This window comes from Hyaena hyaena, unplaced genomic scaffold, assembly GCF_003009895.1.
Source record: "Hyaena hyaena isolate Hyena2069 unplaced genomic scaffold, ASM300989v1 scaffold_631, whole genome shotgun sequence".
Taxonomy (NCBI): Eukaryota; Metazoa; Chordata; class Mammalia; order Carnivora; family Hyaenidae; genus Hyaena; species Hyaena hyaena.
The window spans coordinates 134,388-266,128 of NW_024081264.1; the positions used below are offsets into that span (position 1 = coordinate 134,388).

General features: G+C 41.9%; 2 protein-coding genes across 2 annotated transcripts; one reads left to right on the forward strand and one right to left on the reverse strand.

Moving 5' to 3' along the window:
• The first annotated feature begins 49,724 nt into the window (after positions 1-49,724).
• Positions 49,725-94,642, forward strand: SLC16A12 (solute carrier family 16 member 12). The gene is given in 8 exon segments (XM_039257741.1): positions 49,725-49,997; positions 70,157-70,293; positions 70,296-70,407; positions 81,031-81,134; positions 83,804-83,947; positions 85,983-86,562; positions 88,507-88,766; positions 91,924-94,642. Coding segments are annotated over 7 exon segments (1,554 nt in total). The 5' UTR covers positions 49,725-49,997; positions 70,157-70,202; the 3' UTR covers positions 92,187-94,642.
• Positions 94,643-108,520: 13,878 nt separating this feature from the next.
• LOC120249236 (interferon-induced protein with tetratricopeptide repeats 5) lies at positions 108,521-121,014 on the reverse strand. Its single transcript, XM_039257740.1, has 2 exons — positions 120,900-121,014; positions 108,521-111,532 (listed from the first exon to the last, which is right to left on the reverse strand). Exons 1-2 carry the CDS (start codon positions 120,902-120,904, stop codon positions 110,089-110,091), a joined length of 1,449 nt encoding a protein of 482 aa, XP_039113671.1. The 5' UTR covers positions 120,905-121,014; the 3' UTR covers positions 108,521-110,088.
• Positions 121,015-131,741: the final 10,727 nt, after the last annotated feature.

Sequence of the window (131,741 nt, forward strand, 5' to 3'; positions counted from 1 at the left end):
CTGTTAAGCACAGAGTCCAAGTTCACAGTTTGTTAACAAGACTGTGAGATCATGACCTGAGATGAACAACAGACTGAGCCACCAGGGTGCCCATAACGATACCAGACAGGAGAGGAAGAGGGATGGGTGAAACAGGAGATGCGGATTAAGGAGTGCACCCGCCGTGGTGAGTGCTCGGTGAGTGCATACAGTTGAATCATTGTATTGTACACCTGAAACTAATATTACACTCGATGTTATCTAACTGGAATTTAAATAAAAAGTTAAAAAATTAATTTAAGTTGATCCTGGGAAGTGGTGATGGAGAAATCTGTGAGAAATTTTTTATTCCTTTAAAAGGGGCTCGCACATGACTCATTTAAGAAACACTATTATAATATCTTAGATTGTTTATGTGGATTTTTTTTTCAGTTAGTAAGGTATATAAGAGTTAAACAATAAACAGTACCACTACTTACTAGCTCTGTTTCCTTATGCGAATATTTATTTATGAACTATCTGTCTATAGTTTTTGAGAGGATTATATGAGATAACGCATGAGAAGTGCTTAGTACAGTGCCTAGGCATAGAAGGCTCTCAATAAATTGGGCTGTTATGCTAATTATCTTAGGAGGTGGGAAATAAAGCTGAATCATTTTCAAAAAAACCATACCCCTTCCTCCAGAATAGCTACCGCAGTTTGAAATCCCATATGTATTTGAATCCTGAGCATTTCTGTCACAAGATCCCAGGAGTTGCGTGGGTTTTGCTCATTACTGCTCTCTAGCACCTAGCCTGGTGCCTGGCGTGTGCCACAGTGTGGATCGTCCGTGTATAAAGGCAATGTAAATCCCAGTAGTGAACACACGGGGGTAGTATTGTACCATTTATCCCCAGCCTGGCTCCTTTCAGAAAATTTGATTTGAGGAAAGTGCATTTTTTAAGCCCACTTTTAGTCAAGAAAGCAAGTTCTTTATTTCTTTAAGGCTCAGGCTCTCTGGTTTTGCTTCATTACTGCCTGAAATATATACCTATCTTCTCCATTGGAATATGAATAAAATCTAAAAGCTTGATTGTATTTGTACCCAAGACTTAATAGGGAGTTTAAACGGCAAAATGTTTAAATCAAAGAGATTTAAGCTGGTTATCCCTCTCTATTGGGTAACACAAAAAATAATGATATTGCAAGTCAGGTAATTAGAGAGGCCCTCTTCAACCCAATTTGCTCGGTTAATCATTGTGGACACTTTCCACAGGTAATTGCTCACCCTGAATACTTCATTCTACAAATATTTACTGAGTGCCTTCTAGGTGCTAGGGCTTTTTCTGGGAGCTGGGGAATTAAATAGGAAAGACAGACAATAGTTGTATCTTTGTGTTTAGCCTGGCGGATAGTCGTCAGGAGAGGGAGGGAGGGATTTAATCTACTTGCAGAGGCTCAACACTCTTGAAAGAATATCTTAGAAACATTTAGATGTATTCAGAGGAAGAGGGATTTAGAGATTATCTTGTGGAAATTCAGATGCCTAGAGGGACCAGACAAATAATATACATAGATAAAATGGGACAGGTGGGAACTGCTATTAAGTGAAGAGCAGCAAATCAATTTTTTAAGTTTTTTTTTAATGTTTATTGTATTTTTGAGAGAGAGACAGAGAGACAGAGACAGAGGGCAAGCAGAGAAGGGGCAGAGAGAGGGAGACACAGAATCCGAAGCAGGCTTCAGGCTCTGAGCTGTCAGCACAGAGCCAGATGCAGGGCTTGAACTCATGAACTGTGAGATCATGACCGGAAGAGGAAGTCAGATGCTTAACTGACTGAGCCACCCAGGTGCCCCAAGTGGCTTCCAATTTAAAGACCACTCCCTCCCACCTCAGGCTAGAATTTTCCTCAGGCTAGAATCATCTCAGGCTACAATTTTCCTCTCTCTCTCTCCCTCTTTCTCTCTCTCTCCCTCCCTCCCTCCCTCTCTCCCTCTCTCCTCTCCCTCTCCCTCTCTTTCACTCCCTCTCCCTCCTTCCCTTCCCTCCTCCCCCCCTCAGGCTATAATACTCCTATCTCTCTCTCTCCCTCTCTCCCTCTCTCCCTCTCCCTCACTCCCTCTTTCCCTCCCCCTCTCCCTCCCTCTCCACCCAAAAACCCATTCCCCTCCACACCTTTTCCTCAGGTCACCAAACAGAAAGCACTGCTCTCAGAAAAGTGGATTCAGAGAGCCAGAGACAGGGAATCCTCATCTTCTGGTGCTATTATCAGAGGAGGAATGAGGTGAGCAAGCTGTGTCTTCCTCTCTGTCATTCGTGAATGTGAGAAGCCTCTGAGATGTGGAAGGGAGTCTCTGAGGCCAGATTTTTCAAGGGAATTCAGATTTGGATTTTGTAAAAGAAACCAGAATCTGAAATTTCATGAGAAATCTCCGAACTTTAGAAGGTTGCCTATGACTGAAATTTTTGTCAGTGCTACGAGGGCCAATCCATGGGATTCGTGCTAGATAGGAGCTAAATTTGCCTCCTTGCCCCATAGTTTAATATCTAACCTAATTCAATCCTCTAATTTCATAGACCAAATAACAGACTCAGAGAGGGGCTCCTGGCTGGCTCAGTTGGAAGAGTGTTCAACTCTTAATCTCAGGATTGTGAGTTTGAGCCCTGCTTTGGGTGTAGAGATTACTTAAATAAAAAAAAATTTGGGGACACCTGGGTGGATCAGTCAGTTAAGCAGCCTGTCTTGATTTCAGCACAGGCCATGATCTCATGGTTGTGAGATGGAGCCCCATGTTGGGCTCCACTGGGCATGGAGTCTGCTTGGCATTCTCTCTCTCTCTCTCTCTCTCTCTCTCTGCCCCTCCCCCACTTGCATGCGCATGCATGTACAAGCTCGTTCTCTCTCTCAAAAAAAAAAAACTTAAATAGACTCAGAGAAGCTAATGACTTGTCCAACATCCATATTCTTTCCATTTAGTAGTAAAATAGCTGGGAAACATGGAGCAGATGGATGACAACTACCAGACAGCTCCCGTCAACTTTATGTAAGTTGGAATTAAAAGGGAGCCATGCTACTTGTCAGTGTCGGTGCTGAGACCATTCAGAGCGTGCTTTATCCTAACAATGAATGTAGTACCTAATGTGGAAAATGATGATTATCGCCGGGGGGCTAGTGAGGAAATAAAGATGCGCTCCTCTGGCTGGGGGGGACTGGGGGGGTGTTACTAACAGGCACCATGGTGGTAAGTACAATACCACCCTGTGTGGGAGACCAGCTGCAGGATAGGGACGAGAAATTCCGGGTAAGTCAGACATTGTATTATTTCACAAATCTAATAAGAGAAGCACATATGGGTTTGACTATTAAATTAAGAAAAAACATGATAGCACATGGGAAACACAGTGAGCGTGAGGGTATGGTGGAGGAGCTCTAGTGAACGAGGGGGATGAAGGCAGCCGGGGCTTCAAATCCTGGGGCCATTTCAAATGCGTCCAGTGCTCATTTCATGGAAACAAGAACTAAACATAGTTTGGCACCATTCAAGAAAGTTCCATGTCTTTGTTCACTCCACATGGCTAGGCTAATTCTTGCGTCTTAATATCCTGAGGGGAGAGCCAAGTGCTGATGTCATCCTCCGGTCTTGCGAAGTGTTGTTCACCTCCCATTTATTCCGTGAGGGCGGAGTGGGTGTCTCCTCGCCCACAGCCCTATTCCAGGCACGGCCTCAGGCACTCCAAAGACCCTCCATGACTGGGGGTTTAGTTGGGCTGAAGGGGCTTAGCTGGAATGGAAAGATCAGAAGCCACTGGAAGGGACCTTAGAGTTGGACCTCATCTGTGCACCCACTCCCACCCTGCAAGGGTGACAACACTCCCTCCTGTCACACGGCTGCCTCCACCAGCGATGGGACATGGTGGGTACTGTTGCCACAGCTGGCCAGCAGCCAGACGCACCTGCTCGAAACACTCCCCAGACGAGGATGCCTCACTCCGAAATAGATTGTCATGATGTTCCTGGCCAAAAGCCCATACTTTTATAATGAGACTTCATGGGATTCGTGGGTTTTAATATACCATAGTAAGTATTAATAATACATGCTGTCTAATCACTTGGCATTCTCCCACAAAGAGCTCAAACTCTTCCTATTTCTTATTGTGGTATCTTTGTACTTACAGATGAATGTTAATAAATCTCTCTTCATAAGGGGAAAAACAAGAAGTTTCCGGGCACCAGTGTGAATTGCCTCCACTAGGTTGGAAGAGCAACAGGGTTTGGGAATTCTATTTTTTATTTTTATTTTTATTTTTAAGTAATCGCCACCCACACCCAACGTGGGACTCAGACTCATCAAGGGTCACACACTCTACTGACTGGGCCGGCCAGGCACCCTGTGAGCTTGGGGCTTTTAGATCAGTGGTCACAGAGATGACTCCAGAATGGAGTTTAACTTCTGAAGGCACACTCTCACCCCATCTGAAATGAAAATTTCTAGCCTAAGTCAGAGACTTGCACACCTTGAACACTTCGAGTCCTTTTATTCATCCATCCAATAACTGAGTTCCTAATGTACGCCAGGCACCGTGCTAGTTAACACAGACACGGGATGAGCCCATGGACATGATTCCTGTTTTCGTTGAGCTGTTACTTTAGAGTCAAACAAAATGAAAACAAACAGCAACAAAAAATTCAAGTTGCCAAAAATGTTCTGAAGGGGAAAAAATGTGCTGAGATGGAGGATAATGGAGACTCAGACTTAGTTTAAGTAGAATGGTCTTGGAAGACCTCCGGGGAGATGACATTTAAGCTGAGGTCTTGGCAAAAAAAAAAAAAAAAAAAAAGATGCAGTGCTTTCCAGGCAGGGGAAAGGGAAAATGTAAAGACCTCTGCTTCCTTGGCTTGGTGCTGAGAAAAAACCCCAGCAATAGCCACAGCTACAGCGACACTGGAGATGTGGCACCAGATGATGTAGAGGGGTGCGACGCCCTCACCGGTCATGATCAGAGGAGCCCAGATTTTGTTTCAGGGCTTTGGGAGCCCCAGGAGAGTTTTCAGCTGCAAGGCAATGTGATCTAACGCAAGTTTTGAGAGAATGTTCTTGGTGTTGTAACGGGACTGGACTGCAGGAGGCTAAGAACAGACACAAGTATGTGGATTAGGGGACACCGCAGGAGAAAAGACCAGACGCTGGCTGCATCAAGCTGTTGGCACTGCAGATGGAAAAAAAAGTGAGGCAGATCTATAGTTATACTTTGATGAGGTAATTGACGGGACTTGCGAATGGATTGATGTGGGAGGTAAGGGATGACTTAGATTTCTGGCTTGAGGAATGGAATGCATGGAATCCCAGTGTAATAGAACCATAAATAGAGCTGGTCCACTTAAAGAAAAGGAAAAGGGGCGGCTGGATCCTGTCTATTGGGGTGCCTTCCCCCTTTCCAACTGCCTTTGGGTCTCCCTACAATACTCATGGATGGCTCTCAATCTTTAGGGTGCTGAGGCACTTAGAAAGTTTATTAAATACTGGTTTCTACATGTAGCGTTACTGGAGCGAAGCACTCGGAGCAGGTACAGAGCAGAATGGTGAATGTGGACGTGTCTGCTGATAAGAACTATGTACCCGCTGTTTTCAACTGACCTGCAGAGTGTTGGCTGGAAACACCTTAAAGCAACTGGCAAACAGCTGGCAGACTTACGACTCCTTTTTTGTAAGCTTTTTCTTTTTTTAAAGGAGCTTTTTCTTTTTAACTGTATACTTTTCTATTCTTCACACTGCGCTGAAATACAGTAGAACCAATGGCTATTACTTATATTCTTAGAAACTCTACCAGCGGTTCTTCCAGTGATTGGGATGAATTGTACTTTCTTTCTTTCTTTGTTTTAAGCAGGCTCCACACCCAATGTGGAGCTTGATTGAACTCATGACCCTGAATCAAGAGTTGCATGCTCTATAGACTGAGCCAGCCAGATGTCCTTGAATTGTACTTTTTTTTTTTAATGATTACTTATTTATTTTCAGAGAGACCGAGAGTGTGCAAGTGGGGGAGGGACAGAAAATCCCAAGCAAGGTCCACACTGTCACCACAGAGCCTGGCGCAGGGCTCCATCTTATGAATGAGATCAGGACCTGAGCCAAAGTCAAGAGTTGGATGCTTAACCAACGGAGCCACCCAGGTGCCCCTGAATTGTACGTTCTTAACTTGATGATGTTATCATAGCATCATCTCTAGCCACAAGAGCTAAGTTATATGGATGTGTAAATATGTGTCTCTGCTCGAAGCAGTAGATACAATAGTATCCTGTAGTGCCGCTTATATAACATTTCAGATATACTTACAGCATATTAAAAAACTACAAAGAAACTAAAAAAGGATTTGGCCTTTGTTGTTTCCCTTGATGCTTTATTTATTTGGATTTGCTTTATCCTCATCAAATATTTTCTTCAATTTGCACTTAGTAAATTCATTTCCTGAATTTACTAAGATGAATAAAAGTGAAGAAGAAATGTGCTAATTAATCCATTAAGAAGATCAACACAGAGTGTCAAAAAGGGTAAATCAGCCCCAAACAAAGCTAGCTGGGTTTTCTTTTTTGCTGTGTGGTTTTTTCGGTTTTGTTTTTGTTTTTTGCAAATAAAGTATAATCAGTCTCCTCTGTCTCTGTTGTTAGCAGGTGAGCTGGCCGGATGGCTGGAATCACGCATCCCTGGTGACTTACAGACGCTGGGTGGTCCTGCTGTGAGCAACAGACAGAGGCTGGTTCAGCTCTGCTGGTGTATCTCGCTCTCCCTTCTCTGAATGGTTCTCACACTTCTGTGACTCCTCTGGCACATGCTACATCCTGCTTAGCACTCCGCCCTGCATCTTATCTCCCCTACTAGACATTGCGGACATTCCCCGAGGTCCAGGCCTTGCCCTTCTCCTCTGATTTCATCTCGGCTTGCTTGCATTGAAGGTTTTCAAGCCATATCTCTAATTTTGACCTTTTCCCTTGGCCCCTGACCTGAATTTCCAACAGCCTGCTGGGCATTTCACTCCCAGCTCAGGCTCCACGTGTTTAAAGAGTTCACCAGCTGCTAGCTCTTCTCTCTCTGTTAATGATCACCATCTTCCTGGCTGGAGACACATGTGTTCCTCGCATCTCTTCCACTCCGTATCTCATCAGGCACTTTGTCCTATTGATTTTTCTCTGTTCTCATCAAAATGACTTGTTTACTCTCTGCCAAATACACCTTGCACTTTCCCTCGGCTAATGTTATTACCTTAGTTGCACCTACCAAGACAGCCCTCCTACCTGCTTAGTTGAAGGCTCCAAGAAGGAGTTCCAGCCCCACCTGTAAAGTCAGCCTCCACCTGGCCGGCATCTCTGCCAAGCATTCCACTTCTGAGCTCTCCTAGCAAGTGCTGACTTCCTTTTTCTAAATGATCATGCCTCTTTCCTTTTTGAGACTGTAAGGGTGTGGTGCAGGTGTTCTTGAAGTCTTTCATTGTTAAGCTTCTCTCGGTTCATGATTACTTACATTTCTTTCTTAAAAATTTTTTAATGTTGATTTATTTTTGAGAGAATGGCAGAGAGACAGAGCATGAGCATGGGAGGGGCAGAGAGAGGGAGACACAGAATCTGAAGCAGGCTCCAGGCTCTCAGCTGTCAGCACAGAGTCCGATGCAAGGCTCGATCTCACAAGCTGTGAGATCATGACCTGAGCCAAAGTCGGATGCTCAACCACCTGAGCCACCCAGGTACCCCTACATTTTAATTACATTGTAAATTCCTTGGAGACAGGAACCTCACCTTATTTTAGGGGCACCCTGGTGGTTCAATTGGTTAAGTGTCCAACTAGGACTCAGGTCATGATCTCATAGTTCATCAGTTTGAGCCCCATGTCAGGCTCTGTCTGCACTGATAGTGCTTGGAATTCTCTCTCTAGCTCTCTCTCTGCCCCTCCTGCACTTGCACGCATGCACTCACTATCTCTCTCTCTCTCAAATAAATAAATATATAAATAAATAAATAAACTTTAAAAAACCACTTTGCACTGTGCATAATGTCTACTCAAATTTGACACTCAAAACAGCTGATTGATTTGTTCACACTGGATTTATCTGATGATATAAATGAAGGAGAGACACACTGTAGTTTGGTTTCCAAATTAGTGGCTCATTCAATTGGCCCATTAAATGCAAATAATTTCTAATATATTGCTCAGGGTAGGTCTCCTTCCTCCCCCGCCTTGAGTAATTGAAAAGAACAAAATAGCATGATAAAAATCGGAGGGGGAGGGAAAGATTTCTGATAGATGTGTTTGCAAAAACGTATCCCTGAAGGAATTGGTGAATTTATATTCTCTCTTGGTAAAATGAGTAACAACCGCAACCCCCCAGGGGCTACAACAGTAAATCTTTGTTTTTGTGTGAGGGAATGGGTTGGCTGGGCAGGCCTGATCTGAGCTGCTCTCGGCAGGCTCACTAGTGCACCTGCAGCCTGCTGTGGGGATAGTGGCCAGTGTTGCTGATCTTAGCTTGGCTCTCCCGGCATCTGGGGCCTTGGTTGCTGTGTGTTTCCCATCTTACCACAGGCTAGCCTGGGCTTGTTCTTACTACGATACAGGGCTCTAAGAGAGAGGCAGGTGGAGGCATGGTCCCTTAAGACTCAGAAATGGCTCACCACTGTTCCTCTTTCCCACTGGCTGAAATAATCAACAGACCACCCAGATTCAAGGGGTGGGGCCACAGGGCCCATTTCTTGATGGGGAAGATACAAATTCACAGCACAAAGGCCATGGAAACCACGGTGGAGAAGAGTCCCAGCTGTTTCTGTATCCAGTCTACTCCAGACTTAGACCAGCCTCCACATACTGGCCAGTGCTGTTACCTAGTTGCACAATATTGCACAACTCATTTCACTGCTCTGTAGGGGCCCAGGGCAGGCTGCCCCAAGATGAGGTGCATGGGTATAAAGATTATTTTGAGCTGAAGGCAATTGAGAGCCTGAAAGTTCAAGAGAAACTTTTGCACCTCTGTTAACTGCATAGAAGAATCTAAACTGGAGGGGTGTGTCTATCCCAGAATAAGCATTGCTGGAAGAGGTAAATTTTATCTAAGTGACCATCTGCACAGCAGGGCAAACATCTAAATACCAAACATCTGCCCTTCTTATTTCCCTGTGAGTCACATTCCTTTCCCCTTCTCTTTTGTTCCAGAAGACAAATATACCTCATTTTGCCTGACGGCTTCAGAATTTCCATGTCTGTGTGGATTCCCCGTTAAGTATGCTATTAAATTTGATTTTCTCATGTTAATCTGTCTCATGTCAATTTGGTTCTAGTCCAGCCAGAAGGACTAAGCAGGAGACAAGAATCCTTGTTCCCCAAAACTGAGTTACCTTCCCTCACTTGGAAAATGGGTGCTGTGAGAATGAGTGAAATATGTTTCACTAGAATGTTAGAGGAGTTCAGTAAATCCATCACAGTCTCCCTCCAGCCATTCAGAAGTGGGAACGAGGTGTACACCAGCTATGGACACTATGGATATTAAATAATTTTATTTAAGTTTAATTTGGAGAACAAACATGCTAAAACCAAACACTTCAGAAAAAAAATGATATAGAAGTTTGAGCAGTAAATAAAAGATTTTTAATAAATTCACTGGGAAACAAAGCTCAGTGTTATTAAAATCAGTAGGGCCAGTCTGCCTGGGTGGCTCAGTCTCTTCAGGTCATGATCTCATAGTTCGAAGGTTCGAGCCCCGCATTGGGCTCTGTGTTGACAGCTCGGAGCCCGGAGCCTGCTTCAGATTCTGTGTCTTCCTCTCTCTCTCTCTGCTCCTGCTTGCTCATGCTCTGTCTTTCTCTTTCTCAAAATAAATTTAAAAAAAAAAAAAAAAAAAACAACTCAGTGGGGCCTGTGCGCCGCTCTAATGTGAGCAAGAAAGCATAGGTCATGAAGTCTGTGGGTCAGGCTATGGTGAGTTTCTCATCCCTTTTTTCCATACTCCACTCTGGTGGGGTGCCAAAACCAGTAGCTTTTTCTCTCTTTCCCATTCTTCATGGAAACATTCATTTCCATTCCAGATGTGTTCCCCAAAGGAGTCTTAGCTTGGTCAGAGAACTCTCAAAACTCCACACATAGTAGCTCAGAGCCAGGGAAACCGTTGACTTCAGGGAGAAAGTACTAGGTCAGGACTGAGTCTATCCTGGTCCTGACCATGGTTGCCGATTTTGTTCAGAGTAAATGCTTCGTAAATAGTAATTGAATGAATCTACCAGCGGAATAAAAGCGAGGTGAACAACCAAGGTGACATGGCTACAGTCACTCATTCTGCAAAGATTTCTTAAAATTCCTACTTTGTTAGCATTGGGGGAATTACAAAAGAGACAGAGAGGGTCTCTGCCACCAAAGAGCTTGCACTTTATATGGAAAAGGGAGGAGTGTTTGTATGTTTTTTTTCAGGTAACATTTATTTTTATTTTCCCCTCAGCTTTACTGAGGTATTATTGACAAATTAAAACTGATCTAATGTACACAATGTGATGATTTGATATATGCATACATTATGAAATGATTGTCATAATCAAGCTAATAAAACATCCATAACATTACATGCTTTTCTTATATGTGTGGTGAGAACAGTTAAGGTCTACTCGCCTGGCAAATTCCAATATATAATAGGGCACTATTAACTGTAGTCACCATGCTGTACTATGGATTCCCAGGACTTACTCATAAGTAAAAGTTTATATCTTTTGACCAATATTTCCCCATTTCTTCCACCACCGAGAACCACCATACGACTCTCTGCTTCTGTGAGTTTGAGTATTTTAGATTCTCAAATATGTAAGGAAGATTATACCATGATTGTCTTTCTGTGTCTGGTTTATTTCACAGTGCATGATGCCCTTCTGGTCCGTCCATGTTGTTCCAAAAGGCAGGATTTCCTTTTTATGGCTGAATAATATTCCATTTTAGAAATAGACACCACATTTTCTTTATCCATTCTCATTAACAGATACTTAGATTGTTTCCATATCTTACTATTGTCAATAATTCCAGGAACATTTGCCAAATACTATGCGTCAGCGACTGTATCAGGCACTTCAGGAGTTATGTGTCTCATTTAACCCTCACAGTGGTCCTGCAAGGAAGGTGTTGTTACATTATTTTATAAATGAAGAATCTGGAGCTTTGAGTTGTTATGTAACTTCCTCAAGGTTCCCCAGCCAGCAAGAAGTGGAAGCTGGTTTTGAACTCAGATCTAATAGCAGAGTGTGAATTCTTAATTAATATGGGTTCGATGGGAAGGCTTTGATATGTTTGTTTTATTTTTTTAAATTTTATCTCATTTACTTTTATTATGACCATTTTCAAACAGAAGAAGTTGAAAAATTACATATACACTGCTCCCTAGATTCTAGATTAACATTTTACTACATTGCTTTGTCACCTGACTATCCATCTTTCTCTCCTTCCATCCAACCATTAACCTTATCTTATGTTTTGGTTTGTTTGGTTTTTTTGATGTCTTTCAAAGGAAGTTACAAACATCAGTAGAAGTTGGGATTTGAACTGAGCCTACTCAGGAAGGATGTTATCAAGTCTATAAAGGCAGAAGAGGAGATAGAGGAAGCAAAAGTCCAGGTATCGGGAAAAGTGTGGGTGAAAGAACAGGGGCAGGAACGTGCATGATGACCTCATAGAATAAGAAGGAAGCAATGGCAGAGGGTGACAGGTGGGCACATGATAATGAGGGATGGGTGGGAAGGCTGGATGGAAGAGAACTTGGGCAAATGAACAGAGGAGTTCCACTTGAATGAGAGTAAATAGGGGAAACAGGAACTACCAGAGTTTCCAGTAGAAAGAATGTAGGGATAAGCAGTGTTGGGAAGGGTAGGTGTCCAGAAGGGCAGGAGTTAAGGGAACCCTAAACTAATGGCAGTCTAGTAGTTATAGCGATCTGTGCATAAGGAGACCTGAGTCTGGAGAGTAGTAAGAATAGATAGGGAGAGAACAAAAATCACTAAGAAAGTAACATAAGAAATTTATTTTATTGTTGCTTAAATTCAAAAACATTATTTGCTGGGATAGAATAATAATGTAGAATGACACAATTTAAATTAAGTTTTTTCTAAAAATGGTTTTCACCTGTGATCTCTGGAAAACACATCCACTTGACAGAGCTCATAGATGAGTGGATACCCACGTTCTGCAGATGTTGAGCTAGTCAGGCTCTGTGCTGGCTGCTTCACGTACATCATCTCCTGGAACCCTCACAGACCCACGGGGGAAGGCGCTGATGCTCCTCCCAGAATTCCTCTAACCCCATGGTTGCCAACAGGAGGCAATTTTGCCCCTGCCCAGGGGACATTTCGCAATGTCTGCAGACAATGGTGTTTGTCATGACTAGGAATGTTAATACTGGCATCTGATGGGTAAAGACCAGGGATGCTTCCGAACATCCTATAATGCACAGGACAGCCTCACAATGAAGAATTATCAGGTCCAAAATGTAATTAGTGTGGAGGGTGAGAGTCTAACCTAATTAGCACAGAGGCTAAGATAAGTAGTGGCTCAAGTCATAATTTTTGAAAGGTACTGTTGGTCTAATTTTATTGTTGAGAAACATGAGGCTTAAGAGGGTTAAGAAATTTCCCAAGTTCATACTGCCAACGAGTGGCAAAAATACAGTGTTTACTTAGGTCTTTTGATTCCAAATTCAATGTCTTTCAGTTAAGGCCTGACTCCATGAAGAAGAAGAAGGGGTAAAATTATTCCATGGCTTTAAGTCACAGGAAATGAGGGAATTTCAGCCCCAAAGACCAAGGCAGTGATGTTAATGAGGAGAAAACAGGATGTCTGGGGTGAACTAATGGCAGAGTGTACCTAATAAGTTCAGTTGCTGACAGGTCGACATTGGAAGTGATGGGGTGGGGAGAAGTTAAGTGACAACGTCCACTGGAGATCTGGTAAGAGGACCAGAGCTCAGAGAGAGTACTGGAAACGTCCTGCCCCTGACAGGCAGGTGTTAGCTACAGGCGTGACAAGAGGGGCTTGGGATATGGGTTGAGTAAAGAGAGCAGAGGAATAGGGCTGAATTCTAAGAAAATGTTCATAAGAAAAGAAGTACAGAAAAAAGGAACCAAGGAATACAATAGAGAAAATGGAATCTGAAAGCTGCCCGTAGGATGTGTTTTATTAAAGAAGGCAGAATAGGAGTTTGAGAAGGTTGTGTTTCGTGGTGTGCTGGGAAGAATTTCCCTGTTTCCCATTCACGTATAATTTGTATGACTAATTTGTATAACTGACAGCAGACAACACCTGTATTGTTTTTATGCTGTTTGTAATTATTCTTAGAATCTGTGTTAGCCATGAAAATAAACTTTCAACTTTCACTTAGGCAAAAGCCTCGATTTGCCAGCCCCAACCCCCAAGCTTCTGGTAGCTTCCAGTCTGACGTGGACACCCCAAATATTACTTATCTAGAGCCAATGTTCTCATTTCTCTCTGCTGAGTCCACACATCCTTGTTTAACCAAATAACGGGAACAAACAATTCCTTCCATAATGGATGTACCCTAAGGTGTCACGCTTCTGAGAATCTCCACTGAAAATTGATTCCCCTGAACTATGGTACAGTATGATTTTAGTTACCATACTTGTTACTTATTGGACACAAATGGTAGGGATGTGAGCAAATATGCTGAGCCTACAGCCTAGAATAGTACAGGTAGTGCCCAGCTTGGAACAGGGAGGAAGAAGGGAGGGAGGGGGTTGGAGCGCAGCTATAAATGGTAGCCACGGTACCAGAGCAGCTGACCACGCCAGCGAGAGGTTATTGAACTAACAATGATGTAACTGTAGTACTATGTCTCCCCTAACAACTTTATTTTTCTTTACTATAAAATGATTATTAATGCTTATACTGGTTAAGATTAAAAAAAATTTTTTTAATGTTTTATTTATTTTTGACAGAGAGACAGAATGAGCAGGGGAGGGTCAGAGAGAGAGGGAGACACAGAATCTGAAGACAGGCTCCAGGCTCTGAGCTAGCTGTCAGCATAGAGCCTGACGTGGGGCTCGAACCCACGAACTGTGAGATCATGACCTAAGCTGAAGTTGGATGCCCAACTGACTGAGCTACCCAGGTGTCCCTGATTTTTTGCACATTTACTATATACAGGAATTGGGTTCAGCACATGGTATGGATTACCCCATTCTGACCCTCACGAGGACTTAGCGATCTCGGTTTAATTATCAACCCCTGCCCCCACCTTAGGACAGATGAGGTTCTGACAAGGATTTGGGACAGCTGGAATACTGGCGCTCACTTCCTCATCAAAATCCCGCTGTACACGGCAACTTTCTGTGACGAGGAAATGTTTTGTGTGCTCTCTGGTGCTGTAGCTATTAGCCACACATGAGTGCGGAGCGCTTAAAACTTGGTTAGTGCAACAGACGGCCACTAAAACACAAACACACAAAACCCCCTTGAATTTTAATTTAAAAATTTTTAATTAAATTTTTATTGATGAATTTTAATTAAATTTTAGTTGAAATTATGAAATGTGGTAAACAGCCACATTTCATAGCTATATGGACTGTGCAGATGCAGAACCTTTCCACCCTTGAAGAATGTTCTATTAGGCAGCACAGTTTAGCCTTTTTCCTTTCCTCCCTGGTTGGCTTTCAGGTCTTTCTCTTCCCCTTCCCGGCTCCTCCAAACCTACAACCTCTGAGAAAGGAGATTCCTTTCATCCCTTTGCATCTTCCCCTGCTTCCACACTGCTCATCCTCATGGCATCAGCCTGCTCACAGGCAGATGGAAATGACCTTTCCCAATCAGGCAGTGCCTGCAGCATTACCCTCCTCCTCACTGACAATCTGCAATTACTCAACTTGCAAAAGACGGAAATCACTCTGCCAGAGCTACAATCAGGCAGACTAAATCTGAACATTCTAAGAATCAAAAACAAACCCAAACACACAGCATTTAATGAAATAAACAAAATACATGCTTTGGGCTTTGCTAGAGCCTCTCTGTAAGTGATGACTTTAGTTAGAGGGAAGCCTGTGAGGTTTCTTTCTATTCTCCAAAACTTTTTAAAAGAACTGGTCATCCTACATTATTTAAATAGAGAATGGGGCTTATTTGCCCCTGAAAACAACGCTCTGAAATGCAAAAATACCCAAGCCTTGACCCTAAGGACCTTCACAGATGAGAGCTCAGGGCACTTCAGCGCTCTACGTTTAGAATTCCATTTTCGATGCTAATGAATTCTTTTACAAGCCATATTTGCTAATTCCTACGTGTTTTAGACATAGATTCGCTAATCATTACTTAGACGGAACCCAGAGATTTTTGCAGCGAAAATAGGACGGGAGTCCAGATTTATAAAGAGCAGGAGCTTGGGGGAAGGAGAAGAAACAAAACAGCCCAAGGGTAAAATGAGGAAGGACTTAGCCTTTTTTTAAAATAGCCTAAAGTACTGTGTGGCTACTGCTCAGTAACTTTGCAGTCCCCTTTTCAAATTTTCCAAAAAAGTCCAACTATTCCTGAAACTTCCTGAAACCGACTAAATGACCTAGGGATTCTCAGGATTTACAGGCGCCGGGGTGGGGGCGGAGATTTTGCATCTCTAGCACGCTCGCAGATGACAGCGATGTTGTGGAGTCGCAAGGGCGCAGAACCCCAGCAGCTGGCATCAGACTGGCAGTTGGAGCCTGCGTCTGACCGACTGAGTCCAAGGAAGGTTAGCCTAGAATCTGCCTTACGTAGGGGTACCTCTGGGCAAACTCGGGGTGCTACTTCTCCGGGCCTTTGAGACGGCCCCCCTTGGAGGCAACGTTTGAGGACCTGGGCGAACCTCAACATAATTAACAGCAGTAACGTCTACTGGGGGCAAGTTAACATACGGTGCACCCGCACCTCCTGCATTTTGTCCTCTAGACAAACACATGACGTGGCCACTAGTATTATTCCTGTTTCACAGGTTAAGAAACTGAGGCTCTGAGACTCGCGTAACTTGCGCAAGGTCACAAGCTTTTCCGGACTCCCGGTCCGCCTAACTCCAAGAGACAACGCTTTTAGCTAACCATTTGAGCCTCAGTTTCCGGTGCCGTGAAATGGGAAGCGCCGGCCGGCAGAAGACCGATCCGTGCGGGATAGTCTAAGGGAGCCCTGGAATGCCTCCTGGAGATCCTGCTCCCTGACCCTGCAGGGAAAAGTTCTGCTTGAGGACACGGGGCCCCTTCTGCTCGCCTAGGTCGGGGGCGCGCACGGCTGCTAAGGGTCCCGGCGGACCCCGGGGAGGGGAGGGCAGTCCTGGGGCGAGCTGGCTCGGGCCGCGGCGGGCTGACCCGTTACATAACCCCCAGGCGTCCCTCCGCCCCCGCGCCCCTCACCCGGCGCAGAGGCGCCGCGCGGAGAGCGGGTCGCCCCTGTCGCCCGCGCGGCAGAGTCCGCGGCGCAGCTGGCGGGACGCGGGCCGGACCTGCCGGTGCGCTTCGGAACCCGGGCGCTGGGCTCTTCCCTGCGACTCTCTCCTCCTCCCGCGCCGCCCGCGGGGCCCCGGGTCCCAGCCCCGCCGGCGTCTCCACCCCGAGCGCTCCCCGCCCCTCCTCGCGGGCGTGGACCGCGGCGGCTGGGGCCCGGGAAGGGGCCACGGCGCAGGGACGCGGCCGGGTGGGTGCGCCCCGGGGACATGTCCGCGCGCCACGGCCCGGGATACAGCGGTCCACGCGAGGTGAGGACGCGGCGGGGCCGGGCGGAAGGAGGGTCGCGCACCCTGGGCGGGCTGCGGGGCTCCGGAGCCGGGCCCGCCGGGCTGCCCTGGGCGCACCCTCCCGCGGGCGGCCCTGGCGCCGGAGCCCCCTCGGCTCTCCCTCTCCCCGGTCCCCGGCGGCGCGGGGGCTCGGGTGACCCAGGCATCCGGCGCGGCGGGGCTCTCGGGCTGGGCTTGGTGGAACTGGCGGAGGGCGCTCCGTCGGCTGCCGCGGCCCCAGCGCCCAGCCCCGCGCCGGAGCCTCCACCCCAGCCCGGGCCCCCCGGGGCGCCTGCTGGGGTAGGAGACAGACGTCTGCTCGCTCGTCGCGTTGGTGTCGGGCTAGCGCTCGTGCAGTTTCTGGGCAGGTGGCTGGAGAGGAAGCGGCTTTGATCTCCATCTCCCGTGCTTTCCAAAGGCAGTCTGCCCGGTGTAATAGAGACCGCTTTTCGGCTGGATTCGGTTTTCAGTGTCTTTTCTTAAATCGTCTTCTGCCTCGGGTAATACTATTAATTTCTCGTGTGTGGTGTACTAACAACACAACGGCCTCAATTGACTAATTTCTCAGCTGTTTCTTGTCCTCGAGGAAAGTAATGCAGACTTAGGGGCAAGTGTTGGCAAGCACAATTTTAAAGCACGATCCCAGTAAAACCTGGGACTATTTGGTTAGCCTTGTGTCTTTACAACTCAGCTTTCTGACCATCTTATAACTTTCTTTTTTAAATGTTGAGATGGAACCTTCTAGAACACTGGTCAAACCATTCCATTCTGTTGGGCTTCTAATTTGTGCATCTTACTTGTCTCTTGGCTGAGAGCTGGGCACGCTGAAGGTGCAGCCAACTTAACCCAGGAAGAAAGACTTAAGGCCTGACAAATTTAGAAACACACTGTCTCCATAGGTCCCTGAGGTCACTGGCTTTTAAAATCACCAACCAACCCTGTAGAATTTGTCTCGCTCCTCCCCTCCCCGCCCAAATGTCATGCCAGACTGGGCTAATGGTGTCTGACCCTCGCAAGGTGCCGGATGTATGTCTATGAAAGAAAATAAACGATTAAATAAGGAGTAACTAAGTGACTGGATTTGATCAGCTAATCACAGGATCTTGGAAATTGCAAAGGGTTTTAGAGACCATCTATTCAAACCCGTCACCTTGCAGGCCAGGAAGCTCAGATTCTGGTTGTCAAGGATTGGCAACACTCCTACAGTTAACTGGTGATGCACCCAACCCCACCATCCAGGCCTTGTCCCGCCTGCTCCGTTTGGCTTTCAAAGCATATTGCTTCTAGGCATTCTGAACAACAATGATACTACTGGAATTACTTATAATCATATCATTTTACTCTTCTTATTTATTTAAACTGGCACGATTTTGAAATAAATTGAGAGGTTGAGTTAATCAAATTGTATTTGGAGTACAATTTAAAAAAATACAAACCCTTAATTTAATTATTTTTAATTTTTTAAATGTTTTTATTTATTTTTGAGAGAGAGGGAGACAGAGAGACAGAAAGAGACAGAGGGCAAGCAGGGGAGGTGCAGAGAGCGAGGGAGACCCAGAATCCGAAGCAGGCTCTAGGCTCCAAGTTGTCAGCACAGAGCCCGACGCAGGGCTGGAACTCATGAACTGCGAGATCATGACCTGAACTGAAGTCCAACATTTAACCAACTGAGCCCCATGAATCCTTAGTTTTAAATAATATTTACATTCTACTTGAACAACCGTGAATATGCTGATACGTCATAGGTAAACATCCAGAGAAGAAAAGTAATCAAAACAGGTGAACTAAATTTACTCCTGTTTCTCCCTGGAATCTCTTCTGAGTCTCAACTCCTTATGGTGATGATTGGTTAGAGTAAAAGGTATAATGTATGATATTGGAGCCAACTTGAGGATCATTTGTGTGTTGTAGTGAACACTGTGACCTTATCATAGAGCTGAGAAAGAAACTTTAAGCTGACTTATCTAGCATTCTATGCGTTGTACATTTTTTATGTTGTTCAATTTAACAAATATTTACCTACTGCATTATATAATGCCTACTGTGTGCCTGGTGCCATTCTGGGCATTTGGGATAGATCAGTGAACACAACAGAGAAATTTGTTCCTGTCGAGCTCAAGTTACAATTCATTCATGAGAATTTTTTTTCAGATTTTGTTTGGCAGATAGAAGAGAATTTCAGAGGCCCCTGGGTGGTTCAGTTGGTTGAGTATCTGACTCTTGATCTCAGCTCAGGTCTTGGTCTCCAGGTTGTGGATTCAGGCAGGTCGTGGATTGTGCTGGGCATGGAGCCTACTTTAAAAGAGAGAGAGACAGAGAGAGAGAGAGAATTTCAGTTTTGCTTAAAGTAGGGAAATGAACGTAAATGTTCCAGATTATCTTCCTTCCAATTTTATTATTCTGCTGATTTTATAATCACTGAAAACAAAGAAACGAATTCAGATGAGGTTACTCTGACTTCTATAAACTGATATCCTCCTATACACAAGGAGCAAGTCCCATGTTTGGTTATTTTATGCATGTTCATATGGAGTCCCTTAAATTACATTATCTTTAGTGCAGGGATATGGCCCTGGCCACATTAAACTTGATGAAGCAATGGGGGGGGGGGGGGCATTTGTTTTCTCAGTAGTGTTAGGGCACGCATGTTAGTGTTGCACACTGTAATCGTACTAGTTTGTAAGATGTAGATTCTTATTTATTTATGAAGATGATGTTCTGCTTTCATTTGTTTTCACTTTACATTTTGTCCCCCATTCTTCTGAGTATCCCATAGGCCACACAGTGTTGTGACTTCTTGGTAAATCTGTTACCAGGGAAGTTTTTATTCAGACATTCCAGTTTTAAGCATTTTCTAATTCTCTCACTTGCTTTTCCTTCAAAACGTCATGGTTTGCAAGCTTAGGCATGTTTATTGTTTTTAACAAAGGCTTATCAAAATGAACTTGGCAGCTTTTCAGTCATATACAGCCAAAAAAAGTATTCAGTGCAGGTTTTGGGGCTGTTTATGCATTCCTACCTAACCAATTGCTTTGCTTTTAAAAATCACCAATTTGGAAGCTATTTGCTTCCCATTAAAGTGGTATAATAATTTAATTGACAAAAACCAAATCCACATTTGATGCTGGGAGATTCTGAATACAAAGATTTTTCTCTCTATCTGTTTTTAATTTGTTCTACATCAAAGGACATCAGGAAGTGTCATTATCTAACAATGTCCTGTCTGAAAGTGGTCTCTGCTGAACACTTGGAGGAGAGTCATGATTTCTGATGGCTGCTAGGCACCCAGAATAGTTGATTTTCTTCATTTGCCCACCACTTTACCCCATCAGACACTTGTCTCCTTTCCCCCTTCTTTTTGGCCACATTGATGAATGGGAGGAGTTGCCGTAGCCAGGTAGGAAGTTACACGCCATTGATGAATTACTTAATGGGTTCCTTCTTTACTTAGTAAGTAATAAACACTTACTGAGCTTCTGCTCCTTATTAAATAAATATTTGTGTAAGGATTGTGTTTTGAGCACCTCTTTTTCTGTGCTGGTGGCAGTAGGATGTATAAAGACCCAGAACCTGCCACTGAAATAGCTTACAGCCTCGTATGGTAAAAAGATGTCACCCGACTGCTCTAATCTTGACTGCCAGGAGATAGACACGTACTTTGGTAATTAAAGGGGAGGAGGAAGAGTGTGTAGGCACTCTGAGGAGTCAAGGCTTAGGGAAGATTTCGTAGAGGAGGACACGTTTGAACTTTTCCTTGAAAGATGGGTGGGATGGTAAAGCTTTATAGAAGTAGAAGGGTGTATCTATCTTTGTGGGAACATATCTTTGTCTTTTTTTTTTTGAAGACCTGTAGAAGACTTCCTCTTGTGGGGGGGCAGCTAAGGCTGCGTTGGGCTGTGTAATTAGCACTTATCACTTCTATACCCTCTGCTTGCTTCCCCCTCCATCCTGGGTGATGGAGTACTGATCCACACTAAGACAACACATTGGGTTAGCTGGTACCCTCCTTCCCTCTGAAATACCTGTTAGTTGTTGTTCAGAGCACAGAGGCCACTGTGGCAAATAGCTATCATCACAATAAACTGGTGTACTTTGCCTTCATCAGCCCAGGTGCATGCTTACAGCGGTGTTTGCTCATCTTCCTGTTTATTCCCGTAACACTTGCTATTATAACTTTGCAATTTAATGAAATGTCACATAAAGTGAAGTGATGCCAAAGAATGCTTTTTCTGTAAAAACTAAATTGATTTCCATGTAGGCACATAAAAGAAAGTCATTTCTTTTTTTTAACGTTTATTTATTTTTGAGAGAGAGAAAGTGGCGGGGGAGGGGCAGAGAGCGTGGGAAATGGAGAATCCCAAGCAGGCTCCACAATGGGAGTGACAGTGCAGGGCCCGAACCCGTGACCCATGAGATCATGACCTGAGCTGATACTTAATCTGCTGGGCCACCCAGGTGTCGCTAAAGTAAGTCATGTTTAAAAACAGTGTCAACACATGCTACAACATGGTTGAACCAGGAAAACATTATGCTAAGTGAGAGAAGCCAGACACAAAAGACCACATATAGTGTGATATGTCCACAATAGACAAAGCCATAGAAACAAAAAGTAGATTCGTGGTTGCTGTGGTATGGGGGTGGGGAAAGTTGAGGGTGACTGATAAGGGCTACATGGCTTATTTTGGGGATGATGGCTTTGTTCTAGAGTTAGATAGTGATGGCTTTATAATATTTGAGTGCACTGAATTGTAGCCTTTAAAATGATTAAAATAGTAAATTTTATCTCAGCCCCCCCCCCCCAAAAGATATTGCAGCTAAATAGAGAAAGAGCAGTGTCAACAATTGCGCTACTACTATTTAGATGTGGAAGAGACGGTTATAAGTGATTGGAAACTATAATAAAGCAAATCTAGGAAGATTTTGCACTTAGGTTTTTCCACAGTTGACTTTAAGGTATGAGTGCTTTTAAGAAATGGAAGCAGGAAATCTGGGTGTGGTTTCACCAAGAAGGTAACACAGAACTCCAGTCGTGACCTGATAGCCAGAGGTTAGTGAGTGACTTTGCTTGTATTTATGTGACTAATGTTGAAATAAAATGTTTGAAATATGTTGTATCAACTTTTTGACCCTCTTCTTTTACTGACTTCTGATTGCTTCAGTTAAGAGAGCTCTTAATGTTTCAGTTTCTTTGAGTACGTAGAGTTATCTTGAAAATAGCTCATCCCTCTGCATCTGGAGAGAAATTACATGTTCATAAGCCTCTCTTATGGATATAATATTACTTACATCCGATCTATAAAGGAGACCTGAACCTAGTCTTCAAGCTTTAAGTCACCATAAAAATCACTACCCGTTTCCCCCCAAGATGCCTTATAGCTATAGCTACTATATGGAAACAGAGTAGCAACATAAAATCTTAACCACCCCAATACTTACGCATTTGTTAAGTTTATAATTTTAAAAAATATTTCTGAGCACAATCCATCATTTTCCAGTTTATTTAGCACATTACAGATTAAAGCTGTAATTACCTCTTTGGGTGGCCAAGGGGTGTGGTTTTTCTAATTTTACTTTTTTGGATGAAATACTTTCCATGGGAGTGAGCTGATATTTACCTACTGAAACCAGTTGCGTTTCTTGAAATAGCAATTTCATCTTTCTAAACCTGTAACTTCAAAACACCTGCATTCATAGCCTCTGAAGGAATTGCCAAAACACACACACACACACACACAACCAAAAAACCCTCAAAACCCACACTTTCACAACTAAGTCAGATATGCTTGGAGGCAGAATAGAGTGCTGCTTCTTCAGTCTGATCTTGGTCAACCAGACAACTAGCCAAAAGCAGTCTTGACCATCATTATTAACTGATCACTAATGGGGAAGCCCAAACTCACAGGCGTCACTGCTATCAAAAAGAAGTGGTTTGTCCAGGTGCACCTGGCTGGCTCAGTGGGTAGAGCACACAGCTGTTGATCTTGGGGTCATGAGTTTGAGCCCCAAGTTGAGTGTAGAGATTACTTAAGGAAATTAAAAAGAAGGGGTGCCTGGGTGGCTCAACCGGTTAAGTGTCTGACTTCGACTCAGGTCATGATCTCATGGTTTGTGGGTTCAAGCCCTGCATCGGGCTCTGTGCTGACAGCTCAGAGCCTGGAGCCTGTTTCAGATTCTGTGTCTCCCTCTCTCTCTGACCCTCCCCTGCTCATGCTGTCTCTTTCTCTCAGAAATAAATAAAACACTTAAAAAGAGAAAAAACATTAAAAATTTTTTTTAAAAAATAAATAAAAAGAAAAATGGTTTGTCCAGGTTGATGCCTGATGACTGAGTGATCAGTCATGTGATTCAAGACTATATTGATGGTTCTCAACACTAGCTACACATTAGAATCACCTGGGAGGGAAAAAAAATATTGGTGCCAAGGAGTCATCCTCAAAAATTCTGATTAACTAGGTCTGGGACACAGCCAGGGCATCAGTGGTTTTTCAGTCTCTCCTGGTGAATCTCATGTATAGGCAGGGTCATGAACCTGATTTATATACTACTTAATAATTTTACACTTTTTCAGACAACTTTTATTGAAACAAATGATGGTTATGATTTCTTCTTAACATAATTGATGAAAAGATTAAACATGGGGGCACCTGGGTGGTTCAGTCGTTAAGCGTCTGACTTGGGCTCAGGTTATGATCTCATGGTTCATGGGTTCGGGCCCTGTATCCAGCTCTGTGCTGACAGCTCAGAACCTGGAGTCTGCTTCAGATTTTGTGTCTCCCTCTCTCTCTGCCCCTCTCCCACTTGTGCTTTGTCTCTCTCCCTCTCAAAAATAAACAAACATTAACAAAACCTTTTTTTTAAAAGATTAAACATGAGACTTTTTAATTGTTTTAAATAGTATTGCAATTTGTCTGTACAGTGTGCTGACTCAGTATATGGGAAGCTTTCCCGATGGTCGAATGAATTTTCACTGATTTTCCTTCCGTGGGATTCACTGAGCTCATGTCTATACAATGTCAGAATGACCAAATCAAGGGGTGGCTGGGTGGCTAAGTGAGTTAAGCATGCTACTCTTGATTTTGGCTCAGGTCATGATCCCAGGGTTGTGAGATTGAGCCCCGCATAGGGCTCCTTGCTGAGTGTTCAGCCTTCTTGAGATCCTTTCTCTCTCCTTCTGCCCCTCCCCCCTGCTCTCATGTGCACCCTTTCTCTCCCCAAAAACAAAAAACAAAACCAAATCGACCTAATTGGTGTTATTACAGTCAATCAACCAATAACTGATCACTCAACCTACTTGTTTTATGTTTTGGTGATTGTGGTATCATAAAGATGTATTTCTTGAGGACAGTAATTTGGCCTTTTCTACAACAATCACTTTCCTCTATAGTAACTTAGAGATGTGTCCTTATTTATTATGCATTTCCTCAAGTTGATAGAGTTGTCAATCTTAATGTTCAGACTTGTTTCTGAATACTTTTTGTTTGACTGTATTGAAATAGATCTTGAAAATATATGATTTCTAGGGGCGCCTGGGTGGCTTAGTCAGTTAAGCGTCCGACTTTCGCTTAGGTCATGATCTCGCGGTTCGTGGGCTCGAGCCCCGTGTCGGGCTCTGTGCTGACTGCCAGCCCAGAGCCTGGAACCTGTTTCAGAGTCTGTGACTCCCTCTCTCTGACCCTCCCCTGCTCATGCTGTCTCTCTCCCCTAGAAATAAATAAATAAAACATTAAAAAGAAAATGTAAGACTCATAGAAGAAAGCAGCTTAAACCTTGCCTTACGTGACTTAAAAAATATGTCTTTTAGGTTTTTCCTTATCACTCGGATTTACTGTCTTTGAGAAAATGTAGTAAAGTGATAGACACAGTGACACTGATCTAGTGCACTTCTTAGAACTGACTTTATTTTTAATGACATTTGTTCTTATTTTACTTATACCATTGATGAGAATTCTTACCCACTGTTACCAGTTAGCTGTCCCCAAATGCACTTTCACTGTTGATTTTTGTGTTAAAAGTAGCACCTTCATGGATCTTGACCAGTCATTTTTGAACTATGTTTTGCAAATTTCTGGGAGTTTCAGAGACTCTTGGGGGTTGTTATGGCGCATGGGGACAATGAGGGGGAAAGATGTCGTGCATCCAGCTTGGGGTTCCCTTTGGTGATCTCTTCTCCAACCTAAGCAGGTGTGCTATTCTTGGTTTCACGTTTTGGGTTTCCAGGTAAGATTTTATCTGAACAAAGAGTTTTTTGGGTGAAAACAAGCTTGTAAATGATGAGGCCACGTGTTTATAAGTCTCTGCTTTCGCATCCCCACCAAATTTGGTTTGTCATTCTGGTAGCCCCAGTCGTTTCTAACTACTGCTGCACACCTGTGTTGAAAAAGCATGGGAGGACATTGGTCTTATTAACTTTATATCCTCTGTGCCTGTGCAGAGAGACAGCCAAATGAGCAGTTAGATATTCTGGGCAAGAAGCATAGATTGGAAGTTATTAGCATGGAGACTTGGTTTAAGTCCTGGGTGTATGGAAGTAATTGCCCAAGGAGAGGGTCTATAGAGAGACATGAGGCGAGTCAAAAATAAAATCCCGAGGAATGGCTGTGCTGGGTCATGTACCCTCTGTAGTCACATTTTGTATATGTGTGTGGGTGGGGGTCTGGGTTAAGGTCAGAGCACATAGGCTGTGGAAACCAGTCAAGAATATTTTCTCTTTCTTTGAATAGCCTACATCCTAGAGGACTTTTTTTTTTTTTTTTTTTTTTTTAATTTGAGAGACAGAGAGAGCAAGTGAGCATGCATGCACAAGCAGAGGAAGGGCACAGTGGGGCAGGGGGAGAGCAAGAGAGAGAATCTTGAGTAGGCTCCACACTAAGTGTGGAACCCAACATGGGGCTCTGGGGCTCCATCCCACAAACCTGGGATCATGACCTGAGCCAAAATCAAGAGTTGGACACTCAACTGACTAAGCCTCCCAACTGCCCCAACTAGAGGGCTCCTTCCATATGTGTATTGACATACGGAACCAGAAGATAAACTTAAGTGGTTGCCTCATGGATTTGGAAGTGAGAGAGCCATTGCAGTATTTTTGGCATACAATGATTTGTTAAGAAGCATTATGATTTCTTGACTTTTAAAACCCAAACATTGCCCCCATGTCCTCATTCTTCCTTGTGGAACAAGAGTGGTGACTGCTAGGCTCTGGGTATGGTCCCAGTGAAGCCCCAGGGTGAGCCCACATTCCAAAGGGTCTGAAGCTGTATTCTGTTTCATTAGGGTATAACTAATAAAATAGGTATAACTGACACATACCCTGCCTTCAATGCTGGCCAACAGTTTGTCAGGTTTAGTTACGACGTCTCAACATAATTTATAAACCCGTGAGCCCTTTTAGAAAAAGTCAAAGTACCATGGTAAAGAACAAATAAATGTCGGTGAATAAGATACTGGCAGAAATATTTTATTAACAGCTAGGGGTTCCAATGATAAGGAGATTGGTCATTGTATCAAATATTAAGCGCGACACATTTATTTCCTCTCATTTTTACTTCTTTTGGTTAACTTCTTCCCCACTCAAAAAAGATAAAGTACAGAAAGCCATGTATTCTCATTTTATTAGAGATGAAGTTCTAATTAAAATTTCAAATGATATTGAATAGCTGATGCATCCAAATTGGCATCTAGGAATTTTCCTGGCACATTTTGCGCTCTTTAGAAATCCTTGCATGATGGTATACCGAATGGGTGGCATATACAGGCAATGTTAAGGTAAAGTGTCAGTTTAGTTTTTTAAATTTTTAATAGTTTTAAGCTGGGAAAAGACATTTGAATTCGATGAAAGAATTGACTACTTTTAAAGCCCCTAATAAAAAACATATTGGGATTAGGCAATGTTAAAATAACTCAATGAGTTTATCTCTTCATGAGGCAAGTATGTGCTGAGTACCCAGCATGTGCTAGAAGCTGTGTCTGGTGCTGAAGGCCTATGGAGACTAGAGAGGGTTTTACCCAAAGGCTTACAGTCTCCTTCCTAGGGGAGCTAGATGTGTGGACAGATAGTCACGGCATTGTGATGAGTCCCCTAAGTGACCACCTGCTACCTGGTTCAGAGCCAGAGACATTTAATGCTGCCTAAGCTGATCAAACCATTAAGAAAGTATAGAAATTCATGAGGTGAACAACAGGCACAATATGTACAAAGGCACTGGGGTGGGAAAGTCACACTGTGGATAGGACTTCAGGGTGGTTAGGTATGGCAGACCTGCAGCGTATGCATATGGCTAGATGCCAGATAGGACCAGAAGAACCGACAGGAGCAAGATCATTTAGGGTCTTTGTGTCCCACACTACCGACTTTCAGTTTGTTTTTTTTTTTTTTTTTTTTTTTCACAAATAGTTTATTGTCACCGACTTTCAGTTTTACTTTAGCTGCTGAGAGTAGTCCTTGGAAGCTTTTAAACAGAGGAGTAGGGTAGGAATGAGGGGTTGGTGATAAAATTAGCTTGTGTTTCGAACATATACGTCTGGATGAAGCTTGAAGAAAGGTCCAGGAGGCTGACAAACTAAGGGTCTGTTGAAATGGTACAGATGGGAAGTAAGATTAATACCTCATGGTAAGACTTCTGCTTTATTCATATTTATATTCTCAGTGCTTGGTGCCCTTTAGGGCATGTGGTGGAGATGTCTGGTTAGGCAATTTGATATTCTAGGCCAGCAATCCAGAATGTGGGCATCATGAGCTAATAGGCTCAGTTGAACATGACAGGATTGGATGAACAGGACATAACTGGATGTAATTACCTGGGGAACATGTAAAGAATGAAGTGTGAAATGGGTCAAAATATTGTGGAGAATAACTGGGGTGTGTTCATGTTATACCCAAGGCACATCTTGGTCATTGTACCTTTCTTTTTCCATTCTAGTTACATGTTGATCTTTTTCACCAGGGCAGGGACTATGTCTTCTTTACAGTGTCACTGCCGTTGTTCACAATTTAAGCCCTGTGTTTGGAAGTAAGCACTGAAGGAGAGTGTTTATAGAGAGACGTGAGGTGGGCCAGAGATAAAAATCCTTGCACAGTTCCAGAAAGCGCTCCTCATATGTCTGAGTAGTTGTGTCTCACAGTGAATAGTGCCTTCTGGAGTTGTGCTTCAGCCATCCCTGCCTAACTTGTGCCCGCAGCTGTTGCGGTGCCTGAGACACGGTAAGAGTTCAGTAGTGTTTATTGAATGAATGAATAAGTGACATAACATCAAATGAGTGATCAGAGGAAGAAGGATCTAGCAAAAGAAAGTAAGAAGCATGGGTCTGTAGGGAAGAATGATAAACAGGGGAGACTCCTGTCATGGAAATTCAAGGAAGAAAGAGTTTCAGTACTGAGAGTGCCAGGCGCCACAGAGAAGTCAATTAATTACGGATGGCAGAGTACCACTGGCAATTAGGAGTCACTGGTGACTATGTGTAAAACAGCTTGAACAGTATGTAGGGGAGGCAGGAGGCAAGCTCCATTCCATTGATGTGGGAGTGAGAAAAGGGATGAGGAGACTGTCAGTGTAGACAGATCCTTAAGAGGCTGGGTTTGTGAAGGGACAGAAGTATTGGGGGGAGCTGGAAGGGTGGCAAGGTTAAAGGGGGGTTGATTCCATTGTCTTTCTTCTCTCCTCTTCCCTTCTTTCCTCTCACATTTCTCCTTCCTGCTTTCAAGATGAGAGACACTTGAGTAAATGTATGGGCTAAAGAGGATCCAGTATAAAAGTCTAGGTTCAAAATATAGAATCTAGAAGAGGGGATACTGACCTGAGAAATTAAATGTAAAAGGACATGTCTTTCATTGTCAAAATAACAAAAGGGATTAAGGATGCGTGGGGAGAGGGCCGAACTGGGGGGATAAGCTGAAGGCGAAAAACAGAGTAAAAGCAGCCCACATTTTCTCTATAAAACAGTAACTTAGCATCTTTTGGACACTTTAGATGTTCTAGGCGTTGTTAACAGACTACTTCACATGTGTTAACTCTCTGAGTTCTTGCAACAATCATGTGAGGAAGGAATTGTTATCCTAATTTTTAAAACAAGACAACTGGAGCCCGGAGGGGTTAAGCATCTTGCTGAGGTTGTACAGCTGCTACGAGACAGAACCAGGAGGCCTTTAAAGCTGTCCACCATCCTGCTGAGGGGTACACGGAGTGCTTAAGATTTTGAATAACCACGGTGCAGATGGAGCGGGTACCAGTATTGTTTCTGAGTCACTTTGAGCACTTAGTTTGTGTTGGAAATCACAACTGTGCTATTAATTTGCAAGGTTGACCAATTTCCTTCAGCAAAACTTGCCTTACCAGTTAGAGGAATGGAAAACTTTGGATGGTCTGGATTGATTCAAAATTGAGGATTGGTGGTTTGGAAGGTGTGGGGGTGTCAGAAAGAGAGCAATTGACATAATGGAGAATGAGCTCTAGCCTCTAAGGAATGGGACAAGCTGAGGAAATGGGAGAAAATGGAGATGCCTGGGACCTGGGGGCTCAAGGAGGTTAGAAACCAGGTCCAGTGGGAGTTAGGGAACGACGATGGATAGAAGGTTGGAGTTAGGGAGAAATACTGACATCTCACAACAATCGTAGATTTCAGAAGTGAAGATTAGCACAGGTGATGACCGATGATGATGTGGCTTTGGGAGTACACGGCTAAACTGAATGGAGGTGAATCTTAAGGGTCGTGATGAGCTCAAGGTTGAAGCTGAGATCAGCGGAGATGTTGGGGACATGTTGACTAGATCCTTTTCTCTTGTTGGAGGGTGGTGCCCACCCGCCCTGTGGACTGGTCTGGACTTCAGAAAGCTGTAAAACAAGTATGTTACAGTTCTAGGGAGAGATACAAAAGGTTGGCTGGTATCTGGCATGCAATAAATATCACTTGATCTCAGTAGAACATTGTCAAAAGACCGTTCAATAGCTTCTATTTTGCACTATAGTTTTTGGAAAAAATAACAACACGTTTCACAAGTAACTTCGGATGCTTTAGCCGTATTGTCATTATCACCCTGCAAGGAGAGGACTGTGTGCTCTGATGAAACCTCCTCTTCCTCTTCTTTCTCCCTCCTCTTTCTTTTCTCTGATAATGTGCAGTACAGCACTCTGTGGGCGGGGAGGCAACCCGGGATCATCAGGCTTCCAGCTGTCGAGCTTTGTTGTGATTTGTGGGGGTGGGGGTCATGGGAGAGGGGCCAGAAACTTGAGTGGGACTCAGTGTGGTGTCTGTTTCTATAGTTAGCCATGTGATGGGAACGAGCAATATGCATTCCCTTTGTACAGCTGTGCATACCACTGTCTGCTTTTCTCCTCTGCCCATTCAGGACTTCGGGAAGTCAAAATTAGATCTGATGTAAGCTTAGAATACCCACATGTGAAGATCTGGAGTTACCGCATAGGGGACCGAATACATGTGCTGGGCCATGTGTAAATGGCGCGGGTAGATAGTGTATCAGGTGGGCTGTTTGGGGGTATAAGGAACAGAAACTCCAACCTGGCCTGGCTTCAATGGTAAGGAAAAAGATTTCTTTGTGTAGTAGAAAGTCCAGAAGCAGAAGTGTCTGGGCTCTGACTTTATTTCTCTGTGATTCTCTTGGCTCTGCCCCTGCCATTGTCCTCAGATGGCTAGTTGTTTGAAGGGTCACATGGAAAGGGAGAAGCTGCATCTTTCATGTTTGCTCAGTAGTGAGGAAAACTTTCTGAGAAGCTCCCGAAAGACTTCCTTGTCGCTGGCAAAGTTTGGGTCACTGCCCTCTCCTTAAATTAGTCCACGACTGGCAGGCAGAACAGGATTGCTATAGTTCTTGATTAACCACTTGGGGATGGACTGGCTGTTGGGAATCACGTCCATGATAGAAGGCTTGAGGCCATTATGATAACATTCCAGCCTCCTCAAGGGGAAGGAGCCTCGGATGGCCGGCAAGTCCCCACTTCAACATTTGCTGGCAGTAAGGACTTAGACAAATTACCAACTTCTGTGAGCTTCTGTTTTCTCTTACAGGATCACTGTGGGAGTTGAAAACACTTTACATAAACTTTAAGGAGCTATACAAATGCTAATTGTCATTTAGTAATAATGAGGATGATAATAAGAATAACAGCTTCATTTACTGAGCACGTACATGTTCCAGATACTTGCCGCAGGCTTTAATGCATTTTCTTTATTACTCACTAAACACAGATTGAGCAACCGTCATACTCAAGACATCCTCCTAAGTGCTTTATTTCTGATCTGTTGAGATCTGGAACAGAAAGGCGAGGGACAGAGAAGGCGGGGCGGCGCTTAGTTTCATGTGCGGATTTCAGTTTTTGGCCTGTGTGACTGAAAAGTGGCAGCTGGCTTGTGGCGCCTCTGACAATCGCTCTATTATCTGCCACTGGTGGTCTTCGGCTAACTAGTCCAGGGCTCACTGCACCGGGGATTTGCCGCACACAGGTGTGCACGTGCGTGATGCTTTTCTTTTATAAGTGTTTGCATGTTTATGCTTTTGAAATCGAGGGATTCACAAGTGTTTATTAGGTGCTTCTCTGTGCTGTCTCATCTGAGCCTCATGAAGAGGTCAAGCCTGAATTTTTATTTGTACTGAGGCTTAGCGGTCATGAGATCCATCAGGTAATGAAATCTGTAGGTGGTGGGGCATCAGGTGTTTGATGTTGCAAATTGTCCTGCTGTGAGCATCATTGCGAAGTGAACTTTTTCCATATTTTGGTTTTATGTCTTTCAGATGGTTTCCCCGAAGGAGAATCTAGGTCAGAGGGTTTGAAACTTTTTATACAGATTGCCTGATTGGTTCATGGAAGGTTTTTGAATGGTGAAAATGGCACACTTGTGGGGTTTTTTTTTTTTTAATGTTTATTTATTTTTGAGAGAGAGAGAGCGTGCGCACGTGAGCAAGTGGGGGAGGGGCAGAGAGAGAGGGGGACAGAGGATCCGACTCTGGGGACAGAGCAGCGAGCCTGATGCGGGGCTCAAACTCACAAACCCATGAGATCCTGACCTGAGCCAGAGTCGCCACTCAGGCACCCCGGCACACCTGTCGTGTTACTTGGGGATCATGTGTTTTCTCATTCTACGCCATTTTATATGCCTGGGATCATAAAATATGTCCAGAAAATCTGAAGTGTAGCCTATGTCAGTTCCTCCCCACTAGTTCCTAACATCCCGGGGAGAAACTAAACTTGTCCATCTTGATTCATCCTCTCCTTAGTGTGTGAGTTGCTGCTCTTGAGGTTTCTTGATCTGCATGCAAATAGACTCCCTGCAGGGCTATCTTTGATACACATCTGTTTTTTATTCGTAGTTCTGGCCCTCATGCTGGGAGCTCTGCTATAGTCTTAGACAATATGTGAGCAAACTGATGGGGAAAATGAAGTGAGATATACGGTGGGGCTTTGCTGCTGCAGTATGAATATGGAATATCTGCCTTGGTGTTGTAGTGCAAGTAGACTTTCATTCATATGACTTGACTTCCCATGTGATTCTCTCAACAGTTTCTAAAATACTTCTCTCCCCAACTCTTCCTACCCCACCAGATCTGTTGATGAATGAAGCTACGTAGCCAATGGGAAGTCAGGGGAAGAAACTGCCGCTAGTCTTAAATAGATTTTTAAAAATCATAATTGCAACCATAGCATATACAATCCAAATTGTATTTGTATTTTGTTCTTTGTACATTTCCTCGGCTAGTTATTTTTTTTAATTTTTTACTGTTTTATTTATTTCTGAGAGAGAGAGAGACAGCGTGAGCAGGGGAGGGTCAGAGAGAGAGGGAGACACAGAAACGAAACAGGCTCCAGGCTCTGAGCTGTCAGCACAGAGCCCGACGCGGGGCTCGAACTCACAAGCTGTGAGATCATGACCTGAGCTGAAGTCGGACACTTCACCGACTGAGCCACCCAGGCGCCCCTCCTCAGCTAGTTTTTAACACTAGTGTGTCAAGTGGGATAACAGGAAGAAGCAAAAGAATGGGACCTTGCAGAGGACCATCCACTGAGCACACAGTGTGACCAGGACTGGAGGGGCCCCTGAGAGTGCTGTGGACGCAACTAAGTGGTTTGGGGGAGGGCCCAGGACAACCCTATGAAGCATGCTGTGTAACCTGGTTGGTTACACAGCAAGTTAGTGGGAAAGCCTGGATTTCAAGCCAGGTCTTTCTACATTCAAATGGCACCTTCTTTATTTGCTTTTTTTGTCTTCTTTTTCCAGATTTGAATTTTCAAAATTACCTCTAAAATAATTCAGACTTCACTGAAGGGAAGAAAAGGGCATACTGCTTCCCGCACCTATAGCTCACATCTGAGGTTTATGTTATTTTTTATTGTTTTCTTTTAATTCTAGTACAGTTAACATACAGTGGTATCTTAGTTTTAGGTGTCCAGTATAGTGATTCAACACTTACGTACATCACTTGTGTTCATCATGACAAGAACAATCCTTATTTTCCATCACCTATTTCAAGCATCCCTCCAGCCTCGCCCACCTCACCCCTGACAACCATCAGTCTGTTCTCTGTAGTTAAGAATCTGTTTCTTGTGGTGCCTGAGTGGCTTAGTTGGTTAGGGGTTAAAGAGTCTGACTTCAGGTCACAGGTCATGATCTTATAGTCTGTGGGTTTGAGCCCCACGTCTGTGCTGATTGATGGCTCAGAGCCTGGATCCTCTTCAGATTCCGTGTCTCCTCTCTTGCCCCTACCCCGCTTGTATTTTTTTTTTCTCTCTCTCTCAAAAATAAATAACTAAATAAATATTAAAAAAAAAAAAAAAAAGAGGGCACCGTGCTGGGTCAGTTAGTTCAATGATGACTTCAGCTCAGGTCATGATCTTGCAGTTTGTGAGTTTGAGCCTCGCATCGGGCTGTGTGCTGACAGCTCGGAGCCTGTAGCCTGCTTCAGATTTTGTGTCTCCCTCTCTCTCTGCACCATCCCTGCTCATGCTCTGTCTGCCTGTCTCTCTCAAAAATAGATAAAAATTTAAAAAAAAGAATCTGTTTCTTGGCATGTCTCTTAACCTTGTCCCCCCTTGTTCGTTTGTTTCTTAAATTCTATATGTGAGTGAATCAGGTTTACATTTTATATTTCTAATTTTTTTAAATGTTGTATTTATTTCTGAGAGAGAGAGAGAGAGCGAGAGAGACAGTGTGAGCAGGGGAGGGTCAGAGAGAGAGGGAGATACAGAATCTGAAACAGGCTCCAGGCTCTGAGCTAGCTGTTCGTGTCTAGAACCCACGAACCGTGAGATCATGACCTGAGCCGAAGATGGATGCTTAACCGAGTGAGCCACCCAGGCACCCCTACATTTTATATTTCTAATCTCCCCCTTCCACCAATAGGACTCAAGAAGCTATTTTTGTTTTGTATTTTTAAAAAATGGGTCTTGTGAGCACCTGGGTGGCTCAGTGGGTTGAGTGTCCTACTTCAGCTCAGGTCATAATCTCATGATTTGTGAATTTGAGCCCCATTGGGCTGTCTGCTGTGGGCGCAGAGCCCACTTGGAATCCTCTGTCCCTCTCTATCTCTACCCTCCCCCGCTCACACTCTCTCTCTCAAACATAAATAAACATTTAAAAAATGGCTCTTAAACATTTGAATTTTTCTTGATTTAGGCTTTGGCAAGAACTGTTTGCCTATCATGGATTTAGGGCACTCCTGAAGCTTATTGGAAATATCAGATTGGCCACAAAATTCTTGTTGTAACTTGGACAGAATGTTAACCCCAAAGAAGTGCTAAAATTCAAATGGGAAATTGCAGTGCCGCTTAGTTCCTGTGATTCGCCAAATAATATGAGAGGATTAAAAACTATTGCTCATTTTCTTCCTGTCCAAGTGGAGTTCAGTTTGGAGAACCTTCCAAGAGTGAAGACTAATAGGCACTGAACTGAATTTCCCCTTCCAGCTCGATTCAACCAATTTGCCCAAATTACAAGTTTGAAGGAGTTTATAATCTAGAAGGAAACAAGAGAGGCATTCACCTTGCCAGGAAAAAACGGGGTCCAGAGCAAATAACTCCTGGAAACAAGCTCACGGAGAGAATACACACATTACAAAAGAAATCTTACCGGTTGTTTTACAGTATCTGTTTGCAAGGAAATGGTTGGTCATGGCAGGGGTCGCAAAATCACCCGTCTTTAGGAACTCCAGCGTGAAGTGACTGAGTCTTGATCTAATAGGGAGGGTGTGGGCTGTCACCAAATTGAGAAAAACATTTTTTCACCATCGGACAGATACTCAAGTTCCGTTCTTCGTGCCAGGGATATATCAGCCAACAAGGCCGACAGAAATCCCTGCCCTTCTGGAGTTTACATTCTAATTTGTCACTGCCTTAAAAAACAAATAACTAAGCTCGTCAGAACTGTCTCTCAAGTAGACGTCAGTGAGTCAGACAACTGGTGTATTCCTGTAATAAAACTGCACAGATCCCAGCCTTGATCGCCTGGAGGCCTTTTTCACACAGCTAATGTTTCTGGATAAGTGAGATTGTTGTAATCACAGTAGAAGTCGAGGTGGCTTCTTTTTGGCATTCTGCGTGTTCTATTGCCTTCATTTGCCAGACAGCCATAGTTATAACGTACTGTTGGCTCTACACGGCAGCCCCTGGTCTATTTCGTTCTAGTTTTGCTATTGAATTGAAAGCAGAGCATTGCGAAAAAGGCCATCTGTCCTTGTACGGATTGTACTAATTGGTGATGCCCTACTGCTGTTTACAACCACCCCGGCTCCCTTGGGGCTCCCCTGCGCTGGGAGCTCCCCCCACCCCCAAGCCCACCCACCGGGAGCAGTGTGACTCTGATGAGGTGTCTAGAAAAACAAGCCTGAGATCTTGGACCTTGGAAACCATGTGCCTTTTGTTTGAGCTTCTTGTGGGAAATCGGGGATAAGGAGCATCTGTGACTGCGACTGCTTTTATCTCATTTTTGCAGACGGAACCTCTGCTGGGCCTGCAAAGGGAGGCAAAAACTGATAGTTCGGGAGAGAGAAAACGCTGGCCCCTGGCAAGGAATGGAGTCCTCTCTTCCGTTCAGCCTTCAGTGCCTGGGAGACTGTCCTTAGCAATTTAACGGGTATTAAGGATGCGAATGGTTGTGGCCCGAATTCCTGTCCTAGGATCTTCTTGGCGTGTGCCCCCGGGAGCTCCTGCTTCCCTTGCATGTGGGGGTGCTGTGCTGAGCCCAGCCGCAGTGACTCTGCCACACCGGGGTCTCAGCAGTCCCAACATGGAGCATTTTCCACTGGGGGGACCTGAGAGCCCCGATAGGCCAAGCGTATTCCAGAAGTGGTCTTGGGTTGTTATAGCGAGTCTGTGCCCTCAAGTAATCACATCACCCACTGAAATTGCTGTCAGACCCCTCATGGGCATCTTTACATCTATACAAAGTCCAGTGGGCACTGTCGGGAGCCCAACGTTTGTGTCTCCCCTTCCTGTGTTGAAGCCCCAGCCCTCAATGGGGTGGTGTTAGAGGTGGGGCCTTTGAGGTGTTAAGTTTAAGTGAAGTTGTGAAGGCGGAGCCCCGTGATGGGATTAGTGTCCTTAGAAGAAGAGGAAGAGGGAGGAGGGCTGAGGAGGGGCCGTGTGAGAGCACAGCCAGGAGTCGGCCGGCTGCCAACCTGGAGGAGAGCCCTCACCGGAGCCCCGCCGCGCCGGTGCCCGCTCTCGGACTTCCCGCCTGCAGAACTGTGCTGTTTTGTTATGACACTGAGTGGAGGAGGACAGGCTCAGTGCCTCTTCTTAGAGTCTGACCTGATCTGTCAGTAGGGTGGATAACGCTGTTCCTTTCTTCTTTGACCTCTGACCTCGTGCTCATTTGGATTTATCTTTACCTTTCTCAATATCCTTGCAACCTCCGCTTCTCCTGACCCTTCCTGAAAGATTGAAATTCCTCAGAGTCCTACTATCTCTTCTCTTCCACCTACTGCCAGGACACCTCACTCCTCAAACTGGGGTCTGTGGACCAGCATATAGGCCTCACATGTGAGTTTATCAGAAATTCGAATCTCAGGCTCCGCCTCAGACTTGCTGAATCTGAATCTGCCTTTAACAGGAGACACTCACAGAAGTCTGAAGGGCCTACTCTTTAACGTCTCAGTGAGCAAGGGTGCGCCCCAGCACCAGTGTTCATGGGGACGCCAGACCTCTCCCCTGGGCCCTGGACCGTCCCACAGGGATAGCAAACGTTGCCTATCGAGCGTTTTGCTTCTCTTTTTCCAAATAAGCTCCTCTTCCCTTGGGCAACCAGTAAAATATAGGGGCACTTCAGAAACTTAAAAAAATTTTTTAATGTTTTATTTATTTTTGAGAGAGAGAGAATGTGAGCGGGGGAAGGACAGAGAGAGAGGGAGAGAGACAGCAGATCTGAAGTTGCTATGTGTGGAAAGCAGCAAGCTTGATGCAGGGCTCGAACTCACAAACTGCAAGATCATGACCCGAGCCGATGTCGGACGTTCAACCAACTGAGCCATCCAGGCGCCCCTCTTCAGAAACTTTTACTTTAAGACTTCTGTTTAACCTCATACTCCTGGTTAAATGGTTTCATTGGGGTTAAGAGGGCTAATAGGCAGTATGCTCGGATCTGGCTGGCCCTTTGTTCAGCTGGCCCCTCCTCTGAGTGATCGGTGCAGCTAACAGCATTTACTAAATATTTTGAATATTACCCCTGGTATCATGTTCACTTAGTACCTTGTCTAACTTTTTCCCTCTATAATAAATTTGAAAGTACTCAGTTACTTAACAAATATTTTAAATTACTATTACTCATTATATTTGTTATTGTTAACTATATTAAAGGTACTAGTACTTAATATTTTTAATGGTGAGCAAACAGGAAGTTCTCTGAGCGAAGTGCAAGATTTTCAATTTCCTATGGCAGCCCAAAGGAAGATGCACTGGGAATGTAGTGTGACCTGATATGTCACATGATAGACTCATAGAGCATCTTTTTGGGAGAGAAAAGTCTGAGGCAATGCAGTTGTCCAACAACAGAAGATTGGTGACATCGTTTCTAGTACAGTCACACAGATACTTCGCGGCCATTACAATGATCAGAGTACATTTATTAACATTCATGGTGTCAAACAAAATGGAAAGAACAAAGCACAGATAAAATGATTTCACTTTTGGATTTTTTTTAGAGAGAGAGCAAGAGAGTAAGTGGGGAAGAGGTGCATAGAGGAGGAGAGGGAGAGAGAGAGAGTGAAAGAGGCAGAGAAAGAGAATGAATCTTAAGCAGGCTCCATGCTCTGCACAGGGCCTTACATGGAGCTTGATCCCACAACCCTGGGATCATGACCTGAGCAGAAATCAAGAGTCAGACACTGAACCAACTGAGCCACTCAGGCTCAGTTTTGGATTTTTTTTGGAAGTGTGGTAAAATATATATAATGTATAGTTTACTATTTTAGCCATTCTAAGAGTACAATGGCTAATTAAGTACATTCATATTGTTAAACAACTATCACCACCACCTATGTGCAGAACAGGTTTTTTTTTATTGTTTCAAACTGAAATTCCATACCCGTTAAACAATAACTTCCCATTCTTTGTCTATCCAGCCCCTGGCAACCACCATTCTTTCTGTTTCTATGAATTTGACTATTCTAAGTACCTCACGTAAGCGGAATCATGTATTTGTCCCTTTGTGACTGGCTTATTTCACTTAGCACAATGTCGTCAAGGTTCATCCATGTTGTAACGTGTCAGAACCTCCTTTTTAGGGCTGAATAATATTCCATTATATTCATACACCCCATTTTGTTTATTCCGTTCATCTGGACACTTGAGTTGCTTCTACCTCTTGGCTCTTAGGAATAATGCCTCTGTGAATATGTCTGTACAAATATCTGTTTGAGTCCCTGCTTTCACTTCTTTTGGGTCTATACCCAGCAGTGGAACTGGTCTGGCATATGATAATTCTATTTTTAGTTTTTTGGAGAGCCACCGTACTGTTTTCCAATAGAGGCTGCACCATTTTACATTCCCACCAGCAGTGCACAAGTCTTCCAATTTCTCTGCATCCTTGGCTACCACTTGTTTTTTCTGGTTTTGCTTTTGTTTTTTATAGTAGCCATTGTAGTGGATATGAAGTCTCAGTCTTGCTTTTAAAAAGATGTATTGATATGCATATATAGAAAAACATTTCTCCAAAGGATTTACTCCAAGTAAAAACAGTGTCTATTGGGTGGCAGATGTAGATGATTTTTATTATTGTTCTTTTGCTTTATTCTCTCCTTTTCCTGCATGAAGGATGTATAGTATGTGTAATTAAAAGTGTCTGAAGCTCAGCATCAAGGTATATCCATTCAGATGTTGGCAGTAACTCCTGTTTGCCTCTGGCTGTGCAGCCCTCATGTGGGTCCTCGTACTCGATGGTTTTGGACTCCATGCTGCCCGTCATGTTGCCGCTCTTCACGTTGAGGCCGTCCACCGATCCTCCACTGCCTGGGGCCCGGCTGCTGCTCATTCCTCTGCCCAGTGAAGCAGAACCAGGCTTTCTTGACATTGGATGAGATGAAGGAAACTGTTATAACCAGGTCTCAGCCTATGGCTTTCTGGTGCCTTGCAAAGGCTACCTTCCTTCCCCATTTGGATTTTTATTTTATTTTATTTAAAAAAAAATTTTATTTCTAGAGAGAGAGAGAGAGACAGCGTGAGCAGGGGAGGGTCAGAGAGAGAGGGAGTCACAGACTCTAAAACAGGCTCCAGGCTCTGAGCTGGCAGTCAGCACAGAGCCCCATGCGGGGCTCGAACCCACGAACCGCGAGATCATGACCTAAGCGAAAGTCAGACGCTTAACCGACTAAGCCACCCAGGCGCCCCTCCCCATTTGGATTTTTAGCATGAAGAAATCTCCTTTTTGGGTGTGTCTACTCAGCAAGGTTTTGGCTGGTCATCTTAGCTGATTACAAATGGAAAGGAAAGTTACTTTCTTCCTATTCTGAGTTATATATTCTGTAATTTTCCAATGAATTTCAAGACTCCTTCATCACAAGACTCTGTGTCGGCTTAAAAAGCAGTAAGGATTGCATATGTACCAGTTCAGAAAGAACCGAAAGAAATCCTTTCATGGAGCAGATTACTAACTACCTTTATGAAAATAAGGGCTGTCCAGTTTACAGTAATATAATTTATTCCTTTCCTTTTTTTTTTTTTTTCTTACTGTATTGGATGATATGGAGGCTGAAAGGATCGCTTTTCTGCTTATTTTTTTAGGGATGGAGAGGGAACCAGGGACAGGAGAGGCTTCAGTTAAAGTTCTCTGTACTTGTAATTGGGTGTTTTAATCAGTTACCAGTGACCTTTTGTGGGGACCTTCTTTTGGTTGTTTTGCTTTGAAGGGACGACTCTGGCCACTGAGTTTGAGGGCCCAGATTTTGAAGCAAAGTCCAAGAGACTGTTGGAACAGTCCAAACTTGAGCTGTTAGCACTTGCGCTGATTTTGTGAGATACAAGACAGACAGGAGAGATCTGATAACTGAGCTTGGGGCCTCATAGAGATGGAAGGAGTGGCAGCGGACAAGCCGGGGGGGAGGAGGGGTAGGGAACAAGAGCAGATCCACGCCTTTGTCACGTTACATCTGGATAAGGCATTGCTGATGCTTTTATCTCAGCCATTTCTTCCCTGTGCTCCGATTTCTCACGGACCTCTCAAAAGAGAAGCCATCGATAACTTTGGGTTTGGCTTCCTGCCACCTTCTTCTCTCACTTCCCGCTTCCTTCATGCCTGCCATTCCTTTCCGTCACCATAGCCCCAGCGGGATGCAGGCTTTGGTGGCCCAGGTCCTACGGACGCAACTTCAGAGTCCACTGTAAACACGGTTCCTGCCGGCAGTCTGACTTTGGGCTCATCTCCGGTTGCTCTGGGCACACCCACCCCTGACCCAGCTGGCCCTGTGCTCTTTTTCAGGTCACTGCCTCTGACTCACCTGCTTGTGTCTCTTCTTTCTCCAGGCACATCTAGAATCCATGAGCTCCAGCACCCGCTGCACCCTCCCTCCTCTCTTTCCCTACAGTGTGCAACCACCTCATTCAAAAAGCTTTTTTATATAAAACAAGGCCATGTTTACATATTGAGGCTAACCAAAGGACCTCCCACTTAGATAAGACTTTTTTTACATAAAAAGAGAATCTAACGAGAAAAAAGGTAAGAAGCCAGTTACATGAGAAGCAAGTCATTTTGATATATTTGTCATTTAATAATGTTTGTAATGCCAAGAGAGAGTTGCCTTGTCCTTTTTAAAGCCTGTTGTTGAACGATGTGGGGCTGCTTTTGAGAACATTCACTGGAGAGAGATGAACTGAGTGCTTGTCTGTCATTCACAAGGTACAAAATAGGAACCCCCTGGCCGTGACCACAGATAGTAATTTTGATTGTGGGCAGAACACACGTTTCCTATAAGCTCTGGGCACTGTTGCTTCTCATTTTTTCAATTTTTGCTGAAGAGTTAAGAGAGACAACTGCTGGCTTCTTTGGACAGATGGAGGTCTAAAGGATATAGAGTCGGGGAATTCCTGATCCTTTGCCAGATTAATATTCATAAGTGTCATGTTGGTCTCAATCTGTGGCAACCCATGTGATTTGGCAGCTGGAAACTTCAGTGCACATTCCTTATGGAATGGGTATTGACTTTATCGATGCCCAGCAGACGCATAGCCAAGATGAGTGATGTTTATTTGCTTCTGTAATCAAGTGCTCAAGGCACTTGACACGTTTTTGAGGGCCCTCCAGAGTGTGGCTCTGAAATATTGCAAACCCCTGGGTAGGACGCTGAATTCTCAGGAGCGTTGACCGCCTGCTGGTGAACGCATGCAGGATCCAGTTCTCATCGTACCAGGAATATTTCAGTGGGCATCACTCCTGCCTGAATCCCGGCATCAGATGGAGGTTGTGCGGGCTGTGTACCGCCTCTACTCCTCTTGTAGGCCACTGTGAGTCTGTGAGTAGCCAACCTACATCACTGAAATGGAAAGCAACGTGGTGAGGATCAAATTGTCTTCTATTTATAAGCAAAGAATCTTTCATTTTCAATAAATATTTGTTGGGGGTTTGCTGTATGTTAGGCTTGTTCTAGGTGCTGGGAATCCAGTAGCATTTAACTAAGATAGGTGAGATTCGCTCCGTCATGGGGCTTACAGTTTTGTAGTGAAGACAAACAGGAAACAAATTAATGAATGAGACAACTTCAAATAGTGGTAGCTATATGAAAATGAGAAAGCCTAATTAGTAGAGAGTTACTAGGTATTAGGGTGGGGGACAGGGAATGTCATAAATTATTATGGGGGGGAGGGGCTATCTTAGAGGCATTTGACCTGAGATCTGAATGACGAGAAGGGGCCATCTGTGTGAAGATGCAGCATGAAGAGGCTTTCTAGGCATGAAGGGGTTTTCTAGGCATGAAGGAGCAAATGCAAAGACCATGAGGCAGAAATGAATTTGTCAAGTTCAGAGAACAGAAAGAAGGGATAGGATACTGCTCCTCCATGGCTGAGTGGAAGAGTAGTAGAAGGTGATATTTGAAGATTGAAAAGGGTCAGATCATTCAAGGCATTTTGTTATAAGGATATTAGGTCATATTCTCTGGGCAAGGGAGAAACCATTAGGGAGTTTTAAGCAAGGTCTGATAAATAGTGTTGCCTTCTACCTGACTTTACAGTTGTAGTCGTAGTCTTTCCTTTTTGTATACTGACTTTTTACTATGTAATGTTCCAGATTTTTTTTACATTGATTTATTTTTGAGAGACAGAGAGCAAGCAAGGGAGGGGCAGAGAGAAAAGGAGATGCAGATTCCGAAGCAGGCTCCAGGCTCTGAGATGTCAGCACAGAGCTCGACGCAGGGCTCAAACCCACAAACTTTGAGATCATGACCTGAGCTGAAGTCAGATGCTCAATCTGCTGAGCCACCCAGGTGCCCCCTAGATGTTTTATAAATATATTATGTATATATTTGATAAAAAAGAGATAGATCATGCATAGTTTTACAAGTTAATTCATCCACATATGTATATCTGGAACAACTTTCCTGGTCAGTAATTACATATTACAGCCCGTTGTATATGCATGAGTGATCACAGCCAATGTCATTAACCTCAATCAATTGAACTAGTAAATGCTACTGTCTTTATTTTCTCTGGTTATAAAAGTAATACTTGTTTCTTGTTATTTTTTTTTATTTGTTTGATCTTATATTTTTAAGTAGTACAGAGTTAGATAAAATAAAAATTGTATCTATTCCTAGCTTTATTTTCTGTAGTCTGAGTGCCCACATTTACAATTTGGAGGGAATAAATACATAGTTAACATACATACCTAAAATATGGTTTTGACCTGAATAAGAAAATGTTAGTTTATATATTATTGAAAGGGTGTTTTTTAATTAAGAGAGACCTACTCTGAATGAAATTATTTTGGGTTTTCCTTTTCTTTCTGATGTCTATACCCTTCTAATTCTTTTTTTTTAAATAAAAATTTTAAAAATGTTTATTTTTTATTTATTTTCAGAGAGAGAGACCAGGAGAGGGGCAGAGAGAGAGGGAGATACAGAATCTAAAACAGGTTCTAGGCTTCAAGCTGTCAGCACAGTCTGATTCAGGGCTTGAACTCACAGACTGCAAGATCATGACCTGAGCTGAAGTTGGACAGTTAACTGACTGAGCCACACAGCACCCCCATGCCCTTCTAACTCTTAAATCCGTAATTGCACACAGGACAACAATAGCATGTAGTAGGATGTATGCTACATTAGGAGTTAGGAGATCTGAATTTAGCTCCACTGTGCCTTTAACCAACTGTGCTGCATAGGGAGACTGGGGCTTCTGAGGCCCCAGGGCTCTTTCTCTGCACCATGTGGAATCCTCGCCCCGTGCCTTTGCCACGTGGCCCTGCTGCACCAGTGTGCGGTCCTCCTGAAGCTGAAAACACCTGGCCTTTGAGTTTTCAGAAATTTGATACAAACAATGCAATATACAATAGTTTGATTTAAGAATGATACACATTTCTTATTGGTATAAATAGCACATGTTCCTCTGAATTTCTTTGTTTCTACCTGTACTCTTTAAGAATACGTAAATAAAACCGAAGAAGCCTGATACCCAAGGAGACTGTGTTTGTCAGTGTGGCACATGACCAGATAGATGGATTCTGGGTGGGCACCGCATATGCACACAGTGGTCCCTCACCTTTTACTTGGGGGATACATTTCAAGATCCCCCAGAGGATGCCTGAAACCAAGGGTAGTATCGAATCCTATTTATACTGTTTTTTCCTTAACATACATATCTGTGATAAAGTTTAATTTATGAGTTAGGCAAAGTAAGAGGATTAACAGCAATAATTATAAAATATAGCCATTGTAATAGTATACTGTAATAGAAGTCATATGAATGTGGCCCCTCTTTTTCTCTCTCCCTCAAAATATCATACTGTACTGCAGTCACCTTCTCCTCGTGATGGTAGGAGATGATAAAATGCCTACGTGCTGAGATGAAGCGAGAGGAATGATGTAAGTACTGTCTTCTTAAGGCTTAATTGTTTTGTCTTTCATATTTTAGTTGTATAATACACTTGAAGTTCATGTTTGTGAATAGTGTGAGCGTGAGGGCTGTGGGGTTTTTGGTTAATGTTTTTGTACACTCACGTGTGGGGTATGTTTTTGTAGTGTTTTTCATCATGTATTTTCACTGTTTGGGGGACTATTATGAATGTTGGATCTCCTGAACTAACCCAATAATTTTCTTATTTCTCCTCTCTAAGATTCTATATCTTTGTGTTTTTGTCTACTTTTTGGGTAGACAAAACTTTACCTTCCAATTCTTCTATTAAATTCTAAATTCCTTTTTAAAATTTTTTTAATGTTTATTTTTGAGAGAGAAAGAAAGAGACAGAGCATGAGCTGGGGAGGGACTGAGAGAAGGGGAGACACAGAATCCAAAGCAGGCTCCAAGCTGTCAGCATAGAGTCCTATGTGGGGCTTGGACTCATAAAGTGCAAGATCACGACCTGAGCTGAAGGTTAGAGGGCTGGCTGCTAGCCAAATGGGGCCAGGGTGTTTCACCATTTAGCATGATCTCTAATCCCCTTGTGTTCATGTGGTGCATCACCTCCCCCCTCTATTCTCCTGTAATCTGCTATTCCCAGCACAGTGTGCAGCCTATCCATTGAGTAAAATCTAGTCTTCTTTCAGAGAAGAGAAGGCTATTTGTCTAGGGGGCAAAAACTTTTAAAGACTTTCCATTAATCCTCCTGTTTTAACCCCATCTCATTCTCGCTGCCTTTAGAAATCCTCTGTTCCTTCATGCCTGACACTTTCTGAGATTTTGCAGCTGGTTTACTTTTTATTGTATTCCTCCCCTGTCGGGTTACGTTTCGGTTCTCTGTGTTGCTATGTTATATGCCATCTGTTGGGTCACTTCCAGCTTCCGAGAGGTGGTTCACCTCTTTTACCTGCTGTACACTTTTCTCCTGTTCCCTTTATCTTTGTGGCTTCTTCTTCTTCTTCTTTTTTTTTTAATTTCTTTACTATCCGTGGTGTTTTAGGAGAGAGCACATACAAACATGTGTTTTCAACCTGCTGTATTAAATCAGAAGTTGCATGTACCAGAATGTATCCAACTGATTCCCTGCTAATGTAAACTTATTCCATTGTGTTTGCAGTTATAAATAATGCTGATGTGCCCTTATACAAACATATCTGAACACATGGGGGAATATTCCTCTATGACATTACAAAATGTAGAAGCATTGGGAGTGAAGTTAAGCTTGTTTAAAGTTTTGACAGATCCTACCTAATATGACTCAAAAAATGGAATCAACTAATATTCCTATCAACAGTGTGAGGCAGAACACATGTTTTTATTCATGAACTAGCTATACGTCCTCCTTGATCCTTGAGTGACAGATTTCTCTGTTGGATTGAAAACATTCTGTGTAATAATTTTGGCAGATTTTCATATTAGAGAACTGAAAAATTCAGTACTAAACATTACTGTATTATAGTTCTTCAAGAAGAAAAAAATGATACCATGTGGGTGATTAAATTACCAACAGGAATGGAGCCAGTATCATTACTTCGGTTTTCTTTATTTCTGTTCTATTCTTGTGGCTCATAGTACTTCAGTTTCATAGGCTTCCAGAACTTTCAGCATAAAAGGAACTGGTGATTGATTTGGTAGTAGTCTGCTTTCACAGAATTGCTTTAGTGAGCATCCTTCATCTGTCTGCTTTGTGTTACAAATTCATTCTCCTGGTCCTTCTCCTTCTGACATGGCTGCTGGCCTACCTGATTATGGGAGTGTTTGTGCAAAAAGAGATAAAAATGCACTTAGGCCTGCAGAACACTGGTCGTATAAGTATGTGGGATGGAGAACCAGCTGAGGATTGGGAAGGGCCACAGATGGAGTGTGACCACTTTGGGTTTGCATCAGCCACAGATTACAGCATGATCTTAGGAAATTAGGTAGGCTCTGAACCATATTTATTAAGACAAGAATAACAATGTTACAAAAACTAGTTAGGACTTTTGGGTACAGTGAAAGATATCAAATTCAACATGACTAAAATCAAAACACAAATTCATTTATTTACTTAAACAGAGAACCCCAGGAATAGAATTTATACATTGCCAAATTCAGATGTTTCCACAATTTCAGAAATATGTATTTCTCTACCTCTCGCTCCTTCTCTTTCCGGGGTTGGCTTCATTTTTAGGTGGCTCCATTTTTATCTCAAAGTGGAGATAAAAATGGCTACCAGGGGTGCCTGGGCAGCTCGGTCTTTTGGGCATCTGACTCAGTTTCAGCTCGGGTCATGATCTCATGGTTTTGTGGGTTCTAGTCGCTCATCAGGTTCTGTGCTGACAGTGCAGAGCCTGCTTGAGATTCTCTCTGCTCCTCCCCAGCTTGTGCTCTCTCTGTCTCTTAAAACAAATAAATGAACTTAAACAAAACAAAATAAAACAAAAAATGGCTACCAGCAGCTCTCTATATCCATTCTGGGACTTGGGAAGCCCATGCAAAGAAAGCACTCTTTCCCAGCTGTTTCAGCAAATGTGCCACAGCTGACTCCTAACTGCTCTAGCTTGGCTCCTAAGCGTCTGGATCAATCAGTGCCTCCAACCGGCCAGGCCTCTCCAGGAGCACGTAGGTTCCCAAGGCACGTGAACTAAGAATGGGTAAGACGCCCAAGGAGAGCTGCTACTGCTGCCTCTAGGGAAGGACACGATGCTGGGCAGAAGGAAGACAAGAGCTGACCATTACCCTTCCCCGTTTTTGTCACTGGATGGTCTGAGGCTTAAATACAGTAATATTTTGAATAGAAGCTCCATAGTGCTATATAACCTAGTAAGGCATTCTTTTTGTTCCATTTTATGGATACCCAACTCACATAAATTATTTGTAGTTAATTTTAACAAGTTCTTTTAGGCCTGGAGGGGTTGTCCTCAGGCTTGCTCCTAAACTACTCTTGTCCCAGGCCACAGGAGCTGAAGGTTAGCTTTAAGGGAACATTAATAGCCTTTAGTGGATAGTCCATGTGCATTTATCATCATCTTTATAGAGTCTTGTTTAAAATGCCTTGGTCAGGGGCCCATGGGTGGCTCTGTCTGTTAAGTATCCCACTTCAGCTCAGCTCGTGATCTCATGGTTTGTGAGTTTGAGCCACGCGTCGAGCTCTGTGCCACATAGCTGTGCGACAGCTTGGAGCCTGCTTCGGATTCTGTGTCTCCTTCTCTCTCTGCCTATTCCCTGCTTGAGCTCTGCCTCTCTTTCTCCCTCAAAAAACAAATAAACATTAAAAAAGTTTTTAATGCCTCCGTCATTGAAATAATGCTCGTGATAGATTATTCTATCTTGGTATAGAATGGTTATGGTCAGTTAAGACATGCACAGTTCTAAAACATTGAAACTGATCTTCTGCTTGTTTGTAAGTATGTCCTCCAGTGGAGGACATGGTTATCATGTTAATGCAAAGTGTGACAGCATCTTCCAAATATTCCCTCTTTCCCTTGGCAGCCTGTTTTGATAATATCTGTGAACTGATCTAAATTTCTTGAATCTACTTTAAAAAATTTTTTTTTTAATTTTTAAATTTATTTCTGAGAGAGAGAGAGAGAGAGAGAGAAAGAGCGAGCAAGTGAGCAGGGGAGGGTCAGAGAGAGAGGGAGACACAGAATCTGAAGCAGGCTCCAGGCTCTGAGCTAGCTGTCAGCACAAAGCCCGATATGGGGATCAAACCCACGAACCATGAGATCATGACCTGAGCTGAAGTCGGACACTTAACCAACTGAGCCACCCAGGCGCCCCCAAGCTTCTTGAATCTACTTATACTGAAATTAGTGTTGCTTCTGAAGATGAGCTCCAAGTTTTTTTGTTAGTCCTATCGATAGACCTTATTTTGTGTAGATGGTACTGTTGTGTGAGCACTACTTACAGAATGTAATAAAGCTGCAACTGTATTTTTCATCTCCTATTTTCCTTTAGAACTTGTTCCATGGGGAATAGCCCTCTGCCATCTCTCTAAATGAACACCGGGACAGGTCCCCTGGCTTTCTGTTCATTCTGGGGTAGCAGGTGGCCCCAAGGTCTCCTCAAGTCATGAACATGGTCTCAATTCAGACATTAGAATAGGTAACCCATGCAAATAATGAAAACATAGAATTTAATTTAATGTCAGTCCTCACCTCCTCCCCCAGGCAGGGCCTCCAAAATGTTGGCTGTTTGTAGTGGGAGAAGGAGGCATGATTCTTTCCCTTTGGCCAGCCTAATGTTTCTTCCTTACTAGCTTGCTATAATTTTTTAACTCCTCTGGGACCTGGCTCAAGTAGAAGAGAGGATTAGGAGAATAAGGTACAATATTATACTTGTCACCTCTATCTAGTGGGTGACATTTGCTGGTTTTTAGATATTGTTTTTTGTTTTTGGGTTGTTGTTGCTCAGCTCTTGGAACACAGCACCATGAGGCATGTAGTACTTCTCATCTGGCTGCCTGGAACCCCCTTGGCCCCTGTTTCTCCATCGATTATGGACCTTTGCTGTTAGAGAACCATCTTTCATCAAAAGGCCCTCCTGGACAGAAGTGTAATAGCTCTAGACAGCTCTTTCCTCAGTGGGATCTGTGCCTAACGCAGGGGAAACTCCATGGTACCCACTGAGTCACCTTGAGGGACAGGGGAGTTCTAGCTCCTTCATGTCAAGATCAAACCTGTGTTTCGGATTCCCTGGGCCTGGACTCAGATCTTCCTCCTCTGTGTTCTCAAATGCAGAGTCCCAAATAGGCCCCCCCCCCAGGTTTCACTGACACCTTACTTTTTCTAAACTTGAGGTGGGGCGGGGGTATCCCCTCATCTCTAACGAAATTGTCTTTAAAAATCCTATTTATTTATTTATATAAAGAGTCAGCAGGGGAAGGGCAGAGAGAGAGGGAGACAGAGAGTCCCAAGCATGCTCCACACTGTCAGCGCAGAGCCCAGTGCAGGGCTCGAACCCATAACCATGAATGAGAGCATGACCTGAGCCGAGATCAAAAATTGGACACTTAACTGACTGAGCCACCCAGATCCCCCCCCGCCCCCAAATCCTCTTTTTATTTCTGCTCTCGGCTCTTTTGTATTTTCAAAGCTGGATGAGGAGGCCAAGAGTTGTGGAATGAGATTTTTGTGTGGAAATTCCGAAGATAGGCATCTGGTCTGTCACAATAGAATTTCATATTTATTTTACCTGGGTGTTTCAGAGGAGACTTCAATGTTAACAGACTTATGGAATGATAAAAAAAAAAAAAAAAGAAAAAAATTGGTCTTTGTCCCTGGCTCCTGGCACCGCACTCCTAAAACTCTTGGAATTTCCTGAGTGATAGGGGAATGTCTTTTGTTATTCATAAGGAACCACTTCGTAGCACACTGGAGTCTGTGTTAAGGAGGTAACGTAGGGTGGGGCCCTGTGTAGCCTCAGGACGGAGCTGGTCACCAGTGTGACCACGTGATTCGGACTTTCAGCCATACACACTAATTTCCTGGGAGCAGCAAGAAGTGGGGCTGGAGACTGGGCTCTATAGTAACTCAAGTGGGAGTTTGTTTTTTGGTTCTTGTTTTTTGGTATGGGGGGGGGGGTTGGTGTTGCTGTTCAACCCTTCAAACACAGCACCTGTGAAGTATTCAGTACTTCTCATCCAGCTGTTTGTGATTCAGAGAGCTTCCAGGTTGGTGAGCACATCCACATGAATTCATCTGCCAGGAGGGTGGCCCACCTCACCTCCACAGACGGAAGCACAGACTCGGGACCCTTCTGGACCTTGTTTTATGTATGTACCTTTTCATCTGTTTCATCTGTATCCCGTATAATAAACCCGTATACGTAAGTAAAGTGTTTTCTTGAGCTCTGCAAATTATCAACTTGAGGAGGGGGGGCATGGGAAGCCGAATTTCTAGCTGGTCAGTCAGGAGTACAAGTGGCCCAGAACTTGAGATGGTGTCTGGAGCGGGGGCAGTCTTATAGACTAAGCCTTTAACTTGTAAATTCTGAGGCTAACTCTGGGTTGATAGTATCAGAATTGAATTTTGGACACGCCGTTGGTGTAGGATGGCTGGAGGATTTAAGGATCAGAGAATAGTGTATTACACAATAGCTACTGCAGTCTCTTCCAGGCTTCTGGAATTGCTGGCCGGTTCTGAGATTTGTTGCAAGTCCAGATGCATCATACCTACTCGTCATGTTTTTATAATCTTCAAGCCTATCCACCCTTGATCTATTTCTTTGAGTACTGAAGCCCTATGTTTTCATTCCTCTATGAAGACCCTTCATGTCTTCAGACACTATAGTCATCTATCTTGGACCGTTCTGAAATTGTTATAATTTTCTTGATTTTTCAAGTGGAGGGAACTGTAGCAGCATGGATGCTGATGTTTGATACAAGGGGAATTATATGTTTAAGTTTGTTCCTATTTCCCCTTGATGATGACGAGAAATTATATTGACTCTCTTGATCACAGAAGCCCTTGAACTGATACCTTTAGGGACTAGTCAGCAATAAATTTTATACCTTTTTCCCCCATCATTTCTGAAATAACAAATATTATTATTTGTTCACAGATTTAAATACATGTAATACACTATTGACTCAAAAGGAAATATATATCCAAATGATATTATCCTTGTAAAAGCAGCCACCTTAGGAATTTTTAAGGTCGATCTATTATTCACAATATTTTGGAGCCTCATGTTTTGAAACTACTTAAAACCTTTAGCATATTCTTTTGGCTATCCTCTGCAGTGGCTGTTCGCTCCAAGAAAGTGACTATGACTTTTGGCAACATCAGTGATATGTGTGTGATACTGATGATTCAGTTAAGCAGTACTGTTTCGGTCAAAAGAGTGTGTCTATAAAATGGTGGACCTGGTTCCCTTATTTAAATGAAAACAATACCAGAAATAATTGTAAGGCTTTTTTGACAATGATAATACCACTGATATCGATATACCCACATTTTGTAGAGATTACTGTTTAAAAGTAAAAAGTATAATCACTCTTTCTTTCCTCACGAAAGACTCCTTCCATGAGGCTGTAAGGTAGCTCATGCCGATAGGGGTGTGAACCATTCCCCCGTCGCTCTCCTGACATGTCAGTTCTCATTTTGACTCTTGTCACATCAAAGCTTCTATTTATCCTGATACTGTGCGGAATGATCTCAGTCAGACCTTGCTATGCCTGGCTGTCACTGGTATCTCAGTCCCCCATGAGCTGCTGCGTCCTAGGCCATTTCCTTCCTCCTTATTCTCCTTACTTCTTCTACAAGAGGGAAGTGGTCCATTGGGAATCCATACTGCTCAGAAAAGGAGCATCTATAGATTTGTAAGGGATCATTTGGTGGAGGACTGTCATCGTTACTGTTTTGTTGCTGCTGGTATCCCAGGCATATGTATTGCAATGGCCAAATTAATTAAAGCTAGATTATTTATAAAAATTTTTTAAGGTTATTTATTTGTTATGAGGGAGAGAGAGATAATATCAAGCAGGCTCTGTGTTGCCAGCGTGGAGCCCAACATGGGGCTCGAACCCACAAACCTTGAGATCATGACCTGAGCCGAAACCAAGAGTTAGATACTTAACCGACTGAGCCACCCAGGCGCCACAAGGCTAGGTTATTTTAAAACCTCACTGATTCTCCCACAAACTGTTTGAGGGTGAGGGGGTTTGGTTGCCAAGCTCTTATCAGCACTTCTATAGGCTTGGAATTAATTCAGAAAGGAAAGGGAAATTCTGCTACGCAAAATCACGGTACCAGGATGCCGCTGACAGTAAGGAGCAGATATCCAGATCCTCTTCCGAAAGACTGTCGCACATGTGACTCCCTGAGCACAGTGCCTCGCCTGTAGATCAGTGCTCACAAAATAGTAGCTTGTTGCTACTTTGATGATATTCATGTATAGAATTAAAATGTTGAGTTGTCTTTTGGACACACCATTCTGGGTATTTCCTTTAAATATCCAGTTAGTCAGTCAAATGTTATTTCCCTTTAGAGGAGCCTTGTCGCCTTGCCCAGGATGGCCATGCTTGTTGGGAGGAATCTGACCCTTTGTATAGATCCCACAGAAGCTGTGGCCTCCTTCCGAGCCAGCTGTGGAAGGCATTCATGGTGGCCGTCCAGCAGGTTTCTGAAGCACTGCCCCCGGCAGTGAAGAGGTCGGCATTTCATCCCATACTTGCAAATTTCATCCTTGAGTGTCTTCTGACCTGCAGGGGTCGATTTACTACTAGGAAGCAACAGGGATCTCTTCTGGAACACAGTGTATCTACTGTTTTCTGACCTAGGACCTTTGAACTGCCCACTGCAGAAGGAACGTGTCCTCAGAATTACATTATCCATATTGGAAGTGAAGTTGAGAAGAAGAGAAATAAGGGATCCAGGAGGCCTCTGTTTCTGTAGCCTTCGTTTCCTCTCCCCTCTCTGTTTTTAGATTTGTTTCTACCTATTACATGTCACAGTCACGTAATTTACAGATGTAAATTACAAATTACATTTGGCTCTGGTTTTTTAAAATTTTTCTTCCCCGGAAAGATTTAATGAACTTTTTTTTTTAATTTTTTTTTTTATGTTTTATTTATTTCTAGGAGAGAGAGAGAGAGACAGCGTGAGCAGGGGAGGGTCAGAGAGAGAGGGAGTCACAGACTCTGAAACAGGCTCCAGGCTCCGAGCTGGCAGTCAGCACAGAGCCCCACGCGGGGCTCGAACCCACGAACCGTGAGATCATGACCTAAGCGAAAGTCGGACGCTTAACCGACTAAGCCACCCAGGCGCCCCTAATGAACTTTTTTTTTAAATCCTAAATCTTCTTTGTCTGAGTTTGAGGGGATATCCATTTCTCAGTCTTTGTGGACTTTATCTTTGTTTCCTATAGATAAGTAAACCCTAGGAGGCTTTTCCATATAACCCCAGATGCTCGCCAGTGCCAGGCAGTGAGCTTGCTGCCCACCAACTCTGCAAGACACGCATCATCTCCCCCTTCCATCTTCTGGGGGCCGGACAGCTCACTAAGAACCATTTCAGCTAATTGCCACAAATGCTAGAGATTTCTGCCTCTGCTCTGGTTAATTTTACAAAATGACTCCAAGCTCTTGAATTTTCTGGGTCTTTTCTCTCTCTCTCTTTTTATCTTTTTCTCTTTGATTCTTTTATTCTAGGTTGTCTCTATTGCTCTCAGACTGTTAACAATGATCTCACATTTGGTGACAGATTTGTCTGTGATATCTTCCCCCTACCCCAACACTATGATTACTGCTTATCATTGGTGGGCTTGAAACCCATAACTTGTTCATGTAGGAGACATATTAAAAATACACTGGTCTTTGGAACATAGACTTCAGCCATTCATCAACCTTTTTTTTTTTTTTAAGTTTATTTTGAGAGAGAGAGTGAGAGAGAATGGGGGAGGGGCAAGGAGAGGAAGAGAGAGAACCTCAAGTGGGCTCTGCACTGATAGCGGGATGATAGCCCCAATGTGGGGCTCAATCCCGTGAACTGTGAGATCATGACCTGGGCCAAAATCAAGAGATGGATGCTTAACCGACTGAGCCACCCAGGTGCCCCCCATCAGCCTTTTTTGCTGTGTTCTTAATTGATTGTGTTTTTGAGAAATGAGAAGCCAAATAAATTGAATTTATATTATTTGACACTCTATTCCAAGTGAGGAATATCAGTTTAAGACATCAGCGATTAAGTACCCACAAAGCTGTACTTTTCGGTCTTATAGATGATTGTTTTGTAGAAATCAAAATGTTTATTTTCTTTGTTCAGATTATTCTCATTCCAAGATTCTGAAACTATCCAAGATAACTCAAACCTTATTTATTCTTACTCTGAAGATGTTAAGTAACTCCTTCCCTTGCCCCCAGTGAAGACAATTCTGTCATTGTCCACATTCTCTCAAAAATTAGGTCAAAGAAGAGAGATGAGATTCTTATGGGAGACTAGAATGTCCTGAGCAAGAACCTCAGATTCTCATTCCATTCTCATTCCATCCAGTACAGTTGTCCCTAAGCTGGACATTTTCATCCCCTGTTATTTACTCATCAAATATTGCATCACTGAGGCATCTGGGTGGTTGTCAGTTAACCGTCTGACCTCAGCTTGGGTCATGATCTGACAGTTTGTGGGTTCAAGCCCTGCATCAGGCTCTATGCCAGCACCTGCTTGGGATTCTCTCTCTCCCTTTCTCTGTCCCTCCCCCGCATGTACCCCTACGAGCGAGGGTGTGCCCTCTCTCCCTCCCTCCCTCCCTCTCTCTCAAGATAAATAAATTAACAACAACAAAAAAATTGCATCACTTTGTAAGAGGAAAACAAACTTGGAAATTATAGTGAAAGACCATGCTGGAATAGATTTATTTTACAAACACACACCACACACACCACATCCCACCACACATACATATATATGAAAAGAAAAACAATAAAAATTAAACTCTGTCAATTGAATTGTTTCCTTAGACAAGCTTAAAATATGATCAGAAAGCTCTTCTTTCCACAAATAGATTTCTTGTTTTCAGCCTCTTGAGAAGAAAAAAGTGAGGAGTAACCTTTAATTCACGTATGAGAGAGTGGCCCCAAAGCAAAGCCTTCTCAGGTATGACTGGAAGGATAAAAATCTTGACACATTTGAATAAAGACAGCAAACGTATGCATGGTAAACATAATAAATGGGAAATGTCATCTCTGTAAAATATATTTTTAAAAAAGCCTATATAAATGTTTGTAATGGAAAAAAACCAGCAAGTACACACTTAGTTACAACTGTGTAAAAATGGTTTTGTTACTGTTTATAAGAAGGATATGAGTATTATGAGAAGTTCAGAAAATACAGGAAAAGATCCTTCATCATCTTACTTTCTTCACACAACTGCTTTCTATTTTTGTGCATTCCTTTCTCATTTTGTCTGTATGCATGGGTATTTTCTTTTTTAAAAATTTTTTTTAGATGTTTTATTTATTTCTGAGAGAGAGAGAGACAGCATGAGCAGGGGAGGGTCAGAGAGAGAGGGAGACACAGAATCTGAAGCAGACTCCAGGCTCTGAGCTAGCTGTCAGCACAGAGCCTGACGCGGGGCTCGAACCCACGAACCGTGAGATCATGGCCTGAGCCGAAGTCGGACGCTTCACCGACTGAGCCACCCAGGAGCCCCTGCATGGGTATTTTCTGTAGGTGTGCTCAGAGCAGCCACATTTTGTGTTCTGACTATGCATTTGCCCAGCTTGGGCGTGTTTTTGGTGCTGCCCCAGCCCCCATGACCATCCCTGGGGAAGGCTTCATAAGAATCCATGGCTTGGACATGCCCTCCCTGGACCTCTTAGGAAAGGTCATTAAGAGAGAAGAGAATGTGGCTACAGATATTTGGTATACAGACAATTGCCTGCAAAGAATTGCTGTGTGCATTTCAAAAAAAATTCTTTTAACGTTTATTTCTTTTTTTGAGAGAGAGAGACACAGAGTGTGAGCAGGGAGGGTCAGAGAGAGAGGGAGACACAGAATCCGAAGCAGGCTCCAGGCTCTGAGCTGTCAGCACAGAGCCCGATGCGGGGCTAGACCTTATGACCTGAGCTGAAGTCGGCCACTTAACAGACTGAGCCACCCAGGCGCCCCAACTGCTGTGTGCATTTCAAAAGAACCAGCTAAACACTGCAAAGGAGTGAAAATTGGTTTAAAGTTTCAAAAAACATGGTATTTATTGGATGATTGTTTTCCCTGTCATTTTCTCTGCCTCTCTCTCTCTCTCTCCATTATTTCACTCTTTTGCACCATCTCTAAAGCATAAAAGAAAGTTGACATCGCAATGTGAAGTCCTTGGGTGACTCCTTGACTTATTTTCCTTTGGATACTCTAGGAAAAGAAACATGGGTACTTTCAGCTATAATGAAGACACTCACTGACTAATAATTTGGTAATCATGTCACTATTGGAACTAGCAACTGGTATAAGTTTAGCTTAGGTAAGCATTTTGTGAGTGTGTACTGTGCTAACACGTGAATGTTTTAGTAGGCACTAGGTGCTTTTACATGTACTTTGCCCTTCAGTCCTCATTAAAGCCCTATTCAAGAGGAACTATTAACTCCCACAGACACAGCAGTACACAGATTCAGCAAGCTAAGTCTCATGTCATAGCCACTCAGATAGCAGTTGACTGAGTTGGGTTTCAAGGCCAGAGATGTCTGACCCCACCCCCCACCCCAAGTGCCCTGTTGTGCGTGCTTAAAAATGTGATGCAGTGCTTGTCTTCGTGCAGTTTTAAAGGCATCAAGGGCAATAGTAGAGGGAGAAGGGAACCCCTGAAATCCTTTAGAGGGAGAGATCCTGTCAGAGAAATGTGGATTTTTTTGTTTTAAAAATGTTTTTCTAGAGACGCTTGGATGGCTTAGTCGGTTAAGCATCCAACTTGATTTCAGCTTAGGTCATGATCCTCACATTCGTGAGATCGAGCCCCACCGATAAGGCAGCTGAGTCCTGAGCACTAACTAAGAGTTGCAATTAGTGAGTAGCAAAGAAGTCTAAATAGGGTCACTCTATAAGTGATGGATGGAGCCAGGAGCCCCGGGGAAGGCTCCAGCTTGGTTCAAGTATAAGACAAAGGGAAACTCAGGGGCACCTGGGTGGCTCAGCCGGTTAAGTGTCCAACTTCGGCTCAGGTCATGATCTCGTGGTTCATGAGTTTGAGCCCCACGTTGGGTTCTGTGTTGACAGCTCAGAGGCTGGAGCCTGCTTCAGATTCTGTGTCTCCTTCTCTCTCTGCCCCTCCTCATGCTCTGTCCCTCTCTCTCAAAAATAAACAAATTTAAAAAAAAAAAGACAAAGGGAAATCCAAAAGGGAGGGCAGATGTGAGAGGCACACAAGCAGAAGTGAAGAGTTGCACTCATTGGTCATGAGAGCTGGGGAGTTGTCAAGGGGACTCGGAGTGTTCTAGCATGCCTAGTTGGAAAATACTGAAAGCATTAAACACACACACACACACACACACACACACACACACACACACTTTGTGTTTCCAGGGGGAGAATAGCCTGTGCTCTTTTGGACATGTGAGTTTGAGGTACCTTGAGGCTATTGATTGGAGGTTTGAGTCCACAGCGTGAGGAAGGTTGGCAGCACAGAGGCAGATTTGGGCGTTGTCCCTTTAAAGGTGAATGCTGCCTGCAACAAAGGGAGCAAGAGCTAAAGTATGAGCAGTGAAGGAGGAGGTCAGTCTCACAACTGGGTTTCGTATTTGAAATAAGCCATAAGATTTGAGTTGGTAACCTTGAGTAACTTGCTCTTGTTTAAAGGCAAGCCTTGCAGTGGTTTAGGAATTGACCTCATCTTTTACCCAGAGCCCCAGTGCATGATAGGCTTACAGCCCACACTGGTGTGCAGGATGGCTTGCATTTGTCCCTCTGAGTTCACTGTCCATCCATCTCCACCCTGGGAGACTGACCTGTGTGGGCTGCATCAATTGGGTCCCCATTGGGTCTATGTACTGAGAGGACTTGGAAGGCATCTGGAGCGTGAGGCTGGTGTATTTGTGCCCTTGGCTCTTTTACTGTCTGATCCTTGTGGACTGGCTGCTTTCCTTTGCTCAGGACTTTCTGCGGTGACTTTATAGAAGGTTTCAGTAACTGCTCTCTTCCTCTGCCCTTCAGCCCTGGAGGTGGCAATATCTTCCACTGTTACTACCCCCTGGGGACTCTACTGACCTTTGTTAGAGTTTATGAACACAGCTCACATCTTTATAAATGTATTTGTGGAAGCCTCCCCAACTTCCTGGCTCCTACAAGGACCTTGGATTAAAAAAAACACCTAGTAAACCAGAAGAAATTTATGTTCTCCAAGGCACTAGCCCTACCCATCGTAAACAGAGAGGGGCTTCTAATCTGGAGGGGGGGGGGTGTCTCTGACCTGGAAGGAGACAAGAGAGTTAATCCAGGGTATGCAAACCTACATGTACATGCAGGACCCTCAACTCTAAACAGAATAATATCTTACACAGTTGTCAGGCTTTTTCAAACGTTTATAAATGGCTTAGTGGTTATAAAATTATATATATTTGAAAATACCATGAAATATATTTTAACTGTTGTTTTATGTATTTTCTTAATCAACAAATATATTAAAAATATAACGATTGCTGGGGTGCTTGGGTGGTTCAGTCAGTTGAGCACCCGACTCTTTTGTTTTTTTTAATGTTTATTTTTGATGGGGGCGCAGAGAGAGAGGGAGAGAGAGAGAATCCGAAGCAAGATCCATGCTGTCAGCACAGAACTTGAAGGCGGGGCTTGAACCCATGAACCATGAGATCATGACCTGAGTTAAAGTCAAGAGTCAGGCATTTAAGTGACTGAGCCATCCAGGTACCCTAAGTCACTGACTCTTGATTTTGGTTCAGGTCATGCTTCCAGGATTGAGGAGTTGAGCCCCGCATTGGGCTCCCTGCTGAGCATGATGCCTATTTGGGATTCTCTTGCCTCCTCCCCAGCTCGTGTTCCATTTCTCCCTCAAATAAAATGAGTGCGTGCATGTGTGTGTGTTTATGGCCATGTCTGACTAAGGAGATATTTTATTTTATTTATTTATTTTAGGAAATATTTTTAAATGCTTAGTGCAAGCTCACACATGAAAAAGTTGGCAACTACTTCCAAGGCCTTTGCTGTTAAAGTTCACCAGACTTTTCCTTGGGTCCAAAACTCAGAGGAAGTGGAATGAACTGGTTCAGTCCTAACTCTTCCTATCAGGATAGAGACAAAGATGACCACCCACATCTTGAAAGAATTTTTGTAAAATCATTTCTAAGTTTTTTTATTTCCCGAAAGAAATTCAGGTCCTTGGTCTTGAAAAAAGAGTACACCACATTCCCAGCCTTGGCAACACCTTGTCCTTTCGGTGACCTACTATCGCTCAAGCAGTGAGCAGAGTCTACGGAGCACAAAAATAAACATCTCTAAGGGCCTGTGGAATTTGATGGCCTGTGCAGTGTGAGGCAGACGGTGGGCTGAGCGCCAGGCTCTGTAGGTGAGCCCTCCAGAAACCCGTGTGCAGCTTTAGCCACTCTCTTGGTCGCCAGAAAGGCCATGCCATGATTAGAAGCTTGGGATTTTCAGCCTCACACCCACCTCCCTTTCTCAGAGATGGGAGAGGGGCTGAAAATGGAGCCAATTGATCATGTCTATGCAAGGAAGTCTCCATAAATTCCATAAAATAGTGTGGGGTTCAGGAAGCTTCTGGTTTGGTAACACATGGAGGTGCTGAGATAGTGTGATGTCTGGAGATGGCATGGAAGTCCCACAGCCCTTCCCACATACCTTGCCCTATACGTCCCTTCCATCTGGAAGCTCATCTGTATCCTTTACCATGTCCTCTTACAGTAAACTGGTAGACTTGAGCAAGTGTTTTCCCGAGTTCTGTGAGCCGCTCTAGCAAATTAGTTGATCCCAGGGAAGAGGTCATTAGAACTGCCCATTGACAGTTTGTTGGTCAGAAGCTCAGGTGACATCCTAGGCTTGTGATTGGTGTCTGAAGATAGGGTGAGGGATAGTCTTCTGGGACTGAGCCCTTAGCCTGTGGGATCTGACACTTTTTCTGGGTCGACAGTGGCAGAACTGAGTTGAATTCTTATTGGTGTGGGGGAAACCTCCACACGTTTGGTGACCAGGAGTGACAGAAGTGTGTTTTGTGTGGGCGGTAAAGGAGAGAAACACACAGAGGGAAGAACCGGGTTTTCCCTACTCAGGAAGGAAAACTCTGAGTTTTAATATTACACTAGCCGTGAAGTTGTGTTTCCAGGGTTAGCCTGGTCTGGGGTCAGAGCCTGGCCATGTTTGGTGTACTCAGGGGCTCTGTTACCCAGATGCTGAGAAGGATGGTTAATCTGCTAAAAAGAACAAAGAATGATGGTTAATTTCTTGCCCCCATTCCTCAAGCTCCTCTTCCCTCTTCTCCATGCGATTTGAAAAAATGTCTAGAACTCAAGAATTGGGGATATTCATTCCCTAAATATTTATTGAGTGCCAGTGTCCAAGGCATTGAAGCATCAAGGGTCCCCCATTCTCGGGGAGTTCACACTCTGTACAGACTTTACTTCTGCCCACAGTGGCCTTCAAACACCTATTCTCCACCACACTGCATGACTTGGGGGGTTAAGTTCTAGCCCACCGAAATATCTGAGTGGTTTTCCCTCCCGTTCCAATGACATGGCAGTAACAGTGATTACAGAGCGAGGAAAATGTGGTGGTGTGGACAGGCAGAACTGTGCCTCAATGAAAGGCTCTCTGTCAACTAACAAAAAGTCCCTGTGAAATTCGTCACAAGCCCCAAGGTTCTCTGTGCAGTCAAGGAGCCTCTGATATAACATATTCTGACCTAATAATTCCATACGCTGTAAGAGTGCAAAATTAGAATTAAAGAGTTCTGCAAGGCCACAGAGTTAGACACAAGAATTTATTCACTGAACCACACAAATGTTGAGTGCCAGCTTTAAAGCAGACACTGTCCCAGGTCCAGGCATCCCTGGAGGGCTACAGCTCAGGCCTGTCCCTTGTTTTACATGCACTTCCAAATAGGAGAGAAAAGAACTCCGTCACTGCAGAAGACAGTAAGCGGGGGGGGGGCAAGCTCCTGGTTATGAGTTGCACCGTCAACAAACTATTAGATGCAGAAGTAAGCATTTTTCTGATATTGCCTAGAATCAGCAGCTTCTGTGGGTTAGGAGGTGGCGGGGAAGGAAAGAATGTTGCTTTCTACTCTCTGTGTCTTATGTGAATCACATGTCATACCTTTTTCTCCCTTTCTGTAGACCAAATACCATATAAATTGCTCTGCTGTTTATTCTAGGTCTTACATAAAGTATTCCTGCCCCTGAAGTCTCACACAGGGTAGGAACTTGAGCAGTGGTGTTACCAGAAGTCAATGTGTCAGTTTAGTGCCCAAAGGTACCTGACAGACACCCCCAGATTTCTGGTCAAAGTCAGTAGTTATTTACTCCCCTGTTCCCAGGATCTGTTGGAGGACTGAGCAGAGAGAAGCAGAAAGGAGAGGGGAAAAAAGTGAATCACTAGTTTTTCCTTACTAAGAACAATATTATGTTTCATAGCACACATGTGATATCATTGAGCAACAAAACTAAATAAATCCATATGCATTAGATGTCATCCCTAAGACCCAGAGACTCCAATGGAAAAAATAGTTGGGTCCCTGGGCCACAGACTGTGCAAACCCAGGCAGAAAGGACTTTCTTTAACTTCCCTCCACATTCAGTCCTTTTCAGAGCGTGTGTTTGCCCCGGCTAGAAGTCTGCAGGACTGGAATGCTTTGCTCCACCGCCATAAAGGCTGTGCAGAAAAGTGTTGGAATCCTCTCATGGCATACTTGGAAGATTGCCCTTTGGTGTGCATGGCACACTCTGCAGTTGCTCACCATTGAAAGTATCAATCAACTTGGGTAAATTTCAGCATCTCCATGGAATGAATGTGGTATCTCTCTCTCTCTCTCTTTTAGGCATTTATAAATTTCTCCCAGCACTGTTTTGGAGTTTTTAGTGTAAAAAATAATCCAAGTATTATGTTGTTTATTCCTGGACATTTCATGATTTTTGATGCTACCATAAAGTAGCATTTTAAAATTTTAATTTGGAATTGCTCACCCCTAATATATAGAAATACTATAATTGGCTATACAAGAAAAAATAATGAATTCCAATTCGTCAAAAGTAATAGCTTCTGTTCTTCAAAATATACCACTAAGAAATGAAGCAAGCCACAGAATGGGAGAAAATATTTGTAATGCATATGTCTACAAAAGACTTGTATCTACAATATACAAAGAATTTTTATATCTCAGTAAAAAGGCAATGCCCCCAAAACATGCATATTTGAATAGACAAAAGAAAATATATGAATAGTTGATAAGTACATGGAAAAACTAGTTAACATCCTTAGTCATCAGGGAAGCACAAGTTAAAACTAAAACGTGGGGCACCTGGGTGGCTCAGTCGGTGAAGCATCTAACTCTTGATTTCAGCTGAGGTCATGATCTCACGGTTCATGGTTTGTCAGTTTGAGCCCTGCATCAGCCTCAGCGGAGCCTGCTTGGGATTCTCTCTCTTTCTCCCCCTCTCTCTCTGTCTCTCCCCTGCTCTCTCTCTCAAAAATAAATAAATTTAAGAAACACTACAATGTGAATCCATTATATACTGGAGCAACTGGACTTCTCATATATTACTGATAATATTGTACAGCCATTTTTGAAAAACAGTTTGGCAGTTTTTTCTTAAGCTAAGTATATACTTACAATATAACTCAACAATTTCATTCCTGTGTATTTACTCAAGAGAATGAAAATAGATGTCCACAAAAAACACATGTATAGAGGATATCACAGAAGCTTTGTTCATCATGGTTTAAAACTGGAAACAACCTTAATGTCCATCTACAGATGACTACATAAGTAAATCACAGCATATCCATTATATAGGTTCTATTCAATAATAAAAAGGAATCTACAGATACACACAGCAACCTGGATGAATCTCAAAGCATTAGCATGAGTGATAAGAAGCTGGAAACAAAATAGTCCATATTGTGCGGTTCCATTTTCATGGAATTCTTGAGTGACAAAACTAATCTATATTGGACAGAAAGCAAGTCAGGGGTGTCATGGTGCTGAGGTTGGTGGAGATTGACTTCAGAGGAGCACAAGGGAATACGTGGAGTGATGAAAATGTTCTATATCTTGGTTGTGGTGGTTGTGAGTGTATACATCAAAAAGCCATCAAAACAAAGACCTAAAAATGGGTGTGTTTTACTGTGTACGAATTACACCTCAATTTTAAAGAGTTTCTAGCAGTCTTTGCAAGTTGAAAGTACTCTCTTTCATCTTCGCTCAGTCTTTGGGGATCAATATTTAGCCAAATCCAAGGTTAATCTCTAAGTAAGTGTTGTTTCTCCTTTCTGTGGTGTTTATCGCTCCCTCTCCTCTATGCCTGTCTGGCTTTGGGAAGAACTCATATGTCCTCACGGTAATGGTGGAGGACATGGTTGGCATGCAGGTCCTTGAGTTCGTACTGGCTTAGGCGCGGCTGCCCTTGGTATTGGTGCCTGCTCATTCTGTTGGCGACTCTCCTCTGGCTGGTCTCTGGGTATTGGCTTCTATCCCTGCTGTGCACCATGCTGATGCATCTGCTACTGGTGGAACTTATGGTCCGTAGTGCCTTTATGACCAGGACCTGGGGGGAATTCCCCGTCTTTCCTGCTGCAGTTCTTCATGTGAAGATCAGCCATGATTTCCATTTGGCTCAGACTGTTTCCCCTTTGCCACGCCCTGTCTCGCATCTCTTAGATGTATTTCGTGTCTCCATTGAGAACATGGGAGAGCATACGGGTCAATTCTGTGTCACGTGGGAGGTGAGGGACAGTCAGTGGGGACTGTCTTTGGCTTTCTCTCTGTCCAGACACATTACAGGCCAAGGGAACCCAATGAAGTTGGGTCTTCCCACAGTTACCCACAGGATGTATAGCACAAGTCTCCTTATTGCAACTCCCTGCCCCAAATACCCAGTTTCCCTAATTCTTCACTATACCACTTACCCACCCCTGCTCAAGACTCAAAAGAATGGTAAAGGCAGCTCATCACTCTTCCTTTTAAAAAACCTTTCCCCCTTCATCTCTGGGTAGACTTTTACCTTCCCTTTGTGTGGTAGAATCTTCCCCTATGGTACAATCCTATGGTTCCTTATTTATGGGTGAAGTTATTATGGACGGGACCCATCTTCCTGTTTCCTACAATAAACTTCTGGGCTTAGCTTTGATGATAGAAGGGGGCGAATGAGAGAAAACCAGCTTGCCAACAAAAGGTAATAAATACCTCAAGAGATATTTCCAAAAATTATCTGCAGTACATGAGTATTTTAGAAATGCCTAAAAAAAAAGAGAGAGACTGATAAACTTCATGATTCTTAAGTAAAAACAAAGAGTAGAATCAATCTGAGCTTACTGAGAGTGTCTGGACTACCAGGTAACTCACGTATGGGGGAAGAGATACTGGTTTGAAACATCAGTAATTCAACTCCCTGGTTTTATAGATCAGGAAATGGTAGCAGAGAGGCGGTGATTTGCACAGTGAATCAAAGTAAGTAGTGTCACTTGCACCCAGTGGTCTTGATTTCCACTCTTGATATTTTTCTCACACACACCCTTATCTGTTTTATGGCTGCAAAGCAATTTATAAAGAAGGGTACTTGACAAAGGTTAAGATGCCGTGCATAGAAGGGATGGAGGAAGGAAAGAACAACAGAAAGACCGTGTTGGGAGCCTAACAAAATGAGTGTTTCCAGGATCACTGTCGACTTTTCTCTAGCAGCGTACTGACTGTAAGAAATATATATGTCTCCTACTGACAGAAGAGGTCACTTCAGAAAGCTTTACTGAGGGCAATATGAAAGATTTGCCCCCAAAGTGTGCTTTATTGGAAAGTTATGGACCATTAGCAAGAATTCCTTGCAAATGTCTAGATTTTTGAAAGCAAGGAGGATGAAGAGAAATGAGCACATAGCCTAATTTGTAATGCGAAGGAGTAATCTTAGAGGCACATCATAATATGGAGACTCCTTCATTCCAAAAAGACTTTTCTGAAATAAGAATGAGATGCAGAATGCAATTATATTTCAGTGGTTGGACGTCAAAATGAAATAAATTGGAGGCCAATTAGTAAAAGGAAGAACTACGTGATGGTAACAGGCTTCCTTTGCATACAGTTTTAGGTGTACTCTTAACTCAGTAATGGACTTTTTCACTATATTCGTGCCGTATCGGGCCAGTTAATTATTTATAAGAATGTGCAGACTAATGCTGTGGGAGACCTGCTGTCTGCTCCAAAGTCTCTGTGCATTTAGGTTAGCCTTGTCCAACTTGTGCTCTTCTGAAGACGTAGAAATCTAGTAAGTGACCTGTTTTGAAAGAAACACGAGTTGTTTTTTGGGCAGTATACCCTTGTGTTCACCTGTGGGCTCCCTCCCCCTTTGTTTTTTCATGAGCACTCACCCGAATGGGTGCTCAAGCCTTACCATTGTTTGCACCGCTTGTTGACAGAAATGCCCAATAGCGATTCTGAAATCTGGAGGGTGGATGGGCAGGCGCACTGTCCAAAATCCGCCAGAGCCGCTCTTCTCCACCTGCCTCCCCACATAGCACTGCCGGGTGAGTCCCTTCTCTTCTCTGGGCTGCGGCATCGTCATCGTGAAGGGGAGAAACCAGTGCCCGGCTCTGAGGCTTGTGAGGCTCAAGTGTGCCTGCTCAAGAGGAGTGATTAATCACAGGACGGCATACCGGTGCCTTCAGACCCGCGTCTCCCCACCCCGGAACCCCGTGAGAATGTTCCTGGTTCTGTGGTTTTACCCAGGTTGACTTTAATTTACAACAGACCTCTGTTGCCTGTGCCGTAAGCACAGCGCTGCTTTTAATTTGGGTTCACACAATTGTATCTTTGGAGAGATCCTCTCAAGTTGGTCCTTAACTCCTAGAATGTGGGAATGCCAAAGAGAGGCTTCCCGATGGAAACAAATGGAGACATCGGAGGCAAAGTTGAAGTTAGTGATGCTTAGTATTTGTGCAGTGAAACAGAATGTTTTCTTTTGCCGGACCGTGTATCAATAAATGATATGGTTCTTTCTAGTCTTCTACATTGCAGGACTAGATCTGAGTTACCTAAGACAACTATGCATAAAATGGTATGAATACAGTTTTGAAAATGAACCATAAGTTATACCAGCTGTATACTTTTCTGCATCATCTTTGCAACTACATTCCTTCTGGCATGGTCTTCCTATTCTTTGTGACAGTTAGTTACAAGTATACAACTTTTATGTGAGTCTCACATAGCTTCCCTCACAATGTGCACACAATATTGGTGGCTGCTTTTTGCCTTACCATTGCATCATCAATGTTTTTCCATATCACAATATTGTCTTCTTGTTGATGGTCTTCAAGGAGCAGATACTGTTCCATTTGTTGCATGTGTCAGCTCTCAAACACTTACCAGTTGTTGAGCACTTAAATTGTTCCTGTTTTATATATTATTCATATCGCAACTATTATTTTTCATCCATCGTGTCCATCTTCTCTTAAATTGTTTTCTGAGGATAACTTCCCAGCAATGAGACAACTGTTCAAAGAATTTGAACAACTTTCTAATTTCTGATCTATTGCGCTGTATTATACTGCCTCTTTGAGCATTCTTTTTTTTTAAGTTTATTTATTTTTGAGAGAGAGACAGACAGAGTGTAAGCAGCGGAGTGCCAGAGAGAAAGAGGGAGACACAGAATCCGAAACAGGCTCCAGGCTCTGAGCTGTCAGCATAGAGCCCAATGTGGGGCTCAAACTCTGGAATGGCGAGATCGTGACCTGAGCTGAAGTTGGACACTCTACCAACTGAGCCACTCAGGAGCCCCTCTTTGAGCATTCTTGAACAGCACTGGGCAGCACTGATGGGGGATGGTCCTTAAGATTTACAGTCTTAAATTGGAAAACAGCTTACCTTTGGGGTTATTTTAATGGGGAAACTTAGAGGCTAGGACCAAACCAAGGCAGAGATTTCTGAGCTTGGCTTCTTGACTTGTACAATTGATTCTGTCATTTCATGACACTTGGCACTTCATTATGTCTAAGCAGTGAGCTATTTCATTGTGTGTGTGCAGGTGTGGGCAGAACTCAAATGCTAGTCCTGTTAAAATTGTGAGAGAGAGTGTGCTGGATGTCAAGTATCCCATAAATGTGACTCACCTGTGACCATTGAAGAAACTTGGACTTATGGCAACGTGGTACAGGCAGAAGTTCAAACTCTGCTTGCAGGGGCCTGTCAGGTGTTGTCTACAAGCAAAACAGCAGGGGCTGGGCGATACACAAGGTCAGGGCAGGGTGAAGTGGGGAATACAGGCCTTATCCAGGAATGTGCTGGTACGTGACTCACTCTGATAGCTTCCACAAAGGAATGCCAGCCCGGTATCTTTAGCACTTCCAACTTTTCAAGAGAATTTGGAAATCTTAAGTTTTAGGTGTTTTGGTCCATTTGGGTGACTGTAACAAAACTACCATAGACTGGGTGGCTGAGATAATAAACCTTTATTTCTCACAGTTCTGGAGGTGGACAGTTCAGGATTAAGTGCTGGCAGGATTGGTGTTGGGTGAGAGCTCATCTCCTGGTGCCTAGATGGATTTCTTTAAGCTATGTCCCCATATGTCCCCATATGGCAGACAGTGTAAAGGAACCATTTGGGCCTCCTGTGTAAGGGAACGGATCCCATTCACTGTGAACTCATAGGCCACCAGTTTGGTCAGGTGGTTTTAAAGATGCACACTGGCAAGATTCTACCATGAACCGTTTCCCTCAAAAATTGTGGTTTTAAAGTAAAAGATATTTTAGTAGTTTGATTTGCCCATCATTTACCAAGTAGCACAGAGCCTATGTTCCAAACAATGCATGCTGTCATATTTGAAATGGTGTTGCATTTAATCAATATTATTTCAGATTTCTGGTGATCATAATAAAATCATACCAACAATTGAGTGCTTAGATCAATCCAGTGGAAAAAGTTATCTGTCCTGTCAAAACTCTTACTTTTATCTCTTAAAAAATTCATCCCTAACAGTCATATAAGAAGCCTGTTTGACATGCTAAAGAATACCTTGAGAAACACCTTATATCACACTTCCTGTGAGGCCAGAACCCAGGACAGCTTAACAGGGTCCTCACAGGCTGTCAGGGTGTCACAGGCTGCAGTCAAAATGTTAGCCAGGCTGTGTTCTCAACTAGAGGCTCACTAGGAAAAACAAGTTTGCTTCTGGGATCACTTAGGATGTTGGCAGAATCTATTTCCTTTCTGTCATAGGCCTGAGAACTTGGGCTTTCTGCTGTCTCCTGGAAGCTGGCCTCAGCTCCCGCAGGCTGGCCACAGTCCCCTCCAGTGACCCTCTCCATAGGCGGTGTGCAGTGTGGCAGCTTGCTCTTCAAGGCAAGCAGGAGAGTGAGAGCAGGTTTTCTAGCATGACTGAGCCTTACAAAGCATGACATAATCATGGGATTCATGTCCTGTCCCCTGTGTCCTACTCTGGTTAGGAACAAGTCACAGGTCCTGCCCACACTCAAGGGGGAAGGCTTATACAAAGCCAGGAACTTCAGCAGGCGGCACTCACCATAGAGGTACCTTAGAGTCTGCCCGCCATTTTCAGTGCCCTGAAGTGCTGCCTAGCACATACTAGACACTCAGTAAGTGCTGGTAGTTGAATAAATTAATGTGGCATCTATTACTTCTTTGAACCATGTATTGTTAATGTTTTTCCCCAAGTCTGTGGTTTATCGTTTGGTTTTATTTATTACATGTTTTGATATGTAGAAATGTTAAATTTTAATTCAGACAAATCAACCAAATTTTCCCTTGGTTTGTTACATTACTTTACATCTCAAGGAGTCCTTCTCCTATCTAGAGATCAGATAAATATTTGCCTCGATTTTCACCTAGATTTTTAATGATTTTTTTTTTTACATTTAACTCTGACTGATCTAATACATTAAGAACTAGAGGGAGAGTTGTAACATGATATAGTGAGCAATCCTTTTTTTCCCCCCACTAATCTTTGCTACTTTATTTAACTATATTGAATTATTCTATACTCACTGCTGGGCTCTCTATTCTGTTTCATTTATTTGTCATTCTCTTCTTTCTTTAATTGCACACTTAAAAAATATAGCATTGACAAGAAAATTTCCATTAAAAAAATAAAAATTACAGCATCACTAGTCAGAGATGCCGAAGTAGTTACTATCAGATTCATTCAGTGTAATAATTAGGTACATGGTCTAAGCTGTTATAACAGAGAGACTCCAAAATACAGAGGCTCAAATAAAATGGAAGCATTTTGGTATTTTGTGTAACTGTGTAGAGGTATGTATAGTCCAGAGCTAGAGAGGCAGCCCTTCTCCACCATCATCTAGGGACCCAGGCTCCTTCTGCCCTGTAGCTGTCCAGCCCCCAGGGCGCTGTCCTGGTGTGTGTGGGTAAAGCTGTCTCACTCCCACATCCATGCTTCAGTCTATGGAAGGGAGTGGTGGAAGTCCTAGGAAAGCACCTTGGCCTTTGAGTTCATGAGCCAGAAATGGCATATTATTTTTCCCTGCATTCCTTTCATTTAGACTAAACCATGTCATAAAGAAGATGTAGTGTGTGTGTATATATACATACCACATACATATATGATATATGATATATATAATGGAATATTACTCTGTGATTAAAAATAAGAATGAAATCTTGCCATTTGCAACAATGTGGATGGAACTAGAGGGTATTAAGCTAAGCTAAATAAGTCAGTCAGAGAAAGACAAATACCGTATGATTTCACTCATATGTTTAAGAAACAAAACAGATGAACATAGGGAAAGGAAAGGAAAAATAAGGTAAAAACAGAGAGGGAGGCACATTATAAGAGACTCTTAAATACAGAGAACAAACTGAGGGTTGCTGGAGGGGTATTGGATGGGGATTGGCCTAAATGGGTGATGGGCATTAAGGAGGGCACTCGGTGGGATGAACAGTGGGCATTATATGTAAGTGATGAATCACTAAATTCTACTCCTGAAATCATTAGTACACTGTATGTTAACTAACTCACATTTAAAATAATTTAAAACTTAAAAAAATAGACTAAACCATGTTGCCACATCCACCTTCAAGAGAGACACTAGGAAATATGGTATCAAACTGGGTGGACATAAATTTGGCTAAAATTTGGGAGGATCCATTATTAAACAGAAGGAGAATGGGTACCAAGGACAGCTAATGGCCTTTGCTACAGTCTAGGATTCATAGCTACAGGAAAGTAATGATCATTTTTGTCAAGTGAAAAATCTGCCTTTGGATATGACAATAAACTATAAATATGTCCTGATTTTTGGTTTTAGATGGCCAGTAACCCATGTGCCAGGTAGCATTCTATGCCAGTCTTGAATGCCAACAGGAAGTCACTGGGCAGCAAACTTCTTCCAGGATCATAACTGGGCTATTGGAGTAACTCGAAAACAAGGAAAACAAGAATGGAGGCCATGGCAAAAAGAAATCGAGTTCGGTCTACCTCTCCTCCGGATGGAGGCTGGGGCTGGATGATTGTGGCCGGCTGTTTCCTTGTTACCATCTGTACCCGGGCAGTTACCAGGTAGGTGGGATTTCCTTCTTGATTATTAAGATGACCTGGCTTGTCTTTGCTTCTAAGTCCTCTTCATTCTATTTCTGAACCTTTCATTGTGAAAGTATCAGTGTATATGTATGGTGTGTGTGTGTGTGTGTGTGTCCGTGTGTGTGTGCATTTCCTTTGCCCAGAGGTCTTTTTCTTTGCAAGGAATGTGATTTTCTGATACTTGGAAGTCCTAGATAGTGGTGTCTTTTATAATATCTGGCACATAAACCTGGAGTGTTAGGACATTTTTAGACTAAATGTTGTGGCTATTCTAGCCATTTGTTTTCATAAACAGCTCATCCCAGAAAAGAAAAATACATAAGGTCAAAACCATCTTTGAAAACCTCTTGGCTCACCAAATACTGAGCTGTTGGAAAGCTTAATACCTAGAATATAAATTCTTCTGCTTCCTTTTACATTTGGCTGGAGGCTAAGTTCTAGGTTGAAGGAAAGTAGCAGTGTAAGTACAGTCTTCTCATTCTTGCTCATTTCTCCTCTTTCTTTTCTCCAGTGCCCTAGTGTTGAATATGCTTAAGTTAAACTCCTATACATCAGACTCATTTATATATTTGGAGTGTATGTATGCTTGAAGTCTGCATGTGCTAGTTCTTTCCTCTACTTACGCTTTCATTCAATGAAAACTCTTTACTCTCTCTGGCAACACACCCTTAGCAGTGAAAGAAAGTAATTTGCACTGAAAACTTTATTTGATGACATCATCAATAAAAGCATCGGTGTTCCCTCCTATAACAAATATATAATGAAGGAAAGAAGCAGGATATTTGGTTTTGGTAAAATAAGGGTTGGTTGATTATGTGTCATAAAAAACTATAGATTTGTTTAAAATAATATGGTATTGAGTCTGATTTTTCTTGTCTGTATCATGGATCTTGTGTTCTTTGTATGAGGAGTCCTAGAGTTGAAAAAGAAGCTCTTGGTTCTTACAGGTGGAAGCTTCCATCATTTCCATGATGGGAAAGTTCTGGGCATGAGTTCATTGTTTACAAGAAGGTTGATATCTTTATAAGAATGTAGTGGAGTCTTCATGATGACTTTTAGCGAGAACAGGTTTATTTACCTCCATGAACAGATTAGGACACTGGTGATCATAAAAGTTAGGTGAGTTACCTACAGTTTTGGTCTAGTGGGACAGAACTGGATTGGATTTCTGGTCTTTTACTTTTTGTCTTGTTTATTTGCCATTGTACATGCACATGTAATCCACCGACTCTTTCCAACACAAATCACATTATCTTCCTATCTCATTATTTCTCATACGTGCATTGTATCTGGCCAGTCTTCCACACACATGTATATATTCACCCACATATCCTCTCTCAGTGTCTTTTCTTTGCAAGAAGGGACTACTTCAGTCTTCGCCTTTGTTCTGCTCTAGGATGTAGGCACTTTGAGGAAGTTCTGTGGCCAGTTCCTAGTTCCCTGAAACACTCCGCACCTTATCCTCTAGAACAGTGCAGTATTACCAGACATAGATTTTTAAAAATTGCCTTGGTGATGGAATCATTGTCTTGAGATCTTACTTCCTAATGTCCATAGGGTTGTCACATCAGTAATGAGAAGTCATGGTGCCGGGGGACAATTATCTCTAAATTCTTCTTACAGAGGCTCTCTACCCTCCTTGTCCCGTTGGTAACCATTCATGTTAGCTGTCACCCCTAATTCATATACAAACAATTGCCCATGAAGACTTGGAGACATCTGGATTGTTTGAGTGTTGTACTCTGGAACTATGGAAATAACTTGGGGTAGTGTCTGTAGAAAATTGAGGACTTACATCAAGGACACTGATTTCTTGATAGTCTTTTATGCTCATTGGCATCTTATGTGGCTTGTCTTGTTTGGCAAGGCATTGGATCTCAGTTTTTTCTCAGTCATAGTAGAATTACCGTGGAACCCAGGACTGTCACCAAAGGCTGAACGTCTTTTTTTTTTTTTTTTTTTTTTTTTACAAATAGTTTATTGTCAAATTAGTTTCCACATAACACCCAGTGCTCATCCCCACAAGTGCCCTCCTCCATGCCCATCCCTCCTCCCCCCCACATCCATCAGTCCTCAGTTTTTGTCAGCATTCAAGAGTCTCTCATGGTTTGCCTCTCTCCCTTTCCCCCACCATTTCCCCCCTTCTTCTCCCGGTTGGTCCTCTGTTAAGTTCCTCCTAGTCCTCCTACACGTGCACACATATGATATTTGTCCTTCTCTGCCTGACTTATTTCGCTCAGCATAACACCCTCAAGGTCCATCCATGTTGCTACACATGGCCAGATTTCATTGTTTCTCATTGCCATGTAGTATTCCATGGTATAGATAAACCACATCTTCTTGATCCATTCATCTGTTGATGGACACTTAGGCTCTTTCCATGTTTTAGCTATTGTGGAGAGTGCTGCTATGAACATTGGGGTACATGTGCTCCTATCAAAGGCTGAACGTCTTGCATATTATTTTAGGTTGTATCCTTAAGTTTTCAACTTCAACTGAATGGACATCCAGTCCACTAATATCTAACTATGCATTCATTGTGGACTAGGTTCAATCTAGGTTTTTCTAAAAACACCGAGATGTTGGAACACCACCTGGTAGGTTTGGGCTCAAATAACTGAAATACAGATCCAAGTGGGCTAAATATACATCAGGTAAAAACAGCATGTAAAATAACATTTGTGACAGAGGGGTTAATTCTGACCTGGGAGTTCAGGGCAGGCTTTTGAGAGAAGTTGTCCCCGGAGTGAAGTCTTGAAGAATGGATAGTATTTGGCCAGGAGGAAATGAGAGGGAAAGAGGTTTCAAGCTGCATCAGGTCCATGTACTTCATCTGCTACTCACTTTGTGGTAGCAGTGGGCAGCCCCCCTTCCTGAACTGCCAAGGGTTTAGCCAGAAACCAGAAGGGGATTGTGGCTGGTAGCAAAGACCTGTTCTCAGGGGCTAATGGGAGAGGCTGAGAGGGGCATAGCTGAGCCAATTAAGCTTAGAGGAGAAAAGTGTGAAGACAAGGCCAATAGTGGAGCTAAGTGTCATGAACGGGCAGCAGCCAAGAGGACCGGAGACGGGGCCAAGGAAAGCAGCCCCAAGGGAGAATTGTCAATTCAGAGAATCAGTGCCTATTGTGCAATCAAGTCTTTTTTTCTCTATTTAAACCGTGTACTTAAAAATTAAACCATACTTCAGGTGGTAAAAATTTGAACAACACAGAGGTGCATAAAATAGTCTTTTTCTCCTCCCTTCCTGAATGCCATTTCCACTACCCAAAGTTAACCTTGTTATTAGCTTCTTCAGGCCTGCGCCGCCCTGCCCCCGCCCCTCAAAATGTAAGAAACTTATATCCATCTGTAAAGCATATTATTATTCTTTTCCTTGACACCAATAGGATCATACTATACACACTCTTTTGAACTTTTTTTTTTTTTGCTTAATAATATCTCTTGGAAATATTTCCATATTCAGCACATAGACTCAACCTCACTGAAAAATAACAGCTTAGAATTTCATTACAAGGTTATATACATACTTTGTTTAAACACATTTTTAAAAAAATGTTTTATTTATTTCTAGGAGAGAGAGAGAGAGAGAGAGAGAGAGACAGCGTGAGCAGGGGAGGGTCAGAGAGAGAGGGAGTCACAGACTCTGAAACAGGCTCCAGGCTCTGAGCTGGCAGTCAGCACAGAGCCCGATGCAGGGCTCGAACCCATGAACCGCGAGACCACGAACCGCGAGATCATGACCTAAGCGAAAGTCGGATGCTTAGCCGACTAAGCCACCCAGGCACCCCTTAAACACATTTTTATTGAAGGACTTTTATATTGTTCCCTGGGTTTTGCTTTACAAACAGTACCACAGTCATGATCCAGACCACTTTAAAATCATATTTCAGCACTTGCCTTATAACTGACGATACTGCCTTTACATGTAAAGTTTACATAAAGCTTAAAGTTGTCTAGGCCATTAAAGCCATCATTCTCATTTATTTACTCTCTCTTCATTGATGTGTGTTGAGTACTTATTTTTTTTCTTCAAGATACCTTATTACCAAACGCACTATTTTAAGAATCACATTTCCTTGTGAAGTTATGTGACATTCTATTTGTAAACTGACAGCTTGACTTGGAGTTGATAGTTGAAAAGCAATTCTTGATTTAGATGTTCAAAGAAAACCTCTAGCTGGCAAAACCTAACTTTTCTCAGGGCACATGAATGGCTTAGTCAGTCGAGTGTCTGACTCTTGATTTCAGCTCAGGTCATGATCCCAGGGTTGTAGGATCAAGTCCTGTGTCAGGTTCTGCACTGAGCATGGAGACTTCTTAAGATTCTCTTTCCCTCTTTCTCTCCCTCTCTTCCTCTCTCCCCCATTTACTCTCTCTCTCTCTCAAATTAAAATAATAATAAATAAAATAAAAACTAAAAGTAGTACATGCTCAACAACAAAAAAATCAGAAAATAAAAGGAAAACAAAAATGATATAAAAAAGAGCACCTGGGTGGCTCTGTTGGTATGTGTCTGACTCTTGATTTCAGCTCAGGTCATGATCCCAGGGTTGTAGGATCAAGTCCTGTGTCAGGTTCTGCACTGAGCATGGAGACTTCTTAAGATTCTCTTTCCCTCTTTCTCTCCCTCTCTTCCTCTCTCCCCCATTTACTCTCTCTCTCTCTCAAATTAAAATAATAATAAATAAAATAAAAACTAAAAGTAGTACATGCTCAACAACAAAAAAATCAGAAAATAAAAGGAAAACAAAAATGATATAAAAAAGAGCACCTGGGTGGCTCTGTTGGTATGTGTCTGACTCTTGATTTCAGCTCAGGTCATGATCTCATGGTTCATGAGTTTGCGTACCACATTGGGCTCTGTGCTGAGGTCATGGAGCCTGTTTGGGATCCTTTCTGTCTTTCTCTCTCTCTGTCCCTTCCCCACACTCTCTCTCTCAAAATGAATATTTTTAAAAAGTTATATTTTAAAAAAATGTATTTTACTTGACATCTTTTGGATCCAAATTAACTTAGTTGCAGTAGATATCTGGAGTCCTGTGGAATTGGGGAGCTCTTTTAACAGCAGCTGAATTCCTATAAATAGTAGCTAATGTTAGCTGAGTACTTGCTCTGTGCTGGTTAACATTGTTCCAAGCAGTTTTCATTTATTAAATCATTTAGTCCTTGAAACACACACAGAGGTCAAATAATGTATCCAGATTCACATGGTTAGTGAATAAGAGTGCTTAACTACTAGGCTGCACTGTCCCCTGGGTCACTTCCACATTGATGTACTGGATAACTTCATCAACCGGAGGACCATCTTTCCCAAATACCAGATGTTGTCAACATCTAGCTCTATAGGAGTGAGAGAAGAAGTTTTATTTTTTAAGATTCTTTTTTTTACAATTTTTAAATGTTTGTTTATTTTGAGAGAGAGACAGACAGAGACAGAGGGCAAGCGGCAGGGTGGTGGGGTGGGCAGAGAGAGGGAGACACAGAATCCCAGCAGGCTCCAGGCTCTGAGCTGTCAGCACAGAGCTCGATGTGGGACTTGAACCATTGGACCATGAGATCATGACCTTAGCTGAAGTCAGATGCTCAACCGACTGAGCCACCCAGGTGCCCCAAGATTTTCTTTTCTTTTCAAGAAATCTCTACCCCCAACGTGGGGCTCAAACCCACAGCCCCAAGGTCCAGAGTTGCATGCTCCATCAACTGAGCCAGCCAGGTGCCCCTTGAGAAGAATTTTAGAGCAGAGTGGCAAGTTGGAGACAGTAGGCATGTTGGCCACTTGAGAGAAAGTATCTTTGAGAGTGTTATTTTATACAGATGACATTTGCGTGATAATTGTTTCCTTATTCTTAGGAACAGAGCCTATTGACCACTGAAGGATGTTAAGAGTTGTTTGCTACTGCAGCACGGTCTACTGAATGCATTATGACTGATCCAGTTATGTTTATGAACTGCTCATTTCATAAATGAGGAAAAGAGACCCTGAAAGATTAAAAGCTTTATCCAAACTCTCAGTTACTCAGTGTGGGGATCAGCGATCAGGACCGAGCTTTCCTGATGCATCAGATGCACAGATTTTCCAAAGGACAACAAAAATTATTTCTGGAGTGAGCAGCACATGTGCTCCCGATAGCATTTATTTTCTTTAAGGTCATGCGTGTGTTTAGAAGCCATAAATCATGGAACTTGACCATTTGAAAGGTAGTTTACCCTTTTGAGAACAAGTAAGAAGCAATACTTGTCTTTTGAAAGTCCCAGTCAATCAGAAGTATTTTTGTGGTTATTAAATTTTGCCTCTGGCGAGCCTACTCACATGGTTAGATAAGAATCTCAGGTGTTATTTTTCAAGTTTGAGTGATATGACTAATCAAGTCAGTTAGGAAAACCATCAATCAGAAAACTAAATAGCAATAAAACAAGATAATAAAAAACTTATAATAGACAAACATAGTCACACAAATATTAAATCCCTCAGAGTGGTTTTGTGAAGAGAAGAGACTGACTTACAACCCCAAAGTGTCTTCTTATCATCTGGAGTGCTTTTTTCTTAGTCACCCCATGATCTTTCCCATCTCCAGCTTCCTCATCTACCTCTCTGATAATTCATTCTGTCAGCTTATGAATTCAGATTCTTCACTTCTCTACTTCACTGTATCTGACTTCACTTCCTGGTTAGCCACCATCCAGTCTTCCACTTCCCTTTCTCATTCATGTCCTTAAAGTTGCTGTTCAACCTTTTTTACTTCCTTAGCTTCCAGTCACTTCTTTACCAATGCTAATCCTTACATCCTTCTTTCTTTCCTTCTTTCAATACATTGAACCTTGAATAATATTTAATGAACACCCAAATAATGATCTTTTGGATTCAGTGCAGATATGGTGTTTGCTGTGACGGAGCAACAGTCTAGTGGGGAATACAAACAAATTGCCATATACCTGTAGTGTGGTAAGTGTCCCACATGTCATAGAAACACTTAAGAGAGGTATCAAGCCCAGACTCAGGTAGTCAGGGAAGCCTTTCTGGAGGAGTTAACTATTAATGTTTATTTTTGAGAGAGAGAGAGAGCGCAAGCAGGTGAGAGGGCAGAGAGAGGGAGACACAGAATCTGAAGCAGGTCCAGGCTCTGAGCTGTCAGCACAGAATTTGACATGGGTCTCAAGTTCCTGAACCATGAGATCATGACCTGAGGCAAAGTCAGATGCTTAACCAACTGACTAAGCCACCCAGGAGCCCCTGGAGGAGTTGACTATTATCTTTAGACTAAAAGAATGAGGGCAGCTGAGGGGTGCCTGGGTGGCTCAGTCAGTTAAGTGTCCAACTTTGGATCAGGTCACGATCTCACAGTGTGTGAGTTCCAGCCCCACATCGGCCTCTGTGCTGACAGCTCAGAGCCTGGAGCCTGCTTCGGATTCTGTGTCTCACCCTCTTTCTGTCCCTCTCCTCCTCCTCCTCCTCTCTCTCTCTCTCTCTCTCTCTCAAAAATAAATAAACATTAAAACAAATTTTAAAAAAAGAATGAGGGCAACTGAGAGAGCAGCCTAGAAAAGAAGGAAAATCTTTAATGCTCAGAGGTGTGAAAAAGTGTGGGTGGTGTGTTGAAAGTAAAGGAAAGAAGTTCAGTCTGACTGAAGTGAAGAATGCATGGTAGTAGGTTGGGGGAAACTCTGAGAAGGGTCAACTCATGCAGGGTGTCAGAAGTCGTGTTAGAAAGTTTGAAGAATCAGGACCTATTTTGTGTTCTAGTAGGGTCTCTCTGACCATTGCATGTATAATGTACAGAAAGCAGCCAAGTGTGAATTCAGGGAGATGAGTTAGGAGGGTTTGGGCTGCTGTCCAGGAGAGAGGTATTGGCATGAATTATGAATGATAAAGGGAATGGAGAGCTGTGAAGGCATTTGAGAGATATGTATAAAGTAGAGTAAGTAAAACCTGCCCATAGATTAGATCAGTGGTTCTCATCCAGGCTGATTTTGACCTCGAAGGGACAGTTGGCAACGTTTGGAGACATTTGGAGGTGGAGGCCAGGGATGCTGCTAAACACTATATGATACACAGGACAACTCCCATAACCAAGAATTATCTTTGTTAAAGATGGTGACCAAAATGTCAGTAGTAGTTGGGTTGAGAAACCCAGGCTAAGGATAACTTGATTATTTGGATTATGAAGCTATGTCCAAGAAATTATTATTCTCTTTTAAGTTTATTTATTTATATTGAGAGAGAGAGAGGGAAAGAGCATGCACGGGCATGCACAGGTGAGGGGCAAAGAGAGAGGGCGAGAGAGAACCCCAAGTGCTCTCTGCACTATGAGCACAGAGCCCGGTATGGGGCTCCATCTCACGGACTGTGAGATCATGACCTGAGCTGAAATCAAGATGCTTAACTGACTAAGCCCCCCAAAGTCCCCTTCATGGAGTTTTTGATTTGCTCTTCAGTGTTGTTCTTAGTAAAGAAAAATGAAAATGTTAACTTACTAGCATAGTTTACCATTCATCTTTACATCCTACAGTACCACTTTTGAACACAAATGTGAGTGTTGAATTCACATGCAGAATCACTGGAGCTTATGCATGCATATGTATTTCATTTCACCAGAACAGGGAAACCCTGCACCAAAAAAACTCCACTGTTTTCACTTCGCTTCTTGATGTACGCACTTCTGTCAACATTCTCTATCTTCTGCTTCCATGAGTAAGAAAAGATGGAGAAGAAAAGGAATAGTGGGTAGCCCTGTCTTTCTCTTTTCCTCCATGTCATGATTTTCAACATAAGTGGTTGGCTAGTAAAGTACAGAGACATAACCTGAGTAGGAAAGGATCTAGGAATCCTCAGTCCTTTGGGTTTCTTAGAACACCAGTGCTTTCTTTCTGCATTTGAAGCAAGTTCTGGTTTGAAAGGAAAGTACAGCCTCTCTCAGGAGTGAGAGCCTTCCTCCCCTACTCCCATGCTTACTCAGTTGTAGATGTAACATAACTTACACTCACTCCGAGTCTCACTCTGACACATTGTGAGTCTACCAGAGTTTGCGTGTCTAATACTACGTGTGTCCATGGGAAGGCTGAGAGTCGCAAACACACATTGTGTGTGTATCTCCTCTGCTTGTGTGCATGCTCTATCGTTCCTTTGGCCTTCGCTTGCAAAACACAAATTCATCTAACAGATGAACTTGTTAGAAATTTTAAGACCGTGACAGCTGAAAATTCTATGCTTCTGGGTGCCAGATTATGTGCGATTGCAGAGGGTGCACACTGGGAAAGCTGACCCTGCCTAACGCGGTTGTCCTGGTACTACTTGATTCTCCTTCTTTTTCACCATCACCCACCTTCATATCTAGCAGCCACTAGAGAGGGGAGGAAGAGAGAAATAACAGGTTACCGCGGGCTGCTGAACATGATGGGTTAGATGGTAGCCCTATCCAGAGAGATGACCTCCTATCTCACCCCACCAAGACCTGATTCTTCCTTGGCTGTCACCAAGTACTAAAAGCTCCTGCCCTGAATTAGGAAACTTAAAATCTGTATGACATTCATTCCAAGTTGTACAGTGATACAAATCATTGCTAAGACAGAATCATTTATGTCTTTTCTTCCTGAGTAACAATTTTTCAATGTAAAGTTTCTCTGTCTCTGTATGTCTCCCTCTCTCTTTCTCTCTAGAGTGATTATTTATAATCTCACCATTCACATATAATGACTGGGTACTTTTTAATTTTTTCTCTTTATATGAACTATGACTTTATCAAAACAAACCTTACTATATAAAGTACTTTGTAACTTACTTTTTAATTAAATATTGTTATTGTGAATTTATTCCCAAATCAATAAATATGTATCAAATCATCACTTTTAATACCTAGAAATGTTTCATTTTATTGATAAGTCAAAATTTATTTAGCCAATCCCTTATTGATGGGCAAATAGGTTGGTTATAATATTTGGCCTTTATAAATATTTCTCAAATATCCTTTTATGTGTATCTATTTATTGCTATTAGTATCATCATAATAGTATGATTACCTTTTTCTAAAACCTAGAAACTGAAATTGCAGGAAGATGCATAACTCCTTTTTTGAGAGAGAGAGAGAAAGGGAGAGAGAAAGCAGAGAATGGGCAGAAAGAACCCCAAGTCCTGACATGGTGCTTGATCCCATGAATTATGAGCTCATGACCTGCGCCAAAATCAAGAGTGGGATGCTTAACTGACTGAGCCACCCAGGCGCTCTGGGAGATGTGTAACTCTTAATTGTCAAATTTTAAGGTTGTGTAACAACCTCTTAGAAGCCACAGATGTTAGTGAAGTATTAAGATAAATAAGAACCCATATTCTTCACTGCCATTTTTTCTATAAAACCTTCCCTACAGCAGTGATCTTCATGTCTTCTTGGCTCCAGGAGCCCTTCTGGTGGATGGATATTACTTCTTACCCTTTAGAGTGGCTCAGTAGCCATTGGGCCATTCTGACTTCCCACTTACTATGGTCCAGCAATGTACCACTGAAAACCAATTATACCAGAGACTCAAACAGCTGGACCAGAATTTGAAGCTGTGATTTTGATACATGTTCATTCATTTTTCCATATAAAATGCTTGCATTGTATCTTTCAGATGTATTTCCATTTTTTTTGTGGAGTTCCAGACATACTTCACTCAGGATTATGCACAGACAGCTTGGATCCATTCCATTGTAGACTGTGTGACCATGCTCTGTGGTGAGTATCACCAGGGATAGACAGTTGTTGGTTACTCTTGAGCTGTACATGACACTGGCCTTCCACTGCTTCTGTTTACCAGCTTTTTCCGAACGGAAGGGCTTTGCTAAGAATTGGCTAAGACTATATAAAAAGAGAAGACCAATCCTACCTTCAGGCAAGCCCAACCAGACATGCCCTTGGAATGAATGGTCTTTCCTGATGGCAGATAGAACAGGTAGTTAACACTCTCAGAAAGACATATACCGTTTGGTTCTCGCATATAGAGATAGGGTGCTGGGCATCACAGGACTCATCCTGATTTGGGAAACAGTTAATCATACAGTATATGCTTGACCTCTCTTTTCTAAATGCTATGGTCCCTTATTCTCCAGTCATGAAAACGGTCATTGGATAGAACTGTGAGCCCTTCCTATACGATCTCCTTAAATGAGTGCCAACAATGTGTGCCTTGCATCTCAAGTCTTGTTTTTATTCTGTTGCCTTCCCAGAGGTTCAAAATTTGTCTCATGGATTTTGTTTTTCATGCACAAGTCTTCATTCTTAGAGAAGTATGAGGGAAGGATAGGATTGTGCAGTCATGAGATAAGCACACTCACCATCACTATAATTTCATTCCGGAAACCCCAAGGGTACTGTAGAGGGTGTATAGAGTAGTCTCAAAATTCATGGAATCTCTCAATCCATCTATGTAGTAGAGGAACGCTAACCTTGAGATTTTTCTTTTTGAACATTTTATACCAAAGTTATTCAATGAATGTCTTAGAGAGTTTCTGACACTGGGACAAGTTGAAACGATCTACTTGCAGTCTAGACCCATTCAATCATTTCATTTAAATGAATCCTTAGTATTAAAAAAACAGGCTATGTTTTTGTGGAAAAAAGAAAATACCATATTATTTAATGACTTATAAATAACATCAACTGATTCCATTCTAGGTACTGATTCATACTTATTTTTAGGAAAAAAAATGGACATACTTGGGAATCAGTTAAATTGTGCTAAAATGTATTTCCTTTGTTGGGAGGAATTTGAGAGCAATTCTAGGACTAAGAGCAGGTTTCATGAGAAGACTAAGTTGACTCTGTCTACTGATAACCCTGGAAGGTCTTACGGGATCAAAAAAATATCTTTGGGTTTTCTACCCTGTTTTTATTTTAATCAGTAATACTTGGTTTTCAGGGTCATGTTATTAGTCACAGCCTTTGTATGAACATGCCAAGTGAGCCATGTTTGTCTTTCTCAGATGACACACACAGGTGACTCATTTCCCTCACTGTTATCTTTTGGAGAATATTTATAATCCCCAGAAGAGGACTAAATGGCCTTTGGTGACCAACATGATCACAATGACTGCATGATAAAGCTGGGTCATATTAGATTTTAAAACTCAAGGACTGGAGGCCATGCAAGGACTTGAGGCCTGTTGTATCCAGTTACCATGTACCCACCTGGTTACCTACCTGGCAACACCAGTCATATATAGGACACCCACTGGGGACGCTTTTCATTTGAGTTTAGTGTAAATTGAGTTTACACTTTTCATTGAGTTTAGTGTAAATTTTTCAACTTTCCAATAGCCATAGCAGCAGCAGCCTGGAGAATTAGATATATTCTCAGGAGATTTGCTCCTTCCTGTTCTCCAGAGATTATATATACACACAGCCACTGTTTTAACTAGACAGGAGACATCAGGCTGATGACTGGTTCTATCACATACATTTGAATCAGGCCCCAGTTTCAACTTGACCAATACAAAATTATATTCCACAGATACCCAGAGAACTTGCCCTTCTGATCTTCTTACTAGGAACACTGGTCTCAGCATGAGTTGTTCCATAGAAATAATTCTCAGGCTGTCCCCACAACTCTCTTGCCATCAGTCTGGCAGGAGTAACAGGCAGAAATAACCCTGAACTTGGTGTCAGGTGCCCTGAGCTATACTTCTTGACGATCTTGGACATGTCACGTTAACCCTGAACTTCAATTTCTCCTTGGTCTATTCCAGCTTTAATTCATATGCTATAAACCTGGAAGCCAGCACAATTATAACACATTGTTAAACCACAAATAGAGTGAGACCAACAAAAATGTCACTACAGATGTGAGGCATTTTCCTCGATTTTCCGGGTTTTGATTTCTTATCCACAGGGTTTCCTAAAGCCTGAAAACAGTACCTTATTGTGGAATGGTCTCCTTCCTTGGCCTTTTCGTGCATAATACTACTGGTCACACAGTGTTGCCCACTTTCCTTCTCTGGCAGTTAACTGTCATAATTATTGCTCACGGTGCATGATTAATACTATATGAAACATACAAGGTACATCCCTGTGTAAGTGACATGCAATTTAAATAAGGAGCTGATTCACTATTTTAAAAGCATCCCCAAGTCTTGGAATTGTGACTTATGCAATAGAATGGAGAAGCCAATGGGGCACGGAAATACAAGTCAGTAGAAACGATCCTAATTCCAGCTTTCCCACTTGTTCTCTGTGTGACCATAGACAAGTTATTTCCTCTCTCCTCAGTTTCCAAATATGTAGAATGGGCGGGATGGGCTTGATGCTGTAAAGGTCAATCATTCTCTGCTCTGTCAATGCAACACCACAGCCTTTTCACAGTGCCCTCAAGGCCTCTCTGTTGAACCTATTTATTATTGTTTTTAAAGCTCCACTTGGGAGTGTTGTCAGTAACCATTTATCCTGTCAAGTGGGAATCATGCTGGGTGGCTTGCTTGCATCGACTGGTCTCATCTTGAGCTCATTTGCCACTAGTCTGAAGCATCTCTACCTCACTCTGGGAGTTCTTACAGGTAAGGGCCTTCATACCACTCATCTCCCCACCCCCTTCAAGTGTTGTCAACACCTGAACAGAACTGTAATCCATAAAATAGTCATCTTGTTAGATGCGTAGTTTAAATTTTTTTAACGTTTATTTATTTTTGAAGAAGAGAGAGAGACACAGCATGAGCAGGGGAGGGGCAGAGAGAGAGGAAGGCACAGAATCCAAAGCAGGCTGCAGGCACTGAGCTTTCAGCACAGAGCACAACGTGGGGCTCGAACCCCTGAACCGTGAGATCATGACCTGAGCCAAAGTCAGATGCCCAACTGACTGAGCCACTCAGGTGCCCCATAGATGCATAATCTAGTTGACCTGGCTAATGCCTACCTACCTAGCAGTTAAAAGAGCTGGAAATGCAATTGATTGCACTTCTATAATGAAAATGTATCACCACTTGGATTCAGCCACATGATATAAGTAACTGCTGGCTTCCCCTCTGGCAGCAGTGGGTGGCTGAGATTCTTACTCAGAAGCAATGAAATATTAGCCAGGGCAACATAAATTTTCAGCAGCCATCATTCTCCCAACATCTTTGCCAAGACACTATCTGCACTTGACCTGAGTTGTCCCTGCTTTATAGTGAGGATCATCGTCCAATAAATGAGGGTTTACAATTTAAAAAGAAAGCCTCTCATTGTGAAGATTCTTACACTATACATTCTCTCTCAATGTGCTGGAAGTATACTTCAGAGAATTATAATGAACCCTGCAAGAAGAGAAGTAATCTATGTGCATTCCATTAATCACACCTAAGGGGACTGCATAGCATCAAGGTGGGGTCAGTTGGTGGCACTGGAGGGGCATTTTGCCCCCTCACTCAGAGGGATACGAAATAGCACTAACTCAGTCTGGGCCATAGGGGTAGAATGATCTGGTCAATGAAGGACATAGACTCATAGTGATTTTATAAATCTGGCTCTGTCTGCTAAAAAAAAAAAAAAAAAAAAAGGTATCTGTCCCATGTAACCCAAAGGGTCCAACTGCTAGAGTGTCCAGTCATCCCAATTTACCAAGGAGTACCCTGGTCTTAGCACTGAAAATCTTGTATCTGGGAAACCCATCAGTCCAGGCAAATAGGGATCATTGGCCACACTGCAGAGCAGGTGGGAATAAAGCTAAAGGTGGTTCTGTTTTTCCATTTAAATGCCATGAGTTCAAGGTTTTACACTGCTCAGATTTTCTTGACTTAAAAGGAATAGAAGCTGAAAATCTTTAAGAGGCTTTCTGCTGACTTTAAGGAATATGTTCAGGTTTCGATGTGCACATGCTGTGTTCATGTGTAACCTTGGCATGAAGTTTCCCAATTATATGAAATTACTCTGGAACTTTCATGGGATCATATATGCTATTTAAACCCAAATTCTAGAGCGGTCAGTGAAGAGTTGAAGTAATCCTCTGGATAATTTAGGATAAAAAGAGGCATGGGGCACCTGAGTGACTCAGTTGGTTAAGCGCCCGACTTCGGCTCAAGTCATGATCTCACGGTTCGTGGGTTCGAGTCCCGTGTTGGGCTCTGTGCTGACAGCTAGCTCAGAGCATAGAGCCTGTTTCAGATTCTGTGTCTCCCCCTCTCTGACCCTCCCCTGTTCACGCTGTCTCTCTCTCTCTCTCAGAAATAAATAAAACATTTAAAAAAATTTTGTTTAAAAAGATAAAAGAGGTATTGGGTAGGGAGAATAAGTTTCTTGGGTCAGCATTATCCTGATTTTCTAGTTCATTCAAATTCTGTTTGTGTTATGGTCTTTAAGCTCTCCATTTCATTTTAAGAAGCCATATTTTTTTAAGGTTTTCTTCCACAGAAGAAAGTCCTATATATATGCTATACTTTCCCAAACTGTGAATGACTGGTCAGGGAGATTCCTCTTCAGTTTGGTGTAGAAAGTAGTTTTAAAAGCGTTTGACAGAAGACCAGATTCTCTTTAATCCAAGTAAATGTATTCTGAGATATTTTGTTTTCTTGGCTGTTCACAGTGTACCAGCGCTCATAGACTTCTCTTCATCCTTAGGTCTCGGATTTGCACTTTGTTACTCTCCAGCCATTGCCATGGTTGGCAAATATTTCAGCAGACGGAAGGCCCTTGCTTATGGGATCGCCATGTCAGGAAGTGGCATTGGCACCTTCATACTGGCTCCAGTGGTTCACCTCCTTATTGAACAGTTTTCCTGGCGGGGAGCATTACTCATTCTTGGGGGCTTCGTTTTGAATCTCTGTGTTTGCGGCGCCTTGATGCGGCCTATTACTCTTAAAGAAGACCATACAGCTCCGGAGCAGGACCACATCTGTAGAACTCAGAAACAAGACTTTAAGCGAGTGTCTCCCTGTTCAACTTTGACTAAAAAATGGGTGCAGACCTGCCTCTGTTGCTCTTTGCAGCAGGAATACAGTTTTTTACTGATGTCAGACTTCGTTGTGTTAGCCGTCTCTGTTCTGTTTATGGCTTATGGCTGCAGCCCTCTCTTTGTGTACTTGGTACCTTATGCTCTGAGTGTCGGAGTGAGTCACCAGCAAGCTGCCTTCCTTATGTCCATACTCGGGGTGATTGACATTATTGGCAATATCACATTTGGATGGCTAACTGACAGAAGGTAAAATCCGTGAAACCACAGCTGGCGCTCTACCAGGGTACTCTCAGCTTTCCCTCCTTATCCCCTTACCCTGTAGAAAACCTACACCTGAGGGATGTTTATGGGTTTTCAATATCTGAAGGCAACCCACCTGCTGGTTCTTCTAGTCACTGGTTGGAAACCTTTTCCCGGAAAGAGGTAGACAGTAAACATTTTTGGCTCCGTGGGTCGTATGATCACAAGTATTCACTTCTGCTGTTGTAGCACAAAACAGCTATAGACAATATGTGAAGAAATGAGAGTGGCCATGTTCCTGTAGGACTTTACTGTGGATACTGAAATGTTAATTTCCCAAATAATTTTTACATGTTGAAATAATATTGTTCTTTTGACTTTTTTCCCCAACCACTCAAAAAGAGAAAACCCTTCTTAGTTCACAGATAGTGCAAAAACAGGTGGTGGTCTAGAGTTGGCCATAGTGCCTAAATAGTTGTTTTAAATGGTTCAGGATAGTGGGTATGTGTAAATTGCAGAAACCTGTGGTAACTACAAGTTCTGTAATTTCATTCCATCCCAAGTCAAGTCAGAGCTCAGGCTGGGTGTTGTGGTTTAAAAAAACAAACAAGAAAACAAAACAAAAACAAACAAACAAATAAACACAGAGGTTGGCTGGCAATGGAGAGAGAAACAGAATTCAGTCCAGGCAGGGAGATCAGATGCAATGATAACACATTATTTGTAGCCACATATTTGTGTTTGACAATGCAGATAGCAAATACTTTCAGTATGATTTTAGGCTTAGAAACTCAAGTTATAAGAAACCTACTAAGCAGTTTCTTAAGCTAAGGCTTACTGGTTGGATTGAAGAGAGTGAGATACTCAGATTCTCTTCACACTTGAGCTATGACCTGGGAGAGCAATCAGCATGTGGCTTCTCACATTTTATGTCTTTGGTACTTACTCAGGGTTCAACAGCCATTCTCCAGTGCTATGAATATAATATTTAAAATTAATTCCAAAAATTTAATGGTTAAGGAAAAGCAGGGAGAGCTGGGGTATCTATCTTGACAATCGACACAACAAGAAGCAGCCCAGTATAGGTTTGATTGAGGCATCTCTACTCAGGGTTGTACAAGACCTTAAGTCTTGTGCTGACTCTGCCCTTACCATCCCTGTGACCTAGGGAAAATCACGGACCCTCAGATCTTTAAGGGTTTTCATTTATAAAACAGGCCAGTACAGTATTTTTCTGTTGACCTCTTAGCATTTTGTGAGGCTCAAATGAGACTGTGGGTTGAAAAACATTTGTAAAGCATAAATGGCTGCTGATATTATACTGAGTCTTTGAAATAAATGGTATCAATGATGATGAGTTTGGAGCTAAAGAGGGAAAATGTAATGGAAGTACCACTGGGGAAGTCTTGAGATAAGACTTAGTCCTAGTACAAGACTGACATAAGCTCTGGTAAATCATTTTAATGTCTTCATATTCTAACCTCTTCCTTGTATAACTTGGGTTATTGACCATATATGATGTACTAGATACCCGTGGATGACATATCTGAACAAATCTAATATAGACTGCTAGAAAATATTAGTCTCCTGATACTTGACATGTTATTTAACAACTATCCTTAGGGTAACCATATGAGATAGGTAACCTTCCCATTATACAGCTTAAAGAAATTGAGATTAGAGTTAAGCAGTTAGTAGGTAATAGAACTGGATTCAAACTTCTGCCTTTCTAATTTAAGAGCATATTTTATGCCACACCATGTTTCCTGGGAAGATGAATTATTGTGTTTTTCTATACCAAAAGAAAGATAAATAGACAATATAGATAACACATCATGGGAAGCCTTCTCTATAAATAACTGCAATGCTTATCACTGCATGGCCATGGTTCTAAATCTCTTTGATAGAAGCTGTGCGTTCTGCACTCATTCTTGGTCTTCAAATCCACAGGTGCCTGAAGAATTACCGGTATGTCTGCTACCTCTTTGCCGTGGGACTGGATGGGCTCTGCTATCTCTGCCTCCCAATGCTTCAAAGTCTTCCCCTGCTTGTGCCTTTCTCTTGTACCTTTGGCTACTTTGATGGTGCCTACGTGACTCTGATCCCAGTAGTGACTGCAGAAATAGTAGGGACCACGTCTTTGTCATCAGCGCTCGGTGTGGTGTACTTCCTTCATGCAGTGCCATACTTGGTGAGCCCACCCATTGCAGGTAAGTTTCCAGAGAGATCTCCCAAACACCTCTTCTGTTTGTCATACTGATGTGAAAACAGTCAACTCACACACAGACCATGCGTATTGGAAGTTAAGTTGGGAAGAATGAAAGAGAAAAGGATTCATGAGCCATCAAAGTATCATAGTCTCACTTATATCCTTGTTTTATCATTTTCTTCCAACCAAGTAGGGACTTTAGCCTCCTTGGAAAGAAAAAGTCCAAAACTAGGGTCTTGATTCCATTCCACACTAATGATGGGAGCAATGGAATGGAGCAGCTGTTGAGACTTATAAGTGAGGCACATTAGGAGGGAAGTCTGGAGGGAGTACAGGATTCCACTTGGGGATAGTGGGCCATGAGGCTGAAATGGTAAGTGGGTGTCAGAGTGGAATGCCTGCCAAAGGACCTAAAGGGGCCCTATATTCTTAAAGACTATGGGTAGTATTACAGTTTCTGTGAAAAGGGGTAATGTGGTAAAGAAAATAGTTTAGAAGATGCAATCTAGCAATTGATCTGATACTTTAGGGGAGAAGCAGTTAGGATTCCATTCTAATAGTTCAGGAGCAAACTGATAAAGGTCTGAACCAAATGGAGATGAGCTCTGGGGGCAAGGAGAAAGTTTTGGGAAAAAATAGCAACTGAATTTAGCATGTGGGGGTGAAGGAAGAGAGAAAATTCAAAGATAATCTAGAAAATAATGGCATGGTAGAAAGAAATAAGGAAGTTGGAAAAAGTAGCTTTGCCAGAAAAAGAATTAAAAGTTTAGAAAGCATCAGATATCTGAAGTACCCAATAAAATATCTAACAGAGCTGTTTAAGGATGAAATCTGAGCTTTAGAGGGAGGCCAGATTTGGATTTAAAGATTTGAGGATCATCGGATAAAGCCTTTAGGATGTTTTGTAAACTGTAAAATGCTATAGAAATTTAAAGCATGATTAAACAAGTAACTTGACAAATATTTATTGCTTGTGTACACCAGCATTGCTTTTGGCGCTACCATGGCAGCAAACAGGTCAGAATCCCTCCCTCCTCCCTAGAGTAAGTGGTCTGGACCAGAGTTTCTCAAGATGAGGTCATGGGACCCCCTACATCAGAATCCCCTGGGGCCCTTGTTAAAAATGCAGATTCCTTGAGTCTCCCGTCGTGATCTGAATCTTTCCAGGAATCTACATTCTCAACCAGGTTTCCTGTTATGTCATGCACATCAAAGATCAAGAATAATGGGTTTCCATTATTACCTGCCTAAACTAAAACTGAAAGAGTGAAGATCTCTGAAGACAGACAAAAAAAGAAATGAGCCAAACAGTTTCCTAGAAGGAAAGAGGGGAATTTTTTGAAGAAGGCAGGGTTTCTGCTTTAGCTGCTGCTGTGAATAAACAGTTTAGAATGATTTCCGAACACCAGCCATTGCTAAAGCAGCAAACTAGGGGAAACCGTGGTTGCTTCACAGCTGCAGTTAAAAATTCCTGGTCGGGGTGCCTTGGCGGCTCAGCTGGTTAAGCGACTGACTTTAGCTCAGGTCATGATCTCATGGTTTGTGGGTTCAAGCCCCGTGTTGGGCTCTGTGCTTACAGCTTAGAGTCTGGAGTCTGCTTTAGATTCTATATCTCCCTCTCTCTGCCCTCCCCTGCTCACGCTCTCTCTCTCTCAAAAATAAATAAACATTAAAAAATTTTTTCTTAGTTCCTGGTCAGTTTAAATTCTCTGATATAGGACTATATTTTTAAGGCTTCATTTCTGGAAACTGCCTCCAAAATGTCCCTACATCCTCCCTTAATAGCCAATTTTTGTGTTTACCAACCTTGGGGGGAGCAATGTAATTCTGTTAAAAAGTCATAGTGCATAAATGAAATTGGGATTCCTGAATCCTTTTCATTATCCATGGCCTTCATTTGGCAAACCAGACATTATTCTCATTGCCAGGCATTGGAGGATTAGGGTGTAAGTTCTTACCGTAATACTTCTTTTATTTAATTACCGTTAAAATGACAATTCTCTACTCAGTCTTTTCTGTTTGGTGCTACAGAAATGCATAAGCAAATCACAGGATAACTAATATATTTGAGAGTAGTTTGGATTACAGGAAACTTTGTGGGGCTTATAACAACTTCTACATACCATTTTTGACTAATGAATTGAAGTGAGTGAAAGGAAAAATCATATATTTTCCCAATGGGTTTTCATACAAGTTTAAAGGAGTTTTTTAAAAAAAAACTTTTTAATCACAAATAATTGTCTGCCAAGGTCTAATTTGATCCCATCGATTCTCTTATCATTGTGCCCCACATTTTGCACATGGTATGCCCTGGTTCTCCTCAAAATTTAGAGCTGGAATAGATATTAATTTGTTGCAACATGAGATAAAGAAAAAACTGCCATGATTGCAGAATGATACCTTATAAAGTTTGCATTGGGCACATCTAAGATGGCCCAAAGTTCTGATTTTCACTGCATGGGGTACAATGACTGGATCCAGCCAAAAATTTGGATTCTTCTTTATCCAGGAGCATGTTAATGTTACTCAGGATAGACAATATGTGGGTACTGGGAATACTACAAGCATTTGGTACAGCTATATTCTCTTAACACCAGGGATACATGATCCCAACATCAATAATTTGACTTATGCTATTTTTATCTTTTCTACCATATTTTCTGGGATTAATAATAATATTTATTGTGCGATTACTAAGAATGGGACACTCTTCCAAGCACTTTACATAGTGATGACCATCTATTTTAGAACTTTTCCTAGAAAACAGAATGCATTTTCAGTTGCTGCACCATATTTTTAGATCTGCTTTTCAAGTCAAAATTATAATGGTGGTGCTAGCAATCTATTGCTCTTATCCTTAGAAATGATTAGATTTAGGGCACCTGGATGGCTCAGTTGGTTAAGTGTCCAACTTCAGCCCAGGTCATGATCTCACGGTTGGTGGGTTCAAGCCCTGCATGGGCTCTGTGCTGACAGCTCAGAGCCTGAAACCTGCTCAGGATTCTGTGCCTCACTCTGTCCCTTCCCTACTCATGCTCTGTCTCCCTCCCCCTCTTTCTCAAAAATAAATAAACATTTAAAAAAATGATTCATTTTGAGAGTAGGTAAATAATTGAATTGTCAACTCAACAATGTAATTTCACTGTTGCTTATTACAGGATGGCTTGTGGATACGACAGGCAGCTACACTGCAGCATTTCTGCTCTGTGGATTCTCAATGATATTTAGTTCTGTGTTGCTTGGCTTTGCTAGACTTGTAAAGAAGATGAAAAAAACCCAGCTGCGGTTCCTGGCCAAAGAGTCTGATCCCAAGCTGCAGCTATGGACCAATGGATCGGTGGCTTATTCTGTAGCAAGAGAGTTAGATCACAAGGATGAGGAATCTGTGGCTGTCGCAGTGCCTGGTTACAACCCCACATGACCAATGTCCTCGAACCTGGGAATCTTCAGGGCTGAGAGAGGTGGGAGCACCGGATTGTACGTGTCTCTGAAGCATCTTATTTTGGCAGAAGCACTGCCTTCCAAGGAAATTATTATTGTTGTTTTATTAACACGTTTATAGGGGAAAAAAGCAAATAACAAAGCAAGTTGGACTGGCTCAGAGTCCCCATCTGGGATTTGTGCTCACAACTGAACTCACATCTTTCAGGCAATGAGCATCACTCCATGGAGAATGTTGGGACATAGCTGATACAGTAAGTTGTAGTTGCGGGTAATTTCAAAGCATTACCAAAGCAGATGACATTGGGAAGCTTTGTCTCAAACTCTCTGGCCCTCCATCTTCCTCAATTAGAAGGTAAACAGAAACAATGACATGTAGGTGAGCTTACTTTATGCTTTTTTGGAGAAGGGGGTCTGTATTAATCACTGCCTTTGAAGAATCTAAAGTATTCTTCAACAACTCTGTTTAAAGCCCTAATGAGAAACTCCACTGAGAAAGGGTTGGCATCTTCACCACCCCCCCATCCAATGAAAGCTTTCTTCCTAAGACTGAGCCCCTCACCTCTGACCCGGCACTCACCTCTATTCCTATCGCTTATGATACTGAGTTTAGCAGAATACACCAAGTCACAAGGGTGATTCCTCAATCTTACCTGAAATGTTAACACCAACATTTCCTCTTTTTTTCTTTAGAAACAAAGCTTTTCTTGAAATCGCATACACATTCCTGTTAAGAACTGAAAAATGTTGGCAGTACTCCAGCTGGGCAGGAATTGAATTCTCAAATCAGCAGGTCTCTGATGGGAGTTTTCTTTTCAGATCAGACATTTAGGTTCATCATTACCCAAAAAGGAACTTGGGAGGTTTGCCTGAAAAACATTGTTCTAGAGATATTCTAAAGGTGAGATTCCTTTCTGCCTGTGTTAATTCTAGTTCCAATGTCCACTGCCCTTTACCTCTTTATGGATAATCATTAGAAACTTGATGGGTGTCTCTAGATGAATGAGAGGGCTTCAGGGGTTAACCTCAGCATCCTAGTGCTCTCATTAATTAGAGCTTTGTTCAGGGGAGAGGGAGAAGGTTAGGAAGGCTAGTGGTGTGATATTTTATAGTTCAAAGAACTCTTTCACATACTTTGCTCCTTGGATTAGCATAGTTTTCTATTCTCAAGTACTCTATTTTCCTATAGTTTGGGATAATTTCTGGCTCTTCAGAGGGAGGGTATCAGAGAGAAGAGAAAGGCCAGAGGCTCCAGGTGGTCTCCAACCACTTTAAATCCACAGAATGAGAGCCCTGAATCACCCAGTCATGTGATACCTGTAACTTAGGAGCACGTTACACAATTGAAAAGGGATTTTAACTATTGAAAAATATTCAGTCTGAATCTCAAAGAAATATTTTTACCCAGAAGGCCGTTGAATCCCTTGGGCAGTCTCACAAATGCCCAGCTAGCACTGAGGAAGATCCTAGGTTGACTAAGCATGTTCAACAAGAGTCTTTACCTATAACTGGATTATTTCATAAAATTACATATTAATACATACATTGCTTTCAGAATGAAGTACTGACGTGATTTAATGGAAGAAAACTAATATTCCACTGCTGTTTTCTAAAGATAAATTTGAATGTCGCCTGTTATCTTTTTACTTAGCTCAAGAATTTAGTTTTTAACCCATTTACTATGTCATTTGTAATCTAAAAACAATACTTGGAAAGTATCTGTAAAAGTCAAATTTACAGTGAACTTCTGTGTGTTTGGAATAGCACTTTACACTAAATATCATTTCTTGAATCTTTAAGCCTAAAGATTTTTTGAAATATAAATAGTTCTAAATATTCCTAGACATATTTTTTCCTAGTGGCCACAGTAAAATTTTGTTTCTCCTGTTATGCAATATGATTTCTCTGAAGTATTATATGTATTCCTGAAAAATGAGTATAGCAACCAGAGCTTTTAAAATTTTGTTTCAAATATGTGGGATATTTTTACTTTCTACATGCATAAATTTGTTTTTTACTTTCCCATTTGGAGTGCAATTTTAGAAAACCAGCCAGGAAAATGTAGATCTTAGAATCTACCACTGTCATCTCCATAAAATTTTACTGTTAAGGTTCCGTGTGCCTATACTGTTTATTTCAAAAGTGAGAGATCCGCGGGAATGATGTGTTTTGTGGAATCAAGAACAAAATTGTGGTAGGATGATTCTACATCTTAAATATGTCTTTACATCACTGTGAGCTCTAGTTTGAAACTGACTGAATAGAAAAGCAAAGAAACTAACTTCTATTGATACACTGTACCATTGGGCCTTTTTTTTTTTTTCAGATTGTGATTTTACTAATAGATCAGATATTTATGCTCATATTTTCTTATTTCAAAAACATAATAAAATGAGTTTATATTTGTGTTTGGAAAAACATTTTTCCTTGTACAAGGGGTTTGGATTGAATGGTGAGTGAACTTGTCTGGATTATGCTAAAATGTAGCTGGCATATAAAGACGTGGTAAACGATCAAGTAATTTACAAAAACCAAACCCATTTATTGAGTGTTTTCAATGTGTTAGCTACTGTGCTAATACTGCCTATGCATTGTATTATCTAATCCCCATAATAACCTCTATTATTATCATTTGATAGATGTGGAATCTGGGGCACCGCGTGGCCACTGCACTTTGCTGCCTCCAGTGAAGTCTGGTAAAGCTAGGAACCTATCTGATGCTGGCACCTGCCTGTTGCCCCTTGTGCCTACCTGGGTTATCTTTTTATGTGTGTTCAAAGAGCCATTTGGAAACAGGCCCTTCCTCGAGAAAATAAAAACCCTTTGGATTATGCTTCAATCTACCAATTCGTATAGATAGGAAGATTCTAGAATGGAAATTTCCAAGAGTTTTCCCTAGAGTCTGGTTCTAGCAAGACCACTACTTCCAGGCTACGTGGTTTAATTTGCTGTCTATTGATCCAGGCCTCTCTTTGGGAGCATTTATCGGTGTGTAGCAGAGAGAGGGAGAAGATTGGGAAGCATACTCTGTCCCAAAAGAGAATTCTACCTTCTGCATTACCAGAGTCATGCGTTCTCAGTCAACAGTTGAATTTTTTCTTATGTGCCTGCACCATTGCCCAGTGATGACAAAGGTGGTAATGTCTATCTGGCACTCACCTTCCTCGTCTCAATTCTGAAAATTGTTTATTGAGCTGAGGTCTAATTCTGAAAATTGTTTATTGAGCTGAGATAGTATAAATTCAAGGTAGATATCTGAGTTTCTCTTCTCATACTTCAAAGTTTGAGTCTTTATTTTTTTCTCTCCACTAAACAAGAGATTTTTATACCTGTTGCCAGAGCAGCTACTGGTGAGAGATGACTGGGATTTTGTCCCATAACACAGAAAAATATTTGGTAGGGGGGGAATGGGAAAATACTAAATCATGATTAAAAAGACTGACATTTAAAACAAAACATTATGGAACTTTTCAAACATGAACAAAAAAAACCCATTAAAATAAATGTGACATAACCACCACACAGCATCTATAATTATCTACCCTTTACCCTCCCCCTTGATGAAGCTATTTGAAATACATTAACATGCTGATAGGGCATGTCTTCCTTCAGCTGCCAGAGAATAACTGAACCTGGCAAGAATAATTTAAATACGTGCAAACAGAAGGTTTGGGTGGTTTAGTATCACCTGTTAATGGACCACATCATTACAAAGCTGATTGGGTCCGCTTTCTTACTGTGGACTTTGGGCACCTAAATTACAGGTTAAAACTCTTTTTCTGTCTTTCCCCAGCCCCCACATGATCTATTCACATGAAGCTTAAGAGGGTGTCAAATAAGTGAAAAGTGCTTTTGAATTCAGGAAAAAAGTGATGATTATTACTTTCGTTATTACTCTTAATTAAATTTTTTTCTATGTTTGTTTTTTAATTTTTGAGAGAGAGAGAAAAAGACAGAGTGTGAGCAGGGAAGGGGCAGAGAGAGAGGGAGACACAGAATCTGAAGCAGGTTCCAGGCTCTGAGCTGTCAGCACAGAGCCTGATGGGGGCTCAGACCCACAAACCGTGAGATCATGACCTGAGCCGAAGTTGGATGCCCAACCAACTGAGCCACCCAGGTGGCCCTACTTTTAATTATTTTAAGTGTCAGGGGCCTCTTTGAGGAGTAAAAACAGTGTGTGTATATAGATACATTTATTTAATACTTATTTTGGGGAGAGCACAAGCAGGTGAGGGGCAGAGAGAGGGGGACAGAGGGTCCAAAGAGGGCTCTGAACTGATAGGCTGACAGCAGTGAGCCCCATGTAGGGCTCAAACTCACTAACAATGAGATCTGACCTGAGTTGAAGTTGGATACACAACTGACTGAGCCACTCAGTTGCCCCTGTTTTTAAGGAATTGATGTATGGCCCACTTAAGATTTGAATTGACTTTAAAAGGCATTAAAATTAACATCTTAGAAGATGATCCTTAGGGCACCTGGGTAGCTAAGTTGATTGAGCCTCAAACTTCTTCGGCTTGGTTCTTGAGTTCAAGCCCCACATTGGGCTTTGCTGTCTGTGCAGAGCCTGCTTCGAATCCTCCATTCCCCACCCCACCCCCCGCTCCTCCCCCTCTCATGCTGTCTCTCAAAAATAGAAATAAAAATAAATTAAGGAAAATAAAAGACAATCCTTTTAGTTTTCCCATAAAATTGTTTCTCTTGTGATGGCAAGTTGGGTCTTCTCCCACTAACGCAATGACAGGAGAATGAGAGAGGCCCCAGTTCTAGCCGAGGTGTTCCCAGCGATCTTGTTTCTGCAACTTGGCCCTGAGCAGAGTCTGGGTGTGGCTCGGGGTGGGGAAGGAGATGCCAGTGAGGGATAGGGCCACGTGGTTACCTTTGATTCCAGCAGACTCTGAAAGCTTCTGGGTCTAAATTTGCTAATCCCTGCCCAAGCAGCAGTGGAAGAATTTGGACATCTGACTCTATTTTCAAAGTTCAGCAGGGAAGAGGAGACCCTGCTTTGGAATCACAAGTTACAGGCCTGGTGTGAGCACTGGGTACGCACACTGGAATATGGCCTACGAGGTCGTGCAGGGTGTAGCTCCTGCCTAACTGCCTGACCCTACGTTGGGCTACACTCTTGCTGCTCACTCTACTGCAGAGCCTGGCTCTCCAGGTCCCTCAGGTCATTTCACACATGTCGATCCTTCAGTATCCTCACTTCTCAACTTTTGAGCCACAATTTAAATGTCACTTTCTAGACAGCCTATCTTTAACCACTACCCCATCTAAGTTACATATCTGCACCCTCACCACCTTCATTACTCATTTTCATAACACTCTGTTCTTTTTCTTCAAAGACTATGTTTTAATTATAATTAATACTCATTTGTGTGGTTACTTTAAAATGCCATCTCCTCCACAAAACCACAAGCTTTCTGAAAATAGGGATCACACAGACTATTCACCAGTCAGTCCAGTGCCTAAAATATAGTAGCCACTCAATAGATACTTGGTGAATGAATAAATGAATGAAAAAAAAAAGCAAATGAAAACAAGAAGGAATGAAGAAACTGCTCAAGAGAAGTGTAACACAGCAGGGATGGGTCTGATTGAAGGACTGGGTTTGCTTGAAGTTGCTCTTGCACCCAAAACAGATAGGACATGTTAGATGTTCCCCGTTCGGTTGGCCTTAGTAAGACACTGGTGAGAAGTGTCACGTGAATAGTAGAGCTCCAGAGCACAGAGTAGGTTTGCAAAAGCAAATAAAGGTGGCAAAGAGAAGGGTTGGTAGATGTATACTATATAACTAAAACTTTCGATTGAGGCCCAAAAGTAAAAATGATATCACTGTGTTCAACTCAGACAGGCTTACTCAGAAAACTCGGTTGTGCTCAAATTGAATGGAAGGCCCTGGGGGTGGAGCACTGCACAAGGAGTCCTGGAACATTAGGGAAAGGTGGAGCATGTGTGCCTCATCCATGAGAAGAGCGGATTTCAGGAACAGGCACCACACCGGCCGCTTTTACTTTACTGGAAAATGACACCAGTATTTGGCCAGGAGCGGAAGTCTCTGGTTAATTTTTTGTACGGTCCTATGGCTGACCTCTAACTCAGGACATTACTGAAAATTAGCATGCTGGAAAATATTTTTAAGACTTGGTGAGAGGAATTTAATCAACTAAACTATGTATTAAGTGCCTCATCAGGATTTGATATTGTGTTTTTATGGTGGGGAATTGAAAATACATGTCACACAGCCCCCATGATTTCAAGTTAATTGCCTAATTGGTAAATTGAAGCCGTCACCATGAGAACAGCACCACGAAGTTGTTAAAATGCTGACCTGAGGCTAAGGGCACTGCATACTCTGGAGGTTAGAAGAGGAAGAATTCGTTAAGGGCTGGAAAAATTTAAGGCCAGTCCAAGCAACCCAGGTATAGGACCAAATGGGTTGGAATCAGCCTCTACTCTTTTCTTTTTAATTTTTTTAATGTTTATTTTTGAGAGACAGAGCATGAGCAAGGGAGGGGCAGAGAGAGAGGGAGACACAGAATCCAAAGCAGGTTCCAAGCTCTGGTCTCTTAGCACAGAGCTGGATGTGGGACTTTAACCCACGAACCATGACATCATGACCTGAGCCAAAGCCAGACGCTTAAACAACTGAGCCACCCAGGCACCCGGCCTCTACTCTTATTAAGGTAAGAAGCTGGGAGTGGGGGAAAGGGATGTGGGGTAGCTGCTTTACCTGGCTACTTGAGGTTCCAGCAGATAGATACCTGAGGCCAATACAGCACTAAGTTAACACTAATAAATGTTCTGATGAGGGGAATCATAAGGGTGTCTGGGACTTTCGAAATTGCTGGGATTTGGGGGTTGCATTTGGTGTCTTTAAGTTGAAAACAGGAATGTTCAGGGAATGGGGTTATACTTCAATATTCACTTCTTAACTCTAAATAGGAACCATTTAGGGGATCCTGGCTAGCTCAGCAGGAAGAGCATGTGACTTGATCTTGGGGTCATGAGTTCAAGCTCCACGTTGAGTGTAGAGATTACTTAAATAAATAAAACTTAAGAAAAAAATAAAAAGGAATCATTTGTAAGTTTTCTCTCTTAAAGTGTCCAGAACTTCAGGTTTTTTGTTTTGTTTTGGTTTGTTTTGACATGTTATGCAGTACTGCCATCTGCTGTAAGTATGAGACCACTTCCCCAATTTGCTGACTTCTCCAGTTATAGCTCAATTGGAGAAGGATAGCCTTCAAATAAACATTGAAGTTTGTTGTTTCCTTCTCCTCCAGCCCCCAGTTCCCTGCTCATTACCCATCCCACATTTTTCCTCTTCCTCTTGCAGCACAAACAAATACAGGTATAAAGATGTGTTGTATTTTTCAGAGTTTTGATTGTCTAGGTCAGTTTTCTATGTGGAGTATCAAAGTTAGTATGAATGATGGTTTTGATGAATTTGAATAAGGATAGCCATTGGAAAATTTAATATAAAAAAACTTTTTTGAGCCTTCTGTCTTCCCTAGGAATCCAGATTTCCATTCTGGGTTCCTTCCCAGTCTCCTACTAGTATGTTAATTGGTTTGATATGAGTTAATAAAGGGTTAAAGTGTGAGACACAGAATCTCACATATCAGAAGTCAAATTTTGAGAAATGGTGAAACCAAGTGATATAGGGGGGTGTATTCTTTGTCAATTTGGAAACATAAAACGTCATGTTTATTATATTGTACACAAATTATGAGATTCAGTGATTGGATTTCGTTAAAAATGTGTAATCCCTATGAAATTGTGAGGAGATGCTATTTGTGTATAAGAACAATTGCCTTCAAAGGGAAGTATATTTGTGTTAAAGACTTATTGAACTACACAGCTGGTTGAGTTTGGCCGAGTATAAGTGGGTCTGTGGCTGAGGTTGAAGATGAGTTAGAGAGAACTGAGTTGCTGTTTAAGAAAAATGGAGGAATTGGTTCTTCTTTCAGAGGGAGAAGAAAGGGAAGAGGTAAGGCCTAGAATCATGGAAAGAGGCAGAGACATCAAGGAGTGGCTGAGGGTGTTTCCTTCTTCTCCCTGTCCCTCAATCCCTCTCACGTCTCTTTCCTTCTTTCTTTCTCTCCTCCTCCTTCCCTCCTTTCTGTCAAAAAAAGAGGGGAGATTATCTAATATCAAATTTTAAGTCAGAGATTCCCTCCTCCTGAAACTTCAATAAGGTGTTTTTATATACAAATGATATATAAGTGGTTTTGATTTTTTGTATTTGTTTTAGTTCTTTTGTTTGCTGTTGTTTGTGTGTTTCGGTGAGACTGAAGCATAAGGTTGCTGGAATTAATGTGAAGTGGAGAAGGGAAAGCATGTGAAGCTACTCTTACACTAAATCAATGTTGAGTGGAATTCTCATAGCCACTTTCCACAGTCCATAGCTTGAAAGCCCAAGGCAAATCGAGGCCATCTTAAAGGGGAGGTGGTCCTAGCCTACCTCTGGTTGTTACATTTTTACAGCACTCTCCTTCCCTGTCTTCTTGTGCCGCTCTCCACACTGGGAGAAGGTTCTGATTCTGGTTGGTGTAGAAGATGTAGCCTTCCTCCCAAGAATGAAGAACTGGGTGTCCTGGCTTCTAATTGTCTACTAGTTCTTCAGCCTTCCAAAGTAGGTTCATTCCAAATCTCTGTTTTCTAACATTCATCTTGAGATAAGCCTCTCCCTTAGATTTAGTTCCTTGATTTCTTAAGCCATTCTTTCCAGGGATTTCATTTTTTAAAATGTTTTATTTATTTCAGAGAGAGAGAGAGTGAGCGAGCAAGCAAGCATGAGCAGGGGAGGGTCAGAGAGAGAGGACGATACAGAATCCAAAGCAGACTCCAGGCTCTGAGCTAGCTGTCAGCACAGAGCCCAACGTGGGGCTCGAACCCACAAACCGTGAGATCATGACCTGAGCCTAAGTCAGAACCTTAACCAACTGAGCCACCCAGGCGCCCCTCTTTCCAGGGATTTCAGAGCAGCTTTTAATCCTAGCATCAAAGGCAGCTGATGTGAACAACTAGTTCTTCTGCATAATTCCTTCCGGGGAGTTTTTGGACCTTATGTAAAACAGTGTTGGGTGGCCTATGATTGTAGAATGTCTGATCTTGGTGTGATCCTCTGTAGTATTTTCCTACAGTCTCTGTAAAGATTGGTCCTTATCTTCCCATATCCTTCATTACAAATTTTAAGACTATTTCAAAAACACTATATATGGTGATTAAGTGCTAGATTAGGGTTTGAATTCCTTTTTCTACCTCTTCTTAGCTATGTGATCATGGGCTTACTTAATTTCTCTGAATTTCAGTTTATTCACATGCAAAGGAAGGAATAAAAATGCTGTCTGTAGGGATTTTGTAAGTTTAATACATGTAATGCACTTAGAACCGCACATGGTACATAGTGTATACTATGTAAGAGTTAGCTGTGGTTATTCATGAGTCACCAGCATCTACAGATGTGGCTAAACTGGCTTTCCCTTTTTCTTAGGGCTTTGCTCCAGTCTGATGGTTAGTTAGGGACATGTATGGAGGGAACTCATCAATAGGCTGACTTCTGAACTCTTGCATGTTCATCTCTTTCTTTCTTTATGGAAGAAGCTTAGACAGAAATGGCTTTTCCTGAAGGAGAGGAAAGGCCAGTATGTTCAGTGTTTTCAGTGTTCAATCCAAGTGACACCAATCCATGCTTGTCCTTCAGAGATTATCTGAGGCGTCTATGTCCTCTCATGAGATACGGCTTTCCCAAAGCTTACACATCTCACCTTCATTATTTCATTGCTTGCTCTGCCTAGGTGCCATCATGAAAGGAGATATTAAGAATTCTAGTTCATTTATAAAGACCTCTAGGTTCAGAGTAGATAGGGAATACATACATGGCATTTCTGTGCATGATTCTAGTAATTAGATGCTGTTTTTAATTCATTTATAGTGAACTACAACAAAATGTGTAATGAACAAATTTTTTTTAGTAAATATGAAACTGCCAGAGAAGGTGGGAATTTTGTTTGGGGTAGGATGAGGTATATGTGGCTTGATCTCAGGAAAAGAGGAAGGTAAGGAGAAGAAACCACATTTCAAAGATGCAGAGAACCCTGGCTAAGAAAAGAATTGGAAAGGCATGAGATCCTTGGTCCTGGGAGAGAAGTGGGAAAGAAGAGAAGAGGAAATATCAGAGTAGGAAGGTAAATCATAAAAGGTGTGGCCATTAGATTAAAAAAAACAAAAACAAAAACAAAACAAAACTCCATTGTTCGGTGTAGAGGGAGAGCGAAAGAAAGGTCAAGTTTAGAGGAGGAGTTCATCTTAACTGGCAGTAGGTGCCTATGGTGGACTTATAATGCTATTTCTTGATCTATTTAATGTAGACTTTATTGATTGCTTGTTATGTTAAGAGAGGATTTAATTATTGAATTTAAATCACTCCTATTCCAGTTCCTTACAGCTTTGAGACAGTTTTGGATCAATTCTTAGTTAATTTATCAATTACTTTTATAATGTACAGTAACATATTTAAACCTTTATTTCTTCTTCCATCAAGTTGTAACTCAACGTCTTGATTTCCGTTTTTGCAAGATAAGGTCTGTAAGGTTTTTCTTTCATTTTGTTTGTTTTTTTTTCTACCCTTCCCAACCTCTTTCCCCCTTTCTTTTCCAACTCAAAAATTACAAGGTTAGAAAGATTATGTTCTGTTCTTTAACCATATTACCGATTCGAAAAGTTGAACGCATTTAATATTATGCAAACATGATTTACTTTATAGCCAATTAGAGTCATCTAATTGTATTTCTTTCAACAGGTGAGTTAATTTGACCTCTAAAAGCAGATGCCAACATAGGATTGAGTGCAAAAAATTAATTAGGGAAACACCTGTGAGAGAAAATGGACCGGAGCAAGGAGAGGCTGGAGAGCCATCCAACTGTGATTCATATCTGGCTCCAAGTATAGGAGAGAGAGGAGGAAGAAGAGTTGGGTAGGTGCATCTTAGAGTGCAGTATAGGTTTGTTTTGTTTAAAGATTTTATTTTTTAATAATCTCTACACCCAACGGGAGGCTCAAACTCACAGCTCTGAAATCAAGAGTCACATGCTCTACCGACTAAGCCAGCCAGGTGCCCTAGGGTACAGTCTAGTTTTAAGCAAAATTTGGCAAGGCTGATAGAGAATCCTCAAGCCAAAGTCACCTGTCAGAGGAGTGTGCATCTCCCAGGTCAGGGCCTGAGTTGGTATTCCTGTGGTGGAAAGAATGGCCTCAGTGCAAATGCAATGATGGATGTCAGTGTATAGCAGATGGGACCCTCAGTCTCCATGTAGCTGGAGATCTTAGGGGTCTTCTCATGGCCACCACACTAGGGTCACAATGTTATTGCCCTTGAACTATTCAGAGGGGACTATTCTAATTGTGAAGGCCAAATAAATTTTCATTTCTTATAATCCACCAATCACACAAAAGCATGCTACATTTTCATTTTTTTACATTTCTGTCATGTTCTTTGATCTCAACAATAAACACATTCCATAAAAAAAAAAATCCTTGGGTCTGTTTGTGTTGTGGTTGATGTCATATAGGCATAGGCACATCATGGCCAAAATGTTAATTAAAGTTTAATTGGTATAACAAATATTATTGATTATAGATAGAAACTGTCAAACAGTGAAGAGTACTGCTGAACCAGGAGCAAGGAGAAGAAATTGTAGTCCATGACCAGTGAGATATGGGGTCCCAACTTTCTTATCAATATGTTTGGTTAGGGCAGGGTCCTCCTCGTTCTAAAGTTCTGTGGGTCTATGTGGTTTTTCTTGAACAGTGGTAATTTGCATCTTGGACTTTTAGAGAAGAATACTGCCTGGTTATTTTGTCACTGAAAGCCCAGCAGAGGGCATGTGATCAACTGCTAATGTCAGCTCAGCACCCAGAGAGGACAGAAAACATGTTTAATTTTTTTAATGTTTATTTACTTTTGAGAGAGAGTGGAAGGGGGACAGATAGAGAGGGAGACAGAGGATCCAAAGTGGGTTCTGTGCTGACAGCAGAGAGTCCAACATGGGGCTCAAACAGGAACTGTGAGATCATGACCTGAGCTGAAGTCAGGCACTGAAGTGACTGAGCCATCCAGGCACCACCAGAAAATGTTTACAGCTCCATTTCTCTGCAGCTGGTTTTCCTGCCAGCTGATTTGCTTGTTGAAAGGGTTTATCTCAGGGTGCCTGGGTGGCTCAGTTGGTTAAGCATCTGACTTTGGCTCAGGTCATGATCTCATGGTTTGTGGGTTCAAGCCCTGCATCAGGCTCTGTGCTGACAGCTAGCTCAGAGCCTGGAGCTTGTTTCAGATTCTGTATCTCCCTCTCTCTCTGACCCTCCCCTGCTCACGCTCTCTCTCAGAAATAAATAAGAACATTTTTTTAAAAAAGGGTTTATCTCAGCTTTTGTGAGGCTTGTAGCATAGCTTTAGTGCTGAACAAAATAGCTTCCAAGAGCACCTTCCATTTGGGAAAGAAGCATTTCTGCCTTCTTGAAGGGAATTACCTGAAGAGCAATTACAATCACCTTCCTTGAGCATATTTTTTGGTTTATCTAATAGGCAAAGAAATAAACTCAGGCCCAATAATTCTGGACTTTATTAGGCCAAATGGTGAGTTTATCCAACTAGTCTGATTTGAACCTGTTTCACAGGTTTTGAGTCAATTGGTAAGGCCAGCTTTCAGAGGTGGGGACAAAAACTATGCAATTCAATTTAGGCAACTTTTATTAGACATTCTATACCAAGCACTGTGTTATATGCTGAGAAAGTCAAATAAAAGCAAATTATTTGAGGAAATCTAGGATCCCCAGAATTAAATCTATTAGCCTAATTAATTTTATTCTGTTTATATTTTCCATATTGTAGACCAAAGGCTCTCAAACTTTGCAGTACAATAATTTCACTTAGGGAACTTAAAAATCTCAATGCCAATTTAGTATATATCTCACATATGTAATCTGGTTTAGACTTTGATGTCCAGATCTTTCCATGCGCACTCTTATCCTCTACCATTGTCACCTTGAATTTGAACTAGTCATGTTCAAGACCTGGAGACCTCACAGCAGCTGGTGAATAAGCTGGTGATAGCTCTTTAAGGGTCTGCTAGCTTTACTGGATATAGGTTATTCAATTAACACAGTCCATAATGTGTCTGGTTGTTTTATTTTTTGAAGTTGTCTGATTTACAGTTGGTAGCCATCACTACAGTATGAATATGGCTTCTTCCCTTCCTCCATCTTCCATACACCACCCCCTTACCGGGCTGCCCTGTGTGATGCCGAGGTAGAGAGGAGATCTGAAGGAATAAAGAAGAGGAATAAGAGAACCAGACTAAGGAGACACAGCACCTGAAATCCCATCAAAAAAAGTTTACTGGGGCTTCCGTGATAAGAATGACTCTAGCTCCTTTCTGAAATATTTTACTTGCTACCGAGAAATGTATAGAGTGGGGTTAGAAGGTATTAATTTGAATCTGTATGTCTGTGGTGTTAGGACTGTCAGTATCCACTACCAATTTTCTTGATAATTTCACCCCCTACACCTTGCAGTCCATATGCTTCTAGAGGAGTCTATTTTCTCCCCATTCTTTGCTTTCAGGGGCAGTTGTGTCTCATTTCTAACTAATGAGCATGAGAACTTCCTCCCTGGCCATGATGACTGATTTGAGAATGGCACGTACCCTAAGGCAGTTCTATCAGAGAGCAAGTCTAGACTTCTTAACTGGCTAGGAGAGCAGAGATGCTCATTTCCACTGCATTGGGGTAAGAGTACATGTGGCAGCCATCTTAGTATCATAAAGATGATGCTTTCTCAGAATGGAGCCAAATCTGATCAAAGGTGAGTACACAATGATTATGTCTTGGTCACAACTCTTTAAAAAGATTAGGGCTTGCTTGAAAATATTTGTTTTTGTTACTATTTTATTTTTTTTATTTTTTAAAAATATTTTTTATTTATTTCTGAGAGAGAGAGAGACACACAGCATGAACAGGGGAGGATCAGAGAGAGGGAGACACAGAATCTGAAGCAGGCTCCAGGCTCTGAGCTGTCAGCACAGAGCCCGATGCGGGGCTCAAACCCACGAACTGTGAGATCATGACCTGAGCCGAAGTCAGATGCTTAACCGACTGAGCCACCCGGGCGCCCCTGTTTTTGTTACTATTTTAAAGACAACTTGTTAGGATTTCCATTATCTGTTGATTAGCATTTTATATAGACTTTTCCTCAACTTCTTTACAGATATGGGGTATCTAAATTGAAGTGCTGAATGCTACCAAGTGACATAAAGCACTTTCAAAAGCCAAATGCTTAGGTATAGGATGTGGAAAAAAACATGCCTTTAAATGGTAGGTGTGGAAAAACCTACACATGGGTAGACACCAAGGAGATATTTTGGTCTGGACTACATTAATAGAAGTACAGTTCATAGAAAAAAGAAAGGATCATTCTACCATAATCCTAAACCTCAGTTTGGGTATTAAGTTAAATTATGAGCACAAACCATTAGCAAAAAATAAAGACAATTTGGAGAGAACTAAAATTGACCATGATGGAGATGGGCATGGGCTGAAAGAAAATAGCATGCTTAACTTAAAGAATTCTTAGGGGACACGGAGCAATTGTCTTCAAATACTTTTAGACCTGTATAGTAGACATTTGGTTTTGGCTATTCAGCATCACTTGACTTAAAATGATAGCTGATATGTATTCAGTGACTCACTTGTCCCCTCAAATTTATCTGAACCTAGTATGGCCCCTGGACTATTAAATTACAACAACCATTACATTCCCATTTTTGCTTAGGTCAGTTTGAGCTGGGTTTTCTGCCACCTGCAACCAAGAGTTTTGATACAAAATGTCACCTCTAAAAAGGATTAGATCTTTGAGGTCTCTAAAGACAGACCAAAATGTGTAAACTTCAGGCCAAAAGTGTGTAGTTAAATGGAAGAACAAATTTCTAAGAATAAGGACTATCTGAAGATGAAATTATCATTTTAGTAAGATAATCCAAGCTCCAAGTGTTTATGGTTAATTGATAAAGGTAAATGAACTCTGAGGTCTTTTTAAAACCCAAGACTCTATTCCATTGTATAGATAAACCACATCTTCTTGATCCATTCGTCCATTGATGGACACTTAGGCTCTTTCCATGTTTTGGCTATTGTTGAGAGTGCTGCTATGAACACTGGGGTACACAGTAATGAGAAAGAATGAAATCTGGCCATGTGTTGCAACATGGATGGAACTTGAGGGTGTTATGCTGAGCGAAATAAGTCAGGCAGAGAAGGACGGATACCATATGTTTGCACGTATAGGAGGATTAGGAGGAACTTAAAGGAGGACCATGGGGGAGAAGAAGGGGAAAAATAGTCGGGGAGAGGGAGGGAGGCAAACCATGAGAGACTCTTGAATGCTGAGAACAAACTGAGGGCAGATGGGGGGAGGGTAAGGGGGATGATGGGCATGGAGGAGGGTACTTGTGGGGATGAGCACTGGGTGTTATATGGAAACCAACTTGACAATAAACTATTAAAAAATAAATAAATAAAACCCAAGACTCTATGAAATTATCTAAATAGTTTTAAATTTTAGGAAAGCAAGCACAATTAGTAACAAAATTTAGTTATTATAAACATACTAATTTTAGTTCAGTATTTTATAGAATTGTATTTTTCATATGCCAATTTTATACTTCCTTGATATTTATGGCTTCTTATATATTAGTATAATATCTAGTGAATTTTATATATTTTAGAGAAGGAACGAGCATGGAGGAAGAGGAGGAGAGACAGAGAGAATATCTTAAGCAGGCTCTATGCTCAATGCGGAGCCCCACATGAGGCTCCATCTCATGACCCTGGGATCATGACCTGAGGCAAAATCAAGAGTCAAATGCTCAACTGACTGAGCCACCCAGGCACCCCTCTAGTTAATTTTAAAGTCAGTTAATAGACTTTAAAATCTAAATATTTAAGTAGAGGCTTATAGTTGTATCATTGTTTTGATATCTAACTGTATTACATTGTGTGCTAATTCCTTACTTGGGAATATAGCCTTAATTTACATTACTCCCAGTGGGGGGAAATGACTTGCTGCAAAATAAAACATTTGCTGCAGGGTGTGACAAATGCTTCTACTGATAGATCAGCACTTCAGTCTTGAATTTCTAAAATATTTAAGTAAAGATCATTCTCTTCCCATTCTTCCCCCCACCCCCGCCCCCCACCCCCCCCATTCTTCCTTCTTGAATAAACAAATGAGGAAAATAAACAAAAACAGCAGGGGCCTAAGTAAAACAATTTAAAAAATTTAATTTATGAAATACATTGTAGCATGGATGTATGTTTGAATATGCATAGAAAAAATATCTGGAAAGATACATATTAAGTTGTTAACAGATTACCATGGGGGCATAGAATTAGAGAAGGGTGAGAAGACTCCTCTTATTTTAAATTCATATGCTTAAGTTTGAAGTTTTACATTGAGAATTCACTACTTTTATAATAATCAAAACCATAATAGAAAAAAATTTTTAAGTAACAAAAAGTAAAAAACACACAAACATATATACATTAGTTTTAAGAGCTACATTAGAGGTTATGGAGAATTAAATCACATGGCACACTTTCCCACTAATACTGTGGTGGTAAATATAACTGTGTAGTCCATAATCAAAAAAATAACATTACAAAAGCTAATTTTAGCAATATCCCAATTAAAAACATCCCCTGGGGTAAGTGCCCTTAAGCAGTGACCCTTCAAGATGGATATTAAAATGGAAAAGATCTACAGGAAAACATGTCAATCTGAAAACTTTAGACAAAAGAAAAAGCTTGACAGAAGTAACTTTAGAATACTAAAATAGTTAACCAAAGACCAGAAATTGTTCTTATATGAACAATCCAGTCTAGACCCAAACCCAAATCACTGAAATCTTGGTAATCTAGGGATATATGTTAGGAACATCTATTCTACCCATTTACTTATCATTTCTCCCAGTTTCCCATTTGGTCTGCTTTCTAACTCAAGGATTTTAACCTAAAAATGCTGTAACTTTAATGTGCAGGAATAAAATTAATTTCATCTAGATCAGTTTAAGTTCATTCTTCTAGTTTTGAAAACCAGAGAAACTTGAGATATGATGTTCCATTATTCATTTTTTTCTCACAACTATTTCTAGCTACTTATTGAACATATTTTGGGAGATAATACTTGTGATTTCTCATGGGTCCCTTAAGTTCTGTATTTAAAGAAATCTTTTTTTTTCTTGTTTTAGATTTTTCTTTTATTAAAGTCACCATAAATAACAAGCTTTTTATTATTATAAACATTTTTCTTTCACCAAGAGGATTCTTTAGGTGACTATCAGGTTGATAAATACTCTTATCAAAGTGAGAACATCTGTAACTGAAGGGTCCATCTTTTGGAAGCTACATAGTTGAGCTTAACGAATATATAATTCTGCACTCCTGAAAGAATTTTCCTGACCTAGGTGTCAAGGATTTACACAGAATTATATTATAAATCACTGTGTGAGGAATATGGAAAATCTGAAAAACTTTAATAAAAAATTATTACAAATAGCAAAGATAAAGGGTATAAAGTCATAATGGCCATATTTTTAAGAGTTATAATTGCTGAAATGTTTCTGCTTCTCAAAGGATTATATTAATTTAAAAGAAAACAGCAAAAGATTCATCATTATGTATATAAAAAATAGTATTTAGCATAATGCTTAGTACATAATAATCATTCAAAAGAACTAGCTCTATAGTGAACAATGGATTAAAATAAACAAAAAAATATAACCCAAAATGGAGAGAAAAGCTTAGAACTAATTTCCTAGAGTATGTATTTAAATAGAAAGTCGAAGCTCACAGAGAGCAGTAAGGAATTCTGCATTTTCTGGATCTACTTTTTGGGCCCTCTCATAGTACTCAGCAGCTTGCCTCTTTTCTCCTTCCAGCTTATAAACAAACCCTAGGGCACTTAAACTCTGCACATCTGAAGCATCGTGACTAAGTCTCTTGATAGCTAATTTCTTCAGAGCACTTGTCAATTTGGTACGTAAGGAGGACCGATCTTTGACCTTTAAGGCTTCTAAATAATGGTGTATAGCAGTACTTTCTGATTTACAGTGAAATTCCTGAAAGCGGCCATAGTGATAGTGGATCTGATGTTTGTGATCATCAGTTATGTTCTCCAGACGAAGCGCTTTCTGGAAAATGTCTTCAGCATTGCTATACTGGCCTCCCTCAGCATACATGTTGGCCAGATCCGTGTAGGCAAATGCAAACATAGAGTCTCTTTCCACAGCTGCTTTGAAATGAAATATAGCAGATGTAATCAGCTCATCAACTTTTAGTTTATCCTTTCCTTTAGGCCTGTTGCGTGTGGCCTTCTTGATTTGGATCATTTGTGCCCTATAGCAAAGTCCCATCTGGTGATGCAAGAAAGATGAGGTTGGTGTCACCTCCAAGGCCTTTTTCAAAAGTTCAAGAGCTTTGTCCCAGGAATTTTTTCTCCTGTAGAATTTGGCTGCATAACGAAGGACATAAGGTTGGGATGATATTTGGTCCAGAATTTCTTCAATATACCTTTCCCCTTCAGCTTCTGCATGTACATCTTGAAGCTTTAGTGCCAGAAAAACCTTAATGTAAGAGTTATCTGGGTTCAGGGTAACAGCTTTCCTCAGGGGGCCCAGAGAAAAGCTCTTTATAGACCCTTCTCTGTCAGAATCATCCAGCCGATACACCGTGATGGCATAGCCAATGTTGAATTCTGGATTGTCAGGTTCCACTTCCAAAGCCTTCTCAAAAGCTGCTTTAGCCTTTTGGTAATACTTTCCTCCAAATTTCAAGAGTGCCCACCCTTTTTCACAGTCAATCTCAGGACGCTCCAACTTGTAGTTAGAAGGACTGGACAATTTCTTGCAAACTTTCGCTATCTTGTCTATATACATCTGAGCTTCTTTGAGCTGGTCCATGTGATAATATACCCAGGCATAGTTTCCCCAAGTGACCAGACTTCGTATCTCCTCTTTGTCTGAGTGTTCTCGCCGGATTATTTCTTCTGCTTGTTCCAAGCATTCTAGGGCATCTTGATTTTGGCCTTTTAAGTGTTTCACATAGGCCAATAGGTTATAAAGAGTGAGTCTGGATTTTGTGGTAAGAAATTCAAGCTGTTGCCCAATTGTATCTTCCACATCAAACAGGTCAATGTCTTCCTTAAGTAAATTCCATGTAAAGTGACATTCTAACTCCAAGAGAAGGGCCTTCAAGGAGTCCTTAGGAATTTCACTGCCAAAGATAAAATCCTTTTTAATTTTGAAGAAATAAAAGAAATAATCAATCTTTAAACCTTAAACACTGTTTTTTGCTTAACAACACCTCTATCTTTTATTTGATCTTACAGTTTAAGCACTAGTCCTCTATAACTTTATACTAATTTTCTTTGTGTAAAGTTAAATTCTAGAAATATTCTCATGATCACAAAAGCAGTTCTGGAGAGATACCAGGGTTTTCTATATCACAGGATATTTCCTTTTGGCAGTGACTAACCCACCAGTATCTCCAATTTTTACAAAGAGGAATTTAAAATGTTTTTATTTACTTACCTTAAAAATTAAGAATACACAGTCAATAATTAATATAAAAATTCCATTTCTGTATTATGAGTAGGAAGAGGGAGAAGAAGGGGTGAGAAATAAGAAAAAGAAGTACACTGAAGGAGTCACAGAAGCCATACCAATATATATCATTTTTGTGAAGGAAGGAAGGAAGGACGAGAAGGAGAGAGAGAGGAAGGGAAGAAAGGGAGGAAGGAAACCCCACAGAAAGAAAAGTCACAGAAACACACAGTAACTAGTATACTACAAGATGGGAGAAGCATAAGTTTAAGATAGATAAAAGAAGAGTAACAGATATTTCCAGAAAGATGGAAAAAAAATGGCAAAAGGAAATTTAGTAAGCTTAATAGATTTGATATAAGTGCTACACCCTTCTGAACTCTGGGGTTGTGTTAATAGCTAATTAGCTAATACTATAGCTAATTACTAATTGTTACCTTATCATTGCCCTTAAAATTCACTTCACAATATTTGTTGAGCTCCCTTTGTGCAAGGTACAGTGTAATATCTACAGAGCACACTGGAAGCACTATCTCTGAAACTAGGAAGATGAAGGAGGAAGGAAGGACAAGGAAATATTTATTCATTACTGAGAACCTTTTATGTGTAAGATCTTCTAGACAACCCTTGGTATGTAACTGTAAACAAGACATAAACCTGCCTATACAGACCTTATAAGTAAAGAGTCAATTACAACTCAGCATAAAGTTCCTTGCAAGTGACCCAGGAAGTGTACATAGTCCAGATGCTGTGGACATCTGTGGTTTTTACTTGGTAAGGACCCCTTCTTTTGGTTTCCATTGCTGGAACATCTCCCTCTACTCTCAGTCCATGTGATTTGAAATAGGCTACTTACCACTTAGTCTGGGAAGGCACATGATATTCTGGCCATCACCTGGCCCCAGGGATTTATTCAGAGCTAGTCCAATTAAAATATAATTTTGTTGAAATAGGACTTCAATGGAACTATCTCCTTTCCTTCTAAGAATTTTAAGTTGGTAGAATATAAGCTTGTATTTGCTGGTGGACATCTTTTCAAACTCAGGGAGAGTCAGCCTGCTTGAGAAAGAATCTAACATAGAGGAATGCAGAGCTTAGACTGGAAGATAACTATATGGCCTTACCTGGATTACCTTGTTTACCCCCGACTTCTATTGACTTAAGGAAATAACCTCTCTCTGCCTGCTTAAGCCACTCTGAGTTAGGTTTCTGTTGTCTGCAACTAATTAACATTTCTGGCTTTATCCATTTGTTTTGCTGATAGTGGTGGTGTGCCAGTCAGGAAACAGTTTCTAAATCTACTATTAACATAATTAAGAAATGTAGAGAAAATAAAGTCCTTAAGGACTCTCTCAAAGATGAAAATGCCCTAATTATGTGAACAGTTTATAGGACATGAGTGTGTGAATGTGTGTTTATTTCCCTTTCTGATGCACACAGAATCCTCCTCCCCCTTGTATGTAAGATATAAATATATAGGTATATACATGTAGAATCCTCTTCTCCCTTGTATGTAAGATATAAATATATAGGTATATACATGTTTATGGGAATTATAGTAATAGTGCCATCAAAATATTTATTGACCACCTCATGCCATATATGCCAGGCAATATTCTAGTTGCAATGGATATAGTAATGAACAAGTGAACAAGAATAAAACAGCCCTTTCTTCATGGCAATTCCATTCTGGGAGAGAAAGGAACAAAAGGAGTTGATGGAAAACAAATATTCAAACAAATTAATACGAAAACAAATGGACAATATAATTCCAGATAGCAGTAAGTGTTAAGCTAAGAAAAAAATCAGAATAATGGGGTAAGGCTGATGGTGGCTAGGGAAGTACTTTCGTTATGATTATGAAGGAATAGCCTTTGTAGAAAGGGGCAATTGAAGTAAGATCTCAACACTGAAATGAAGGCAATCAAAAAGATCTGAGAGCAGAATCTTCTTCTCAACCACAGTGCTTCTGCCCCCTAGGGGACACCTGGTAAAATGTCTGGAGATAATTTTGGTTGTCACCACTAGTGGAATGCTACTAGCATGTACTGGGTAAGGCCAGGGATGCTGCTACACAATGTCTAAGTCAGTCCCAAGAACAATGAATTATCCAGCCGAAAATGTGAATAACGCTGAGATTGAGAAACCCTGGTTTGGTCTTCCAAGGAATTTTACAGGCCACTCTTTCAAGGAATTTTACCATGAAGGAAGTAGAGAAATAGAGCTATATCTGGAGAGAAGGTGGGAGGCTAAGGGAACTGTCAAAATAATTTTTAATCACAATATTTTTAATAACTTAATGACATGCTAATAGGAATGATCCAGTAGTAAGGGAGAAAATGATGTTTGTGGGGGAGAGGTGGGGATAACTGCAAGAAAGATAAAACATGAAGCAGAAGTGAAGCTATACATTGTTAATATTCAAATCTTTATCTTTCTTCTCAAACTTCTAACCATGTCATCCAGCCCATGTCTACTTCTCTGGCATCATTTTGTACAACTTTCCTCCCACTCACTGCATTCCAGGCATACAGGCCTTTAAAAAAATTTCTTTGAGGGCGCCTGGGTGGCTCAGCTGGTTGAGCATGCAACTTCGGCTCAGGTCATGATTTCACGGTTCGTGGGTTTGAGCCCCTCATCGGGCTCTGTCCTGACAGCTAGCTCAGAGCCTGGAGCCTGTTTCAGATTCTGTGTCTCCCCCTCTCTCTGACCCCCCCTGCTCATGCTGTATCGCTTTCTCTCTCTCTCTCTCTCTCTCTCTCTCTCTCAGAAATAAATAAAACATTAAAAAAAATTTTTAATTTCTTTGTTATTTCTTCTGACAAGTATGTATCACCCTAAGTGCATCTGCATGTACTTTTTATTCCCTCATTCTGTGAACTTTTTTTTTTTTTAATGTTTTATTTATTTCTGAGAGAGAGAGAGACAGTGTGAGCAGGGGAGGGTCAGAGAGGGAGACAGAATCTGAAGCAGGCTCCAGGCTCTGAGCTGTCAGCACAAAGCCTGACGTGGATCTCGAACCCATGAGCTGTGAGATCATGACCTGAGCCGAAGTTGGACACTTAACTGACTGAGCCACCCAGGCACCCCTCTGTGAACTCTTCCTAAGAGAGTTCTAGGGCTTACTTATTCTCACAATTCTGGTCTTGGCTCAAATGTCAGCTCTTCAAAGAGTGGTACCCCTAATAGCCTTAGCTAAAGCTGCATCCCCACCTTGCCAGTCATCCTAAAGTCTAGTCTATCACATTTCCCTTTCTGTATAGTTACATCAATAGTTGGTGGGAGCTGAGGAGGTGAAAAATGCTTTAAATCAAAAATGATGGGGCATCTGGGTGATTCAGTTGGTTAAGTGTCCAACTCTTGATTTTGGCTCAGGTCATAATCTCACATGCCAGGCTAGTACTGGGTGTGGAGTCTGCTTAGGATTCTCTCCCTCTCCCTCTGCCCCTCCTCTGCTTATGCATGCATGCTCTCTCTCTCAAAAGAAAAAAAAAATTAGATTGAGGTTTTAAACAGAATCAGGCAGTCTTTATGAACTGGAAAGCCTGTCCTAATAGCCAAAACTGACAGAAGAGTTAGAGACCTGAACTAATTGCACAATTAGTAGTAATGATTGGAAAAATAAAAACATTTCATATTTATAAGCCAATATACTACTCCATGAATTGTTTTCCAATTTTTATAAATACTAAATGTAAAAATTAATAATTGACTTAATATTATATTTAGGAGTTAAGTTAGTTTATAATTATTAATAAAATTATTAATTTTATAGTTTTTTCATATTTATTCTCATTCTCTCTGTGCATACACACACATGAATATCCAGGTCTCACATTCTAGCATATGTAGTAGGTTCTATACTAGAGCTTTCCAAAAGAACTTCCTAACATGATGGAAATGTTTTTATGTGTGCTGTATAATATAATAGACACTAACCACATGTGGCCACTGATCACTTTAAATGTGGCTAGTATAGCTAAAGAATCTAATTTTTTATTTATTTTTAATTAATTATAATAACCATGTATACGACTAATGGCTACTGTATAGGACAGGAGAGTTGGAGACAGATAAAAAGGCTTCAAGCCCAATAGGTTAGAGACTCCTTTAACTTGAAATTTTTGCTATTTTATTCAAGGTGAAGAGCTAAATTAAATGGCAAACAACAACTTAAACAAATCACCTGTGCTCACTAGAGTTTCGGTTCCTTAGTATGAATGTTACACTATTTATAACATCCTATCTAGAATCAGATGAATACTCAAAAAAAAAAAAAACAAACCCTGAAGCTGGGGCACCTGGGTAGCTCAGTTGGTTGAGTGTCCATCTCTTGATTTCAGCTCAGGTCATGGTCTCACAGTTCATGAGTTTGAGCCCTGCATCTGGCTCTGCCATGACAGTGCAGAGATGCTTGAGATTCTCTCTCTCACTCTCTCTTCCCTTCCCCCAATGCTCTCTCTCTCTCTCCCTCTCTTTCTCAAGGTGAATGGATAAACTTAAAAAAAGGAAGCAAATACAGAAACATTAAAAAAAACAACCCTGAAGCTACCATTCATTGATAGTTTATTATATTCCAGGCAGTGTGCCAAGCACTTTATACAAATTATATCTAATTTTTATAAGAACCTTTTATTATTTTCCCAATTTTATGGATGAAGACAGGGAGATAAGAGTTTAAATTACATGTCCAAGGTTACACAACCATAAACTGAGACCAGATTCAAACCTAGTTCTGTCTGACTCAAAAACTAATGCCTTTTGACCATAATGGTATACTACTTCTTTAATATAAAAATTAGAGATTGTTTACAGAAGAATTTACTTTAAAATATATGATATATAATATATTTAAAACTTACTTTGCCTCGGGAGGACCTAAAAAAAAAAAACCAAACAAACATAAAGGGATTTTAGAGAGCAGCTTAAAGAGCAAGTAAGAAGTCTGTGTGGCTGCCCATTAGAAAGGACATGCCATGGGGTGCCTGGGTGGCTCAGTGGGTTAAGTGTTCGACTTCAGCTCAGGTCATGATTTCACGGTTTGTGGGTTCAAGCCCTGCATTGGGTTCTGTGCTGGTAGCTCAGAGCCTGGAGCCTGTTTCAGATTCTGTGTCTCCCTCTCTTTCTGCCCCTGCCCTGCTCATGTTCTGTCTGTCTCAAAAATAAATAAACTATATTAAAAAAAAAAGGACATGCCAGATATTTATTTTATTTAAAGGTCTCAGGTTAAGAAAACAATGGTTTCAGATATGAGCCCTCAATCTAAAGTCACAACATTCTACATTGCTGCAGTTGTTTTAGATGAACTATTTCTCACCAGGACTTGTTGTGCAGAGTGCTTTAGATAAGGAGTGGCAGAGAGATTACTTAAGAATAATTAGTGATTTTCTCAAACAACAAAAGCTAGGTAAAAATATATTAAAAATGATCCGGGGGGCCTGGGTGGCTCAGTTGGTTGAGCATCTGACTTCTGCTCAGGTCATGATTCGGTAGTTCGTGGGTTTGAGCCCTGCATCTGGCTCTGTGCTGACAGCTCAGAGCCTGGGGCCTGCTTTGGATTCTGTGTGTCTCTCTCTCTCTCTAACCCTCCATCCCTCTCGCTTTGTCTCTCTCTTTCTCTCCCTCTAAAATAAATAAGCACTAAAAATAAAAAGGAAGTAGTTCAACTGGCATCTCAAATAAACATAGCCAGTCCAGAAATCTGGATTTCTTGAGCCTGTTCCTCAGGACCTCACGGGTTTTTTTTGGCACCTCTTAGTTCCACAAGCCAAATAATCTAGGAGTAATCTGATTTCTTTTTTTTTTTTTCCTTCAACCCCTCATCCAATCCAACAGGAATTCCTGTTAATTCTATCACCCAGATATTCCTCAAATCTATCCATTTTTCTCCATTTCTGCTGCTGTTTTCCTAGTCTAAACCACAATCACCTTTCCTTTGAGATGGGGCAAATATCTGGTCTCCCAGCCTTGGCTCTTGATCCCCTCAGGCTACTAGTAAACTTTTGAAAATGTGAACCAAATTATATCAGTCTCAGGCTTAAAATCTCCGAATGGCTTCCCCACACCCTTAAATATTAATCCAGCCCTTGTCATGTCCTCCAAGTCCCTAAAGGACTTGGCATTGTCTACCTGTCCAACCTTTTCTACTTACTTTCCTCCTCATTCACTGTTTTGGACATACAAACTGTCTTCCTCTCTCATAAAGGGAAGAGATTTTAGAGAGCAGCTTAAAGAGCAAGTAAGAAGTCTGTGTGGCTGCCCATTAGAAAGGACATGCCATGGGGTGCCTGGGTGGCTCAGTGGGTTAAGTGTTCGACTTCAGCTCAGGTCATGATTTCACGGTTTGTGGGTTCAAAATATCAAATATTTTGAAATCCTCTCTCAAATATCAAATTTAAGGACTTTGATCCCTGTTGGTTTTACTCTTAGAATGTTCTGCTCCTAAATCTTCACATGATGAATACTCTGGTTTCTCTTCAGATCGCATAGATCTTTCGCCTTTTACTAAATCTTTACATGATTAGCTCTTTTCTGTAACTCAGGCCTAACATTCCTGACCCAGGAGGCCACCTGTGGCAGAAGTATCTAAAATAGCCCCCTCCAGGCATGCCTGGGTGGCTCAGTCAGGTAAACCTCCAACTTCGGCTCAGGTCACCATCTCGTGGTTTGTGAGTTCGAGCTCTGCATCAGGCTCTGTGCTGATAGCTGGGCCTAGAGCCTGCTTTGATTCTGTGTCTCCCTCTCTCTCTGCTCCTCCCCAGCTCATGCTCACGTTCTCTCTCTCTCAAAAATAAACATTAAGAACATTTTTAAAAATTAAAAAAATAAGAGCCCCCTACATTCAGTATCACTCTCTTAGCTCATTTCATTATTTATTTTTCCTCGTAGCTCTTACCACTCTCTGAATTGATCTATTGTTTATCTATTTCCCCCATTTTAAATACAGCCCCATAAGAATAGGGACCTTGTTCTGATTTTGTATCTGTGTCCCTAGAATCTATTATTCTAGGCAATTCATAGAAGCTCAATAAATATTTGTTGACCTGAATTCCAGATGAGGGAATTCCTACTAGTTCTTCGCTTCCTACTACTGGCTCCAAACTTTCTCCCACTGCAGTTCTCCCTATTCCCCTTGTCTTTATATCTTGGCATACTCTCTGTCTGGCTCTATGTTTGGATTCTGAAAATAAGTTTTGGACTATTTCCTATGGTCCTAACTGGGAAACCTGGTATGACTGTCCCTGGGTAGTTTGTTCCTTATTCTGGTGTAACTGCACGAAAATCATGGGCAAGACATCCCCTTAACAGCCTGCCCAGATCCGTGACAAATGGGCGAACCAGCCCCCTGCCCATCCTTATAGTAAAGTGCACATCTGCTTCTGTTGTGAAGGTTTACACCAGCCCAGCTCAGGAATGATAAGGAGGGCTGGCTGCCTCGGGTAATATGAATGTGGTTGTGAGATCTCCATGGGATATTCAGTCACTGAAGTGCCTTGCCCAGACTATGGACTTTACGCTCTACTGGATGACATGAGAAGTGTTACTTTCTAAACTCTGCTTAATTTTTTAAAATGTTTTTTTTTATTTCTGAGAGAGAGAGTGAGAGAGAGAGACAGCATGAGCAGGGAAGGGTCAGAGAGAGGGAGATACAGAATCTGAAGCAGGCTCCAGACTCTGAGCTAGCTGTTAGCAGCACAGAGCCCGACCTGGGGCTTGAACCCACCAACTTTAAGATCATGACCTGAGCCGAAGTCCAATGCATAACGGACTGAGCCACCCAGGTGCCCCTAAACTCTGCTTAATTTTTATACTCAGTCTCTGGGAAGCTGGCAGAGAGAGGCTATTGTGTCTGAAAATGCAACATTTATCTTTAGGCAATGTTGGGCTTTTTTCCAGTAAGAAGCAGTCTTTCACCGTCCTTGGGAGACAGTTAGTCCCCACTGGGGTCCACCCCTCTTCCAGCCTATTCTGCATACACATACAGAGCACCACTCTTTTCCTCCTCCTTTCTTTGGGCACCTTCCTACACCTCCCTCCCTTCCTACAAATGTGAGAAGCAAGGCACTTACTAAATATCTTTTTTACTTAAAATAATAAGCATTTGCACTGTTAAGTACTCCGCCATGCATTAACTCCACAGGCCTAAGATTTGGATGCCAGTAATTTGCACAGATAACGAACAGACTGAGAGCGTTTAAGCAACTTTGCTTTGGGTCACCCAACTAGTAGGTGTTCTGAGTCAGGATTGAGAAGAAAGGGCTATCTGCTTCGGGAGCCCCACGTCTCACCCGTCAACTCACTAACTGCTTCACTAATCGCGCACCGGGCAGGGTGCCAGCCCCCGCGGATACGAAACGGGTGAGAAGAGGACGCCACACCAAAAAGGCAGTAAGGGAGACAGATGAAGGCACCCCCATAAACTAGCGGATTGGGAGGAACAATAAGAATCTATCTGGACGCGGCACAAAGGCAGCTCCCAGGAAGGGAAGGGCTCAGACCCAGAATCGGAAAGGCAAAATGGCAGTGGCAGACCCAGGTGACAATTGCAGGGCTGCGGCCAAACCGTGTCTGTCCACCTCGGGGAAATGGCAGCTGCGGTCCGGGGAAGAGGAAGAAGGCGACGGGCCTCACGAGACCCGTGCCACGTAGAAGCCGCCCCGGAACGGCCCCGGGGCTGGACGACAACCAAGCACGGTCGTCGTCGCCGCCGCCGAGAAGAGCCGCAGGGAGGGCACAGGCTCCCGGGGCGCGTCGCCTGGCTTCCCCGACCCGACAGTCCCGACCGCGGACGCCCGGGAGGGTCGGGACTCCCGGGAAGCGTGCGGGGTCATCCTCCCCCCGCCGGGCCCGACTCCAGAAGCCCGGGACGCGCACAGGGCTCTCAGGGAGCGCTCCGAACACGACGCCCGGCCGCAGAGCTCGAGGGGCTCGGCCCCTTGAAGGGCCGCGGCGCTGCGCTGGCAACGGAATAAAAGAAAAACACCGGCTTGAAACAAAGGTCTACGCAGTCTGAGAGCAGACGCAGGGAAAGCCCTCACCTCATGGTGGCTAGGCGCTGCGGGCCGTCCTGGGGAGCGGCTGTCCCCTCGGGGCTTTCTCCTCAGGACTGGGATCCCCAGCTGCCGAGCGGCGGGACGCGCGCGGGCGGGCGTGTGCGCGTGCGCGGGCAGTGCGGGCGGGCTGCGCGCGCTTCCCGCGGGGCGTCGGCGGCGCGAGGTCGCTGCCCAGGCGTCGGCTTTGTTAAACGCAGGACCGGAGCGGGAAAGGGAAACTGAAAAGTGAATCTGATCCCGGACGAGGCGGAGTCCAGTTCCAGGAAACGGAAACTTATGCGAGAGCTGAGAGTGGGGCCCCAGCGGGGCTGAGGAACCTAGGGTGGGGCGGGGAGGGGCACGTTTACTGACCTGCCGGTGGCTGGTGGCTCGGTGTGGAATTTGCAGCTGGCCCCCTGGACTTTGGTCTGGGCTCTCCCCCGTCTCGCTGAGTCTGCGTGGCGCTCCAGCAACCTCATTTATTTTCAAATAAAACGCCAAGAGATTGTTGAGCGTTATTTTTGTCGTAAGGGTGGCAGAGGTGCTCTTTCCTGCTTACCGCATCCTAAGCTAAAACTGAAGTCCCTGCTTCCAGTCTTGATTCAAGAAACAAACAAACAAAAACCATGTGCCATGCTGTGCACCCGTGCAATTATTTCCATTGGGTAAATTTAAAGAGATTTGGGGGTCAAAATGCGTATACATTTGAAAAGTTAACAGGTATCGCAGAATAGCTTTGCAAAGAGTTCATACACCTTCACTCAGTTGTGCGAGAGTGCTTGTCTTCTGTGTTTTTGACAGCCGTACTCCCCCTAATAAGATTCTAGTAAAGATGGGGGTGATATTGGTAATCTAAGCAGAAAATGCCAAATACCCATAAACCAAAAATTTGGCTCCTCTTGAATTCATTCAGTCTCATACAACAAATTATATTGAACAACTGCTAAGAACCAGACATTGTTCAAGGCACTGCCAATTTGGCAATAATGAAAATAGAGGACCTAACTTTATGGAGTTATCTTCTAGCATGGGAGATAAATGTAATAAAGAACAAATAAAATATATATCAGATGGTGCTATGGAGAAAAGCATAGAGAGGTTTTGACCCAGGGTGACTTTTCTAGTGTAAATATTTGTAAGGGCCGGTTTCACTGAGAAAGTTGCAATTGAGAAAAGATCTGAAGTGGGTGAAGAAGTTAGCCAGGAGCTAGAGAAGAGTGTTCCAGGCATGGGAAACTATAAGTGCAAATCCCTGGAGGTGGGAACATACTTGGCATGCATGGATGGTGTGGTTGGAGTGGTGAGAGCAGGGAAAAAGTCGTAAGAATATAGATCAGAAAGGTAATGTGGTGGGCCTGAAGGCTATTGTAATGTTTATCTGAAGTGGGAAGCCACATTTTAGAAAAGGTACTGAAAGGTTTTTTTTTTTTTTCCTTCCAAGTTTTTTATTTAAATTCAAGTTAGTTAACATGTAGTGGCATATTGGTTTCAGGAGTAGAATTCAGTGATTCATCACTTAGGTACAACACCTAGTGCTCATTATAACAAGTGCCCTCCTTAATCCCCATCACCCATTTAGCCCATCCCCTACCACCATCAACCCCTCAGTTTGTTCTCCTATGGTTTGCTTCTCTCTCTCTTTCTTTTCCGCTCCCATATGTTCATCCGTTTTGTTTCCTAAATTCCACATATGAGTGAAACCATATGGTGTTTGTGTTTCTCTGATTGACTTATTTTGCTTAGCATAATACAGTCTAGCTCCATCTACATCGTTGCAAATGGCAAGGTTTCCTCCATTTATGATGGCTGAGTAATATTCCAGTGTGTGTGTATATATCTGTATGTATATATACCACCTCTTCTTTATCCATTCATCAGTCAGTGGACTTTTGGGCTCTCTCCATGGTTTACCTATTGTTGATAATGCTCTATAAACATCAGGGTGCATGTACCCCTTCCAATCTGTATTTTTGTATCCTCTAGTAAACCCAGAGTAGTGAAATTGCTGGATCATAGGGTAGTTCTATTTTTAACTTTTTGAGGGATCTCCATACCATGTTCCAGAGTGGCTACACCAGTTTGCATTGACACCAACAGTGCAACAGGGTTCCCCTTTCTCTGCAACCTTGCCAACATCTGTTATTTTCTGTGTTGTTAATTTTAGCCATTCTGACAGGTGTGAGGTCGTATCTCATCATGGTTTTGATCTGTATTTCCCTGATGATGAGTGATGTTGAGGATCTTTTCATGTGTCTGTTAGCCATCTGGAATTCTTCTTTGGAAAAATATCTACTCGTGTCTTCTGCTGCCCATTTCTTATCTGGATGATTTGTTTTTTGTATGTTGAGTTGGATAAATTCTTTATAGATTTTGGATACTAACCCCATTATCAGATATGTCATTTGCAAATATCTTTTCCCATTCCCTAGGCTGTCTTTTAGTTTTGTTGATTGTTTCCTTTGTAGCACAGAAGATTTTTATCTTTTTAAAAATTTTTTTAAAGATTTATCCATTTTGTGAGAGATAGAGCATGAGTGGGGGAGGGACAGAGAGAGGGAGACAGAATCCGAAGCAGGCTCCAGGCTCTGAGTTGTCAGCACAGAGCCTGATGTGGGGCTTGAGCCCACAACCCTGAGATCATGACCTGAGCTGAAGTAGGCCGCTTAACTGAATGAGCCACCCAGGCGCCCCGATTTTTATCTTGATGAAGTCCCAATAGTTCATTTTTGCTTTTGTTTCCCTTGCCTCTGGCAACATGTCCAGTAAGAAGTGGCTATATCCAAGGATTCTGATGGTTTCGTATCTCACATCTAGGTCTTTTATCCATTTCAAGTTTATTTTTGTGTACGGTGTAAGAAAGTTGCCTCATTTTATTCTTCTGCATGTTGCTGTCCAGTTTTCCCAACATCTTTGTTGAAGAGACTGTTTTTTTCCATTGGATATTCTCTCCTGTTTTGTTGAAGATTAGTTGACCATATAGTTGTGGGTCCATTTCTGGGTTTTCTGTTCTGTCCCATTCATCTGAGTGTCTGTTTTTGTGCCAGTACCATACTGTCTTGATGACTACAGCTTTGTAATATATTTTGAGGTTCAAAATTGTGATGCCTCAAGATTTGCTTTGCTTTTTCAGGATTGTTTTGGCTATTTGGGGTCTTTTTTGGTTCCAAATACATTTTAGGGTTGTTTGTTCTAGCTCTGTGAAAATGCTGGTGGTGTTTTGATAGGCATTCCATTAAATGTGTAGATTGCTTTGGGTGGTATAGACATTTTTAAAATATTTGTTCTTCTCATCCATGAGCATGAAATGCTTTTCCATTTTTTTGTGTCTTCCTCAATTTCTTTAATAAGTGTTCTATAGTTTCAGCATACAGATCTTTTACCTCTTTATTTAGGTTTATTACTAAGCATCTTATTGTTTTAGGTGCAGTTATAAATGGGATCAATTCCTTGATTTCTTTTTCTGCAGCTTCATTATGGATGTATGGAAATACAATAGATTTCTGTACTTTGATTTTATATCCTATGACTTTGCTGAATTCATGTGTTAGTTGTAGCAAATTTCTACAGAGTCTTTTGGGTTTTCTACATAGAGTATCATGTCATTTGCAAATAGTGGAAGTTTGACTATAAACATTGGGGTGGATATACCCCTTTGAAACAGCACACCTGAATCCCTTGGATAAATACCAGTAGTGCAATTGCTGGGTCGCAGGGTAGTTCTGTTTTTAGGTTTTTGAGGAACTCTATACTGTTTTCCTGAGTGGCTGCACCAGTTTGCATTCCCACTGGTAATACAACAGGGTTCCTCTTTCTCCACATCCTCACCAACATCTGTTGTTGCCTGAGTTGAATGCCTAATTTTAGCCATTCTGACAGGTGTGAGGTAGTATCTCATAGTGGGTTTCACCTATATTTCCCTGATGATGAGTGATGTTGAGCATTTTTGTGTGTATGTCTGTTAACCATCTGGGATATCTTCTTTGGAAAAGTGTCTATTTTGCCCATTTCTTAACTGGATTATTTTATTTGTGGGTGTTGAGTTAGATAAGTTATTTATAGATTTTGGGTATTAACCCTCTATCTGATATGTTATTTGCAAATATCTTCTCCACTTCTCTCAGTTGCCTTTGACTTTTGCTGATTTTTTCCTTCACTGTGCAGAAGCTTTTTATCTTGATAAGGTTATGTCAGGTAAGAAGACATGTCAGGTAAGAAGTTGGTGCAGCTGAGGTCAAAGAGGCTGTTGCCTGTTTTCTCCTCTAGGATTTTGATGGCTTCCTGTGTTACATTTAGGTTTTTCATCCATTTTGAGTTTATTTTTGTGTATGGTATAAGAAAGTGGTCCAGGTTCATTCTTCTGGATGTTGATGTACAGTTTTCCCAACACCATTTGCTGAAGAGACATTTTTCCCCTTGGATATTCTTTCCTGCTTTGTCAAAGATTATTTGCCATACATTTGTGGGTCTATTTCTGGGTTCTCTATTGTGTTCCATCAATCTATGTGTCTATTTTTGTGCCGGTACCATGCTGTCTTGATGACTACAGCTTTGTAATACAGCTTGAAGTCCAGAATTGTGATGCCTCCAGTTTGGTTTTCTTTTTCAGGATTGCTTTGGCTATTCAGGGTCTTTTCTGGTCCCATACTAATTTTAGGATTGTTTGTTCTAGCTCTGTGAAGAATGCTGGTGAAGAATTTTATAGGGATTGCACTGAATGTGTAGATTGCTTTGGATAGTATCGACATTTTAACAATATTTGTTTTTCCAATCCATGAGCATGGAATTGTGTGTGTGTGTGTGTGTGTGTGTGTGTGTGTGTCTTCTTTAATTTCTTTCATAAGCTTTCTATAGTTTTCAGTTACAGATTTTCACCTCTTTGGTTAGGTTTATTTCTAGTTATTTTATGGTTTTTAGTGCTATTGTAAATGGGATTGATTCCTTGATTTCTCTTTCTGCTACTTCATTATTGGTATATGGAAATGCAACTGATTTCTGTACATGATTTTATATCCTGCAACTTTACTGAATTCATAGATCAGTTCTAGCAGTTTTTTGGGTTTTCCAGTTAGAGCATCATGTCGTCTGAGAGGAGTGAAAGTTTGGCTTCTTCCTTGCCAATTTGGAAGCCATTTATTTCTTTGTGTTGTCTGATTGCTGAGGCTAGGACTTCCAACACTATGTTGCATAACAGAGGTGAGAGTGGACATCCTTGTCATGTTCCTGACCTTAGGGGGAAAGCTCTGTTTTTCCACATTGAGGATGGTATTAATGGTGGGTCTTTCATATATGGCTTTTATGATCTTGAGGCATGATCCTTCTGTCCTACTTTCTTGAAGGTTTTTATCAAGAAAGGGTGCTGGGGACTCCTGGGTGGCTCAGTCCGTTAAGCATCCGACTTCAGCTCAGGTCATGATCTATCTCATGGCTTGTGAGTTCCAGCCCCATGTCGTGCTCTGCGCTGACAGCTCAGAGCCTGGATCCTGCTTCAGATTCTTTGTCTCCCTCTCTCTCTGCCCCTTCCTTGCTCGTGCTCTGTCTCTCTCATTCCCTCAAAAATAAACATTGAAAAAAAAAAAGGGTGCTATATTTTGTCAAATGCTTTTTCTGCATCTATTGAGAGGATTATATGGTTCTTATCCTTTCTTTTATTAATGTAGTATATCACATTGATTGATTTGCAACTATTGAACCACCTCTGCAATCCAGGAATAAATCCCACTTGATCATGGTGAATAATCCTTTTAATGTACTATTGGATTTGATTAGTATCTTCTTGAGAATTTTTGCATTCATGTTCATCACGGATATTGACCTGTTATTCTCCTGTTTACTGGGATCTTTGTCTGGTTTTGGAAACAAGATAATGCTGGTCTAGTAGAAAGGATTTGGAAGTTTTCCTTACATTTCTATTCTTCTGGAACAATTTGAGAAAATAAATATTAATATTTCTTTAAATGTCTGGTAGATTCTCTTAGGAAGCCATCTGGCCCTGAACCTTTGTTTGTTGGGAATTTTTTTATTACTGATTCCATTTCTCTGCTGGTTATGGGTCCGCTCAAATTTTCTTTTCTTTCCTTTTTTTTTTTTTTTGGAGCATGTTTTTTATTTTTATTTATTTTTTTGTTTTCTTAATAGTTTATTGTCAAGTTGGTTTCCGTATAACACCCAGTGCTCATCCCCACAAATGCCCTCCTCCATGCCCATCATCGCCCTTCCCTTCCCTCCCACCCCGATCAGCCCTCGGTTTATTCTCAGCATTCAAGAGTCTCTCATGGTTTGCCTCCCTCCCTCTCCCCCACAGTTTTCTCCCTTCTTCTCCCCATGGTCCTCCATTAAGTAAAAAAAAAAAAATCAGATTTTCTATTTTTTCCTGTTTCAGTTTTGGTAGTTTGTATGTTTCTAGGAATCTTTGCATTTCTTCCAGATTGCCCAGTTTGTTGGCATATAATTTTTCATAATATTCTCTTATAATTGTTTGTGGTTCTGAGGCATTGGTTGTGATTTCTTCTCTTTTATTCATGATTTTATTTATTTGTGCCCTTTCACTTTTTGATAAGTCTGGCTAGGGGTTTATAAATTTTATTAATTATTTCAAAGGACTAGTTGTTAGTTTCATTGATCTATTCTGTTTTTCTTGTTGTTGTTTCTATATTGTTTATTTCTGCTCTAATCTTTATTATTTCCTTTCTTCTGCTGGCTTTAAGCTTTATTTGCTGTTCCTTTTCTAGCTCCTTTAGGTGTAAGGTTAGATTGTATATTTGAGAACTGTTTTTGCTTCTTGAGGTAGAATTGTATTGCAATATACTTCACTCTTTTTAAAAAATTTTTTAACATTTATTTATTTTTGAGAGAGAGCGAGAGACAGAGTGCACTTGGAGAAGGGGCAGAGAGAGAGGGAGACACAGAATCTGAAGCAGGCTCCAAGCTCCAAGCTATCAGCACAGAGCCTGATGCAGAGCTTGAACTCATAGACCTTGAGATCATGATCATGACCTGAGCTAAAGGTGGATGCTTAACTGACTGAGCCACCCAGGTACCCCACAATGTACTTCACTCTTAGGAGTGCCTTTGATGTATCCCAAAGGTTGTGTTTTCATTTTTTTTTTTTTTTGCTTCCATGTATTTTAAAATTTCTTATTTAATTTCCTGGTTAACCCATTCATTCTTTAGTAGAATTTTCTTTAACCTCCATGTATTTGTGGTCTTTCCTAATTTTTTCTTGTGCTTGACTTCAAGTTTCATAGTGTTGTGGTCTGAAAAATATTCATGATATCAGTTTTTTTGTCCTTGTTGATTTGTGACCCACTATGTGATCTATTCTGAGGAATGTTCCATATGCACTTGAAAAGAATGTATATTCTGTTGCTTTAAGATGCAATGTTCTGAATGTGTCTGTTAAGTCCATTCAGTCCAGTGTGTCATTCAAAGCCATTGTTTCCCTGTTGATTTTCTGATTAAATGATCTGTTCATTGCTGTAAATGGAGGGTTAATGTCTCCTACTATTATTGTGTTATTATCAATGAGTTTATGTTTGTGATTAATTGATTTATATATTTAGGTACATTGGGGACATAAATATTTACAATTGTTAGATCTTCTCTTGATGGTTAGACCCCTTAATTATGATGTAATGCCCTTCTTCATCTCTTGTTACAGTCTTTTGTTTAAAATCTAGTTTGTCTGAGATACTTATGGCTACTCTGTAGCCATTCATTAGCATAATAGATAGTTCTCCATTCCTTCACATTCAATCTGCAGGTGTCTTTAGGTCTAAAATGAGTCTCTTTAGGCAGCATGTATATAGGTCTTGGGTTTTTTTTTAATGCATTCTAATACCAGATGTCTTTTGATTCAAGCATTTATTCCATTTACATTCAGAGTGATTATTGAAAGATACAAATTTAGTGCCATTGTGTTACTTGTAAAGCTGGTGTTTCTGGTGATCTTCTCTGTTCTTTTCTAGTCTTTGTTGCTTTTGGTCTCCCCTTGTCCCTACTCGAAAGAATCTCCTTTAATATTTCTTGCAGGGCTGGCTTAGTGGTCACAAACTCCTTTAGCTTTTGTTTGTCAGAGAAACTCTTTATTTTTTAATTTTTTAACGTTTATTTATTTTTGAGAGAAAGAGAAAGCACGAGCAGGGAAGGAGCAGAGAGAGAGGGAGACACAGAATTTGAAGCAGGCTTCAGGCTCTCAGCTGTCAGCATAGAGCCTGATGTGGGGCTCGAACTCAAAATCCCATCATGACCTGGGCTGAAGTCCGACGCTTAACTGAGTGAGCGACCCACTCACCCCTCGGTTATACTATTTTTAATTTCAGCCTAACTAGATTTTAGTTCTTTTATATCTGCAGTAAAGGATTTGTTAGTGTCTACTATGCTTTTTTCAAGCCCAGCTAGTATCCCTATAATTATTTTAAATTCTAGTTCAGATATCTTACTTATATCTGTATTGATTAAATCCCTGGATATTACTTCTTCCTGTTCTTTCTTTTGGGGTGAATTCCTCCATCTTGTCATTTTGTCTAGAAGAAGAAAAGAAAAGAAAAGAATAAGCTACATCTGAGGTGTGTTTTGGCCTGCTTGATGAAAGAAGCTAGGTCCAAAAAGTAAAATTAAAAATTAAAAAATTAAAATTAAAAAATTAAAAATTAAAATATAGCTAGATCCTGTTTTCCCTATAGCTGAAGCTTTGCAGCACTCTATGATCAGTAGACTTAGCACACGTGAAGGGTTTGTGCTGGTCCTATGGGGAAGGGGCCTGTTGCACTGATTCCCAAGTGGACTTGCTCTAGTGGGGATGCATCTTCAGGGTGCAGAGGGGCAGGGTTTGGTGTAAGTGTTTTGTTCACTAAAGTTTGTCAGTTGCCTGGGTCTCTCATCCCTGGAGTGGAGAGTTCATGCCTACCTGACCCTCCTCAAGAAGCCCTCACAGGAGAGCAAACAGTCACCCTTCTTGTTTCCCCAGCTTCCATCAGATCCCTGCCTTCACCCTGTCTGTGAACAAGCCTACCAGATGGCACAGTACTCCTGTGTTTTATCTCAGGTACAGGGCTGGATTTCAAAACTCCAAATTTTAGGGACTTGTGCAGAGTGGCCCCTTGCTGATCCTCTGGTGGAGGGTCTTGCTGCACTTTTGCCATTTGCCAGTTTTTCCTGGAAAAGCAGTTGTGTGAGCGTGCAGCAGCTTGGAGTTTTTGGTAAAGCACAGCAGAAAGCTGGTACTGAGGCTCACTGACCTCAGCTGGTGTTCCCATTCCTATGCTGGGGAACAGTGTAGCACCTTGGTACCACCAGTTCTTCTGTCCCCAGAGAGGCCATGCTGCTACTTCCAAATGCAGTCCAAGCAGGGGAACTGTTTCTCCCTGTGTGACCCAGGGTATCCTCAGACCATGCTCATCATCAGGGAAATACAGATCAAAACCATGATGAGATACGACCTCACACCTGTCAGAATGGCTAAAATTAACAACACAGAAAACAACAGATGTTGGCAAGGTTGCAGAGAAAGCGGAACCCTGTTGCACTGTTGGTGGGAATGTAAACTGGTGTAGCCACTCTGGAACATAGTGTGGGGATCCCTCAAAAAGTTAAAAATAGAAATACCCTATGATCCAGCAATTTCTCTACTCCAGATTTACCAGAGGATACAAAAATACAGATTGGAAGGGGCACATGCACCCAGATGTTTATAGAGCATTATCAACAATAGGTAAACTATGGAGAAAGCCCAAATGTTCATTGACTGATGAATGGATAGAGAAGAGGTGGTGTACACACACACACACACACACACACACACACACACACTGGAATATTACTCAGCCATCAAAAGGATGAAATCTTGCCATTTGCAATGATGTGGATGGAGCTAGATTGTATTATGCTAAGCAAAAGAAATCAGTCAGAGAAATACAAACACCATATGGTTTCACTCATGTGTAGAATTTAGGAAACAAAACAGATGAACATATGGGAGTGGGAAAAGAAGAGAGAGGGAAACAAACCATAAGAGAACAAACTGAGGGTTGATGTAGGGAAGTGTGTGGGGGGTGGGCTAAATGGGTGATGGGGATTAAGGAGGGCACTTGTTATAATGAGCACTAGGTGTTGTACCTAAGTGATGAATCACTGAATTCTACTCCTGAAACCAATATCCCACTACATGTTAACTAACTATAAATTTAAAAATTGGAAGAAAATAAATAAAAAAGGACACCAATGGGGTTCTGCCATTCATTGTCATGGGAGTAATAAGCTCATGAACTTCAGCTGTTAATTTAAAGACACCATTTGTTAGTGCCTGGAAATATTCCTGTGGAAGTTTAGCAATAGTATTTTCAATACCAAAGAACATCTGTTTCCCTGGATTTGCTGCTTGTTGTCATTCTCTGCAGACCTCCAGCCTGTCCCACTCTTTAGAGTTACTGATCCCTGAGTGCAGAGATCTTTTCCAGAGTAGGGTGGGATAGAATAGAGACATGGTATTAGGCTATAAGACACCCTAGTAACCATGATCTCTGGAGACTGTCCAACATGCCTCACACAAACACATCACATAATCCAGAGATTTATTTTGCATCAACGAGCTCTGCTTTCTGGGTGCAAATGATATATAACAATACCGGGAAGAGTTGTCTAATAAAGAATCGAGCCATCACCCAACAATTATTTACCTTTAATATTTCTCACTCTGGGAGAATTGGCAGTACATGGAATTCTTCCCCAAACACATGCATTTTAAGATATCATTCTTGTTAAATCTAATAAATCTTTGTTTTAATGATAAAGCAGTTGGGCAGATGGCTTCTATTTGACTCTGATGCCTACTCTCAATGATATAAAGTTTGC